At 34.8% G+C, this 139,092-nt stretch overlaps 18 protein-coding genes, 2 long non-coding RNA genes, 1 other non-coding gene and 1 pseudogene across 34 annotated transcripts in view; 11 read left to right on the forward strand and 11 right to left on the reverse strand.

Moving 5' to 3' along the window:
• Nucleotides 9,683–13,895, forward strand: LOC18590830 (ethylene-responsive transcription factor RAP2-7). 4 transcript variants are annotated; one of them, XM_018128105.1, is made up of 10 exons: nt 9,683–10,689; nt 10,879–10,904; nt 11,012–11,042; nt 11,136–11,223; nt 11,338–11,483; nt 11,728–11,772; nt 11,888–11,991; nt 12,124–12,251; nt 12,509–12,622; nt 13,215–13,895. In XM_018128105.1, exons 1-10 carry the CDS (start codon nt 10,175–10,177, stop codon nt 13,488–13,490), a joined length of 1,473 nt encoding a protein of 490 aa, XP_017983594.1. In that variant the 5' UTR covers nt 9,683–10,174; the 3' UTR covers nt 13,491–13,895. The 4 variants fall into 4 exon arrangements, with proteins under 4 accessions (XP_017983594.1, XP_017983593.1, XP_007016647.2 ...); XM_018128104.1 differs by having other exon boundaries at nt 9,684–10,689; nt 12,109–12,251; XM_007016585.2 differs by lacking the exon at nt 11,728–11,772 and having other exon boundaries at nt 9,684–10,689; nt 12,109–12,251.
• On the reverse strand, nt 17,761–24,966 carry LOC18590831. 5 transcript variants are annotated; one of them, XM_018127772.1, is made up of 14 exons: nt 24,771–24,966; nt 24,039–24,137; nt 23,734–23,861; nt 23,477–23,630; nt 23,262–23,371; nt 22,948–23,031; nt 22,816–22,864; nt 22,590–22,681; nt 21,539–21,671; nt 21,198–21,280; nt 19,587–21,118; nt 19,108–19,218; nt 18,257–19,019; nt 17,761–18,164 (listed from the first exon to the last, which is right to left on the reverse strand). In XM_018127772.1, the coding sequence occupies exons 2-13, from the start codon at nt 24,129–24,131 to the stop codon at nt 18,451–18,453; spliced, it is 3,138 nt and encodes a 1,045-aa protein (XP_017983261.1). In that variant the 5' UTR covers nt 24,132–24,137; nt 24,771–24,966; the 3' UTR covers nt 17,761–18,164; nt 18,257–18,450. The 5 variants fall into 5 exon arrangements, with proteins under 5 accessions (XP_017983261.1, XP_017983259.1, XP_017983258.1 ...); XM_018127770.1 differs by having other exon boundaries at nt 19,108–19,221; XM_018127769.1 differs by having other exon boundaries at nt 21,539–21,677.
• LOC108663173 lies at nt 29,224–32,533 on the forward strand. Its single transcript, XR_001929179.1, has 3 exons — nt 29,224–30,758; nt 31,402–32,064; nt 32,202–32,533. It is a non-coding gene; the product is annotated as an uncharacterized LOC108663173 (long non-coding RNA).
• Nucleotides 31,273–31,852, reverse strand: LOC108663174. The gene is made up of 2 exons (XR_001929180.1): nt 31,810–31,852; nt 31,273–31,680 (listed from the first exon to the last, which is right to left on the reverse strand). It is a non-coding gene; the product is annotated as an uncharacterized LOC108663174 (long non-coding RNA).
• On the forward strand, nt 36,666–38,947 carry LOC18590832 (L-ascorbate peroxidase, cytosolic). Of its 2 annotated transcripts, none has more exons than XM_007016591.2 (10): nt 36,666–36,780; nt 36,869–36,999; nt 37,100–37,274; nt 37,398–37,463; nt 37,805–37,853; nt 37,945–38,030; nt 38,132–38,211; nt 38,328–38,430; nt 38,533–38,591; nt 38,698–38,947. In XM_007016591.2, the coding sequence occupies exons 2-10, from the start codon at nt 36,881–36,883 to the stop codon at nt 38,711–38,713; spliced, it is 753 nt and encodes a 250-aa protein (XP_007016653.2). In that variant the 5' UTR covers nt 36,666–36,780; nt 36,869–36,880; the 3' UTR covers nt 38,714–38,947. The 2 variants fall into 2 exon arrangements, with proteins under 2 accessions (XP_007016653.2, XP_017983599.1); XM_018128110.1 differs by having other exon boundaries at nt 36,673–36,780; nt 36,876–36,999.
• LOC18590833 (mitogen-activated protein kinase 3) lies at nt 41,846–44,779 on the forward strand. The gene is made up of 6 exons (XM_007016592.2): nt 41,846–42,141; nt 42,237–42,366; nt 42,675–42,812; nt 42,970–43,302; nt 43,700–43,883; nt 44,107–44,779. The coding sequence occupies exons 1-6, from the start codon at nt 41,969–41,971 to the stop codon at nt 44,274–44,276; spliced, it is 1,128 nt and encodes a 375-aa protein (XP_007016654.2). The 5' UTR covers nt 41,846–41,968; the 3' UTR covers nt 44,277–44,779.
• LOC18590835 (protein NRT1/ PTR FAMILY 2.7) lies at nt 47,636–51,025 on the forward strand. Its single transcript, XM_018127946.1, has 5 exons — nt 47,636–47,828; nt 47,926–48,143; nt 48,266–48,804; nt 49,858–50,676; nt 50,966–51,025. The coding sequence occupies exons 1-5, from the start codon at nt 47,705–47,707 to the stop codon at nt 50,970–50,972; spliced, it is 1,707 nt and encodes a 568-aa protein (XP_017983435.1). The 5' UTR covers nt 47,636–47,704; the 3' UTR covers nt 50,973–51,025.
• Nucleotides 54,522–57,356, forward strand: LOC18590836 (protein NRT1/ PTR FAMILY 2.7). The gene is made up of 4 exons (XM_018126692.1): nt 54,522–54,643; nt 54,738–54,955; nt 55,077–55,615; nt 56,226–57,356. The coding sequence occupies exons 1-4, from the start codon at nt 54,589–54,591 to the stop codon at nt 57,064–57,066; spliced, it is 1,653 nt and encodes a 550-aa protein (XP_017982181.1). The 5' UTR covers nt 54,522–54,588; the 3' UTR covers nt 57,067–57,356.
• On the reverse strand, nt 58,276–63,198 carry LOC18590837 (bifunctional aspartokinase/homoserine dehydrogenase). The gene is made up of 12 exons (XM_007016596.2): nt 62,894–63,198; nt 62,502–62,652; nt 62,322–62,399; nt 62,068–62,183; nt 61,765–61,818; nt 61,560–61,647; nt 61,322–61,414; nt 61,068–61,108; nt 60,437–60,490; nt 59,588–59,751; nt 59,076–59,145; nt 58,276–58,729 (listed from the first exon to the last, which is right to left on the reverse strand). The coding sequence occupies exons 1-12, from the start codon at nt 62,987–62,989 to the stop codon at nt 58,604–58,606; spliced, it is 1,131 nt and encodes a 376-aa protein (XP_007016658.2). The 5' UTR covers nt 62,990–63,198; the 3' UTR covers nt 58,276–58,603.
• Nucleotides 63,686–68,868, forward strand: LOC18590838 (protein FAR1-RELATED SEQUENCE 3). 3 transcript variants are annotated; one of them, XM_018127330.1, is made up of 6 exons: nt 63,686–63,895; nt 64,477–66,820; nt 66,928–67,017; nt 67,244–67,393; nt 68,120–68,236; nt 68,479–68,868. In XM_018127330.1, exons 2-6 carry the CDS (start codon nt 64,577–64,579, stop codon nt 68,524–68,526), a joined length of 2,649 nt encoding a protein of 882 aa, XP_017982819.1. In that variant the 5' UTR covers nt 63,686–63,895; nt 64,477–64,576; the 3' UTR covers nt 68,527–68,868. The 3 variants fall into 3 exon arrangements, with proteins under 3 accessions (XP_017982819.1, XP_007016664.2, XP_007016659.2); XM_007016602.2 differs by having other exon boundaries at nt 63,687–63,895; nt 64,482–66,820; XM_007016597.2 differs by having other exon boundaries at nt 63,687–63,895; nt 64,482–66,820; nt 68,482–68,868.
• LOC18590839 (serrate RNA effector molecule) lies at nt 69,201–75,091 on the reverse strand. Its single transcript, XM_007016604.2, has 12 exons — nt 74,562–75,091; nt 73,553–73,665; nt 72,888–72,942; nt 72,623–72,697; nt 72,455–72,529; nt 72,331–72,378; nt 72,056–72,124; nt 71,132–71,932; nt 70,994–71,042; nt 70,615–70,892; nt 70,359–70,538; nt 69,201–69,742 (listed from the first exon to the last, which is right to left on the reverse strand). The coding sequence occupies exons 1-12, from the start codon at nt 74,981–74,983 to the stop codon at nt 69,682–69,684; spliced, it is 2,226 nt and encodes a 741-aa protein (XP_007016666.2). The 5' UTR covers nt 74,984–75,091; the 3' UTR covers nt 69,201–69,681.
• Nucleotides 78,596–80,614, forward strand: LOC18590842 (60S ribosomal protein L30). Its single transcript, XM_007016608.2, has 5 exons — nt 78,596–78,718; nt 78,811–78,916; nt 79,212–79,313; nt 80,087–80,155; nt 80,245–80,614. The coding sequence occupies exons 1-5, from the start codon at nt 78,698–78,700 to the stop codon at nt 80,283–80,285; spliced, it is 339 nt and encodes a 112-aa protein (XP_007016670.1). The 5' UTR covers nt 78,596–78,697; the 3' UTR covers nt 80,286–80,614.
• LOC18590843 lies at nt 80,944–83,502 on the forward strand. Its single transcript, XM_007016609.2, has 3 exons — nt 80,944–81,386; nt 81,751–82,078; nt 83,018–83,502. The coding sequence occupies exons 1-3, from the start codon at nt 81,239–81,241 to the stop codon at nt 83,220–83,222; spliced, it is 681 nt and encodes a 226-aa protein (XP_007016671.1). The 5' UTR covers nt 80,944–81,238; the 3' UTR covers nt 83,223–83,502.
• LOC18590844 (non-structural maintenance of chromosomes element 1 homolog) lies at nt 84,287–86,705 on the forward strand. The gene is made up of 6 exons (XM_007016610.2): nt 84,287–84,620; nt 84,723–84,919; nt 85,062–85,142; nt 85,532–85,771; nt 86,042–86,116; nt 86,202–86,705. Exons 1-6 carry the CDS (start codon nt 84,506–84,508, stop codon nt 86,472–86,474), a joined length of 981 nt encoding a protein of 326 aa, XP_007016672.2. The 5' UTR covers nt 84,287–84,505; the 3' UTR covers nt 86,475–86,705.
• LOC18590845 lies at nt 91,467–98,329 on the forward strand. Of its 3 annotated transcripts, XR_001929564.1 has the most exons (8): nt 91,467–91,800; nt 92,009–92,104; nt 93,194–94,363; nt 94,765–94,836; nt 95,513–95,727; nt 96,249–96,472; nt 96,867–97,957; nt 98,094–98,329. XR_001929564.1 is itself a non-coding variant. In XM_018128025.1 (7 exons), the coding sequence occupies exons 3-7, from the start codon at nt 93,253–93,255 to the stop codon at nt 97,708–97,710; spliced, it is 2,466 nt and encodes an 821-aa protein (XP_017983514.1). In that variant the 5' UTR covers nt 91,467–91,800; nt 92,009–92,104; nt 93,194–93,252; the 3' UTR covers nt 97,711–98,050. The 3 variants fall into 3 exon arrangements, 2 of the variants coding, with proteins under 2 accessions (XP_017983514.1, XP_007016675.1); XM_018128025.1 differs by lacking the exon at nt 98,094–98,329 and having other exon boundaries at nt 96,867–98,050; XM_007016613.2 differs by lacking the exons at nt 91,467–91,800; nt 98,094–98,329 and adding an exon at nt 91,829–91,913 and having other exon boundaries at nt 96,867–98,050.
• Nucleotides 98,848–101,548, reverse strand: LOC18590846 (NDR1/HIN1-Like protein 3). 2 transcript variants are annotated; one of them, XM_018128482.1, is made up of 3 exons: nt 101,340–101,548; nt 101,135–101,236; nt 98,848–99,820 (listed from the first exon to the last, which is right to left on the reverse strand). In XM_018128482.1, the coding sequence occupies exon 3, from the start codon at nt 99,795–99,797 to the stop codon at nt 99,015–99,017; it is 783 nt and encodes a 260-aa protein (XP_017983971.1). In that variant the 5' UTR covers nt 99,798–99,820; nt 101,135–101,236; nt 101,340–101,548; the 3' UTR covers nt 98,848–99,014. The 2 variants fall into 2 exon arrangements, with proteins under 2 accessions (XP_017983971.1, XP_007016677.1); XM_007016615.2 differs by having other exon boundaries at nt 101,135–101,240.
• Nucleotides 103,417–109,466, reverse strand: LOC18590847 (probable inactive receptor kinase At5g10020). The gene is made up of 3 exons (XM_018127289.1): nt 107,800–109,466; nt 105,409–106,974; nt 103,417–104,753 (listed from the first exon to the last, which is right to left on the reverse strand). The coding sequence occupies exons 1-3, from the start codon at nt 108,701–108,703 to the stop codon at nt 104,164–104,166; spliced, it is 3,060 nt and encodes a 1,019-aa protein (XP_017982778.1). The 5' UTR covers nt 108,704–109,466; the 3' UTR covers nt 103,417–104,163.
• LOC18590849 (protein ETHYLENE INSENSITIVE 3) lies at nt 116,202–120,028 on the reverse strand. The gene is made up of 2 exons (XM_007016620.2): nt 119,711–120,028; nt 116,202–118,627 (listed from the first exon to the last, which is right to left on the reverse strand). Exon 2 carries the CDS (start codon nt 118,500–118,502, stop codon nt 116,655–116,657), a length of 1,848 nt encoding a protein of 615 aa, XP_007016682.2. The 5' UTR covers nt 118,503–118,627; nt 119,711–120,028; the 3' UTR covers nt 116,202–116,654.
• Nucleotides 122,139–124,442, reverse strand: LOC18590850 (annotated as a pseudogene).
• Nucleotides 125,710–130,308, reverse strand: LOC18590851 (L-ascorbate oxidase). The gene is made up of 5 exons (XM_007016622.2): nt 129,848–130,308; nt 129,635–129,727; nt 129,186–129,398; nt 128,118–128,315; nt 125,710–126,849 (listed from the first exon to the last, which is right to left on the reverse strand). Exons 1-5 carry the CDS (start codon nt 130,124–130,126, stop codon nt 125,905–125,907), a joined length of 1,728 nt encoding a protein of 575 aa, XP_007016684.2. The 5' UTR covers nt 130,127–130,308; the 3' UTR covers nt 125,710–125,904.
• TRNAL-CAA lies at nt 135,902–135,985 on the reverse strand. The gene has a single exon. It is a non-coding gene; the product is annotated as a tRNA-Leu (tRNA).
• Nucleotides 136,505–139,092, reverse strand: part of LOC18590853 (BRASSINOSTEROID INSENSITIVE 1-associated receptor kinase 1) — a 3,941-nt gene continuing 1,353 nt past the window's right edge. Inside the window, exons 2-6 of the mRNA XM_007016625.2 lie at nt 138,707–138,778; nt 138,341–138,484; nt 137,911–137,982; nt 137,729–137,800; nt 136,505–136,921 (exon numbers count right to left, since the gene is read on the reverse strand). Of these exons, the coding sequence (XP_007016687.2) occupies nt 136,849–136,921; nt 137,729–137,800; nt 137,911–137,982; nt 138,341–138,484; nt 138,707–138,778 (433 nt within the window). The 3' untranslated portion in view covers nt 136,505–136,848. The remainder of the gene's footprint in view (nt 136,922–137,728; nt 137,801–137,910; nt 137,983–138,340; nt 138,485–138,706; nt 138,779–139,092) is intronic.

A 139,092-nucleotide genomic window follows, 5' to 3' on the forward strand; every position in this document is an offset into this window, starting at 1 on the left:
CTCATAAATAAAAACAAAGGCCAGGTGTCCTTTTCCCACAATTTATTAATCTGAAACTGACTACACCTTAGCCTTTCACGACACGGCAAAAACGAGAAAGAGCCCAAGGATATTTTTGTAAATTCACCCTAAAAGGGAGTGGCGCAAGTGGGAACACCTCCATCATTTCGAACAAAAACCAATAATTGCAAAAGCCAAAGGCCAAAAGAAAATAATAATAAAAAAATATATTTTATTGCAATAAATTAAATGAGAATAGAAAGTTTGACTAAGCAATAGAGTTTAATATTTGAGAGAAGACTTTCCATGTATGGACAGGAAGCGTCCACGTCTCCCTAGGTGTAAAAACCTCGTACACCTTGCCGACAAGATACCAATCCAAAAAGAAGCCCTAATTGTACTTTCTGTTTAAAAAAATATTAACATAAATAATTTTATTTTTTATTATATTTACATATTCATTTATTGTAATTCCTATTAATAATAATAATATAGTAGGGGCCATTTTAGATTTTTTCTCGTGATTTAATTTCGAAAATTAATTTATTAGTAGTGATTACAAAGTAGATTTAATAATGTTATCTCGTTTCATTGCTAGAAAATTTACATCTTAATTATCATAGTTGATATTAATTTAATATATTTTTAAATATATAAAAATGAATTTAAATTCATGTAATTAAGTTTTATATATACATATTTATCGTGTAATTAAGAAGTTAGAAATGTGAAAGTACGATTTGGAAATAATGGCGCGTGTTGAAATCCTGGAATCACGGAACCAAAAAGGCAACACGAGGTTTCCTTAAAGGGGACCACCTGGTGGGGCGAAGTGTCTTAAGTCCGTACGATTGGCTGCGTCCAAATGACGCGTGGTACAAGAGAGTGGGGCTTTGTCACTTAATCTCAAAGCATCTGATTAGTGTCAAGGAAACTTGATATGTCCAGGTTTTTGCAATTTGATTCTTGCTTTCTTTTGACAACACTTTGCATAAAGAAAGGTACCACAAAACTTCATGAGCAGCTGAAAAGAGTTACTAATTGAAAGGTTTGAATCCGAATTAAGAGTAGCATTTGATTGGTTGGATTTAAAAATTTTAAGAATCAAATTAATTTAATTTTTATAAAAAAGTGAAATAGATTGAACTTTAATAAGAATAAAAAAATAATCAAAAACCGATTTAACTCGATTGGTGCAATCAGTTATTTTGATTTTAATAAACTAGTTTTAAGTTTATTTTATGATAAAATTATATATATAATATATTTATAATATACATTATTAATTGTCATTGTTTGTCAACACGGATGTAAATTTTGAATATTAAAAATCAGTCGAAATAATTGAATAAATTATCTCTCCTAATCGATTAATATTAAAATAAAAAATAAACTCAAATTAACCAAATTTAATAGATTTCAATAGTTACTTTGAGTTGAATGGATTAATACTCATCCCTACTAAGAATTTATCAAAAATTCCACATTCTTGAATAATTAAGAAAAAAAATACAAATAACATTGATGATATTTCGTGATCTTTGGATGTAAAGATTTGCTTAAAATTCCATTTTATAAATCTAATTTTATAAATGCCTTGAAATCTTTAAATAAATATATATATATATATATGTATATATTACGAACAAATATCATATTTATTGCAATGCAACCAAAATCATGCATGAACTATACAAATCACAAGTCATTTATGAGTTGGGCATATTTTACTTGCACCATCTAAATAATCTTGATAAGTGTAGGTGTTCTTCAACTATGTTTGGCATGAATTCTAGATATTGTTGATTTCAGTTGCAAATGAATTTCATGTTTATACTATTTTAATAAAAAGTTTTATATTTAATGAATTATCAATATATAGTTTTTATACACGGTCATTGAAATATATGACCATACTAAATGATTTCAACAAACCGGCACATAAAATATCATTAAAAAAATAAGAAGAAAAGTTGATTTTCATAGATTTTCCAATCTATATTTAATATGATTAATTAATTTCCAACAGTGGAAGACATTTATTTTGGGAATTGATTTCACTCCATCATAAATACGTCTAGACCACTACACCTAGCAACACCCTATACTTTAAAAGCCCTGCCCTACAGGCAGGAATGAACAAACATGGACCGTTGATCATATCAATCCTCAACGTCATCACCCACATTGACCAAAAGAACGGTGGTGGATCAACCAAAAATCAACGAACACGTGGCAGGTGGGAATTGGTTGGACGATGGATATTGAGGATAGCTTTCGGCTTTTGGATTGGGTTGTTGTTTCCGGAAACGGGCTATAGCCGGTCGAGTAGTCGCAATCATGGTGGTGGGTAAAGGGCAGGGGTTTGGTTGAATCTTTTAAATTTCCAAAATTGGAAGAATAAATTTACCAAAAGTTTTTAAGGTAAGAGGATTACCTTAATGGGAAGGTACTAATAGTGTGACTAGAAAAAGCGCCATCTGCTGCCTGCCGCTCTCCCCGTTCTCACTATCTCTCTCCTCCTTTGTATTGGTAGCCTAACTGCCACGTGTGCGTCAACGCTCACAATCTTTTGTCTCCTCTTAATAATCCTTATTCTAAACACTTACTAATGAGTGTTCTATACTTGAACTAAACAATTTATGCATGTTGTCATTTGAGTGAAATGACTTTGCTACCCCCTGACATGCGAGAAATTTATTATGATTACGTGTTCAATTTGCAGCTAAGCTTGGCGTTTAAGGTTCCAATGTCAATTTTCCCATCAAAAAAGTTAACGCATAATATTTTAAAAAGTTCATGAGTTGTTTAAAAAAAATTAATAAATTATTATTTTTTATTTTATTTTTATCAAATATATCATTGTAATTGATTATCATAAATTAAAATATTATTTGTTATTTTAATATCTACATAGTATTAATCTAATGTTAACATAAATAGTGAAAATATCACATCATTCTTTTATTATGTTATATAAACATGTTATATCAATGTTATATGGTATAAAATGATAAGTGACAGTTTAATTAATAATAATTAATCAACTATTAATTATAAGATATGATTTAATTCAAAAATCAATATAAAGATTTTGATTAAACGTAATGAAAAATGACTTATTTAAGTTTTTATAAATAATTCAGTGATTTTTTTAAGTATTATACTAAAAATTACTACTTAAGTGAAGTTTAATATCTTATTTCAAGTATAAAATTTTGAGTTTTAAGTTTGTTTCACGTTGATTAAGTTTTAATAATCAATTTTCAATCACTTTGATTTAGATATTAATTAAAATTGAGTTTGAGATTCATTTTACATCAAATAAATCTGGGTAATTAAATTTTATGATAACAGATGAATTGTGTCGAATTTAATCAATATTTACCTTTTTTTTTTACATGCATAAACAGTTACACGTACGTTAAATTAATACAATATTTTAATATATGCAATATTTATTTGCAAAATCTTTCTTCTTCTAGATTGTCAAAGAGAAAGTAGGGGGAAAATCCCATGTTATTGATGCAAAGGGGAAATAAAGTAAAAAAAAAAAAAAAAGGCTCTCGAGTGCAATTTTGACATATTTTACCTAGTTGACGTTAACTTCACTCATGGGTGATGTTTTAGTTAGGAAATTATTCTCAATGATTAAGTTTGCCCCTTAATCAAAATGTAATCAATTGATTTGAACTAATAAAGTTAGACTAAATATATATGCACATATAAAAAAAAATAAAAATAAATTGTTGTTTTAGATGCTAAATTTTCTTTGAAGGACAGAGGGAAATTGATTGCTATTAAAATGTTGACTTTTAATTACCCAACAAGCTAAAAAATCTTAGCTTCCTAAACTAGGACTTAGGAGATTTAGCCATGCCCAAAAATTTAATTGATTTAATTCATATATACCTAACTATAATAATGATCTACGACTCTTTAAAGTTATAGCTTAGCACAAGTTTATATGTTAATTTATTTATGATATGTCTTAATTCGTGTCGGCACGCGAGTTTTTTAAATAATTAATTAAGTTATTAAAATTTATTTTTAAGTCAACAGTGGATATTTTGTTTTAAAGATACTTTATTTGAAATAACTTAACACGATAAAAGAATGATAATGATGAACCGAATGCTTAAACAATTATTAAAATAAAAAAAGAAAAGAAAATGATACAAAGCAAAAGTAAGTAAAAGTCATTGGAATCATTTGATAGTTCATGGACTCGTCAAAATCGCATGAATCATGATATACATATGTAGCTAATTGATTCCAAAATGAAAGTATAAACAAATTTTTTATTTTATTTTATTTTTATTTTTGGGGTGTGGGGGGAGACATAAAAGTCACGTGAATAGAACATTTTTCAAGGACATGTCATGTCTTATTCGATGAATCGGCAAGACAGGATCGACAATTATCTAATGGGGAAGACTACGGCAACATAATTGATATCATTTCGTTTGATGAAAATCTATACTTGCACGTTTAAAAAATGTAGACAAAAGCCTTTTCATCATTTGATTGATTTATATTTTGGTAGATCATAGGACGGACAAAATCTTTTCATTAATCTTTTTCTAGATGTCCTTTTTTGTTTTATTTGGTTAAAGTCTTAAAATTAATTTATATACAAGATTCAAAATCGAATTACATCGAAGAGTTTTAAACGTAGAATTTCATATCTATCCGTTGAATGTATTTAAAAAAAAAACATAAATTTTAAAATTAACGGAACAATAAAAAATAAAGACTTTTGTTTTAATTTTTTTACTATATTGTAATGTTTTATTTTTCAGGTTCTTATTATTCTTAAAATTCTAATAAGACTTTGTTAAAATAATCAAATTTAATTTTCATTAATTTTAAATGAAAAAGGTCGGCTAGGGTAGAAACTAATTATTTTTTTTTTTTACCAATTATGAAAATGTTTCATTGCTAAATAGCATATAATGCCCCAAACTAATAGCCAAAGAAACAAGGCAGAGAGCAAAAACAAGGACTGACAACAAATGATGGATGGAAAGTAGTGCTTAGTTTTATGTTATAATTTAATTTTATTTTAATAATAATTAATTTTTATTTTGGATCGAATCATTTACTCTATTACTAACTTTACATAATTATCCTCTATTCACCCCTCTTGCAAAATTCCGAATCCGTCATTGTTTAGAACTATCCCTCTATGCAGCTACCCATACGAAATACATTTTAAAGAAGAGTTGAAAGACTATCCTTATTAAGAATGTGCAATATTAAAAAGGATGGAATAAATTCAACTCAATTTTCCAAACAAATCCCCTAATTCAACTGAATTGCTACCCAGTCGGCCATCATATTTACTTTCCTGAATTAATCTAGTCATTGATTTAAAGCATTTTAGCATATTTTTCTCTTCCGAGGAAGAATTTGAGGACACTTGTGAAACTCTTGCAAAAGGCCAAAAAATATGAGATTTCAAGCAACATGGTCATAGGCAAAACATATGGCAACCAATTCAATTGGACCTCAAAAAAAGAAAACGAAACAACACTTTAGACACATTTTTTAGTTTGTCTAGATACAATGTTCCCCTCTGACACCAAGAACCGGAATTTCCAACATCCTAGATTCCATAGCTCCAAAAAGAGATTTTCACAGTCAAAAATTTCAACTAAAGCTGGTATACACTTGATGATAAAAAAGTTTGCGGCTTTTCATTTGTTTAATAAACGTAGTAACTTCTCGTCCTAGGAAAGCAACACCTTGCCGACCACTTTATATCTTTTTTTTTTTTTTATAAAAGTTTTTGCTTGTGCTTATTGCCATGAAACCAACCATAAGCAACCCATGAATAATTAAATATATATATATTTATATTATTTTCATTATCGATCCATTTTTATATTCTTTTCAAATTCAAAACGTACGCAATAACAAAAATAGAACAAAAATAGAAATCGATTGATTTTGTTATGTCAAAAATTTTACAAGTCGTTGTAAAGATTACTAGTCACCCAAAAAAGATATCCTAGTTGAAAACATGACTTTTTTGTCTTTTTTTTTTTTGGTTTAGTCAATTTTCTTTAATATTGTTTTGAGTAATAATCTTGATTATTAAATCGAGTTTTTTGACTAAATTAATTGATTATTACGATTGCAAACGGCTCTCGTGTCACTCGAGTCGCGTATCATAATAATTTTAGTTTCATTAGTGTTTTAATATTAAAAATATAATATAAAATCATTTAAAATAAAAAAATTTTGCAATAACAATAAATTAATCAATAAGGTATTTTAGGTTTTTTAGTTGCGAGTGAGGGTAGTGCTGTAAATTCACGTAAGGAACCTAAACTAACTATTTCACGCCGGAATGAGGAGAAAGCGTAACCAACAATCAAAAAGAGAAGCGAGGATTAAAAAACAAAAAGCAGAACCACGTGTTTTTTAATGTTGGGGACACAACGGGAATTGAAGTATTAGGTTTTGGAAGGGCAGCTTGGGCAGTAAGTGGTTGACAGCTGGCCAGCTTTCGGGCAGGCATCGACGTGTACGGTTGGTGCCCTCTCATTTACAACATAAAATATTAATTTAGTATTTACGTTTTTTTATTTTTCTTACATTTTTTAATGAATAGGTGCCCATAATTTAAATTATTGAAATATTTATTCAATACAAAAATCTTAAAAAATCAACAACTTTGAAGTTCTCCTCCCAACAAAAAAAAAAATTACTCACGTGATACCACAAATTCCAAACTCGCATTTAATTAATTATTATTCAAAAAATCAATTTGATTTCGATTATCATGTTACTATTATAAATGATCAATGAGTTTTTTTGATTATTTGTAATAATCCCATTATATTTTATCACATCAACGATTAATATAATTGATATTTACGTTGTTTTAATCTAATTGAATTATTATATAATGTTAATTTGGTTTTGGTAATTAAAGTTTTTCTTTTTATTTATTATCACAATTTTGATGTGAATTTTCGTCATCGATCACATTTTTTTTATTGATCATATGAAACTAAATTTATGTAAATTAAAACATTTAAAAAGAAAAAGCACGTCGCTAGAAAACTATTGCATGAGACCTTTTATTCCCATGAAATTAATGGACAATGGACACAAAATTATTTGGTGGGGGTCAGTTATGGTGTTTGATTAAATATAAAGCATATGTACTTTGATTTTAGAAAAGATTTGTATGTTTGATAATAAATACTAAGCACAAACATTGATATATACTTTCATTAATACAATAATTTAAAAATGTATTAAATTTAAAAACTACCCCTTCCAATTAATTATCTTATTGTTAAGATAATTCTAGTTTAATACGTAATTAAAATTTGATATTTGAGCAAAGTTAAAAATACACTTATTCTAAATATTCCTAGTTAATAAATTAATATTTAGAGAAAAAATCAAAATATACTTTTTAAATAAAGATCATACATGAATCATTGAACCAACTCTAATAATAGGGTGCGGCTATGGTTACGGCTCCCTTTAAACTTTCATAAAATTGAAAAATACAAAAACTAAATATGGTACAAAATGAAATAAATAGCAATTGATGATCCATGACCGTAGGATTAGCTGACCTTAATGAGTATGAGCAAAAACCCTAACCGTTGGATCACGGGACCATACTATTAGCTAAAGATTAGACAGGTGGGTCAAAACTCAAAAGGGCAGAGGGCTAAAAGTGGGGAAAGGTCCAATGAACGACTGGGGAAGTGGGCAGAGTGATTTGATTGGAATATCTGAGGTTAAGAAATCTTTGTCCACCGAATGATCATCAGACCAACGCCAAATACAAGCATCTGCGAAAGTGAATCCGGACCCCTGCGGCGTAATCATGTGGTCCGGATTTAGAGCAAATTGATGCTCAGTGGTCAGTAGCCTGCCTTTATCATATCCTTTTCCTGCACGAGGCAGCAGATTAGTTGATGGTCCACTGAGCTTTACTGGGGTTTGGACCACTTGAATGCACTCACATAAACTACATTTACACGTAGGACACCAGCCGAAATCGGAGATATATTGTTACCATCACAATGACTCTATTCACAGTTATGTATTTTAAAATTTTAAATACAATAAATCTCTATTCATCTATTATTAATTAATTTTAAATTAAATACCCATCTTAAGAATTCAATCTAGTATTAAAACATATGTTTACCTCATTCATTAGTTACTACGTAATTCATATCACGTGATGAATCTATTATCCTTACATGTGAAAAAAAACACTAACTCAATGATGAAAAAATTTGTATAAATTAAATTAAATATATATTGAAAATTTAATAATAATTACAATTATCAATTGAAAATCAAATGTAAGACTATCCATGTCAAGAACATGCAAGTTTGAGCTTTCACCCAATAACAATTACAATTAATCATTAATTATCAATACCCTTAATTAATACTAATGTCGATTTACATCTAATTATACTTACTATTCATAAGTTTCAATGTACTTTCTATTTAAATTTATCCGAAAGAAATTAAGAAAAAATCGAGTCTTCCTTAATTTTAAACCACGATTATCAATTGAACTTTTCATTTTTTTTTTGTTTGTTTCAATGCATACAATAATAATAATAATAACAATGATAATGATGTTATCTCATTTCTCATTGTAAGTCATCAAAGGTATTTGACTAAATTAACACCCACACCAAGTGATACCAAAGAATCCTTTCAAAACCCTAATTGATTCAACATCAGTTGAATGACCCATTTTGTCAAAAGATAACAAAAATCATCTCATAATACAAAAAGGCTGATTCCACAATCTTTAATCACATCAATTATACAACAGTTAATCTCTTACATGTACTATTGTTGGACATAGAGCTTAGTCTAACATTCAATTATTAAAGTTTGGATCCCTCAAAATCTTCAGCAGCTGCCTCTCTATCTCACCTTTTTATCATAACCCATAATTTCAATGCATTCTATCATTTTCAATTAGAAATTCCTCACATTAAATGTCTAATTTTTTTTGGATGTCTCACTTCTTTCCATATTTTATGTCAACTTTTTTAAAGTTCGATAATAAATATTATTACCCATCAACCGTCAATAACAAAAAGTTTAAAAATTTTAATACATAATTCAATAATTCATATTTTTTTTAATCAAAATCAAATAAAGATGACCAAAATGAGGCAAGATTTGAATGATGTCCTCGTTAACCTTCTAATAACCGATACCTGCACCAATGAACACCATAAACAAATAATACATAATAATAAATATAAATTAAGATATTCTAATCGATTATAGATTTTTGAATTTTTTTTGATAACATGGTAAAGTTAAAACCAAACTTTTATAAGAAATATACCATCGTGTTACAGTAACTTGTTACGGTGACTATGCTATAAGAAAAAAAATAAAAAGTAATTTTGTTTTGGTGTATATGTACGGTCAATTGTTGTAGACGGCTGTTCCCATCCGCGAGACCACACGAAGAAGACGTACCATGAAAGCAAGAGAAGACGAGGAAGAAGCAGCAGCCGAAAGGAGGGAAAAGGGAAAAAAATCTTCTACATGGACTTCTTGGCAATATCAAAGAACGGGTAACCGGCCAAACCGGTGAAGAAAAGAGAGAGAAAATGTTTATATATTCCACTGCCCCCTTCTTAAAAATGGGGTCTGCATTCTGTAATGTTCTCTCACACGTCCCATCTCCTTCTTTCTCTCTCTCTCTCTTCTCTCTTCATTGTTATGGAATCAGTTAGTCGGCGATCATCTGTTTCTGTTTATGAACTAATCGCCGAGTAATTCAATAATGCCAACCGCATTTTAACTCGCTTCTGCTTTCCAACGACGCCGTTTTTTTTCAATTCTTGCCTTTCCTCCTCCTCGTCCGCCTCCGGGAAGAGAGATTACCGACGTTTGTTTGATATTTTCATTTGTCTTTAAATATTCGAAGCTCCTTTTGTTTGTGGTAAAGGTCGTAATTCTTAGCTTCGGTTCAGTGTTTTGATTGGATCGATCTCCATCGTTGGGTTTGATTACTTTGGGGGTGGGGATAAGAAACGCTGACCGATGATTTTGGTTTCGAAGCTGAGAAGTTGATTGTTTATTTATTTTTTGTTTTATATTTAAAAAGGTTTCTGAGTCAAAGCTGAATTCGACAAGAAATTAAGACGAAATGCTAGATCTTAACCTCAATGCCGCGTCGACTGAGTCGACTCAGGACTCCGACTCGGCTGCTCCTCTCACCGATAATCTCAATGAAGGTTCTGGGAACCAAATGGATGAATCCGGAACCTCGAATTCCTCTGTCGTCAACGACGACGACGAATCGTGCTCCACACGCGCCAACGGAGACGCGTTCACTCTAAGTTTCGACATACTCAAAGTCGGAAGTAGAGGAAGCGAGTTCCAAAACGACGACGCAGCCAAGGTGGTTACTAAGGAGCTGTTTCCGGTGAAGGGAGTTGGAGGGGATTTTGGAAGTTGTGAAGGGCAAAGCTCTGGAAATGGTGACAACAACAAATGGATCGATCTTTCGTTCGAGAGGAAAGAAGCTGGTGAACCGCGGGTGATGCAACAACAAGCTTCACAGACGGTGAAGAAAAGCCGTCGAGGACCTCGCTCTAGAAGCTCACAGTATCGAGGAGTTACTTTCTATAGAAGGACTGGACGATGGGAATCCCATATTTGGTAATTTTGCTTCTGTTGATTAAGGGAATTTTCTGATTGGTTATTTTTTTTTTCTTTTTGGGGTGTAACTGAATTTTGACTTGGTCTGTTAAAGTCGTTGAAATTCCTTTTGTTGGGTTTTTAACTGAGTTTTCTTTTAAATTTTTTCTTGGGTTTATTTTCTTATTTATGTTATTGTTATTATTGCAGGGATTGCGGGAAACAAGTATATTTGGGTATGGATTGGATTGGTTAATTTTGTTGACAATTTTACTTGTAAGGAAATTTTTTTGTAATTTCTATTTTTGGAATATTGTTTAATTGTTTGAATTTTCTTTTTTAGGAGGATTTGACACTGCTCATGCTGCAGCTAGGTAACTTACGGGGAAAAAATTATGTTAAATTAGTTTACTTATGAAGTTGTTTTGAACTTAGGGTAATCTAAAATCAGGGTATGTTTAAAACAGAGCTTATGATCGAGCGGCTATCAAATTTCGAGGTGTTGATGCTGATATCAATTTCACTCTCAGTGATTATGAGGAGGATATGAAACAGGTTGGAATATGGATACTGTAACTGGTGTTAATTGATAAAACTTGTATAGAAGTTAAAACTGTTTGAGGTGATGGTTAAGTTGGGGCTTTATCCCGTTTTTTTGTTGATGGGCAGATGAAGAATCTCACCAAGGAAGAATTCGTGCACATTCTTCGTCGCCAGAGTACTGGTTTTTCCAGGGGAAGCTCAAAATATCGAGGGGTGACGCTGCACAAATGTGGCCGTTGGGAAGCACGGATGGGGCAATTCCTAGGCAAAAAGTGAGGACACTTTTTCATGGAAATTTAAATTTTGGATCAAACATATCATTTAGGAGTACAGATGTGAAACGTTTCAGTGCCTCTTGGTGTCGAACTGAGAATTGATTTTTTTGAATTAATTCTCAGTGGGATTGTTTTTTGTTTTTCTCCTTGAATGGAAAAACAATTCTAAGATGCCTATTTCAAAGAGGAAAAATAATTGGGGATGGTGTTTCATCGTGGGGATTACGATGCTTGCGTGCAGGTATATTTATCTTGGGCTATTCGACAATGAAGTAGAAGCTGCAAGGTCCTAATGATCATGAATTACACTCTACCTGATACTGAATTTATTACCCTGAATTCTCAACCTCAATAGGGTTCCATCCAACACATGTCTACCTTTTGATTTTTCTGGAAATCAGGGCTTATGACAAGGCAGCTATCAAATGTAATGGAAGGGAGGCGGTCACCAACTTTGAGCCGAGGTCATATGAAGGGGAGATGACCTTTGATACCAGTAATGAAGGTATTAATTGCTACTGGTTTCTTCTTATACTACAGTGTTGTAAATAAAATCTTCTAACCAAGGTAGTTGCTTCATGAAGAACGTTCGTGAAACTGATTCTTGTTAACTTGTGTTCAGATGCTCTTTATGCAGGCAATGATCACAACCTGGATCTGAACCTGGGGATATCTCCACCTGTTGGCAATGGTCCCAAGGAAAATGAGGGGCATCTCCATTTCCATACTGGTCCTTATGACGTGCATGGTGCAAAGAGTTTGAGGGTAAAATTTGAATTGATTTATTTGTATCTTGTTGTATGTTTCGTCACATTGAGAGGGTTCATCAACCTAGACAACTCTTTCTAGACAATAGTAAATCTTGATGTCCTTAATGAGCTTTAGGATGAGATGATGTTAACAGCACTTATCTTTTAGCTTTAAGAAATATGTGTGGCATGTTTGGATGAAATCAAGCATCTTGACCCTATTTTAGCTTGATAGAGTCGATTGTTCACGTTCTCGATGATTTACTTTTGCAGGTAGAGAACCCTGCTGCTGCAACAGTGGGTGGTCCACCTTTCAAAGGACCAGTAGGGCCGTCAGATCAGCCTATTTTTTGCAATAGTGGATATCCTAGATTCTTTCCTAGCGAGGTAAACCCCTTTGCTTTGCTTCTGAATCTTTAAACCTTGTTCAATACTTTCATCATTTGGACTTTGCACCAAACATTCAACTTCCACATCCAGTCAATTCCTATGACTTGCTAAACCAACCGTACATTGGCACTTCAATTTGATAGGTTCTGCCTAAATTTTGTGGGTGAAGTGAACTTATTTTTATGTACAAACAATGATGTTCAATATGTATGATAAGGACATGTGAAAGTTTGAAGGGTTTAATTTATAGATTGGAATGTTAATGATGGGTAGCATGGTAGTAAGATGTTAATGGTTAAAGTATAATCTCAATATTATCCTATTCTTTTGATAAGCAAGGTCTTAACATGTCATAACTAAAAAGAAACCAAATAATGGCTGCCTGCTGTGATCTGTATTTTATGGACACGACATCTCATTTAACATGGCATCTTGATGGAAAATTTATGTTTCCTTCCATCTTTTTAGAAACTAGATATCATGCATCTTATTTATGTATGATATGGAATACCGTCCTCAAAAAACTGCCTCCTCAAGTCCTATGATGGTCCAGGTATCAAAAGCCTAAGTTTTTTGGTTTGTTTGGCAGGAAAGAGCAATGGTGAATCGAGTTGAATTAGGTCCTCCGCAAGGTCTCCCCGATTGGGCATGGCAAACGCATGGTCAGGTCAGTGTTACACCAATGCCACTGTTCTCTACTGCAGCATCATCAGGATTCTCGTTCTCGGCTACCCCTCGCTCTGCTGCCATTCTCCCGTCGAAACCTCTCGACCCAACAACCCACAGTCTATGTTTTGCCTCACCAGCTGCCACCAACACCCCTCAGACCTATTTTCATATCAAGCCACCACAGGCACCACCTTAGCCCCGCTTCTCATCCTTCTTCATTGGAAACTCAATGACAACAGCAGCGGTATTAAGTTTTAGTTGTATGATCAATGATTCAAAATATTTGATTGATATACCCTTTAAGACATAATTTCTGAGTTTTTTTATAAAAACTAAGAATACTACTCTGTCAGATGTATATCGGTTTCGAGAAAATGCTATAATTGGATTCCTGTTTGTCCAGCACAAAGGCCAGTAGGACCTTTTAACATTCTTGTTTAGTGATTCTTGTTAGTGGTGCAAAATCATCAGCCAGGCCTTCCCCCACAAGTGCATTGAAACTTTCATATGTGGAAAGTATTCCATGCTGAAATGTGATTCTTTTGGTACAAAGCTTAAATAGGAAAGTCTCTTCTTCCAGGTTATAAAATTTGTTTTCTCTCTCTGTGTCCCCATATTATATTGTACCATACCTCGTAAAACAAGCAAGTTTATGCTGGAACTTGTACTTCACCAGTGCGCCAAAAAAGTGTGAGATTGTACAAATCTTTGTAGGGGGGGGGACAGCCACCGGCAAACAGCACATTAACATTATACTTTGCAAGGAACACACCAATGGCTGCAAAGCTTTGTTGATTTGCTTCCCTTTGCCCCCAATTGCTTTTCAATGCCAACAAAAATCTCGGGCTTGGGATAAACATTTAAATTATAGTTGCCTCTTCAAAACTCCAAGGATTTTGTTTTTCCTGTTTTTTATTTTCAGTTGTTTATATGGACGTGATAAAACCCAATTCAACGTTTTTCATGAGAGCAATGATACAATATGAGTATATATTCTTTTAACATTCACTCCCTTGTCTCGGGTCGGGTTTAGGTTTTTTCGTTATTTATTTTAATATTAAATTTTGAAAGAAAAAGTAGGACGAGATGATTGACATAATAAAATAAAGGTTTAAAAATATGTAAACCGTTAATTCGATTAATTTAATAGACGGGTTTTCATTTTTTTAATTCTCCAACTTATTTTATTATTCAACAACTCAAACTCTTATCATTAGTATCTAAAACCCCAAAAAGAAAGAAAACAAAAGATTTCAGTTGGACAGGAAATTGGGAAAAAGAGAGGACACCCGCCAGGAAAGATATTTGGCAAAGGTATTAGGTCATATGGCAAATTGGCATGCTTATTCATGTGAAGATAACCGGTGGGTGAGCTAGCACTGTCACCTTGGAACATGATTGGATGGGCAAGGAGAATTTCCATCATTGTTGGGCCACCAAGTTGATTGGTGATACAAGAGCCACGTATACATTTTAAAACTTTTTTGCCAAAACATTTGCAGCCAACTGTATAAGCACATGAATCTGATGTTACTGTTTTTTCCATTTTTTTAAGGAAAAAAAAAAAGGTTAGAAATCTGATGTTACTGTTCATAGGCTAATCCAAATCTTCCTTTCTTTGTTTTGTCAAATCAATCACAAACACCATCTCTCTCTTATCTGTCCCATTTGCAACTGCCACTTGCCGGTTTCCATTACTCATATATACATACATATATATATATATATATATATATATATATGTACATATTAAATTAGGTAATATTATTTTTTCGATAATTACTTTTTCAACAATCACGATCTCGATATTTGCTCATACATCTTTATAACTTGACTCGACATTTATTTGTCACGATTCGACACGTGTCTCATTTTATCATATTTATTGAGAAAAAAAATATATATATATATATTATATAAAGATAAATTATTAAAAAAATCTCTCGTAATTATTTAAAAAAATTATTTTTTGTTACGTTTAATCAAATTTTTATATTTTTATTTTTATCAAAAAAGTTTTTATAACTAATCAAAATATTTATTATTATTTTATATTCATATTACGTTAACATGACATTGATGTGTAAGGTAAATAATATGATATGATTACGTCATTATATCACATTAATATATAATGTTATTATTAATTATGATATATTAAAATGTCAGTTATGATATGTCAATATATATTGTTAGTGCCATGTCAATACCAAGTTTGCACATTATTATGTTGTCCATGCCTTCATTTTTCATACAAACATCTTCATTTTATTTTTGCTCATAACCAACATGTGCTTCTTTTGCCTCCTCTTAATTACCCATTTTTACTTTTTTTTCCCCTCTTTTCTAAATGTAGAGAATGGAAATTTAACTCTCAACTTAGTTTCTTTGCACCCCATGTGACCAAAAGTAGGCAAAAATCCAAGGATGTTAGTGGAAATAGCCTTTTAGGGAAGGATATAAGGAACCCAAATTTTGCCCAACCCTTGAAGGATTGGAAATCTATGAAAGTAAAAGGGCACTTGGGTGCAACATTTGATCAGAAAATGAAATTTGGTTTTCAGAGTTTTTCTTGATTGTTTTTAGGTTAAAATTCATCTTGGGTAGGCTTTAGCCTAAGCCAATGTCATTTAAATAGCTTAAGAATATTGGAAACCTTCTTCTACCGATTAAATTTAATTAAAGCCTTATTTTTATACTTGTTTATTGAAATCTGTAAAAGTAAACATAATTTGGTTAAAATCAAATTAGTAAAAAAATTCAATTAATTCGATTAAAAGAATTTTTATACGAATTACGAATATAGATTTTTATAAAACTCGTATTTTTTTGAAAAAAAAGTATAAGGAAATACTATCCTCTTGGTTCAATCAAGTCCAACCACAAAAATCAAAGAAGAAAAAGGGAAGGGGGGGGGGGGGGGGTGGGTCGACTCAAATAAATCCAAGATTGAAAATTTCCTAAAATCTTGTTGTACATGTAAAAACCATGAAATTCAGGGTCTAATATCTAAAGTTGGTTGTTTGTCCTTTGTAATGTCCAGATTGGAAGGTGATGATGTGTGATAGATCAGACTCTTTCAACACCTTTGTTTGCAATTTGCATGGCTCAAGTGAATACTTCTTCTCTACCAAGAATCCAAACTTGTCACCTTCTTTTCTTCTTCTAGGTTTTGGAGTTTAGCTTCCAAGTCTATTAGTCTAAAAAACCAAAAGAAAAAAATCCCATTAATAGCCCACATGTTTTTTTGCCCTTCAATAAATAATACTAGAAAATTATAGAACAAAGTCTCTCAACTATTTAAAATATATATATATCAGTCAATAAGTTATTGATTGGCATTGGAATTCAAAAAGGATGTCACTTTCTTTTTTTGGTTTATTCTATATGCAATAATGCATACCAGGGTTTTGATTTGAAAGGGTAACTTGTCCTATATTCTTTCTGACAACACGCTAATGAAAAGAAAAAAAAATCAATACTACATTTATGTTCTTGCCATGATTGAATGTGAGAATGGGATGAAGGGTAGAGGAAGAAGTGGGGTTGCATATATATATATATATATATATTATATTTTGAAGTTTGGGTTTTTTTTTTTTTGCATTTTTTATTGTTTAAAATGCATAATCCAAACAAAACAAAGCAAAGAATGTGTGGTATGAAATGAGACACCCAAAATTGGTGGGGAGGAAGTTTCTCATAATTTGTAACTTTCGATTATGTTATGTGGGTTTAGGCTGCCACACGTTTCTGCTAGCTTTTTGTCTTTGTTCTTTCTTTTTTTTGATAAATAATAATTGGAAGGATGGTGGCAGTGATCTCTTTTAAGGAGACCAAAAAGTTGTTCAAAGTACTGTTAATGAATAGTGAACCCAACCTACCCACCTGTCATCTTTATGTTGCTTTTCTTCTCATCAATAATAGACAACACTGTTTTGCCATGTGTCATTTGGGTTAAACATTAGGATGGACCAAATTTGCCTCATCAAATTCCTTCCTGCTTCTCATCTCTGTATCCTCACCAGCCTTATCTGCAAACCCTACTTGCTACAAGCATTCTGTGCATTATTCAAATATAATTATCATCAAATAAAGAAAATAAATTGAAATTAAATATGATGTGGTTAGACCACATCGTTTCTCAGGGACCAATTATGCATGGCCTTGAGCAGCCCATTACTGGGCTAAAACGGCCGATTAAGGCACAAATATAACTGGACTCGAGCACCATTAACTCCTAGCACGCCCTACTTGTCAATGGGCTACATCGGCCCACCAGGACTTGTACCTATATCGATATTAAAATAATTTAAGAAATATTACCCTTGGACAAGTTCTTATGGAAGAATTAACCTTAATACTATTCTACGTATTTGTCGATTTTATTTTGATGTATTATAATAATATTATAGATACTACTACCATATATGTTATAACCCATTTTTATTTTGAAACAAAATGGCTTGACACCCAAACTTATTAAAGTGCCTTTCTTCAACTTGCTTGCTGTACTCAATAATAACATTACCAAAAAGCTTGGAGATGTATCAATGTAAATCCCATCTCCTGGCCTTTTTTTAACTCAAATTAATTAATGTAACTCTATTAATTAAAAATTCATTAAATATCTGAGGATGTCCGTGAGCTGTAGGAGTATAGGACAAAAAACATAAAAGGTTAAATTGGGTTCCAATTTAGATTCTTCTATGTAGTTGTTAAGAGCAAAGAGCAACCACCAAATTTTACTTTTCAAGGGTAATGACTAGCAAAACATTCAGCTTCAGGGGGATCAACCTGGCAGTTAGTTAGAGACCATCTACACCACTCCACAGAGATTACATCAGGAATAGCACAAAGCTCACTTCACCTGCGAGGAAACCCCAATCAATTAACCCCAGATTTAACCAATGGGAAGATGCAGGTGAAAAACAAATGGAACTTGAAATATTTCCTCGTTACCTGCTCTTTTGCGGACAGCACCTTTTCGGCCCAAATTATCGGGAGTTTGATCCTTCATGAGGCTGCCCATGGAGACCAGTTACAAGTCACATTCCATCCTCAAAATGCAATCAAAATTGCACACAGTACAGTCATTCTACTTCCTTAGCATGGAATTTGCCAATTAAGCAACAGCTCGATTCCCACAAACAAAATCACATCCCGAATGTTCTGTTATACAGATCCCCCGAAGTGGGCATCCTGTACTTTGAACCTTCATAACTGGAATAAAACTTGTTATATCCCAATCTATCATTTCTGAGGAGCTCTGCCACACCGAGACTGTTTCCACCCTGAACCTCATTCCATCCATCCCAATGACCATTTGACATGTGTGAATTCCTTGACTGTTGAAGAGACAACTGTGCAAATGGGGACATATTGTTCACCTGGGATTGATCGATTAGCCTGGAAGAAATTCCATAAGAGTCACTAAGAGAAGAAAAGCTATCCCCGACATCATATCTTAGGTTCTGATGAGGAGAAAGAGATCTCTGCATCAATAGTTGAAATCTGGCCTCGTTTTCATAGGGACCTAACTGTGGTGGAAAATTTGATCTCATGTCTAAGCCTGAATTGTTAAGCCCTCCCTGAAGACTACCCTTACCAACTGCCAAAATTGCTGGATCCACAAATTCTATATCCCCAGAGCCACCAATACCACCACTTGCCGGAGCCTGATAAGAATTTCTTAACAGGGAGGAATTGTCCATCAAATGAATTCCTAAAAAGAAAAAGCAGTCAACATTAATTTGCAGGCTACGAACTCTCAAATATAGAGAGCCAAAAAAAAAAATAAACAAAGAGCTTACCAGATGTTGTGTCAAAACCATGGTCTACTCTCTCATGAGAAGAAAAGCCTGGAGGTGGTGCCCTGCTAGGAACAGAGAATCCAGGTGGGGCTGAAATTTGAGCTCTTGACACTGCTAAGAAACATTGAATAGGGATTAGTACGAACTAAATCAAAACATAATTCCAGAAAATCCAAAAAGAAAAAAATGACATGTAGAAACAATGCTCAATTTAGCCAAAAAAAAAGTCAACCACAAAAAGTCACTTGGTGCACTCAGAAGTCAGAAAAACAAATTACAAGCGAAGAACATGGAACAGTGCATATAAAATTAAAATTCTATTTATGCCAAACTAATTTATCGATAATAACATTAAGATCACATAATGAGCATGCTTGTTTCATAATTATAATTCATAAACAACAGATACCACTCAACTCAACATTTGGACAGCAAGAGTAAGGTTCACTAAGTCCAATAGTAGGTTGGCAGAAACTCACCAGAAAGCTTATTAGAAGAGAAAACTGAAGGACTGCTGGTAAAATTGTCAGATTCCTCAAAGTTACCGGAAGAAAAACCATTAGAAATTCCAAACTTATTTAGATAGAGATCCCTGCTTTCTGCAAAATCTTGGCTGGAAGAGCGGTTCCTTGGCATTTGCCCAAAGACACTAAATGAGGACTCAACATCAAATGGATGATATTTAGAATCCTCCTGTCTCGCAAAGGAGAATCTGGACTGATTGTTATTCTGTCCTTTCCAGGAACTAGATAATTTGAGAGAACTGGGCTGCTTGTCAGTGTCACCAAACAACTTAGCCAAGTTCTGAGGTGAGGCTAGGGACTCATCCCATGTATCCAAATCTAGCGACAATATGTTTGAGATTATGCTGCTCTCTCCTGTATCTTTAGCAGCATCGCTCCCAGCATTACCAAGGAATCTTCCCATCTTCTTCCCTTTCCCTTCATTTGGAAGCAGAAGGGAGCCTTCTGTGATAATATCAGAACCAATACTACTACTGCTTATGTACTTCTCAGGGTATCCATTTGATAAAGAAGAAACACTAGATCCATGAAAACGTAGACTCTCACTAAGTTTATTATCTACAAAGAGAGTATCAGCATTCAAATTAATGGCACCTAAACCTTCATTACGATGCAAAGAATGGGACCCAGAATGATTTGATAAATGGAGCGAACTTGGTGAATTTGGCACATAACTTGAACGGCTAATGACTTCAGGATCCTTGAGTCTTTGATTATCAAAAGACAATATGTCTTCCTCTACTTCAGAACTTGTATTTGCCACTGCTTGAGTTTGCATATCAGTTCTCCAATCAGACTGCTCTTTTGAAATACACACCCCATTGGGAGATGTCACAGCTCTCCCAGCAGCTGGTGAACTTAAAGGTTCTCGATAGTGATCAATATAACGTTGTTGTAACCCCTGACTACCAGGTGAGCTGCTTGATCCATGATCGGAAGCTGAACTGCTTGGTCTAACTAAACTGGAAAGTCCATTCAAGACATTCCTATCTAAGGTCAGTGCTGACATATCCGAGCACAAGCTCTGTATCTTTCCATCAGTAGAGGAAATATTCCCCTCTTTTTCACTGGGGGAAATAAAAGACTGCTCAGCATGGTCAAAGGTGGAGCTTGTAACATTTGATGGTATATTAGTGCACTGGTCATTATAATTGGATGGTGGTGGACAAGATAACTGGCTGCTCAATGATTTAGAAGCAGAAACTACATCAGGTGAAGGAGGTTTCTCTAGTGGAGTAGTTCGACAATCTAAACTGGCATTTTCTTTTAAAGGTTTTAACAAATCAGGTTTACCCATCATATGCATAGCATGAATTTCCTCAGATGGCTTCTTTATAACATCACCATGTAATGTAGAAACCTGATTTGTGTTTGCCACAGCAGATGAAAATGGTAATGTGCTGCTAACCATATCAGATTTCTGCTTAGAAGGTCCATTTGAACATGCTAAACCAGCTGTTTGTGGATGGTTTAAGGCACGCATTCCCCTGGCAGAAGGATTCAGAACTTTTAGCCCCAGAAATTAACATAACAAAGTGTAAAAGAGAAAATAAATAAATGACATACCATGATGCTCCAGCAGGAAGAGCAATAGATCTAACAGAGCTTCCATTTGGAGGAGAACCTTTAGGAATGCTCACTGTTGTATTCTGCAGCATATATAAAATCACAACCAAAATCAGGTGCAGGCACTCGTGCAGGAGCCAAGCATACATGGTGCTTTAACCCACCCCACCCCATTCTTTGAGAAATTCTCCTTGCAATGCCCCAAGATAAAATCAAATATATATATAAAGTAAAAAGTTAGGAGAAGGTCTGGTTGGTAGAGCACTTCATTGTTTTCCTAAATTCTTTGAGTAATAATTTGACTTGCTATTTTGTTTGGGATTTAAAAAACATGGACTTACATTTGGAGCATTTTTAGCAATAGGTTTTGCTGCAGATGCAGAACTGTTGGGGCAATAATCATCCAGTGGTGGAGGTAACATATTTCCAGCACGCCGTTGCATATTGTTTGTTGCACCGGTTATTTGTTGAACCCTACTCCTTTAAACAATTAAGTTCATTAATCATTCAAGAGAAGTAATGTGAAATTACGCAAAATTCATGTGGAACCTGGAATACTTGCTTAGAACTGAAATGTGGCAATAAAGCAGAACCAACAACTCCAATTATTTGATTTGAAATTCCTATTTGGCTAGCAAGGACAAAAATACTTAACCTATTTTACAAAGCCAGTAAGAAACCATTTTCAAATTTTTCCTATAGCAAAAATTTGAGCTTCATGGGACAAACAGAAAGATAAAACCTTTTGACACTAAGCGCTTGCAAAAGGTTAGGATCCAGGAAGCAGCAACGGGAAGACATAATCCTTTTGACATGTTATCATAAGGTCAAAAGATAGAGTAATCCATATACCAAGAAAAAAATTGAGTTGAATAGAAATAAAAGCTGACAAAAAGTCCTTTGCAGGAGTTAGCTTCCCAATAATTAATGTGATTCTATCATCCTTCCTTTCTACTTGGGTATACAATCAGCCAAAAAGCTTTCTGCATGTATATTATAGCACCATTTGGCATGGGCTAATATAGCAGTAACAAATGTCTATGACAGCTCTAAATGGCTTTTACTAATACAAGATGAAGCAACTGTATATGACAGCTCTAAATGGCTTTTACTAATACAAGATGAAGCAACTGTATATGACAGCTCTAAATGGCTTTTACTAATACAAGATGAAGCAAATGTATATGACAGTTCTAAATGGCTTTTACTAATACAAGATGAAGTTATTATAGAAGCATACATGCAAAAATTCGATTCTGAAAGTGTCAACTACTTGGTTTTCTTCATCACAGAAAGAAAGTTACATGCAAACTCAATAAAAATAAAATAAAATAAAATTCAAGAAATAGAGATTACAGCTATAACAGAGTAGCAAACTCAAAATGAATATACCTTGTGTATGCTGATATAATCTCATCTTTTGTGAAACTATCCTCTTGAGAACCAATCTCGTGCAAATATAGACAATCAGGATTGCTGCAAGGCTGAACCCCCCCAAAAAAAAAATCTCAATTAGAATTACATTTGATATAGTAGTTTTGAAACGTAGCAGCAACAAATAAATAATATTTTCTTCAACTTATAAAACAAATGAACCAAAAATCACTTTCACACATACCACATTTCTCAGCCATGCATGACAATACTTTGTTGTACCAAAGCACGCCCTGAAATGAATATTCCAACTATTACAGATAACAACAAGGATCAAACTAACAAAATGACAAACTCCATATATACATGCTCATACTTTAATGGTCTACCATCCAAGACAAACCCATGTACAGACTGGATACAACGAATTGCTTCCTCTTCTTTTGAATAAGTAATATATCTGTATATAGGGTCAACAAATGTAAGTTGAATAGAGCAAACTAATAACAGAGTACTAAAAAAGAGGCAGGAATACTAAAATCTTCAAAATAATAAGATAAATTTACTTTCAGTTTTCAAAAAACCCAACTACATGATATAATGTCTTCTATCAAAGATCCAATATGCAAACCAGGTACATCTTAATATTTGGAAGATTTAAAACCAAATACATGAGATTTCTGCACTTACACACTACATGTATTGTTTGGAAATTGCTGAATGACACCAGCTGCAGTCCGAGACATAGATACTTTAAGAACTTTCCCATACTGACCAAAATATTCTCGCTGCTGGAGAAGCTGCACAAAAGAGATACATGATTAGGTAATGATACAAGTATAAGAGTTAGCTTGCCAATGCACGCGTTAAGGAGAGAGAGAGAGAGAGAGAGAGAAAGAGAATACATCTTCATCTGCCAGATTAAGTGGCAACCCAACTATGTAAACAAGATTCCTTTGAATCACCCGCACACTGCTCAGTTGCTTCCTTCCTTCAGAAGATTTAGTCTTTGCCTTTTGTGACTTCATCTTTCTCTCCATATTAATTTCAGCAACCAACCTGCTTAGAAGAATATATATATATATACACACAAACAAGAAACAAGGGTAGGTAAATATTGAAATATCCTTAATAAGAATAAGCTGTGTGGTAGCTTGACTACCTCTCACAATTCGCAGCCATCCCTACAATCCTTTCTTTATCATAAGCACTACGACATGCTGGGCACCGTCCCTCTGTCTCATCCTTCTCAGCCATATCCATTATGTGATGCCAACACCAAACACATATCTGCCACGAAGTAGCGTTTGAAACAAAATAAGATCAATAGAGATAAGGCCGGCCTATGCACATATTAATTCTCCTCCTTTTTCCCTCTCTCACTTACCATTTCTTTTTACTTTTTGTTCTGATTTGAATTGCCAAACAAATGTAAGAGAGAAAATAAAAGAGTATTTTGCTTCAAACCTCATAACCACATTTGCAAGGCTTGAGTTGCTGATCAGTCAAATCCATGTCCTCCTCGCAAAGGGGGCAAGTCTTTTCTCCCTCGTCACTCATGATTGCCTGAACCCCCGAGACAAATAAATAAACAAAAATAGTACTAATATCTACAAGTTGCATCACTGAACCTCAATTGAATTATCAAAACAATTAATCAACAAATTCTTCAAAATTTCATTTTCTCATTACATTGCAATGATCAAAACCCTCAAAATATCCCAATCTAATTACAAAAAGAATACCACAATCAAAATCTCATACTTCATTTCCGATAAATCGCAAATCAAACCCTAAAAATCCCTATTCACTCCAATATATAACTACTTTGATAATCTAAACCCCCAAATTTCCAGAAAAAATATATAGCAATCACCAAAATAAACCTTGACCGCTTATCAGATCAACATACGAAAACCACCAAATCAAATCTCCAAAAAAAAATTAACAATCGAATTCCGAATCCAGTATCTTATCGAATAATTACCTACATGCAATACAATAAATCAACATAGCAACCAAACAAACAAGAAAGATAGACTCGCGATGATTCAATACTTCGTATAATTCAGACTGGAAAGAAGAAAAGAAATCAAGAATCTTAAAAGATACCAAAAAAATGAAGAGATCGAAGGGCAGAATTGGAAATTTAGGGTTTCAGATATTGAAAGATTAGCTGAAGAGAGAGAAACGACTTACAGTAAAGGGGGATGGGGGATCGAGAGGAGGAAGAATCTGTGAAGATGAGATTGTGCGATAAAAGGAGAAGAAGAAGAACAACAACAACAACAAGAGCAAGAGAAAACCACAAGGAAATAGAGAGAAAATGAGAGCCTTTAAAGAGAGAGAGGAGAGGGTTCTTTTGGTTTTTTGGTTGGCTTTTTGGGCTGCTGCTCGAGCTTCCTTTTTTTTTTACTCTTTCCTTTCTTTCTCCTCTGCGTCGCTGTCATCTAAATATTGTGAACTTCCTAATCTTGCCCTTGGATTTCTTCATTATTACGGGATTTTTGCCCTTGCCGTTCCGGTTGTGTCGTGTGTTTTTTTTTTAATTCAACTCGGGTTCTGTTTCGCAAGGGGTCCCTCTCTTTGGGTTTGGTTGTGATGTTCCCGATGCGCGCCACGTTTACATATTATCCAATCGATGGTTTCGATTAATCCGTGGGCCACCCTTTCAACCGTTGGATCAGAATTCGCGGTCCCACTTGCCATTTGTTTATTGCCCTAATGGGCCCACTTGGTGAAGGAAAATTTTATTTTATGGTTTACTTTGGTATGTGCTGTTGTCAATTTATGAGTTTATTTATAAGGTATTAAATTTAGGTCAGCATTTTAAAGTTGGAAATACAAAGAAGAGGTAAACCAAGCAAACAATATAATTAAAGTTTAAATTAAACTACTATATATGATAAAAAATTACTATTAATAATTTACTATAATTATATAGTTAATTTTGATATTAATCAATACTTTTTTGCCACTGAATTTAGAATTGTTTAAACAAATTAATGCGTTTAGAATATTCAAATGAAATTAATTATAAAGTTTAAGAAACCAACCTTCCAAATCCTCATGTAATTTGTATTTCCTTTATGAAGTGCCGTTTAATGTGTGTTCATACCGTGTTAGTAAATGAGCTGTGAATGAAATTGAGGGTTTCTTTTTCATATTATTATTATTATTATTTTCCTCTGATAAATGAAATGATTTCCCATTAATGTGGGTTTACTCAGCATTTACAAATTAATATATCACATTAATTAAAAAAAACTAAATTCTAACTCATTTCGGTGTCCAGTTTGGTTTTCTTTTTTTTTTTGCAAATCTACCTTACGTGTCTGAAATATTAAATTAAAATTTAATAGAATGCTCACATCCATAATTAATTGAAGTTCTTTCACGTCTAAACAATTGCGAGGCTTCCCTTCTTTGTTTCAAGTCAATTTCTCCTTCAACTCGGTTTGTGGTCTTCGCTTGCCACCACCTCTCTCTTTAGGTTGTTTGTCCTTAATAAACTTCTTATATTAATATTACTCTTGTCATAAGGTTATTTGTTTATGGTTCAGATTCTTGATTAATAGTCTAAGACTATACATGTAACATAAATTTATAAAAAAAAATATAAAATGCAGATAAAATATTTTTATTTGTCGAGAATATATTTACATATATTATACATAATTGGTACATTTAAACTTTAATTATTCGTCTAAGTTAACCAATAATTATGATAATATTGATGCATTTGAGCATTTATGATCTCTTTATTTAAAAGAAAGATCTAAATCCTTTTTCTTAAATTAAAAAAAAAAACCAATGATAATACTCATAGTTTTGAGGTCGCTTAAGCTTTTGGTTTAGGCAAAACACAATTTTAGAAAAAAAAATCGTGCATTTAATATTAGTTTTGTTACCTTATTATATATTGTGGTTTTTAATATGCACACATCTTTTCTTGAAACAATGCTTTCAACCTAATAATAATTTAGCATTTCTTATTTGGGAAATGGGGGATTTTGATAAATTCCCATTCTATATTGAAATCTGTGGTTGCGATTTTTCTTTTTCAAGTATACCAAATGCATTACTTTTATGGCCAAAAAAGGAACACAATTAAAATAGAAAAGAAATCTCCATGTTCTAAACCCATTTTGGGGACCGCCAATAAGGTTAAAATTCACCTTTTCATGAGTAAATTTTATTCTAATTATAATGTATTATGTGAAAGTTCTAATATCTTTGTATCTATATATTATAAACATATATATAGTTTTAATTTAGATGAAAGGTCTATGATTATTGGACACGTTTCATTTTCTACATGATGCTATGACATTGATTGATTATCGAGCATCAACTCACTAGAATCAATTAATAGCAATTCAAAACTCGAATGTTTTATTAGAAGAAAACAATTCTTGAAATTTTTTTTCCTATCTCGTTGTATTTATACTTGTTTGATATTTATGATCACATGAATTCAATTTTGATTATTTTTAAATATTATATAAAAAATTATAATTTTCTTAAAAATAATAGTCAAAATTAAATTAAAATCGATGAATTTTCTCCCAAAAACTCATCATGTCATGTGCACTTTGATTGGAAGGAGGCAATCCCGCCCACCGATTTGTTAGAATGCCATGTGGCTTTGGAAAATTGTCGCCAAAAAAATGGTATTACAAATTAGAAAAATGTAATCTTTGGCGATACTTCATTGGCATAAGACCATATATTTCTCTATGAGTTAACCAATTATTGGCATTAAAAGTTTTTTCTATAGGCTGAATTTCTTTAAAAAGAAAAAGAAAAGAAATTCAACATCTATGACAAAACTATTCTTCAAAACCATGTGTTTGCTTTGATGTTATGCATTATAATTATGTATTTATTTTATCTGATATCTAATTATAGATAAGATTGAAATTTTATAAGCAAATTTTATTAAGGAAATCGTTTTTATTCATTAATAAATGAGAAAATACATAAACGAGTAATTTAAATTTTTATTTGATGTTAAATACTTTTAATAAATTTGGTATTTTTTTGAAAATTTATATTGTCATGTTTGGTTCAACATGTATTTTTATGACAAAAAAATGTTTTTTGGATAATGGTTTCGTGTAATGAATTTAATAGTACAACCTACGTGAAAAGGAGTTTTAAAATTGAAAGAGTTTTAAATTTAATACTATAAAAATAAAGAAAAGGAAATAGAGAATTAAAATGAAATCAAAAGTTAATGTAAAATGGTAGGAGTATTAGATTTTATGTATTTTTCCCAATATATCTTTTGTATACCTTAATCATCTAAAAACCAAAATTCGAAAAGAGAAATAGGAAAAAAAATGTGGTGAAAGGGGAAATGAATATGCTATTGGACATGACACAACCACTTCTAATAATTATCCCTTTTACTAAAATTGCTTTGTCAACCCACTAATATATTACTAAAAATATGAAGGAAATTAGTTAAGAATTCCTTTAATTGATATTTCCTTTATTTTTATTCATCTTTTGTACAAAATAAAAATATCAATGAAACAAAAAATAAATTATCTTTTATAACTTCACATTAAAATAGATTAAAAATGAAAATCAAGAAAAATTAGGACATTATATTTATAGGATTATATGCTAATTGCTATGTTTTTCTATTTTTCTATTTTTTTTGGGAATAAGGTGGAAGAAAGGAAAATAAAGTTAATAAAAAATGAAAATTTTAATTATTAAAGTAGATTTTCTTTTTCCTTTTTTTAATTTTCAAAAGGATTTTTGACATGACAGGTAAAATTGTTAATATGTTGAAAACGAAGGGCAAAGTAAGAAGATTCCATTAATAGTTTTTTTTTTTCTTATCATTTTTTAAAACAATTAAAACCAAATGCTTCGAGACTTTCCTCTTACTTTCCTTTTTTCCCTCCAAATCTGCGTGTCCAAACACAGTCATTATCACGCAACAGAAATGGAGTTGAAATTCCATCCACCTTCCTGCAGCTACGTCGTTTCTGATCCAGGAAAGCCACAACCGTTGATAATCATCAATAAAAGAGTAACAATGCTCAACTAAATTCCAATATTTCTTAAATTATTCAGTAAATTTTCAGTTACGCTGCATCTTCTCGTTTAAATAATCTTTTTCTTTTTTTTTATTGTTTCCGTTTGGTTTCCCAGAAAATGCAGGAAAAAAATGGATGTGACAGTGTGAATTTTGTTGTTCTAGTAAATCGTAATCTAGCTATTTTGTTTAAGGCTATCTGGATTCGATCTACTTTTGCTTTAGTTTAAGTTCGATCTGACTTGATTGGCAATTGACTAAGATTATTTTATCCGGCTAATCAATCTTTGTGAATGGAGATCTTTCTACCTATATTGAGGATACATTAATTATTTTCTAAAGTTTGCTTGCAAGTTGCAATGTTCCCCTTTAATCATAGTATATTGTTTCTATACTTCACTGTCTCAATATATACGTAAGAATTTGATCCAAAGTAGCAAATTCGATTTTTAGGTGTTAAAAAATAGCTGGTTTAAGTATTCGTGGTTACTTGTTTGGAAAGTTTCCTGTTTGCGCTTTGTTATCCATACTTATCAATGCTTTGGTTTGCTTTACAAAGGCAGAGCTATGAATTCACGATGTTGAGTCTGGTAGGTTGGTTTCCAGTTTGAAGAAAAGGGCTCAGTTGCCTTAGAATGAGTTGAATCTATTTCCTTTAATGGCGTAGTGGAATGCACATGTTCTTAGCGCTGATTTAAACTTTTCTGACCTTGAAATTACAGGTCTTATGCATTCATAACCTATAGCTTTCATGACTGTCTCTGTTGTTTAATGCTAGTTGAACTTTTCTGAAACAGAAATTTCATGTCTCGTGCATGCATGGCCTTTGCCTTTTGTGATATGGTTTAAATGTTTAAGTTGTTTAAACTTATTTAACTTTTTCTGGAACAGAAATCGCACATCTTGTGCATGCATAGCCTATACTTTCATGATAGTGATGAATAATACCGATCCACTTTCCTGGCAATAAACTGCATTTTTTGTGTTTTTGGATCAATAAGAATAAACCAGATGTCTTGTGCATGCATGTCCTGTATTTACGCTCTGTGGCTAGTTGTATCTCTTATGCTTATGGATTGTTGCTGTGTCATACCCTATATATGATGGATTCTTGAGGTCAGCAGAACATAATAGACTTTCTGAATGTCTATCTATAAATTGCTCTTTTACTTTTACTGATGATGGAATATATAGGGTTAATGCATGATACATTTTGCCATTTTCGCATTTATGATCGTTGCTGTCTCTTGCTGGCTGAATAACTGATCATTTTACTTGTTTGATTTCAATTTGTTGTTAACTTGTAACCTGCCCTTCGAAATCAAATATGTTGACAACTTGTCATTCTTCCCTGTTGCTCCTGGGTCATTTCTTTCACTATTTATTGGAGTTGCTTTACCTATTGCGGATCGTGATCTTTTGTTTGCTCATGCTTGAAAGATGTTAAAAATTTTCAGTTCTCCTTTAACTATAACTCTGTCAAGCTGAGATCTAATGGCTACATGATTTAATCTGACGTTGTCCTAAAATTGAAAGTTCTGCATTTTGTGTGTGAATTCAAGACTCTCTTGACCTTTGTGCCTTGATCCGTTGCTGCATATTGATTTTTCTAACGCCTATCCATTCACTAATAACATATTCACCCTGTTGGTTTGTTAACCCTTCATTCTATTGTGTTTATTATGTTATCAGAATCAACAAAAAGGGTAGTAGTGCTTAAATATCTCTCCTCTTAAAATGTTTAAATGCCTACTAATTGCTTACTGCAAGTATTGGGCTCAAGGTTCTATAATGACAAGCGATTATTACTTGAAGACTACAATTCATTATTATTATGTGATTTTAGATGAGGTGCATGTTAAACCTATATGTGTGCAGCATGCCTATTAAATTTTACATGTGCACTATTCGATTAAATTTGAAACTAATCACTCCATATTCAATCTCCAGCTTCTGCGTATAATTTATTTCTTTATTCTTTATCAATTTGAATCGCATTGTATGGATAAGACAGAAGAAACTATAAAGTCAAGTAGATAACGTGTGTGGCATGTAGGCAAGGAAAATAACATGGATGAAAAGGGCCACAGGACCCAAGAATTTGCTTGAGCTCTGCATGCTGTGTATTGCTGGTAAGTTGTTTACTGCTGTATATGGTCTCTAAAAGTCTTAAATCTATACATATATTTATTTATTTATTTATTTTCAGTAAGTTTCAGTAAGTTTGTTCTACTTGTAGGCCTGCTTTAAATACTGCTAGGATAGAGCCTAGGTTGATGTGGAATATATACTGATATACATAAAAATATAGACAGACTCAACACAGTTAAACGTTAATCTCACACTAGTTGGGTTTGATCTTATAAAGCCTTGTCCTACCTTCCCTATGATCTACAGCTATATTCTCTGAATAGATATCAAATAGTAGTATGTGATGTTAAATTATTACGAGGTTTTATATTGTGCTCTATGATTTAGCAGGACATTGTAAGATATGGAATTAAAGCAATAACAATTTGCAGCTACATTTGCTATCCTCTGTATTTTAGAAGTCTTTTAATGTCACTCTCCTTAGTCTCCTATGTCTAACAAAATTTGCTGCTAAATTAGTCTTTCATGAATGAGCTTATGGCTGACACATAGTGATTGAGGCCCATTGAACTTCTGAAATATATTGAGAAAGTATCTAAGTCTCTAAGCAAGCTTGAAATCCCAGTTTAATGGAAGTACTGATGAATTGAAACAGATCACTAATGATGCATATATATAATGCAGATGACAGAGGCATGGTTATGGCTTCTCTACCAGGGACATAGTGTACCGTAGAGAACAACAGGAATGCATGTCTGAGGCATAGCAACAGACCTGCAGCCATGTAGCTGTTCTGACCTCAACAACCAGACTTAGAATCCATGTTGGGTGACTGCTGCAATGAACTGCTAAACCTTCTTCCATTGTAGGCTATAGTGACTGATCACTGAACAGCAATAGCATCCCCCCACACTGTAAAACCTTGTGGTCAGCTTCTCCAGTGGTTGGTAACTGGCATCATCTCTACAGCAAAAAAAAAAAAAAGAAGTTTAGACACCCCTTTCTCGGATCACCGTTTCTTTTTGACAATCTGATCACCCTGCAAATGCAACTAACAGCCTTTAAAGAAAAAGAAAAGATCGTGTTGCTAACGTAAGAACTGTGCACGGAGCTGTTTTTTGTACTGAACTTTTTGCTGCGGTTCTACAGTTGTCCATTTGAGTTGACTCCTCGTCCTTGACATTAATGAGGGCGCCAGAAAATGCTGCAGGGTCGTTGCTGAGGCTGGGCCAATAAAATTTTGCGGGTTATATACCTGTCTGCTCAACGGGCCTTCACAACCGAATTGAATTGATCTAACCAGGTCTAATTTGAGCTTTCGGGCCATACCGAAAACACTAGTCCAATGTATTTTTTCTTCTTCTTCTTCTTGTCATATATATATATATATATAATAAGAAAAAAATCTCACGAAAATAGATTAAAGTTCTTTGTTGTGCAATGTGTCAATGTGCGTAATTTTTTGACACACGGTTTTTTTGCAGCAGGTCTGAACTTTGAACCGAAGGATATATGACGGTGAGTTTTTGGACCTTTTTTTGCATAAAGAACGGCTGATTCGTGGGTCACGATTGGCCATCTATGACCTCAGAAAGGTCAAAAACCTTGACTTTTGAGGTAATAACTAATCTTTTTACATAAATAATTAATGTAAAAGGGAGAAAAAAAGGTAAGAATATATTATATAATATATATATTATTTTCAATTTTCTCCTCTCTCATGGGACGTTCTCTAAAAGAGGTAAGTGGAATATTCGAATTATTTCATTTACAAATTGTTTGGATCTTTGGGGTAGTATTAATTTTTTTTGTATGACGTTAGCTTCTAACCAATTCCTTGTCGTCTTTACAATGTTTCCAGTTTCACTCTTTTTCGAATGACAGTTGCTCGTATTAAATAAGATAACACTGAACACTGATGACATGTTTGGTTCACTGAAAAAAATAGAATAAGAATAGAATAGTCATTTCAAAGAAATAAAATAGAGGAAGAATAGTTATTATGTAGATTGATTCATGGGAATAGAATATGATAGAAATTGCTATTATTATTTATTCTATTATTTGGTTGGCAAGAATAATTTTAAGAATGGTTAAAAAATAATGGGTAAATGATAAAAATACTTTTTATTAAAATTTAAAAATTTTTTAATTAAAAAAAATACTATGATAAGAAAAAAATAATCTTTATTAAAATTAAAGAATTTATTTTGTTAAAAGATAAAAATATTCTGAGCAATAAAATCAAAATAACTTTTATTATAATTAAATAATATTTTCATCAAAATAAAAATATATTTTTATTATAATTTAATAATATTTTGTATTAGAAGATAATTAAACTTTTTATTATAATTAAATAATATTTAATATTAAAAGATAAAATGTATTCTTCATTAAATTTAAATAATACTAAATAATATTCTTTGTTACATTTGTTATATTCAAATAATAATATTAAGAAATATGCCTTATAATATTTATTATAGTGAAATAATATTTAAATATTTTCATTTCCCTTTTTTTGAAAATGAAGTAAAAAATTTGTGTCTTTTGTGCTTTAGAGAGATGAGTGAGGAAGAGAGAGAAAAAAATTAAGTTTAGTAATTTTTTATAAGGTAATTTTTAAATTGTAAAAAGATATATTTGTTTAATCAACTTTTTTTCTTATTCACAACAATTTGGAATAGCTATTACCAAGGAGGCCTTGGTAATGGTTATTCAGGCTTCTTTTAAAATGGTTATTCTGAAAAATAGCAATTTCATTGAATCAAATGCAGCTTTATCTCAAGAATGAGAATAAGGGAAGAATGGCTATTCCATTCTCTCCAACCAAGCATACCTTGACATTTTTTAGCTATGACAAAGAAATATTTATTCTATGGATTGAAACATTGATTACTACGTTCAATTGCTAGTTATAATGATTACTGGTGATTATAAACAAGCCAAAAACGAAACATAAAGGAAGATTCTAACCCCAAATTCAAGACGTAAACAGTTTAGCTAAAGCTCTAGTTAAAAGATAGTTCGATTGTTTTGCTTCAATTGTTTGTTTGTTTCTAATCAGTTTTTGCTTGGCAAATGACTCACCCCAATGATATGTTAATATAAGTTAAAAGAAGTAGACGAAGACGTCAACTAATTTAGTTAATTAACTATTTTGTTTAAGAACTTAGTATTAATACTCTTTTCAGTATGATTGATACGACAGAGGTAAAGTTCGAAAACTAACTTTCAATTAATAATACCTATATTTAGAACAAAAATAAAAGGGGGGGGTTGTGGGAAGGGATGGAGATATGTGCAAATTCTTTCTTGACGTGTTTTTTTTATGATCATAATTATGCCTTATTTATTTATTTAATTATTTAATCTTTTTTTAATGTATGGATAATATCGTCACTATCATACAACTAAGAAACAAATGTTAAGTTCTTAATCAATAATGTAATAATGATAATAGTATAAAGTATAACTTAGACTATATATATATTTATAAAAGCCTATCCTTAAAGTCATTTTTTCGTTGGACCCACATTTCTGACCAATAAATGGTCACGAGGTTTGACGCTTTGGGAAGCATATTCCTATTCACATCCTATAATGACTTTGTTTTTTACTTTTTCCGACTAATAGTCTGGTTTGGACAACAAATTCTTTTCACTTTGCTTATAATTCTTAATGAAATAATTTATCCGTCATATATATGGACAAATAAAATTACTAGATAATGAAAATCCATCAATAAATATGTTCATTTTTTTAATTCAATATAACACTTAAAGGACAGTATTATAAATTTTAAATTGATAATATTTATTATTTGTATTCGAGTAGACACAATAGATAATAAATATATTTAATAAATAAGTATTTTATCAATTGTGGCAAACAACTTAACATGCTATAATAATTATTATAAAGTATTAAAAAAAGAATATTAAAATAAATTTTGTTTTTGCAGAAAGAATATAATAATATTTTCAATTGGTCATGGAACATAATCAAATAATTTTAATCGATTCTATCAAAAAGTAATTTTTTTAATAGGCCAACGTGCAAAGTGGCATAAAACTGGCGCCAAGTGCGTTTGCATTGGGTTGCGTCAACGTGGGGGCGGCCTCAGGATCCCCTATTTTTCTTAATCCACGTGGCGAACAGGTATTGGCAATATTGAGTCCTAGGACCAATGGGATTGCAGCTTTTGGTCTACAGAGGAGCGTCGCAAACGATGAATGCACATGCAGTTTTTTTCATTTTGACCAATGGGAAATAAAAGGGTGATGGGCGTTCCTGTGGGAAGCTCCGTATCTTTATCACTGCTCGAATGGAATCTTCTCTCCCTCGAACGCGTTCACACTGTGAATACAAATATTTTTCCACGATATGAAAATTACCATAATTTCACTTGGCAGTTCAATTGACAAAAATAACCTTCCCTGCCATTTTTATTCGGCTATTCCACTCCTCCATTTCCTATTTGGATTGCACTTGAAACCATTTTCATTTGCAAATAAAAAAAAAGAAATCATTTTCATTTTGCAAATAAAAAATATATCATATTGATTTGAGAAATAAAAATATATATTAGTAAATAATTTTGTTTGCAATTTCAAAATTGACGTGGTGGTTTGTTAAAATTCAAGTAACGATTATTTTAAGTCAAATATTACTCGAAACAATAATAAAAATTTATCTAATTATCAAAATTCTTTAATACAATTTAATTTTGAAATTCAGCAAGTAATGTGTTTTTGTTAATTAATTAATAATAATTGTTTAAAGAATTGTTGTATTGATAATTTACCATAATAGGATTTCGATATCATGTTGTGCTTGGTTTTTTTATTTTCACAAACATATAGATTTTGATACCATATTGAGCTCGATTTTTTTTTTTACAAAAACATGAGTCATATATTGTTATTAAAAATGTGAAACAAGCTTGAGTTTCATTGATTAACATTCCATATATTTTTTAAGTTTAAACCCTGTTTGTGTTTGTCTTTAGACTCTAATTATTACACAATTTACCTTTGTTTGTTTTTCATTTGAATATTTAATAATTATGCAAATGACACCTGGATTGTCATGTAATGTAATTATTAATGTAACTAAAAGAATTATATTAACTGAATGAGTTAAATCTCATATTTAATTAAAAAAATTAACTCTTAAAACTTTTTCTAAAAAAAACAAAAAAGTGAAATCTTTGATAAATTACAAGCATATATTTGTCATCTTTATTATCATTTAACTTAAATCTCACGATACTTTTATTTCTCATCGTATTATTTGATAACTATGAAGTTTAAAATTAAAAATTCATTCAAATAAAAATGATCAGCCACAATTATTTTGAATATTAGTCTCTCGAATATGATATTTTTAATATTTTTAAATTTTAAATTATTATTATTTTTTTGTCAACCCATTTTATTTCGATACATTGCATGGGAACTGTCTCCAGCGAAAAGATCATCGTTCAACCACAAAATATTTTCCATTTACGGTAAGAAAGCTCAAAAGGTAGCGGTCTGATCCGAAGACACGTTGTCAATGACGAAGAGAGCTTACATAAACCACAATACAGCAAATTGATCCTCCATTCTTCCCTTGTAAGGAGAAATCGGTCATTTCGAAAAATCCATTCCATTTCATTTTGCCTATAAAAAAAATTAGAAACCATTCCAATTTCGGTGGGCCCTCCGATCTTTATGGTAATAAATCAAAACCAAAATCCCGTTTCTCCAATAAAATCTTGACTATTTTCTTTCCCTTTCTTAGATCAGCCCACCTAACCCGGCAAGCCCAGCCGTGCATCATAAATACTCATCCCAAATCAGGACCGTTGACATCTCAAACAAACACCAACCACACGATCTTAGATAATCGTACGGCTGATAACAGTCTACTAGAACCTTCCCTCTCTTCACTCTCCCCTTATATCTCCCCCCCCCTGAGGAGAGTGCTTGTGCTCAGCTCGTGTCCATCGCGTGGTGTTTAGGGTTTATATAAATAGTTTTACCTGCATTCTCCATCAACCGCACCTTCAGAAAGGTTTGGTTTCCGATCTGAGTTAGGATCTGATCTTATTGATTTGAAATATTTGGTTAATATGGATATGGTTTGTTTTTTTTTGGGGTAGTAATCAGTGAAAATGACGAAGTGTTACCCGACTGTGAGCGAGGAATACAAGAAGGCCGTTGAGAAGGCCAAGCGCAAGCTCAGGGGTCTCATCGCCGAGAAGAACTGTGCCCCAATCATGCTCCGTTTAGCGTAAGCTCACTTTGTTCTTTTTTTCCTGTCGTCTGATGTAATTATTGGTTGTGAGATTTTGTGATGTTGATTGATCGGACGGTGATGGTGGGGGGAACAGATGGCACTCAGCTGGAACTTTCGATGTTAAGACCAGGACCGGAGGTCCATTCGGAACGATGAAGCAGCCTGCTGAGCTGGCACATGGTGCTAACAACGGTCTCGATATTTCTGTTAGGCTTCTCGAGCCGATCAAGGAGCAGTTCCCTAATCTCACTTACGCTGACTTCTACCAGGTACTCTACTTTTAATCTGATATATATAGATATATATACATATATTCGCTTCAGCTTGGACTATTTTATGTTTGGTTTGATTTTGACTGGAATTTTATATCTTCGTGTTTTAATGATTGGTAGCTTGCCGGTGTCGTCGCTGTCGAGATCACTGGTGGACCTGAAATTCCGTTCCACCCCGGAAGAGAGGTCAGTGATAATATCTGATTCCGCAACATTTAGTTTTAACATTAATTGAATGTTGATGTGTACGTTCATGGATCTTGAATGAAAATTTAAGTTATATTATTAGAGTTAAAAGGAAATTCAGTGTCTAATATTTTGGTTTTGCAATTAGATTATCTATTGTTTTTTAATTTTGGGGAAAATAGTGAGGGACTTAGTTTTGGTGCTGAACTTTTAGATGATGTTCCTCTTTGTGAAATGGCTTTGAGCAACAAAACGTAAAGTGAATTTTATTGTGTCGAATTATCGGAAAACGAAATTTGTTGGTACTGTATTTACCTACAAGCTTCTTGTTATGAATGCAGGACAAGCCTCACCCACCACCTGAGGGCCGTCTTCCTGATGCTACCAAGGGTTAGTATACACTATTTGTCAAAGCTTGTTGACATGCCTTTGTTAGCTGAGTGATGGATTTTGATTTAATCTTTTGATAAATGTCTTGCAGGAGCTGATCACTTGAGGCAGGTCTTTACTGCTCAAATGGGTCTTAGCGACCAGGACATTGTTGCCCTTTCTGGTGGCCACACCCTGGTCTGTTCTAAAAATTTCAAATTCCCATGTTTTTGTGATGTTTGAAATGTTGTTTGCCTATCGACTTAGAATGATATATATTTTCTTTGCCTTTTATGTAGGGAAGGTGCCACAAGGAGAGGTCTGGATTTGAGGGACCATGGACTACCAACCCCCTCATCTTTGACAACTCTTACTTCAAGTGAGTTTCATTTTTTATGAATCATGTTATTCCTTCGTTACATGCAAATACAAGTCCATTGAGTTGCGTTGAGCAATCTGTCCTGAAGTTGATGCTAATTGGTTAATATTTTACAGGGAGCTCTTGGCTGGAGAGAAGGAAGACCTTTTGAAGTTGCCAACTGACGTAGTTCTCCTGTCTGACCCTGTTTTCCGTCCACTTGTTGATAAATATGCTGCTGTATGTAACTCTTTCCTTCATTCCAGTGTATCAGAATTTTGACATAATCCCCAACTGAGAAGTTCAATGTTGCTGATTCTGTTGATTTTTACTTATTTGCAGGATGAGGATGCCTTCTTTGCCGACTACACTGAAGCTCACCTGAAGCTCTCTGAGCTAGGGTAATCTTTGCATTAATTTCTTATTGAACTTCAATTATCCTGTACTTAATTTTACTCGGCTTCCTCCCTTTGTGAGATCACTTATGGTCTCTATTTTTCCTCGCAGATTTGCTGATGCATAAGCTTATGGTTGCAAAACGAGATGAAGCCAACAACGTTTGCTGCCTCACATGTACTGGGTTTTGTAAACTCTTAAAAAATAGTTACTTGGCAGCTGTTGGCTGAAGAATTTGGGTGGTTTTATGGTCTTATTTTGTTGAACATGTTGAATGGATTTTGGGGAGATTTCAGATGGTACTAAGCTTTTCTAGATAAATAATATAATTTCTTCAAAATGCACATCCCCATTCTGGTTATTTATCCTTGTTCTCAAGCTTGCTTTCATGGTGGATGATTTCACAAATGATTGGTTAATACATAGCTGAAGATAAGCTATGTGTCATAGTGTTTTTCAGAGTTAACCACACACAAAGGGCAGTTTAGAATTTAGAGTTTGCTCCCTTCCCACTACCTAAGCTTAAGCAAGGGGGGCATTTGTGATGGGACTGCCTTATCAAAGTTATGATGGTGACTGCCATCCTTGCTACCAGCCAATTGGTATGGCCTCATGTTACAAAAGTTGATTGCCTTTTGGCTATATGATTGAGCAGTTGGAGTAGACAGACGGAGCTAGCAATCTCGGTAGATTTTTTCCCTAGGAAAACCAGAGCTGGGCCTACTGGGTATGTGGTGTCGGGGTCTAATATCCTTTCCTAAAAAAGGGTGAATTCAATGCCAATGGGCCTGGAAATAGTCCAGGACTGTATTTCCTGGATTGGCAAGTTTCCCTTCTAGGGTCATAAGCCAGATACGTGACCCATCATCCGCAGATTTTGGTCGGAGCCATTGTTCCACATAGGTCCAAGCCACTTGCTACGAAACAAAGTCAGTGAGGGTTTATCGACAAGGTTTAGTCAAACCAAGCTTCCTGATAAGAACCTCAAACCAAACAGTGAATTGAACAGCGTGTTGCATGAAAGTACACTACTAACGCAAATCTTAACACACTCGTTTTAGTTTTGACTAGTTAATTAATTTGCCAAAGACAGCACACTCCAATCATGTTTTAATGCTAAAAACAGACTAGAAAGTCATAACCTTAAGCACCATAGTTAGTAATGGACAGTGAAAGTTCTTGGTTACTTTCTAGGTCATGGCTCGACCCTATTTATATATTTTGTGATTTTAATTTTTTACATGACAATTGTCATTTTTTCTCAATTAATTCCGTATAGATATTTTCTTTTTCAATTAACATCTTATGAATAAACTCTGGTTCTACAAGTAATAGGCTCTCAAGTGACATTTTGTGTAAACATTCTTTTTTTTTTTCCAATTAATATAATAAATAAGTTAATTTTATTTTGATGATTTTATTGAATAAAATTAATAGTTTAATCATTCACGAGAATAGAAATTATCGACAAGATACTAATGGAGAAAAAAAAATATACAAATTGCTAATTGAAAAAAAATTATAAAATATTATGTATGAAAAATTAAAATTATAAAAAAATATAAATGGAGTTTATCCGTTTATCTTTTATGATCCGGCAATTTAATTTTAAATCGAAAATTATCCTTTCCATGGAAGGTTAAAAGTTCAACACTTTAAAATCTTTTTTGTTTTCTTTGAATGGGTTTGGATTTGTCAAGTTCAGCATGACATAAGAGGAAGTTTTGGCACTTTGACCTTGGCTTTCTCTCACGGGGAATCCCTTTGAACCATTGCCCACGGAACTATGTTTTAATATTATCCCCCTTCACCTTTCCGCTTTCCTCTGTCCGCTGTTTGGCACATAAAGAAAGACCTTTCCTTGGCGTCATTATCGTCTGTTTGGGGCATTGTCACATTAAAACGCGTCGACGGGAAAAAGTTTTCCACAAATGTCAACATGATCATGCACGTTGTGAAAAACTTTCAATGTGTAAATGGAAGGGACTTTGGTAAGGAATCGAAATGATAAAAAGGATGTTTGGGTTTACGTGTAGTTCGGGAATTGAATTGACAAGTTCTCCAATAATTGAAGCTTTGGCTTCCTTCAGTTCTTGTTGTCCTTAATTTCGATTGACTTAATCACGTTTACAAATGGTTGGATGTAATTCCCCTTCGTAAATCCTTTACGTGTCATATAATTGACCTTTCTCTTTTCGCTTTGGTCCAAAAAAAAATTAATTGTATTTTTTTATTCTTATAAGTTTCATTTTTCAAAATTTATAAATAATTCAGAGTTAAATGTAAAATAAAAAATTAAGACATATGACTTAATTTGAAAATATTTTTTTAAAGTATAATTTAATGTACTTTTATAATTAATAATTATCACGTGAAATTGACGTAAATTTAATATAAAAAATAAAAATATCACGTGTTATATCATTATCATTCATTATGACATGTTAACATATCATATTCGTACAACGTGATATAAAATGAGAAGTTATGTTTTAACTAAAATAATTAATCATGTAAGAGTTTATTTAATTTAAAATATATAAAAAAAAAACTTGATTGAACATAATCAAAAAATAAAAATTTATTTTAATTTTTTTGAATAATTTAAGGATTCTTTTAAGTATTATTATGCTTTCCTTTTTTTATATATCTCAAAAGGAAATTTTTTTATACATTATATTTTATATTATAAATTTATTTTTCATATTAAACAATGTAATAGTTATATTTTATAATTTTTTTCAAATTTTAATATAAAGTACATCAAAATCAAAACTTTTTATTTAATTTTCATTAAAATGAAAAGAATATTATTTTTTGTATTATATGATTTTTAAAAAATGTACATTAAAACATAATTACAAATAATAGCACCCGTAATGTAAGAATTATTTATTTATATTATCCATCCAAATGCGGCCTAACTTTGACCTTTTGAAAAATATTACTCATGAATATTACAGTAATTAAAAAAGCTTTATTAAATGTGGCATATTACAAAAAATATATTAAAAAAACCAATTATTTTATTTTTAATCCATAAAGCTGGCTAAAAGGGCAGTTAAGAGGGCGAATAAGACCGTTGACAGAACTCCATGAAATCTCAACCGTGGATTAGAGGCGGCCGCGATCTCAGCCCTCCATCAAACGCGTCCTCTGTTTCTCGCGCGTTTTCCTTCCTCCTTCCTCGAAGCTATGACGAAGCTCTCTCTTAAGCTCTCACTAAAACACCACAAGAATAATAATAATAATTTATTCTTCCTTTTTTTCCCCCCCCTATATATAAAAAACCTTAGACTTCTCTTCGATTACTCAAAGAGAAAGCAAAAGGAAGAAAAAAAGGAGTCAAAAGGAGAACAGTGAACAAGTAAAAGGTAGCGAAATGGCTGAAGTTGTTCCGGAAAACGCCGGTGGTCAGTTAGGAGATTTTCCGGCGATTCATACGCACGGTGGTCAATATATTCAGTATAGTATTTTTGGAAATTTATTTCAGATAACGTCTAAGTATCGGCCTCCGATCATGCCTATCGGTCGCGGAGCCTACGGCATCGTTTGGTATGCGATTAAAAAGTTAGCTATTTCTTTCGGTTTTTTCAGTTTATATCGTTCGATTTTGAAATTTTATTTTTTTGTATTTTTGGATTTTGAAGCTCGGTGTTGAATTCGGAGACGAATGAGATGGTGGCGGTAAAGAAAATCGCCAACGCTTTTGATAATCACATGGACGCTAAGCGTACGCTTCGTGAGATTAAGCTGCTTCGACATTTGGATCACGATAACGTGAGCTTCTTTCTTTGTAACTTTTTTTTTTTAATTTTGTAATGTTTTTATCGCATAATTTTTAGGAAATGAAACGGTGGAGAAATTTTCTTTTATTTGATAAATTTATTCCTCCTTAAATGATTTTTTGAGGTTAATCAATCATTATCGGTCAAGGAAATGGAAACCTTAGTTCNGAAATATATATATATATATATATATATATATATATATATATATATATATTTTAAGTTTAAGTTTGAATCTTAGATATAAATATTGAGCTTTGTCTAAATTTCTAAGGTAATGATTTTGTGCTTGGAAAACAGGTTATTGCAATTAGAGATGTGATTCCTCCGCCTTTGCGTAGAGAATTTACTGATGTCTACATTGCCACAGAACTCATGGATACCGATCTTCACCAGATCATTCGCTCCAATCAGGGTTTATCTGAGGAGCATTGTCAGGTAAATTACTCAACTTTCCCAATGAACATTGCAGAACCTGAGAGAACAGCAAAGAGTCTTATCCAAGTTTTATTATTTTCGAAATATATAACGCTCATGTATAAGTAATTGGTCTATGTTGATTTCATTTTAAATAATTTTGTTTTGTGGTATGCAGTATTTCTTATATCAGATTCTTCGAGGACTGAAGTACATACATTCTGCGAATGTGATTCATAGAGATTTGAAACCCAGCAACCTCTTGCTGAATGCGAATTGTGATCTTAAGATTTGTGACTTTGGTCTTGCTCGACCTGCTGCTGAGAATGAGTTCATGACTGAATATGTTGTCACGAGATGGTATAGGGCACCAGAGCTGTTGCTGAACTCTTCGGACTACACAGCTGCCATAGATGTGTGGTCCGTTGGTTGCATTTTTATGGAGCTCATGAATAGAAAGCCTCTATTTCCTGGCAAAGATCATGTGCATCAGATGCGTCTATTGACTGAGGTAAATTGAGATTTAAGCAAATGATGACTAAAGCTAGCTGACTTTATAAGGAGGAATATGCTTAATAATGTGGTATAAATTTACAGTAGTTGCAACAAATGAAAAAGAATGATCAACAGTGCAATAATCTCTAATTCAAGATACATGTTACAACTAATACTCTAATTTCGATTCCATGCTGATTATGCCTTTCATTAGGTTAGCATTTTCATTTCTAAAGTTTGGGTTTAGACAAAGTACTTGTAGCTTAAGATGTCTAATGTAACTTAGTATACATGGCAATGATAAACGTATGATTTTGTTATTTTTAATGTGATATTGGATTTAAATTTGAGTTGCTTTCTTTCCTTGTTCTTTGTTTGGATGAATACTTACCAATGCCTTTTCTGCTGTATAGCTGCTTGGCACACCAACTGAATCTGATCTTGGGTTTCTCCGAAATGAGGACGCAAGAAGATATCTCAGGCAGCTCCCTGCACACCCCCGCCAACCATTGGCAAATGTTTTCCCACATGTTCATCCATTGGCTATTGATCTCATCGAAAGAATGTTGACATTTGATCCCACCAGAAGAATTACTGGTGAGTTCTACATTTACCATCATGCTTTTATGGATTCATGAATTCAATTTATTAACTATAATTTTATAAGATTTTGTTGTGCAATAAAATGAACTCTGTTTGGTCATCATTGAAATGAAAACCATCCCTGCATTGTGGTTACTTAGTTGAGACGCAAATTTGTTACTGGCTGAAGGCAGTTCTTTGTATTTCTCACCTGAAAGTTCAATTTGTCTGTTGACAGTTGAAGAAGCATTGGCCCATCCTTATCTTGAAAGATTACACGACATAGCTGATGAACCAGTCAGTGCTGAGCCATTTTCTTTCGACTTTGAGCAGCAACCATTGGGAGAAGAGCAGATGAAGGACATGATTTACAAGGAGGCCATAGCTCTGAATCCAAATTATGCTTAATCAAATATACTTTTCCTGTTTGGTATCGATAGATACTTCTATCCTCTAAATGCCCCAGTTCAAGTAATGTTTGGCGAAAAAGTTTGCGGTGGCTGACAGATAGCGACCAGAATATGCTGGTGGGATGCGAACTGAGACATCCTATTTTTGCATCTGCAATTTCTTTGGGTTGGCTTTGCTGAGTTTGCACCCATGACTGCCCATTGATTTTAGTTTTCATGAGGCGAGTCCCTCGCAAGCTTCACAAGCCACAACACTTCGTAAATTTGTGTTGTCTCCACTTCTGATATGTGTTTATTTTTTATTTGTTTAATCTCTTCTGACCGTATCAAATGCTTCTTTTTTTTTTTTGTGTGTTGTATTTTATTCTAGTGTAACCCACGCAAAACATCCTGTTGTAACAAATATCAGTAATTCCGTTATTCTGTACAACATCGTCAATCAACTCGAGTATTGTATGTCAAAATTCATGTTGAGTCAAAGTTGATATACTGTTGAATGTCTTTGCCATACAACCTCTTCTGTTGTTGCAACGACCAAGAACAAGAACAAGAATAGGAACAGAACAAGCCTGCCTTCTATTTCTTTTATTGGATATTGATAGTGCTGCCTGCTTACTTCGCTGTCACCTCACCATATTTTCACAGTATAGCATAGAGTCAGTATCTTGGTCGCTTTCACAAAGAATTCAAGCTCAATGATTAGATACATATCAAATTTTGACAAACCCCTATCCTTATCCAGTCTCAATGAAATGAAGATATTCGAGCGGCTTAAGTTTATGAATTCGTTCACTAGGATCAAATAGCATATTTTCAATGTTGTTTTCCAGGAATTACAAATGGTTTCAAGTCAGGATGTAAATGTTGGATGAATAGACTAGAAGAAGAAAGAGCATTTACTGAATTCCTAACCGTGAGGGACTTGCTGAGTTCTGACAAAGAGTATCTTAGATCAAAGGAAGGCTGCTTCTATTCTGCTTTCTAAATGACAAGCATCTATCCTCGCCAAGAATCTGGGTCTTTGAATCATTCAAGGATCACCCCTTTAGAGGGTGAAAGTATCTATTAGACTAGGGTCCTAGCTATGGGTGGCGGCTAATAGGCAATGTGATACCTCATCTCACATCGGATGTGAATTATTAATAACTTGAGTTTAAATTTTTAAAAATTACGTAATTTAAGTTTGAAAAATTATTAAATTAATAATAATTAATTTAAAAATATTTTCATATTTTTCGGGACGACTTTATATTTTATTATCTGGATTTTCCTATTTCATTATCAAGCACAGCAACTGCCTTAATTTCTCTCTACCAAACATATAGTATTAAAATTTTCTTATATAATATATTTGGAAGTCCATAACTTTAGGTTATCAATAAAATGATTGATCTCATCAATTTTTTTTCAAAGCCAAGTTGCATTATTCTTTTGCAATACACACCTAGCCTAGGACAGCTGCTAAACTTAAAAATCTCTAAATTAGCAATAATTGTCAAGTCCCATAACAATGGTCTTTATTCAAACTTTTATTACATAAATTGTCGCCACCTATGACTTCTTTGGATGATATGCTATTAAATTAAACTATACTTCGCACGAGATTTTCAATTCAATTTTTTTTAATGTTTATTTCTCCTTCATGAAAGAATCTTAAGCATCTAATAGTCAATAACTTGAGATATTGAGCTTAAGTAACTTAGTAAAATTTAATATATGATATGTAGGTTCTTCAACCTTGCAGTCAGAGGTGGACGTACATGTAATATAATGGTATCATGTGACATCATTAATTTACTTAAGCGTACAAAATTTTTACTCGTTATGTTACTTATGTTAGAGTTTTATGTAATTAATGATGTTAATGAATTCATTTTTTTGTAATTTTGTAGAGAGTAGAGTCAAAAACTTCAAATCAAAATAAATTTATCAAAAAATTATTTATATATTAATATTTAAATATTACGAAAAGGTAAAATAAATTTTCTTATTTTATAAAAAAAAAGACAAAAACCTAAACTTTTCTCTCTCAAAAAATTTAAGTCTTACTTTTGATATTCACAATCTTTTGATATCTTAATTACGTTTTTCACTCTCTCAAAACATATTTATATTCTTTTAATTATTATTATTATTATTATTATTTTAATTATGACATCACTAATAAAATTTAGTGATCCATCCTGTTTGCCAAATTAGAAAAATTGAAGGAGATATTCAGATGGATCAATCGCAAAGCCATGGAGACTTTGTACAGTGCAACAAGTGGAAGATCTAAAAACTTTGATAAGAATCCTGCTAGCAGTTCAATGGAGTATGACAGTTCTCCAAGCTTTAGCAATGGACCCTCACATTGCATCCAATTTCGAGATCCCAGCTGGATCTGTCATAGTCCTGGTACAAATGTCCACATCCATCTTTATTGCTCTGTCAGATCGGTCTCTCTGACCCCCGCATGAAAGAATCGGAAGAGGCCATGTGTTCAACATTGTGAGCATGGCCGAATCAGAACTGGCGGATAGGCAAAGCGGCTCAAAATAGCCCATGATCACCACCGTCAGGAACAGCAGGATGCCGTGGTGCCTATGCTGGTCTTGTGGCTGTTCCCGCAACTTGTTCTGGATGGCAATGGAGAAGGCATGCATCCATTGCCCCGGAAATGTTTCATCGTATTATCAGGAAATTCCCTGCCCCACTGAAAAGCACAGCGCAGCTGCCATGATGTCTATAATCATTGGAATCTCTTTCTATGTGAGCACAAATTCTGGTTGACCTGATCAGAAGTGTTAACAAAATGGTTACTTAATGACATAAACAATGGAAGCCTGGACAATGTCTACTGGACCTTTGAGAAGAAAGTGGAAGGCAGTTCTCAGCTTTGATGAGTGATGGAATGATGAAATAATGTAATGAAACAAGTTGCAACTTTCATTATTCTTTTCTAATTGCCTATGCAAGTCAAACTTATTGTCAGGAACATTTCAGCTACCATAAATTAAAAATAACAGATTGAAATACTAGCTCTTCTAACATCATTCACAGTTTCACACTTCTGGTTGGCTGGTTGCTTATATTACAACTAAATTCATGGAGAAAAGGCCCTTAAGTAATTAACCAACATCTAATTCAAACAAAAGATTCTATGTTAATCTATTTCAAGCAAATCTTTTAGGTATTGCTGTCTCAGTCTTGCATTTGACATTACGTGACACAAGCAAAAAGGTGGGTAATTATTGGGTTGTTAAGAAACTATTGTTTTTTGCTACTTGAAGAATTATATGTCAGATAACTAAGAGGAGGAAGACTAGCAACAATATGTGGGGTAGATATAATAAGGTATAGTAGTACAAAAACAACTCTGGGTTATAAAATCAGTGCTGCCTAACAAAAGTATCTCAATTTCAAACCAAGGCTAAAACGTCATCCATGGAGTCGCAGCAGTCAGCTGGTAGCAACATGGATAATGGTTATGTCTCAGGTGACAACGAAGCACAGATGTTAAGTTCCGGCGCAAAGCGTGGTGGTTGGATTACCTTTTTCTTTGTTTCAGGTCTCTCTCTCTCTCTCTCTACACACTCGCACACGTGTTCACATGAGTAAAACTATGTTGTAATGATACGTTTGTGGTCATGTTTGTGATTCGCCAGCAACTCTGACGGGGTTGATGATAGCTGGTTGGGGATGGCTGACGAATCTGATCGTGTATTTGATCGAGGAATTCAACGTTGAGAGCATTGACGCTACTCAGATAGCCAATGTGGTCAACGGCTCCATCAATATGATTCCGATCATTGGAGCAGTCCTTGCTGACTCTTTCCTTGGCTCTTTCCATGTTGTTTCAATTTCTTCAGGTTTCTCTTTGCTGGTAATACACTTACACATGATTCTGAATATATTGCTCACTTCCATAGGAAATAATCTTTCCAACAGTGAAGGTTTAACTGGATCAAGAAACTTGATTGATTTTGAGCTTTTTCACCTTTCCAGGGAATGGTTCTTCTAACCTTAACAGCAACACTCAGCTCCTTGAGACCTCAACAATGTGAAACGGGATCAAGCTTTTGCCATGGTCCATCAAAACTTCAATCAGCCTCTTTATATGCGGGTATAACCATGGCATCTATAGGCCTGGGGGTGGTACGGTTTACTCTAGCAACATTAGGAGCTAATCAGTTTGATAACCCTAAGGATCAAGGGATTTTCTTTAACTGGTTCTTCTTTACCTTTTACGCCGCCTGTGTTATAAGTTCTTTAGTCATCGTCTATGTTCAGGATAGTATTAGCTGGGGATTGGGATTTGGCCTCTGCGCTGCTGCTAATTTTATTGGTTTGATCATTTTTCTCCTGGGAAAGCGTTTCTACCGACATGACAAGCCACAAGGAAGCCCTTTTACGAGTCTAGCTCGTGTGATTGTTGCTGCTGTACAAAAGAGGAACATCTTGCTTTCATCCGAAAGTAAGGATTATTACCATGAGCAAGATGGAACAAGTAAGACCGTGGCTACAACGCCTAAACGGAGCTTCAGGTATGAACTTACATGAACTTCATTGGATAATCATTACTGGTGATGCTTGCAGATATTTAAGATAGTTGCAGTCTGAATTAGTTCTGCCTGTCCAAGTCAAAAAAGTCACCTAGGAGGTTAAGAAATATAAGAATACTTCTGTCAGAAACCATACTCTTTGATTCTCTTTAATTAGATGCACCTACCAGGTAAGTCAAAGGCACGCTTAGCTGCAATTCATGCTCTTCCATTAGGATTGCCTTTGGGCTTATCCCCCCACCCTAACTTTAGCCAACTGGGAGCATGTTTCTTTCCTTGCTCACCATGTCAGAGACAAAAAAATTTCACCATTGTGATACTTAATACTAATTCAGATGATAATCTAATAAAATAGTTGCGAACCCCATATCTTTTTTTTTTTTTGAAGGGCATTGCAAGCATTTTATTGATAGAGCTGGCAAGGGGGTTGCCAGAAAAAAGCAGAGAGGGTATAGAAAGACCCTTCAGATGCTAATCCCCTGTTACAAAGAGACCAAATGGGTCACAACAATCAGCCACAAAAAACAACAAGTCCCCTGGGTCCTAAATGGCCACACAATTCAGCCACAAAACACATGAAAAAAGCAAAAGGGCAGAAAAAATTCATGCCCACCTGAAAATGCAAATAATCCTCAAAATGAATATCCATCATCCATACAAAAAAGGAAAAGAGGGGATGAACTAGAAACCATCATAGATCATTGTCATCAAACCAGTGGCAAGCAAAGCATTAGAAAACTGCAGAGAATTTACCCAATCGCATAACAGCTGCTTTGGCCAGACCATCGGCAAAGTTGTTATCTTCTCTAAAAATATGCTTGAATAGAACCCCATATCTTGCTCCAGAAGAGTGAAGCCTTATTCAAGACATTGATCCTGATACTTTAAAATTGCATTTTTATTCTCGGTGAAGAATCTGATAAATAACTTTGAATTTGAACGAAGAAAAACAAATTCATTGAACTAATCAAACAAAGAAGATTTGTTTCTTTTGATGTAGGTTTTTAATTGATCAAGTCCCCTAATTTCATGTAGGTTCTTGAACCGTGCTGCACTGAAAACTGAAGGAGACATCCATTCAGATGGATCGATTGCGAAGTCATGGAGAATATGCACAGTCCAACAAGTGGAAGACCTGAAAACTCTAATCAGAATCTTCCCTGTATGGGCAAGCACAGTATTTTTAGCCACCCCTATCGCAATCCAGACCAACATGACAGTTCTTCAAGCTCTAGCAATGGACCGTCACCTTGGGCCCAATTTCAAGATCCCAGCTGGATCCATCGTAGTCGTGGTCCTAATCTCCACAGCCATCTTCATTGCCTTGTTGGATCGGTTTCTGTTCCCCACCTGTCAGAAACTGACTGGCCGGTCCATAACCCCCCTGCAACGAATCGGAATAGGCCATGTGTTCAACATAATAAGCATGGCAATATCAGCCCTGGTGGAGTCAAGAAGGCTAAAGATAGCCCATGATCACCACCTCCAGGAACAGCAGGGTGCCGTAGTGCCTATGCTGTCCCTGTGGCTGTTTCCACAACTAGTTATCGTTGGGATTGGAGAAGCATTTCATTTTCCAGGAAACGTTTCATTGTACTATCAGGAATTCCCTGTCTCGATGAAAAGCACCGCAACTGCCATGATTTCTATCGTCGTTGGTATTGCTTTCTATGTGAGCACAGCTCTGGTTGATCTGATCAGGAATGTTACAAGATGGTTACCAGCTGACATAAACGATGGGAGGCTAGACAATTTGTATTGGACCTTTGTTGTGCTGGGGTTACTGAATTTTGGTTATTATTTGGTTTGTGCTAAGCTTTACAAATATCAAAATCCGGAAGAGGAAGTGGAAAGGTAGTTCCCAGCTTTGATAACTGAAGGAGAAAAGAAACCAGCTTACTTTACTGTATATCTGCCTCTATACAATGAAATATATTTGCATGTATAGTTTAATTTTATCTATCGGTAACAAATTTATATACACTCTATCTTTCATATCTTTTTAATAAATAACACTAAGATTCAAAATTTAAATTTTTAATCTCGTCTTTTTTTTCTGTTAATTTTGTTTCTCCTACATTATGTTTTAATTTGAATTATTAGTATATATAGTACACATAAAATCATAATATTTGCATTGCAGAGCGTAAACCGGTGGACTTCCTATACACGAGCGGCACGGGTACAAAGGAAGATAAATGTGGAGTTAAATTGACCTTCTTGTGGTGCTGATCTGGAAACAGGTTTTCACTGTTTGTGCAATTGCCAAGTCGCGAGGGCAGCGTGACTTACATCTAAATGGGGTTCTAAAGAGATATCAGAAAGTTTTCTCTCAATGGTGGACTGGTGTCAACTCAACAAGTTGGAAAGGAGGACTTAAGAGGAAATTATTTGTGTTATGTGGTCAATTTGGAAGAATCGGGATTCTTTGATTTTCAAGCAAGTAAGATTGGACCCGAGAGCTGTTATAGACGTGGACTTACAGGAACTTCATTAATGGTGATGCTTGCAGATATTTAAGATAGTTGCAGTATGCATTAGTTCTGCCTGTCCGAGTCAAAAATGTCACCTAGGAGGTTAAGAAATATAAGAATACTTCTGTCAGAAACCATACTATTTGATTATCTTTAATGAGATGCACCTACCGGGTAATTCAAAGGCATGCTTAGCTGCAATTCATGCTCTTCCATTAGGGTTGCCTTTGGCCTTATCCACCCACCCTAACTTTAGCCAACTGGGAGCATGTCAGACAGAAAACTTCACCCTTGTTGTGATATTTAATACTAATTCGGATGATAATCTAATAAAATAGTTGTGAACCCCATAACTTGCTCCAGAAGAGTTAAGCCTTATTCAGGACATTGATCCTAACGCTTTAAAATTCCATTTTTCTTCTTGGTGATAGTCTATAGAATCTGATATATAACTTTGAATTAATTTCATGTAGGTTCTTGAACCGTGCAGCACAGAAAACTGAAGGAGACATCCATTCAGATGGATCAATTGCGAAGTCATGGAGAATATGCAGAGTCCAACAAGTGGAAGACCTGAAACTCTAATCAGAACCTTCCCAGTATGGGCAAGAACAGTATTTTTAGCCACCCCTATCGCAATCCAGACCAGCATGACAGTTCTCCAATCTCTAGCATTGGACTGTCACCTTGGGCCCAATTTCAAGATCCCAGCTGGATCCATCGTAGTCGTGGTCCTAATCTCCTCAGCCAACTTCATTGCCTTGTTGGATCGGTTTTGTTCCCCACCTGGCAGAAGCTGACTGGCCAGTCCTTAACGCCCCTACAACGAATCGGAATAGGCCATGTGTTCAACATACTGAGCATGGCAATATCAGCCCTGGTGGAGTCAAAAAGGCTAAAGATAGCCCACGATCACCACCTCCAGGAACAGCAGGGTGCCATAGTGCCTATGCTGTCCTTGTGGCTGTTCCCACAACTAGTTGTGGTCAGGATTGGAGAAGCATTTCATTTTCCAGGAAACGTTTCATTGTACTATCAGGAATTCCCTGTCTCGATGAAAAGCACAGCAACTGCCATGATTTCTATCGTCGTGGGGATTGCTTTCTATGTGAGCACAGCTCTGGTTGATCTGATCAGGAATGTTACAAGATGGTTTCCAGCTGACATAAACGATGGGAGGCTAGACAATTTGTATTGGACCTTTGTTGTGCTAGGGTTGCTGAATTTTGGTTATTGTTTGGTTTATGCTAAGCTTTACAAATATAAAAATCCGGAAGAGGAAGTGGAAAGGTAGTTCCCAGCTTTGATAACTGAAGGAGAAACAAACCAGCTTACTTTACTGTATATCTGTCTCTATACAATAAAATATATTTGCATGTATGATTCAATTATCCGTAACAAATTTATATACACTCTATTTTTCGTATCTTTTTATTAAATAATAATAAGATTCAAAATTAAAATTTCGAATCTCATTTTTTTTTTATTAATCTTTTTTCTCCTATGACATATTTTAATCCAAATTATTACTATATACAGTGTACATAAAATAATCTTTACACCTCTCTCTTTATCTTCTTCGTCTTCAAAATTTAAGGAATATTTCAATTTAAGTACTATTAACATAGCTGTACATTTTTTATTCATTGTTATTTTGATAATAATTTAGTCAATTAAGCGAGTCACAATTAAACCGTTAATCATTTCATGAAATGAATCCGAAAGTTGATAATTTGTAAATTCAAGATATTAAATATTAATAAAAAAAGTACTTGCAAAGAAATATTTTATAAAAACAATGATACATTACGAATGATAGAACAAAGTTTAAATTTCGTAAAAAAATAATTTTGCATATGTTTCAAAAATAAACAAAATAATTTATCTTTTTATAATAAGTGAATTTAATAAATAAATTGCTAAATAATAAATAAATTCACATGAAAAAAATACCATTGACATTATATTGAAGGGACAGGGTGAGTCATGGAAACTCACCCTTACCTTATTTTATTTATTTATTTATTTGTTAAGATTAGTTTAAATACAATAATGCATGGCTGTCTCTATTGCCTTATGTTATTAACAAGGAAAATCATGAATAAAAAAGAAAAAGAAAAATGTTGTCGGTTATTTTTAATTCTTTAATTATTATTATTATTATTTAAATGTGGATAATCAAAGTTGCTAGCAACATATTTCATTTGCCACAAGTGTCACGTGTTACTTTGATTTTATGATTTTTATCTCCAACATGGCTAATAATTTAATGCATTAAAATTTGTTTATATATGTTTTATTATAAACCAAGACTATAAAGTTGTCATTTATAACATTTTTTTAATCTTAACCCCAAATTAAACCTTAAAAACCTTTTTTTTTTTTTATCTGTGGGGGACTTGGCTCTAAGTCATTATCAGTCCCAATAGGATATGATCCCTCTACATTTTTTTTTTGGGTTCATTATCATCTCTAGGGCATCTTTTCTGTCTATATACTACTTTTATAAATTATCAAGTGCAAAGGGTATAATTAATTTATTATATTATTATATATTATATATATATTATATATATTATATATATATATAATATAAACACATAAATCTAGCGTAATGTCCCAATTAATGCTTACCATGAAAGATAATGCAAGTGTAATGACTCAAGTCTAAATATTATTAGTTTAGTAATTTTTCAAACTTAAATTACAAAATTTTTAAAAATTTAAGTTAAAATTCAAGTTGTTAATAATAATTGATTATGTTTTAATAATTATATCTATGTCTTATATGAAATGGGATATCTCATAGAGGTTCTTGTTTTTCAAAATAATCTTATTTTAGTTTGATTCCTAGATTGAAACTGAATCAAATTATGGCATAGTCCTAATAGAATTCAAAGCAAAGTAGAAAGGAACACAAAAAGGGCCAGAATTAACAATGGCCGCGGGCATGGTGTGTGGCAACCTGCCAGGCTTTCGCCTGGAACTGATACTCGGAGGAAACCAAGCATGCGAATTTTTTCCCACATGCTTTAATGGAATGTTGAATATTTTTTACTGCAATAATTTTTTATCTGCTGTCACCTTGATTTTTTCTGCCTTGATGCTGGGAGGGTGACACAAGCACAAGCACAAGCACAAGCACAAGCAGCTTTGTGGGGCATATTTACAGGGCAATGAGAACAGCGTATCTCTGGCTATAAATTAATCACTCGATAAGAACTCTTCAACAACAGCAGTAGTGGCAGAAGCTGCAGAGTGCAAGCAGTTCCCTGGTGACTCTGAAGCGCAAATGTCAGATTCCAGAAGCAAAAAGGGTGGTTTGATCACCTTATTCTTCATTGCAGGTCTCTTTTTTCTCTGATATGAAGTTTCTTCTCAGACACTCAACTGTGTTACAGGTTGGACTAACGTTTGTGTTTATTGGTTGGCACGAAGCAGGGACCCTGTCAGGGGTGATGCTGTCTGGTTTCGGATGGTTAGCAAACCTGATTGTCTACCTGGTTGAGGAATTCAATGTGGATAGCATTGATGCTACTCAGATTTCCAACGTGGTTCATGGTAGTATAAACCTGATTCCAATCCTTGGAGCTGTCATTGCTGACTCCTCCTTGGGAACCTTTTCTGTTGTTGCAATTTCTAGCTTTATCTCTTCCCTGGTAAAATGACTTTTTTCCTTTTATGTTCATTCTTTTATCTTTGGTGGTTTGAGTAATTATACTTCATTTTCATGATCATATAAGAGTGTTTGCTCAATCTGGTAGTTATTAAGCTTTGCAGGGGATGATTCTGCTAACCTTAACAGCAAAAGTCGGCTCTTTGAAGCCCCCGCCTTGTGAAACTGGATCAAGCTTGTGCCAAACTCCATCGAAACTACAATTGACAATCCTATATGTGAGTATGGCTATGGCATCTGCAGGTTTGGGAGGGAGCCGATATACTCTAGCAACAATGGGAGCAAACCAACTTGATAAGCCGAAAGATAAAGAATCTTTCTTCAATTGGTTCTTTTTCACTATATTTGCATCTTGCATAATAAGTTCCACAGCTCTTGTCTATGTTGAGGAAAGCATTAGCTGGGGGCTCGGATATGGCATATGTTCCGCTGCTAACTTCATTGCTTTAGCTGTTTTCTTGGCCGGATACCGATTCTATCGGTATGACAAGCCACAAGGGAGCCCATTTACGGGTCTGCTTCGTGTTGCTGTTGCTGCTGTGTGGAAAAGGAAGGTCGAGCTATCAGCCAGAAGTGATGATTATTACCATGAACATGATGGAACGAACAAGGTCATGCCTGCAACACCAAAACAGAGTTTCGGGTAAAACCTTTGATTTGCAAATTATGTCCACTACTAACGATTAGACCTATAACTACCCACACTTTCGTCTCTTCTTTCACAGAAAAGGCGCATGATGCTACTGAGAACTAATAGTTTTTCAGGTATAGTCATACATGCAGAAACCAATGTCATTCCATGTGAAGTTTAGGCTACTAGGTGTACTACAATGAGAAGTTTTAGTCATTCAGATCATGATTTAGTGAGTATGCCATAAGAAAAGTGCTCGGTCCTTATCCAAGAGTTCAAAAGATACTCAAAAGATAGCAATCTTTTGAAGTGTGACATTAATGTCTAGAAGGCTTTTCCATCCGTTATTTGATCCCTTGAAATTCCATATGATATGATGATCAATGAGTGGTAAGAAATATGATGATCACTTTGTTGTTGACCTTTTTAAGTGGTGATAATTTAGATGCTATTTAGTTCTATAGATTTAGTGGTGAGCCCGAAGGCGCATGTGCTCCGGTCAACCCTTGCTCAAAGAACTTGGAAGTCTTATTTTAATCACTGTGACATCAAATGATTATCTCTAACTTTAAACTAATTAACCTAAGCAATGAAGGTGAAAATGTTTTCTCCTTTGATGTAGGTTCTTGAACCGGGCAGCACTGAAAACTGAAGGAGACATCCATTCGGATGGATCAATTGCAAGACCATGGAAGCTATGCAGTTTACAACAAGTAGAAGATCTCAAAACTCTGATAAAACTTTTCCCAATATGGTCAAGTGGTATATTTCTCACCACCCCTATAGCAATCCAATCCAGCATAACAGTTATCCAGGCTCTATCAATGGACCGTCACCTTGGGTCCAACTTCAAAATCCCTGCTGCATCTATTATAGTCGTGATCCTAGTATCCTCATCTATCTTCGTGGCCCTAATTGATCGTTTCCTATTGCCCACCTGGCAGAGGCTGATTGGCCGGCCTCTGACGCTGCTGCAACGAATAGGAGTAGGCCACGTTGTCAATGTGCTAAGCATGGGAATTTCAGCCCTGGTGGAGTCAAAACGGTTGAAAACAGCCCATGCTCTCCACCTTGAGGCACAGCATGGTGCCATAGTGCCTATGCTGGTCTGGTGGCTATTTCCACAGCTTGTTGTGGTTGGCATTGGGGATGCATTCCATTTCCCAGGACATGTTGCATTGTACTACCAAGAATTCCCTGCCTCACTGCGAAGCACAGCTACTGCCATGGTTTCTTTGGTCGTCGGGATTGCTTTCTATGTCAGCACAGCTCTGGTCGATCTAATCCGGAATGTTACAGGATGGTTGCCAGAAAGCATAAACAGTGGAAGGCTAGATAACCTGTATTGGATCTTAGTTACGGCAGGGTCCCTGAATTTTACTTATTTTTTAGTATGCGCTAAGTTGTACAAGTACCGAAACATTGAAAAGGAAGTCGATGATGCTTCCAGCTTTGATATATGATATTCCTGAAGAAACTAGAGCTGGAAGGCTTCATATCCTATCCCCCAAGCCAAACTTGTTGCGAATTTAAGATTTTCAATTCAAAAATCTCATGATCAAACCATGGTTATATTGGAAGGTGGAGTTGAAGTTTCTATGTACCAAAAAAGGCTATTGTCACTTCCATGTTCCTTGCAAGTATTTCTCATCTAAGCCAATTACCCTTCAGTTTAGTGATGTTACATCTTCCAAAAGCAAAGAAGGAAGATGCCAGAATTTCTTTCAATGACAAGTACAAGAATGGTTATGAGAATCGTCCTAATTTTGAAGAAAAGATAATGATTTATACGCGTTTAGCATCTCATCTCTTTTATTTTCCACCGCAAAATTGTGAGTGGTTCACCATCAGATTGTCAAATGAAAAAGGAAAGATGGAAGTGAGAGAGAAGGATTTAAATGAATCATTAGAAGAACTACCATTGCAGGTGGCTGGAATCACTTAAACCCACTTTCTTAATGCATTCTGATGGAAATGCATTCTCCACAGTTCATTATGGTCAATGCTTGTTCCTGTAGTTTAACTATTTCGATTTGTTGCAAAATATTGATTAGTTCTTGAAGTCATGATGAGTTCTTCCAGAGGAAAACATGTGATTGGAATATGGTAGGACCTTAGGAAATGATTAGAGGAAATTCTACTGTATCATTGAGGTCTTGAATGATCTATATAAAATCAATCCTTGTGATTCTCTGTATAGAATTGAGTCAAGTACTGCTGTTTCCTTGAGATAAGACCTTAGGAAATGATAAGAGGAAATTCTACTGCACCGTTGAGGTTTTGAATGATCTATTTGAAACAATCCATGTGATTCTCTGTATGGCATAGAGTCAAGTGCTGCTTATGAAATGATAAAAGGAAATTCTACTGCATCATTGAGGTTTTGAATGATCTATATAAAACAATCCATGTGATTCTCTGTATAGCATAGAGTCAAGTGCTGCTGCTTCCTTGAGATTTCCACAGTAATCCTATCAAGTTTTTGTATCTGTCTCAAAATTTTAAGTTCAAAATCTCAAATTCTACTGGTTAGGGTAACCCATGGCATTGGAGGCAGCCTCGTGAAAATATGGAGATCTGTTAATGCTCTTTTCAGTATAAGAAAAATCATGTCTAATGTCCCCATTTAAGAAATTTTGAATTGTAATGGATAAAAGAGAAAATTCATTCTATTATCAGCATCCAAAGAATGCAGATCTGAAGTTACTGACTTCCATTCATGTATCAGTATGATTTGTTTCTTTTCAACATTTGCTGCAGGTGAATATAGCAAAGGCTTATACAAATCAGCTCAAATACCCGCATGTTCACAACCTCTAGTACAAGATTTCTTTCCAGAAACATATTCACAATCTCTAGTACAAGATTCCTTTCCAGAAACATACGGATAGCTAAATTATTTGACATTCAAAAACTTTGCGTCTCTTTGCTTCATATTGTAGGTGAAATACTCGGCAACTCAAGTCCTGATTCTCCTCAAGCTGATGTCCCCAATTTCTTTCAGGGAAATAGATCCTGAATGTCGAGGATATCAGCAAGCACACCTGCTGCAGTAGTATCATTTCCGGCTCCTGCGCCTTGAATAACTAATGGTTGTTCACTATAGCATCGGGTATATATTTCTAGCTGCAATTGCATCAGGTGAATGATAATTCAACTTCATATCTAATAGCTTAAAAATAGGAGCTGAATGTCTCAGCAGTTTTAATCTACCATAACTGAAAATGAGATGTTATTGTTATATCCATAAAACAAAACCAAAAAAGAAAAAAAGAAAAAGAAGTTAACCACGTGACTTCTAAACTTGAAGCCTTATCATTTAGTAAATATAGCTTTTTCCCTGTCCATCCAAATTCCAATGGACTAAGCACTGTAATTTCCTATATTTTGAAAATGTAATTCACTATTTGAATTAGACTATTAAAGTCAGAGAAGGACCCAATATCTAAAATAAGAGAAAGGAGGAGCTTACCACATTGTCACTTCCTTTCAATCTTCCCAAAGCAGAATTCTTAGTAAGTTCTTGAATTCCAACTTCGCACCTAAAAGCAGTAACGTGGTCATGGAACCATTAGCAAGTTCAAGGAGCGAAGAAAAACTGATGGTAACTAAGTCCAATGTTAAGGATATTTGCACAGACACTACTAGATACACACTAGTTAAATTTTACAAACATTATTAACATCATAAACAATCCTGCTTTTTCATTTCAACTTATTCTCAGAAAAGTCATTAGTGTTTACAAACAGTTTGGCTATCAGTTGGCCGGATCAATCAATCTCCTTCAACCTTCAGAGTTCTTTCTCTTTAGTCAAATTATATATCAATTATACCTGCAAATCCTCTGTGAGAAATCTACATTCACTTCAGACCTCAGATGAAAATAACAAATCACAACTTTTTAAATTTGCATAAGTCTGTCTGTATGAGCTTGAATGAATATGAACATTATGGTCCATGTTTCAAAAGCAGTGACTTGAATACCTCGTGCCTTCTATCACACAGACATAACGGAGCACATTCCCATTGAGTGAAGCTTTTCTAACTCTCTCTTCGATATTGTTATCAAGCTTTACAAGCCCACCATTCAAAAAGTCTTCAACAGACATCTTACTAGGTCCCATTTCTTCAGGATACAAGCTCTCAATCTACAAAATAGATCAAACCATCAAAAGGAAGTTAAAGTTGACCAGCTATTTCGACAAAATGCCAAATCAAGGTTGGAGGTGAGAGGGGCAGCCACAAGCCCATAAATCCCCATCTCATCACCCCTTCTCCCCCAAGAGAGAGAGAGAGAGAGAGTGTGTGTGTAAAACAGTTCTTTGAATATAGTAAAACCAACAAAGTTATTTTAAACTCAGCCCCTCCAAAATTCTTATTACTCCAAATACTACAAGATTCAGTAGTCAGTATTCACCTTCATCATGACCTAGCTCAACTTGAGCAAAAGCAAGATGCAGCATGCATACTGTTCTGAAAGCAACCTCAATGTCTATTCCTTATCTCAAAAAATGGACAACCTACAGTGTCATGCTTTGAACAAACATACATTTCCCCATTGCTTTATTATTGACAAAAAGAACTATCAGCAATTTCTATAAAATAAACAAAGTTATAAGTTCTAATAATTTTTTTTTTTTTTTGCAATTTCTTGAATCCTTCACAGGAAAGATGCTGATCAATTGCTTTTGTAACATTTGCAAAATATTACCCTGTATAAAGTTAATATTCAATGGAATATAGTTCTCAGCTGAAAAAATAAAAGGGTGTATGATTATTTTGACTTCACAGCAATCAATAGAACAGCAGGGAACAGAGAGTTTTACTACTGACCCTTATGCTACTTAACTCAATACGCCTCCCAAGAAGTCGGGCAAGGATCAAAGCCTGTTTCATAGAATGGAAACTAAGTAAATCACACATATATGTAGTTGAAGCGATTTGTTAAAATTCTAAAGTAGGAAAAGATCAACTTCACCCTGGAGTCTATGTTACCATGACAAATCCATTTCATCAATTCGATTAAGTTACGTTGAAAGTTGCTATTCCAGCTATAATCCCTTAGACCAAGTATGAATCAATTTATACATCAAGGAGCCATTAGCAGATTTTAGATGTTAGACAGGACAAACTGGACCATAGAAGTTTTCCTATGCAAAAGACCACAATGGCTATTTATTCCTACGTCTTATATATTTTGAAAATTAAACAAATATTTTTCCTTATATTTAATATAAAATACATGAAATGACAAATAAACCTCATAAATGGATCAGCAAAGCGCATAAGAGGTCCAGTTATATGATAATGCATATCTGCATGTAATAATAGTATATTTGTTGCCAAACAGTTTATATTAATAGATGGCATGAGTTCATATCTAAGAGAACAGAGCTTGCAGTCCAACAATTTAAAAATATATATACAAACTAATCAACATAAAAGGGACTTTAATCATTCAAACCTTCCTGGCAACATCCATCCCACTGAGGTCATCTCGTGGATCTGCAATGACACGATTAAGCAATAAAATTACATTTACAGTAACTCTTAAAGATCTTGCAGAATCTACCTTCTTTGTGAGAATACCATGGGCCAAAGAGAAGAGTCAAATTTTTAAAGGCTGGAAATCAATTATGCATGGCAAAAAGAATCTCAAGATTCACCTATCAACAAAGTTTTTGGCTAAAAGACAGCAATTTTAGTTTTATAGAAAACCTGGTTCAGTGTATCCCAAGCTTTTAGCAGATTTAACAACTTGGCTCAATGGCTTGCCATCTTCAACCTCACTCATTACATAACCCAATGTACCTGTCAAAAACAAGTTTGTTTATAAAAAAACAAATCAAAAGCAATAGTTGTATATAATTGATAACCATACAGAAACCAAGTAGACACCCAACAAACATTCAAACTAACAGTATAGATTCATAACAATGCATTCACAAATTTTTACCGCTCAAACTTCCAACAATACGATGGATGGGGTCTCCAGATGAAATCATGCGATTTATTGATGATATGACTGGAAGCCCAGCACCAACCTAACAGACAATAAAGCTAAATAAGTAGAAAAAGTTTGGGACATTGCAGTAGAGTTACATCAAACTCCATCTTCGCAGCAAAAAATATTTTAAGGAGATTGTTGCAACTTCACTTACAGTTGACTCATGCCGTATGAAGCGAGGATGTGAAACCAATTTGTCATAATCCTCCTGCAGGACAGGGCAAAGAAAGATCATAACAATTTTAGACCAGCAGCAAGGTATAGATAAGAAAATCATAAAAATCATTAGAGAAAATGTTAATGACAGCATGAAATGCCTCCTTAGTATCTCTTGGTAGTTCAAAGTGAAAACATTCACGTCCACGGCATTACACAAAAAATATAATTTGACAACATGAAAAGCATCTCTAATTGTTTCAAGTTACCAGCTAATATGCTGTGTACTAGAACTTATTACCAGTGTGGATGTAAGAGGCTTTTTATTTGCCAGAACAATGCAACAACCCAAGTCAACTCCTTGCTTTAGCACTCCAACAGTTTCCGAACTGGCTGAGCAATCTACAAGGGCTAAACCTGTGGTGAAATGATTACATTACAAAAACATAAACGTCTTGGCCCTCTTGGCCATGAACTAAGCTTCACTTTAAGTAAAGCTAATCAATGACCACATTCCGGGACAAAAATGTCAACAGCAAACAACACCAAACAAACCTGTTGATTTTCCAAGAAGCGATGCAATGCCTAGCACTTCCGTTCTTGATTCTGAATTGGAGAACGTTTGACACTCACCTATGTGAAATAAGCAACAAAGAAGCATAAGCGAGATTGTAAAAATAATTAAAGGAGAAGCTCTCGTCTGATAAAACAAAACATGGATATAAAATAATTTACCAACGCCATTAACTTTTGACAAGGAAGAACCATCTGATTTGACCCTACAAACTTCAGTTAAAAGATTATCGTCCAATTCCTTTTGTTTAGCATCTGACGCAACAACTAGTGATTTACTATCAGACACTCCCACAACTCGTAAATGAACTCCCTGCTTTCAAATAGATTATATCCAAAGCAATATAGTTATCACTCATCATCAATGAAATAACTCTAAAGACTTCTCCTTTAACTCATTTCACTCCACAAACAATTCACCCAAATGAAAAAACACAACAACTTGAACAATGCGAAGGACGTTAGAATGAAAAGATGCTATTTTTAACGCAAATAAAAGAGACCCAACAAGGAAAAAGATTGAAAACGATGAAAGAAATGAGAAAGAGAAGTACGAGTTTGGCGTGAAGGGATCTGCAGGACACAATGTGCTGGAGGAGTTGGCGTCCAACACCTCCACAGCCCATTAGAATTAGAGGGATAGTCTTCATTATTCTGCTTCTGGTTGATCTTCTAGCTCTTGGGTTTTCTTCTTTTTGGCTGGTTTTTTATGAAACAAAACCCTTTTTGGGAATTCTATAGAGAGTGGATGAAGCCAAGGTCAGTGAAGTGAAAAGAGAACTAATTTTTTATGAAGCTGTCCCAAGTTTCTTACTTTCCTTCTTTCTCCTTTGATGGGTTTTGGACTTTTGGACCTTATTAGGGAAAACAAATATATTCTCTGTTTTTTTGTTTCCGTTCCTCTGATATCCAACATTTTGGCTGTAGTCCAATACATTACAATAACAATTTTCTCTCAATATTTATTGTAAAAGCTTAATTATTATATTTAAGGCTAAATGCTTTTTTAGACTAAATTAATCTTATTTTATTAATATTAATCTTATTTTTTAGAGATATAAAATAGGAGAACCTTTAAGAATTAAGACTTATAAAAGAAATAAACAGTCCAAAACTTGTTTAAAATACGAATACACATTATTACTTGAAGATGGTTGTCAAAAGAAATCATCAAACTAAACATAGGAGGACCAGTAAGAAAACTGTCTTTTATTTACCGCTAACCGGGTAAGAATGGATCCGAAAAAGGTTGATCCCGGGTCGAAAATAACGGGCTTGTTGTTCTCACTTCTATCTATGTTTCTCATCTTCGAAGGTGCTTAACAAGACAATTTGGGGGGGTATCTTTGTAAATTTGAAAAGTTTAAACAGCCAGAGTTTAGGGTTTCTCACTTTCTCAAGAAAAAAAATAAAACAAAATAAAAAAATATTTTTCCTTCCAATCAAACGATCAATCTCTCACAGTCCCACTCCAAAGACTCCTTTTGTCCTTAAAATTCTTCATCTATACTCTCCTTTTCGACCCACGGTTTGCGCTTCAAGATTTACATTTCCAGGTACTGCTTAACTCTCTTCATTTCCTTATAGTTGTCTGTGGAAAATTCATGAATTTGATCAACAAGTTAGTTTTTTTCTGCTGTTTTTTTAACATGGGTTTTGATTTTAGATGATTCTGAGTAATGGGTTTTCTTTAGTTTTAGTTCTCATGTTCAATCCATGGAGTTTCAGTTTTCAGCTCTTTAATTGTTTTCTTGGCTGTCATGGATATGACGAAAAGGCATTATTTTTTGTGTTCAATCTTTGTTTTTCTTACATTTTACGTGAACGCGTGTGTTCATCTGTATGCATAGTTATGTGCAGAACAATTTTTGAGCGATAACTTAGGGACTTTAATCAATTTGAAAGCTGGCTTTATGCCTTTATGGTGATTAGCTAGCTATTTCTCTCTTTGAGTTTCGACTTAGTATTTTGCATTAATAGTTTCATGTGGTTGGCTAGAAAGGTGTGGTAATTGCATAACTTGATGAACTGTAATTCCTATGAGAGGTTATATTAGATGTATGTGTGTGAGAGAGAGAGCACTTGGCTTTTTAATTATGTTGTACTGAATTGCTTCTTTTGGCTGATGGAAAACAAGTGCAGATTGCTTCAAAAAGAATAGAATATGCAAGGAACTAAAACATAATTCGCTCACATAGTAAGGCACTTTATGAAATAGTACTGTGCAGTCGATAAGTATGGATGTCCATGTGATTGATGCAGAAGAGGGTTTGGGCCATCGTGGGATGTCAGATGATGGGGATGCTGAACCCAATGAAGGTGGAGAAGCAAATAATGCAGAGAATTCCTTAGCTCATGATGAGGATGGGATTTCTGAGCCATATGTAGCTATGGAATTCAATGCTGAAGATGCTGCTAAAACTTACTATGATGAGTATGCTAGACGTATGGGATTTAGCTCTAAAGCCGGTCAGCTTACCCGTTCCAAAATAGATGGGACAATAGTTTCTAGGGAGTTTGTCTGTGGCAGAGAGGGTTTGAAAAGAAGGTCTGCTGACAGTTGTGATGCATTGCTTAGGATAGAGTTAAAGGGAGATAAGTGGGTCGTTACAAAGTTTGTGAAGGAGCATAGCCATTCAATGGTGAGTCCTAGCAAAGTGCATTACCTTCGTCCCCGCAGGCATTTTGCTGGTGCTGCAAAGACCATAGCTGATAGTTACCAAGGAGTGGGAATTGTACCAAGTGGTGTGATGTATGTTTCTATGGATGGAAATCGTGCCTCCATGGATGCAAATAATCGTGGCCTTAGGAACACTCCTCCGGCAGAAGCAAACCGCTCAGTTAAGAACATTGGAACACCAAATTATGCTGTTAGGCCAGTTAACAGAAAGAGAACACTGGGGAGGGATGCTCAAAATCTGCTTGATTATTTCAAGAAAATGCAGGCTGAGAACCCTGGTTTCTTTTATGCAATACAGCTGGATGATGATAATCGCATGGCTAATGTATTTTGGGCTGATGCAAGGTCAAGGACAGCCTACATGCATTTCGGTGATGCTGTGACACTGGACACAAGTTACAGAGTAAATCAGTATAGAGTGCCATTTGCTCCATTTACAGGTGTGAACCATCATGGTCAGACAATTTTGTTTGGTTGTGCATTACTACTAGATGATTCCGAGGCATCTTTTGTTTGGCTTTTCAAAACATTTCTTACAGCAATGAATGATCGTCAGCCTGTCTCTTTAATCACTGATCTAGACAGAGCTATACAGACAGCAGTGTCTCAGGTGTTTCCAGGTGTTCGACACTGTATTAATAAGTGGCATGTTTTAAGAGAAGGCCCGGAGAAGTTGGCTCATGTTTGTCATGTGCATCCTAATTTTCAGGTGGAACTGTATAATTGCATAAATTTGACTGAAACTATTGAGGAGTTTGAATTATCTTGGAGTTCCATTCTCGAAAAGTATGATCTGAGGGGACATGATTGGCTTCAGTCATTATATAATTCCCGTGCACAATGGGTCCCTGTTTATTTTAGGGATTCCTTTTTTGCCGCAATATCTCCCAATCAAGGATTTGATGGCTCTTTTTTCGATGGTTATGTGAATCAACAGACCACCATACCTATGTTCTTTCGGCAGTATGAACGAGCAATAGAAAATTGGTTTGAAAAGGAGATCGAAGCAGATTTTGACACAATTTGCACCACACCAGTCCTGCGGACACCTTCACCTATGGAGAAACAGGCAGCAAATCTATTTACACGGAAAATATTCACAAAATTTCAAGAAGAACTAGTTGAAACTTTTGTTTACACTGCTAATAGAATTGAAGGTGATGCAGCTATCAGCACGTTTAGAGTTGCAAAGTTTGAGGATGACAACAAAGCCTACATAGTTACATTAAACTACCCAGAAATGAGAGCTAATTGTAGCTGTCAAATGTTTGAGTATTCAGGCATCCTCTGTAGACATGTTTTGACTGTGTTCACTGTGACAAATGTACTTACACTACCATCTCATTACATCTTGAAACGATGGACAAGAAATGCAAAGTCTGTGGTTGCAACAGATGAACGTAGTAGTGAACTGCTGGCCCAAGAGTCCTTGACAGTTCGGTATAATAGTTTATGTAGGGAAGCAATCAAGTATGCAGAAGAAGGGGCAATAGCTACAGAGACTTATAATGTTGCAATGGGTACTCTTAAGGAAGGTGGGAAGAAGATTTCTGTTGTGAAGAAAAACGTTGCAAAAGTTGCACCTCCCAGCTCAGTTGCCAGTGGGGCTGCCTATGATGACAGAAAGAGCTCAACATCAGCTCCAGATACAGCACCTTTGCTATGGCCACGGCAAGATGAAATTACACGGCGATTCAATCTTAATGACACTGGTGCTCCTGCTCAATCTGTTTCAGATTTGAATCTTCCACGTATGGCACCTGTTTCCCTTCATCGAGATGATGGTCATCCTGACAACATGGTACAATAAGAATTCTTTGCTTTTTAACATAATTTCATTTTATCCTTTTGTTTTGAATTGAAGAACAGGATACTGACTTGATGAGATTATGGGGTTTTGTGATGTAGCCGGTTCTTCCTTGTTTGAAGTCAATGACTTGGGTAATGGAGAATAAGAATTCAACGCCTGGAAATAGAGTGGCAGTGATTAATTTGAAGGTATGCATTTGGTAAAGTTTAAATCCAGAGCCTTTAAAATTTATAACCTCCAAATTAATTGTTGAAAAGCCAGAGTCACTGCTGAAGTGCGTTGAACCCTTTAAAGCTGTTAGGCTTATGTCTGCCATTGTGGAGTTCATAGCTATTGTTACTCTTTTGTCACTTATTTTCGACTTCCTTCAAGCTTTTTTCTTACACATATCTGATATATAATTAATTGATACAGTTGCAAGATTATAGCAAGAATCCATCAGCTGAAATGGAGGTGAAGTTTCAGCTCTCAAGAGTTACTTTGGAACCCATGCTGAGGTCTATGGCTTATATTAGTGAACAGCTCTCAACCCCAGCTAACAGGGTTGCCGTCATCAATTTGAAGGTATGTTAATTCATAATCAAGTTGTACTCTTGCAAAATGATGTTATGATATTTAGCAAATAATGGCATGCTATTTTCTTGGAAGTATTCCTAAAACTGTGGACAGTTATTTTCTTGGAAGTATTTGAGATACGAGGCTGACCAATTGTTATTTTATGATTCATTTTCACATGTTACCTATTGTGTATTAATCTGCTTGTCAGGTTGGATTCTAGTGGAATTTGTGATTGTGAAATGAGTATGCTGTTTGACTCTTGTTTTAACATCTGTTATAGTTAATGATTAAGTGGCAGCCAACTTGGCTCAATGATTCGTTGCTTTTGCTATAGATTGCTTTGTTGCTTCTAATATATCAATTCATTTCCCATTGGACAACCAAGCATGGCTTTTGCCATTTTTTTTTTACCAGCTGAAAACCTCTATCTGCCTTTTGTATGCTCATGCAAAGTAGAAGTCAGGTACTGTATGATCCAGCAACTGCTTTTATACCAGCTGGTTTCTCATTTACTGTTTTTTGTTTCACATCCTTAACGTATGCCCTTGCATTCCTTTTCACCATCTTATTCAGTGCTTTATCTTGAGTTGCCTACGCATGCTTATACAATAAAATTTCGATGTTCATCACCAATTGTTGCAATTGTTGCCCTTCCCGAACACCCCAAATGATCTGCTGCACTTTTGGAGAATATACTCAGTAGTTTTTTTTATGTTCATTCTTCCATTCCAGCTTCAAGACACCGAGACTACTACAGGAGAGTCAGAGGTTAAATTTCAGGTGTCCAGGGATACATTAGGTGCCATGTTGAGATCAATGGCCTACATCCGGGAGCAGCTTTCAAATGTTGTAAGCATCCTCTTCCTTTACTAGTAGCAGTTATCTGTCACCGCCTATGCATAAAATGTTTAATGAGATGAATACGGTATCATCCTCTCCAATCTTCCTCTGTCTTCAACCATTTCCTAGTAGGATCTCACCTCTGTAATTTACTTCCAGTTCTTGACTTATAATATCTAATCATGTTAATTTGTTCACCCTTTCCAACAAAGTTTGTTTGTTCTCTGATTATCATGGAATTTTACTTTTAGCAGACTGAGCCACAAGCAGAGCCTTTATTAAAGAAGCATAGGAAATAAAGGCATTGAAGTTGGGAAGAGTACTTGGGTAGCCTATCTCTGTGGATTGCAAGCCATCTTTCACCAAACATTTGGCCCCAGATAGCAAGATGATGGGGATGCTCCTGCTTGTGGCCTGTATATTGGATGGATTTTTTCCCTCTCTCTAATTGTTTCCTCTTCTTTGTGTAAGCATATTGTGTAACATATATGTACATGTAAAAAAGGTGAATTCAATCATAATATTTAGTCTGGCTTACACATTCGAGGAAATACCATTCCTGTAATGATTAGGCTTCAGCAGTTGTTGTTTTGCTCATATCTTGGAGGGTATGCATTGGCAGTCTTTGATTATGTGTCTAATTCAGTTTTTCTAAAGTGTAGAATTCAATGCCAGATAAATAGATGATCCATTGATGCTTGGTAAAGTGTCAGATGCAGTCAGGACCCAGTTGGTCGAGGGTCGTATAACACGGCTCCGGTGTGGGACAAAGGCCCGTCCAGAGGGATTTACCAAACAGGGCCTCAAAATATGGTTCCTAGTACACAAACTCCCTTGTATCACCTCGAGGGAGACTTGTTATCATGCTCATAGGAATTGACTGCAACAACATATGTGCCAAAAAACCCAGCACCGATACCATAACCTGTACGGTAAGATCCTAGATTATCCTCAAACTACTGCCAGTCAAAGATTATCAACAGAGGCAGGAACGACTTTCATTATCAAGTATAAAAATGCTCAGCTCATTTTAGCACTAGGGAAGAGTGAAACGAATGGAGCAACTATCTGAAACCTATCTCCACTAAAAGTCCATTTTACAGCAAATACAAATTTGTTAACCATTATATGCCCCACCCATGTTCATAATAATATCTCTTTCCAAGTCGGGTTACGTGGGACAAAAAATACAGAAAGACAGTTTCGCAGCAATTACACACTTCTTAGTGATATCACAGCAGGAGAGTACTCTTAATCACAAAGAGAAGAAGCAGAGCTAGTGGTGCACCCGGCAAGATTTAAGAATTTTCACGTTATAACAAAATGGTACAAGGTCAATGCTTCTCCTGTCAGACTACGTAAAATAACAGCATTTGACCTTGGAATGGTTTGATGAATAGCTTTTTGCCTCCGTCAGACTCATTTTAGTCTTTCCATCCCTCCATTTCTAATACCTACAAACTCCTGTAGTCTATGACAGTGACTTCGTCCTCCGGTGCATCTAGGTCTTGATAACTGCATGATATAAAACAGCATAGCATTACTAACCTGACTGTATAAGAGAAACACAACAGGGTGGTAACCTCAGAATTAATACGTGTTTACTCATATCCGAGAAGTGCCGGAGTCAATAAAAATCGAAATACCAAACATATAATCAAGGAACACAGCACCTCTCCCTCTTCCCAATCCATAAGAAAAAAAGGACACTGCTTTAGTTGCATTTATCAGCAGTGGCAATCAAATTTTATGAGACAAAAGAGCAGAGAAACCATGACTGTAAGGGGAGAAGAGGAAGGGGGAAATGTGATGGCCTGTGAGCATATACCAATGTACATATAGATCTCAAAAGGTGAGGCATGGTTGATCACAAGCATGTCACCAAATCATAACACAGTTTGATATTCCATTAGTTACATGGAACACCAGAGCCACTTGTCAATTGGAGGAACAGCATATACCCTAGCACTACATACAATTAAAATATATTTTAAATTTATCAAATTGAAATATTCAGGAACATGAAGCAAACTGTACATTTTAATGCCAATACTATATTCAAGCAGACAAGAAGTTAAGGTTAAGCTCAGAGTAAAATAGTTCCCAATGGTTTAAGAACAAGCAAACTTACCTACGTAAACGCCGAGGATCCTGTCGGAAGCCTGGAGGCAAAAGAAAGGGGGCTGGTCCACTTAGATTAGGTCCAGGACGTCCACCTCTACTATTGCCTTCGAAAGGAGGAGGACCACCCCGCTCTCTAAACACCTGCATTGCAAGTTCAGGTGGAGCTGGAACGAAGGGCCCCAACGGACTGCAATTACACATGTATAAGCCCTCAAGATGATGATAAGTTAACTACTGTTGCTTGTAGAATGCGCAAAACTTACCCAGCACCAGGAACAGGCATCAATACTGGCGGAGGTGCTATATCTGAGGAAAATGGTGCTGCCACCCGCATCCCTTGTCCTCCAAAAGCATCAAACATTGTATCATCACGATTCCCTCCATCAGGACCATCATTGTTGGATGTAAAATCACTTGATTGTGGGTTCTCAGATCTATCATATCTATCACTGCCATTTGCTCGATTATCACGTTCTCTACGTGGACCACGTTCATCTTTCAAGCGATTTTCCAATATTTTACGTCTCTGGGGCTTGTCCTTCTGCAAGAAGAAAAAATTATAAAAAAGAAATAGAAAAAAGATGAGGTTATAAAAGCAATAAAAGCAATAATAACATCAAAACAACACCAGTCGTAGCATACCGGTATAGATTGCTGCATAACAGGCGTCCCACCAGGCGCATCTGGATCACTGTGAATGGCAACAATGTAAATCTTACAATATTATCCTTAAAATAGAATATATAAACAACTATATGCTCCATGTAAGACCATACTCACTTCATGTAGTTCTGGAAATAAAGCTCTTCACGCACTTTAGATGTTAGCTCCATCACAAGTTCCGGATGTTTAAGTTTAAGATGCTTGTGCACGAATTCTGCAGCATGAAAGAGCTTTGTGCAACCCTTAGCACCACAACCATACTTCCAACCATACTTTTCATCCCTAATCTTCCGGACATAAGGATCCAAAGCTTCAACAGCAGCAGCATCTATCTTGTCCTTAGCAGTCATTAATACCAAAGGATCTTGACCCCTCAATCTCTCTTGCCACCGTGAGTCAAGTTTCTTTTCCCACTCAGATCCATTGTTAGTCACATCAGAATTCTTTCCCTCTGCTCTCACGTGCCTAAGACCCTTAGCTTCACTTGTTTCAATCATTCCATAATAATCCAAGCCATGGACACGCCACAAGTAAGTTATAAGAGTATCAAGAAGCTCAACGCCTTCCAGGCCTTTCACAGAAGCCAAGCCACGTACAATAATTACAGGGCCCGTCAAACCACCATGAGATTTATCTCTATTTATTTTGTCATTGTCAGACCCACTTAAAATATTTTCCTCAATTCCTTTTTCAGAATCCAGTTTTCGTACAAGGCCCTGTGCTTGCTCAATGTCAATCTGAATTCTTCTGGGTTCAGAACTGACAGGGTGAGCCTTTGGAGCCGCAGAAAGATCAGTTTCTTTTGCAGGTCCCCTACCGTGCCGCCTTCTTTTGCCACCAATGTCTGCTTCATCTTCAGAATTAGGATCACTGATCTGTCCTGATTTATTTGATGACAAGGCATTGACACCAGGACTTCTGCATAAAGATAGAAGTTATTCATCAGGAGCTGGAAATATGTTTTGTGAAGCAGCTGGAAAATATGCAGGTAGCCAGGTTAAATTTGCATGTAAAATAGGTGATACAAAACACCAATCTTACAATTCCAGTGTTCCACTCTGCAGATCAAGCAAAAAGTCCTTCGCAACTTTGCGTGCAAGCTCATTCCTCCTAAAAAAGAAATGCCCAAAACAAAACATGAAATTGAAAAAAAGAATCCAAGAACAGTGCGATAAAGCTAATGAAATTTTGATTAAAATGCGGACAAACAACCCATCAATGACACCATGCTACAAAATACAGGGCTGAAGGGGTTCCATCAGCTTACTAACAAATTTATGAACTGAAACATAATGAAACATGCAAGTATAACTAACCTTTCAATAACAGTAACCAAGTTTGTTGGATGATATTTGTCTCTCAACCTACATACAAAAGCAAGTCTAATTAGAACAATGAGGTGAATGAAAGGTCAGGAATTCAGTGAACAACGGGAAGTACCATTCCTCATCTTTGTGGGCATCAAAAAACGCTCGTTTTTGGGTAGATATATACTCTGACTTGTATTCTTGGTACCTACACAGTAAAAAGTAGTTCAAGTCCATTTGTTTAAGGCACAAGTCCCAAAAATGTTAAAATCAAATCAATAAAATTATTCCAAATTAATACCTTCGCTCAGCTTCAGCTGGTAATATATCATCCTCAAGCTCTTGGATGAATTGCTTGTATGACATCAATCCTTCTCTGAAAAATTTACTTCTCATGTCATATTATTGAATGAGATAAATAAAGATCCAACAATTAAACAATAAGAACAATTCTGACATTCTCCTCAGTTAAAAGAGAACTTGAATGATACCATCAATGCAATGAAATGAAAAGCAATTGAAACCTCATCTAATACAAGAGTCCACAATCGAGATGGAAAGCTAACCTTTGAGTACTCCCTGAATTGGCAGCATCACCATAACCACGGCTGGAATCCCAATCTGCAGAAGCAATATCATTCAGCAAACGAAAATAAAATAGCATAAATAGAAAATATTGATAAAAATTTTGCTGCTGCTGCATTAAACAATAATGCATCATAACCCTGAGGAATTTTAGGAGTAATACTGACCTACTCATCGTAGTGCCATCATTAACTGCAATTATGCATCATTTCACAGATGCCCAAGTTACTTTGACTATATGCATCTCAATACTTGCCAAAATGACACTACTTTCTAGTAAAGGCAACAAAAGGAAACCTAAGTGCCAAAAGATCAGTTTTGACCCATTGTTAATCTCCAATTTTCATAATTCATTGCATGAAAATAAACTATTCCTAAACAGAAGGAACTTGAAGGGTTCCAAAAAGAAATTACTAATTAAACACGAATTCTCCATAAAGGTATTAGAGACTAAAATTAAAAAATTAAATGCAAGAAGAGCAGGTCTGTAACTGTAATATCACCTTTTAAATTATACTAGTAATAACTGTCAAAAAAGAAGGCAACTAGAAAGGCCAAAAGAAAAGTTCTTCAAGACTAATCGAAGTGCAATAATTAAAGTTTTGAGGCAATTTGAAAGTAGTTACGCAGTTTCAAGAAAGGCCACCTTGATAGCCACCTGAAGTGCGACCAAAGTACCGACCATGAGGCCTTTCTTCAGGGTAACCAGGCCTGCCCATCATCTCACGATCATATCCACCACCATAGTCATACCCAAACCTGCACAATCAAAAGTGTTTTACAGCATGTGCAAAATTTGAATATAACCAAAACTGCCTAGTCAAAATAACAAATCATATACGAGAGCATCACAATAGATGAGCAAACTATGAACATAAACAGAACTCCAGAGTCAAAATAATGAATTGTATAGTCATATATAGAAGATACACCAGATACAGAGCAATATGAGAAAAATGAGCAAATGAACATTCTCAGGCACACATTATAGGGAGAAAAAAAAGGTCAGTGTCAGATATTTACAGGCAGTCCAGAATTTTGCTAAAACAATTTAGCTTTCAGAAATAGGAAAAGGAAAGTCCCCTGTTCCCTTGACATATAAGGCATCCTTGTAATGAGTAAGCATTTTCAAGAAGGAAATGATATGGAGAATCATATATATTTCTCAAGCAAACCAGCAAACACTTCTACATCCTTCATTAAACATAAAAAATGTTACCCTAGTCCAACAAAAACATTTTCTATAAAACTAACTCACCCAATGGGTCAAATTTAGTCTCCTATACTTAGGGTTCTTTTGCAGGACCAGCAGTAGACCTCAGGATTTCGTTAGTGGGGCTTTGCATTCAAAATAGCCACATCAGAGCCGACAATGTATATTTTACAATACTATACAGGTCTATACCTAAATTAATGATAATTTTCCATCTTAATGTAACTGACTTCTTGCTTTTTCTTTCAATGAACCCCCAAGCTTTAATCAAACAAGCAAAATCCCAAGTGTAACAAATCAGAAATATATTCATAATATTAAGGGTACCAAAAACCCTAATACCATAAATATAATCAATAATTCAATTACATATAGCGAAATTAAGCGAAATCAATTTACATTTTAATTGTAATAAAAATAAATCCAAAAACTAAAATATTACCTTCTATCTCCAGGTCCAAATCCTCCTCTAGGGCTCCCTCTCCTCCCTTCGTATCCTCCATCCTCCCGCCTAGACCTCTTATACGGCGGCGACCTCCGCGGCGGAGGCGAATGTCTCCTATCCCTGTAATTCAACGGCGGTGGTGGAGGGCTAACGCTGCTGCGTCGCTTGTAATCTCGCTCCCGAGGAGGTGGAGGCGGAGGGGAGCGGTTGCGATCGTAGTATTCGCGGTCTCGTCGCTCACGTGAGTCTCGGTCGCGACGTCGAGGAGGAGGCAGAGGCGGGGGAGAGGAGTTGGGATCATCAGATGACGGAGGCTGTCTGTTGTTGTTGTTGTTGTTGTTGTTGTTGTTATTGTTGTCTTTGCGGTCGCCTCGCCGGCGGTCGAGTGAATCGACCAGCATGTTTATGACTTCGGCCATGGGGCGGGGGTGGTGAATCGGAACCCTAGAAGGAGAAAGTTGAGGTAGGAATACGAAAACGCTCTTTTTATTTTTTTGCGGGGACTGAGGATCGAGAGCGAAAGAAAGAGCAGCCGAGCTGGTCCAGAAAATAAATAAACAAAAATCAAAATAAATTAAAAAAAAAAAGGTATTTTAGTTTTTATATATTAATAATTATACATGAAATAATGTAAAGTTAATTACTTATCAAAAAATATTAATATTATTCAATATTATTAGAATTAGGAAAAAATATTTTATTGACAGTCATTTAATACAAATAGAACTCCTATTTATAAATTAAATAAATATTTTTAATATTTATAATAAAAATATTTNCTATTTATAAATTAAAATAAATATTTTAATATTTATAATAAAAATATTTTTATGAAAATCATTCTATTTAATTAAAATATTCTTGATAATTTTAAATTATATTAATAATGATATTAAACATTTAAAATAATAATTTAAAATTACAATAAATATAATTATTTTCATCTTTAGTTAAAAAAATTTCAATATTCATATTCTTATATAAAACTTATGTATATACTAAGACTGCTTAACTTTTTCTTTAACTTAAAAACCATTATGAAGCTCTTATAAGAAATAATAACTTTAAAATTAAACTAAAACTGTTTGGTAAACTATTTAACAAATAAATTATATAAACTCTAATTTTGATTAAAATTATCATTAAAAATATTTATATCATCTTCAATCACTTAATAAACTATAACAAAACGTTTCAAGTTTATATATGATTTTAGATGTTAAAATCAAATAAATTAATAAAAAAATAGAACAACTCTCAAACTTATATAGTAATAATAGTATTAGATTTTTATTAATTTAGCAAGCAATTGTATCATGATACTTCAATTCTCAAAAAAGTAAAAAAAAAAAGAAAAAATAATGTATTTGACATTAAAATCTTTTTGGTGAAAAAGAAAAAAAACTTTTAAATAGTATGTGAATACAATTTTAAATTTTAGATTTTTTTCCCTTAATTTTATAAGAACAACAAAATTTTAGATTTCATTATTCTGTTGTTTGGTGTTTTATTTTTTTTCTTGATAGATTTGTAGAGTGAGATAGAAGAGAGGAAGATAACAATTTATATTGGAGAATGGTGATTTACAAAAAGAACGAGATGAGAGAGGGATATTTCTTGAAAAATTGATATATTTTTAAAAAATATGAAAAGAAAGCTCCTCTTTTGAGCTTTTTTTTAATTTTGTTTTTTTTTAAGTTTTTTTTTTAAGTTTCTCAAAAATCATGTTTGATCTAACTTTTGTTTTTAAGAGATAAATAAGCTAAAAAAATTCAAGCCAAACGATCACTAATTTTTTATATATTACAATTATACTCCTTTTTTCATTTTAAATCAAATATAAAAAAAAACCTATCCTTATCTTTAAATTGTTTAAAAAATATTATGATTAGTGAAAATAAGAATGGTCTTAAGTATCCCTAAAAAATATTCACAAAAAAAAGAAAATAAATAAAACTCCATATCTTTCTATCACTCATATTTGAAAAAGAAAAATTTGGATTTAAATCTTATTTTTAAGAAAATAATACTAGTAATTAGTATCGAGTCATGACAAAAGCAAATATACATAGAGAAATATCAAAATATATACTAGTTATTTTTGTTAAATTATAATAATTTGTACAAATTAATTTTTATATTTTTATTTTTATTTAAAAAGCACTATTTTTTATTTTACTTATACAAACTTTTAATTCATAATAAAAAAATTAATACAAATTAATATTTTTTATTCATGTGACAATAAACTAGTTTGATAACACGATTATGTGTTAATTTGGTGTAGTCAAGTCATATAACATGTAGCAATGTGTGTGTAAGGGAAAAAAGAATAAAATTCTTCTAAATTGCTACGCGATTAGGACATCAAATTATATTTAAATAAAATATATGGATATAAGTTTGATGATGATTGATTTTTCATTATAAACTAAAAATTTATATGAATATACTAAAAAAAATTCTTTAGATACAATTAAAATATAAATATTCGATTACATAATTTCATTATTATTTAAACCAATAAGAAATTACTAGTTACTATTAGTAATTTCTTCCAAAAGTTGATTCCCGCAGCTAGATTTGGCCGTTGAGTGTCAGATTTGGCTGAATCTCGGTTGAATATTGTTGAAAATGACTAGATCGATGCTTTTCAACCATATTCAGTCGCTGTCGTCGTTGCCGGTGTTGAGTTACAGTTAGAGAGAGAATGAGAGAGGAAAAAACGTGAGTATAGAGAGAAAGAAAATGGAAAATGGGAAGAAAAAAGTATTTATAGGTATAGTATTGTAATATTTTTTAGTTATAAGATGTATTTTAGTCATTATATATTTGAAAGCTATTCCATTTCTCATGGAACAGATATTTTCGGAGGAGATAAAAGAATAGATAAAGTTGGCTTTTAACTTATTTGATGAAATTTTTATTCCTGCGTAATTGTTATTCCGTATCCCAATTTTATACCAAACAAAGGTATAGGAAATAATCGAAAATAAATTGAGAATAACATAACTATTTCCCATACCAAACGTGCAGTAAACATTATTAATCAAAATATAATTTGTCACTTTATATTCATATGGCAATAACGTGGTATTGATGTGGTTTGTAAAAAATGCTACAACATCATCCATTATTATATGTTAGTATGACATATTCAGTACTATATGGTATAAAAAGACAAATTATATTTTGACTAAATTAACTATTCATCTTGAGAGCTTATTTAATTTAAAATAAAAATACAAAGACTTATTTGGCTCGAAATAAAAATACAAGGGTTTGATTGAATTCAATAAAAGAATAATGACTTATTTTAATATTTTAAAATAGTGTAAGGGCTTTTTTAGCTATTATACATTTATTTTTAATTTTATTAGGCATAATACTAAAAAAAGCTCATAAACTATTAAAAAAATTAAATAAACTTTTATTTTTTATTATATTCAATAAAGTCTCTGTATATTTATTATAGATCAAATATATATTCATGAGTAATAATTGACTAATTGCTATTAGTTCAAATGTTACTTATTATTTTATATTCACGTTGTATTGACATAACGTTAATGGGAAAGGTAAAAAATATTATATAATCATTTTATTATGTCAAATTAGTATATTATATAATTATCATTTATAATATGTAATGTACTACATTATTATTAATTATGATAGTTTAGCACGTCACGTTAACGTCACTCAATATCGAATGACAAATAGTATTTTGATCAAATTAATTATTAATTATAATAATTTATTTGATTTAAAATAAAAATATAAAGACTCATTTGCTTTAAAATAAAAAATGTAAAGATTTTATTGAATATAATAAAAATATAAGAATATATTTATATTTTTAAATAATTTTAAATTTTTTTTAAATATAATATTATTTTATTATAAATGAAAATAACAGAAGGAAATTCAGGAATTACTAGTAGTAAGTAACTGAATCACAGGCCCACAAGAGCCACAAGCCCATAACACCTCTAAAACCCTAGTGTTAATACGATATAAACTCGCTTACGCTGAACGGCTAGGGTTTTCTTCGTTTGTGGTGAACCATTCGTAGTTTCCGCGGTCACTCCCCTCCCCCCACCCCCTCGCTACGAAGCTCCCCTCCGACGACAATGGTTGCCGCCAAGAAGACCGTAAAATCCCATCCCCATTTAAAAAAAAATTAATTTCTTCCTAATTTTCTGAATATATGCTAATTAATGGTTATTTTGTTGATGAAATGCAGAAGAAGACCCATGAGAGCATTAACAACAGATTGGCTCTCGTTATGAAGAGTGGCAAATACACTTTGGGTTACAAAACTGTCCTCAAATCTCTCAGAACCAACAAAGGTATTTGATTTTTTAAGCTACCGGATTGTTGATTTTCAATATTCCTCGCATTGGTTTTTCTTTTTTGGTGTTTAGATTAAAAATGATGGGATTTTCTGATTCTCTTGCTTTGGATGGAAAACTAAAATTGAATGAATTTCATCTTTGTTAAGACAGTGTTTAACTTGGAAAAGGGCATGTTGGTTTTTTGTTGAATTTTGTTTAATATGGGATTTTTTTCCATTTGTGATGCTAATCCAATGTTCATTGAGCTTTGGGTGACAGTCATTCATGGAATGTGCTTTTTATTTTGTAGGGAAGTTGATTATCATTGCCAACAACTGCCCTCCTCTTAGGAAGTCGGAGATTGAGTATTATGCCATGTTGTCCAAGGTTGGAGTTCACCACTACAATGGAAGTATGTCCCTAAACTTTTCACGTTCTTGTTACTTGACTGAATCTTGACTTATCTCATTATGTTAGCTACAATAAATTTTCTTAGTATCTGGGATTGATTCTTTATATGACTTTGAATTAAATTCACCTTATGTAAGGTTCACTGATTATCTATAAGATTAGTTCGTCCCCTCCCAGTGCCACACTTCCATTCTTTAGTTATTAGTAATGATATTTTGGAAATCCCAGTCTGAATTGCATTTGCTAGTGCCAGTGAATGGAAATGGTAAAATATGACTAGATTGATATGATTGTGTTCTCTATCTTTGTATTATTGTTCCTTGATGGGAGCTAACTACGCTTCCATTCTAGTTTTTCATATTGAATGCTGGTTTGATTGATCGATGGAAGACAACGTTCTTATTTAAAGTTCTCCAGTCATTCGACATTTGATTTAGAGGAATATTCCCATAAAAATGTGGTGGTTATTAGTATTGAAGTTTGTAATTGAAGATATTTGTGAAAAGCCAAACTGAATTGCATTTCCTCTTGCTGGTGAACGGAAAAGATAAAAATGAACAACTGACGTATACGTGAATGACTTTGATGTGTGTTCTTTATCTTTGTAATATTGTTCCTTTGGGAATTATTTTCCCTTTGATTCTAGTTTTTCATATGTAATGCTGGTTCGAGTGATCAATGGAAGACAACTTTGTTGTTTAGAGTTTTCAAGTCATTACACATTCATTTTAGAGGAATATCTCCCTTAAGAATGCACTTGTTTTGTTTTTGCAGACAATGTAGACTTGGGCACCGCATGCGGCAAATATTTCAGAGTGTGCTGCCTCAGCATTATTGAACCTGGTACATACTAGGATGTTGATAACATGTTTTTGTGCATGCTATATAGCGATACACTTCATCTGATTGTGGTAATATCTTGTGTTTTTCAGGTGACTCTGATATTATTAAGAGCCTGCCCGGTGATAACTAATCTACGGAGGATTGTCCTAGGTTTTGTTCCGATTTAGTTTCTATTTTTGGGGTATTGGGAAACATTGATGTCAAAAGAGAGCTTGTTCTGAAATTCAGAACTTTCTTTGTAGCCCATCTGGATGTTTAATGTGGGACGGTGATGTTATTGTCCCATGTACTGGGGATTTTGTGAGTGCATTTCCTTTAAGATCATTACTTTTTACTCTATTTTCTGGTTCTTCTATTCTGCATCTGGATGTTGGATCTATCTTTCCATCAATTTACTCATTTGTTCTGTAGGTAATGGCAACTTGTTTCTGCCATTGCCAACAGAAGGGTTTCTGAAGATCTCCCACGCGCTCCTTTGCCAACAATTTTTAATATTTATTGCATTTAAATAAAATTTTATCTTTTGATTGTATTTGTACATCGTAAAAAATTAATAATAATAAAATTTATGAATTATTAATATTTGATGGGACATAAAATGTTGATTAATACTAAATTTGAATATTTTTAATTTTTTATAAATTACAGAATAAGAGTTTGTTTGGATATAATTATAAAAATTAAGAATTTAATTGTGCAAATGAATATAATTTGAGAATTTTTTTTATTCTTAAAGGTAGGAAAGGAATTATTTTTATGAAAAATAAATTCTGAATAAATATATACTAACGTAAAATGGAAAAGAAAGAAAATTGGTGCGAAAAGCCTCCGTCAAGGAAAACCCATCGTGTTTCTGATTTTCTTATGGTTCAACTTCATTTCATTTCCAGATCTCTCTCAGTCTCTCTCTCTCTCTCTCAAAGCTTCAACTGCTTTCAACAACCATTTCTTCCTTCACCATTTCTCCACCCAAATAAAGTAAAAGCAACGTAACGTAGAAAAGTATTGTTTGAATCTAAGACCCAGAGAATCCCAAATTTTTTTACTCTTGAATCGTTCTAAAAAACTCTGAACGAAAGCAAGATGGAGAGTTTCACAGCGGAAGATCTGTCAACAATAGGCGGTATAGCCACCGTTTCTCTTCTTCATTCCTTCATTCCCACCCATTGGCTTCCCTTCTCCATCGTCGGTCGCGCCCAAAAATGGACCCTTTCTCGTACCCTCCTCGTCAGTAAGTACCCCCCATCGAATTGGATATGCTTTTAGATCGCTAATTTACATATGTCCAGATGGTTTTTCTGGGTTCTTTAAACTTTGTTTTGCTGTTGAAAAATTCTTGTTCTTTTTTTCGTTTTTGGGATCTTAATGCTACTGCGGTTTTGTAATTCTTTTTGTCGGTTAATGAGGAGTTTGAAGTATTAATTAGTTCTTTAGTAATAATCTGCATTTGATTTGTCTTTTTGGTTTCTATCATGTTGGCAAATCTAAGAGGTTAAGTTGCAGAAGTTAAGCGTAAGGAAATCAAATGTTAAAATGATTTCTGCGTATTGCTTTTTATCATTCTTCTTTATGATTGTATTATTTTCTATGTGCAGCCGCATTCGGAGCTGTTTTGCATGTAATATCTACTTCACTTCTTGGTATAACAGCCATCACTATAACGAACACGATTGCTGGTGAAGAAACAGTGCATAAACTTGCTTCACTTTTGCTCATAGTTCTTGGTGGTAGCTATATATTGTTGTTTTTGTCTGGAAAGGGCGGACACAGTCATTCTCATAACCAACCCATGGAGAAAATGGCTGTTGCTGGTCTTGTCCTTGTTCCGGCATTGTCTCCTTGTGCAACCACTCTTCCTGTGTTTCTGGCTGTTGGAAATTCATCTTCCATGATGGTACTTGCCATTATAGTGCTGCTATTCAGGTATAAATGACAAAAGGACTCTTAATTTTGAGAATTCTCTAATTTATTTTATTGAAGGAGGGATCATCATGCTTGTGTTGTTCCCTTGATCTCTATGGTCAAGTTGTCTTAAATTTCATGTGTTGCCAGTTGGTTCAGCATCTTCAGTTAACTGTATACTGATCTTAGTGCCACAAAATCAATTTTGTAGAATCTCCTCGTCATCAATATTGGTTTTTATTTTTTCCCCTTCGGTGAAATAAGCAATGCTTGTTAGTTGTAGTCTTACTAATATATATGCATAGCAGAAGCTTGGAATACCAAAGGATGTGCATGGGGATAGAGCCTGATCTGTTCTATTATAAAAAGCTGGTCATTGAATAAAGAAAACCCAGTAGACTATTGAACTCCTTTTAGACATGAATCACCTTCTGTTTTTGTTGCTATGCCTGTTACTATGTTTCTCAAAAACGAATTGCATAATTTTATATTCTTTTCACCAGCACCTACATTTTTCTTAGAGCTGAGGTGATCCTTAATATTATATTTGTATTATGCTTACTATGCTTATCGGTGGCTGCAATAATATTGTTCAACTAAGTCCTTGCAGCCTGCTTCAACGCATAATCTACACTCATAACATTAATTGGTAGCATTGTTGGTATAAGAGTTCAATGTTATGTGGATGAACTGATTTAAGTGAAGACTAACAAACTGGAAACGTGTTGTATGTGTATGTTAGAGTTAGCAAGTCCTTGTGTGTGTGTGTTGCACGATGATATTTTGCATGTCACTAATCTGTAGTTGTACTTAAGTTCTGGTTAATCAGACTTCAGACAGGATAACATATAGATGGTCCTGTCGGGTCTTCTCACTGAATAGTGGTTTCTGTATTTGGAAGCTATGTCTGGGTATATTTTACTGTACATAGCTTAATTCAAGGTGACATTGGATTTGCAGCACTATAACAGTGATGACCTCGCTGGTGGCTCTATCTTTCTACGGTGCTAGCCAGCTCAAGTTTCATTGGGCGGAGCGCTATGACAAAGTTCTTGTGGGTTCAGTGCTATGCTTGGTAGGGATCTTAACACTCATTTTTCACGATCATGATGGAGATGAAGGTTTGCATGGACACCATGTGCACAGGAAAATCATTGGTCTTTGAGGTCTATGGCATCCTTCAAGTGTATGTTTTGGTTAGAGGATGCAATCATCCATTTTAAATACTACTAGGTGTAAATTGTTCATTGTGCCATAAGTGGATTACAAGATTGTTTTATCCTTATTAGTTAGTCTATATGAGTATATGTTATGGTCACTTTGCCATCAATGCTTGAGGTTGTTTTGTTCTTATTGGTTGATCTCATATGCCGGTGCTATACATAGCCATTAAAATGCTAATTGACTTGAATGCTGATATAATGAATTCTCTTTTTGTACCCTCATTTTTTTTTGTCAAGATGGGGGAAGGGGGAGTTGAACCCTGAGCTTGCAACAATTTCTAGATGATCTATGTAATCTCTAAAGGACCTCACTTGATCTTTGCATATTTATCCTGAGTTGCTATCAATGCTGGTTAAGCGGTCATGTGAAGTGAAATCTTCTCTATTTCTGGTCTTTGAGATTGAACTTCTTCCCATTCTGGTTGAGATATCATAGAGCAATACGAATCTGTTCTTTCCCAAATTATTCAAGCTTCTTGTGCAATTTGTTTGAGCTCACCAGAATCCCTTCCCCAATCTACATGAACTTATTTGATCTAGTTAAACCTCCCTAGCTCTGGGAAAGCTCTGATAATGTTCAACTCTTGGTGCCTTGATTGAAGCTTCCTTCACAAGGCTGCACAGGCGGTTATGCAGGATGGAAGGCGGATCGAGTTGAAATGAATGGTTCATAGGAGTGGCCCTGCATTAAACAAACCTGAGTTGGGACTTTGCCTTATTCTCGTTTGCCTTCGGAATCTTTATTGTGATGCATTTGCATCCTTCATAAGGTATATCTGGCCTTCCATCTTAAAGGAGCTTGAGACTAATACCTTGATAGAATTATTGAAGTCTAGGCCTTTCATATTATAAATTTATTTTTCGAGATTTTCTTATTTATTATTTTTATAATTTTAATATAAAATATATCAAAATCAAAATTTTTATCATAATTTTCAAAAAATTAAAAAAAAATTAATGGTGGAACAAGTAAAAAAAAAGTAAACTTCTTTTGCGAAATAAAGAGGGTTCTTTTCTCCCGCCACATGAAGCCAACGATAAAAACCCAAATTGGAACATTTCCCCAATATTTCCCGCCATCAAAAACCCTAACTCTCGTGACTCTCTGGTTTTTCCGACCCCAATTCTCTCCTTTTTCCCGGAAAATTTCGCATTTTCCCAGCATTTAAGAGCTCATTTCGGCTCCTTACGGAAATCTAGGGGTTTCGTCATATCCAATCTGATAATGGCAGTGCTAAATTGGAAGCACCACGCGCTCATTCAATCGTTGCTATCACGTGGCCCTCTAAAGGAAAAGGAGTTCCATTCCATCTTCACTGGCATCACTGGTCAAAATCCAGGTTTTCTTTCTTCTTCTTTGAAAAAAAAAAAAACTTTTCCATTTTTATCTTCAATTAATTTCCCAATTTTTTTAAAAGAGATATTTTTTGTCAATTTTTTAGGTACCCATCAAGAAAAATTTAATGATTATCTTCTCAAGATAAACAGGGAACTTTCGTTTGTTCAGTTGGATTTAAGGGCTTGTAGAGATCAATATGATGGTCAAGTTTATTATGGAGTTGTCAATAATGTTTCCGACGAACAATCAAAGCTTGGAACCAGATATTCTGTCCCACAAATTGCTTTCTTTAAGGCCATTGTAAGTTTAATTTTTCATTTTTATTGATATCAAACACGGGTTATTCTATTTAGGATTTCTATGTAATATTTTTATGCATATTGATTAGTTTCAACTATGTTTTAATACATGGTTTTGATATTGTTTTTGGTGGTGAATCTAGATTGAGGCAATAGCACAAGATGTTACAGCGCAGGGTACCATATCCAACATTGATGCTCTCAATATTAAATTGGAGAACCAGGTTTGACAGTTTTTATCTAACTTATATGTATAAATATTTATGTCAGGTTAACAGTTTCTTCGTAACAGTTCACTTACACACCTCACAAGCATGTACACTCTACTGGTTGGATTCATATTTATTGATGATTGATGAGAGTTTGTTTATTATTTGCCTATACTGGATGTTGTGAGACAGAAGTATTCTTAAGATATCAGTAAGTTGCATATTTGGTGGGCTGAATGTTTAACTGATGATTGTGTTCAACCAATATGATGTCTGTTAGTTTGCTACTCTTTTGTTGTCAGGAACTACCCTTGGCCTATATACCATTTTCACATGTTGAATGGTGGATTTATGCTAATCATTTTTCACATTGAAACTTGACAAACCTTGTTTTGCTTTTCTAGGTTCTTAACAGCTTAGGATCACAATCTCAGGATGGTTCACTTAATGTTCCTGCTGCATTCAGGAATTTCACATTGTCTCAGAAGGAAAAAACTCTTGATCAACTTGTGCAGGACAAGTGGCTTTGTTTCACTGAAGATGGTAATGTTGGAGTTGGTGTCAGGTCCATTCTTGATCTGCGCAGTTGGTTCCGTAATGCTGAGGTTCCTTCATGTGAAGTGTGCAATGAAGCTGGATTGAAGGTTGTGTTAAATGCTTTCCTTGTCATTCTTGTGGATGCTGCCTAAAATTATATAGGCCAGATTGATATTTTGGTTATTTCAGTTTCCCCGTTTGATAAATTTGACAAGTGTATTGTTTCTTATGTTTTCTGAGAAACATAAATAAGTTTTTGAGGGACAAGGGCAATAAATAATGAGAAATATTTTTTAAGATGGTTGATTTGTTGGAGTTTTGAACTGTAATGACTGCTTACATATACATATTAGTAATATTTTTGCTATCTTTGACAGGCCAAATTGTGCCCTAATGAAGGTTGTACAGTTCGAATTCACCAGTACTGCCTAAAAAGGAGAGTTTGTCAGAGGGTATGTGTTTTGTTGCATTTCTTCCTTCTCATTTTCTATCACCAACGTGTTTCATGGTTCATAAGTTTAGCTTGATAAGTTGCAGGGTGTAATAGTTTGTCCAAGTTGTGATACTCAGTGGCAATATCAACCACCCAAGGCAGAACCCATAGAACTAGAGGATGAAGCAAGTGGGCCCACTCAAAGCCAGCCACCTTCCAGATCCACTCAGAGCCAGCCACCTCTAAGATCCAGGAGAAAGAGGCAAAGACTCAGCCAAAATGATGATGCAGAAACCGCAGGATGTAGTTCTCAGGCTGCATCACAAGCTGATTCTGATATGAGAAGAGTAACTAGGAGTTCTGCACGCCTGAGGTGAATGTAGAGGGGCAAATTAGATGGTGATTACTGTACATTTTGTTAGAAAATGAACTTGTGTTCATGAAGTATGCTTATATGATTTTGTGAAGTAATTGTGGATGACTCAACCTTTTGGATGCCCAATCTGGCAAAACTTAATTATTTATCTTGTATTCATAATTAGCTTGAAGGTATTTGGTGATTAATTATACACCCCATTTGACTTCAGAAATGGGATTTCCTTCATTCAGTGCTTTTGAGTTTTGTATATGTGGATAATCCCTTGGCTCCAATTATTTAGGTTTTTGCTTAATTCTGCTTCATATACTCCAATCAACATGACTTGGTGGAAGAAACCATGCTCATAGTTTTAGATTATTGTAACACATTTTGTTTACTTTTGGCAAGAGATGTGTCTACATACAGAAGTTTCTTCTTACTCGATGTCTAATACCAGTGATAAGAGCATCCAAAGATTTGATTCAGTGATTGGTACGAATGATTCTTGTGCTCAGAGAGCAAAGTTTGGTATGGTTACTAAGGAGGATGAATTGACACGCTTTGGCTGTGCAGTTTTCAAGCATCAACTAGCCTATGGAGGGTGATGCAGCCTAAATGCTACGGAAGGTCAAGGGAGGGATATTGAAAAGTGGGTTTAACTTAGACAATTTTGAAGTCTTGAACCATCATGCTTCTTGGTAACTTTATTCCTCTTGTGGGTTTGGAATGGTTGGTATTTATCTTGTTCTCAATCATGTAGCATTCGGTTTTGCTGTCAAGTCTATTAACACGGATCGTCCATTGCTGCAAAAAGTTTGGTACGTTTGCACTTTCGAAACAGTAAGACAAGATAGGTCATGATCTGCAAAAAGAATACTAATTCATGGTCGGTTTGTCTCCATCCTCGTACTTTCAAAAGTCACAACAACACCGTATACCTGCATGTATTATACTCAAGAGATCGCTGCAATGATAACAGAAATATATGTATGTATGTATGTATACACGTGTTTATACTTACAAGAACAAGAGATCAATGCCTGGATAAGGGGAGGGCATTGCTCTATGCCACGATTTTTAGAATTTTTTTTTCCAAAATAACAATATTATAAAGATGATCAAATTACTTCTGCCTTTTTCCTTCTATTACTTGCCTCCGTGTGAAATTGGCAACCAGCCATGCGTGAGTGACAAGCATAGATTCCTTGGGCGATGACCCACATATCCTAAATACCGAAAGCAACACAAAATAAAGCCGAAACCTCATTAGTTGGCAGCAGAAGAAGAAAAAGTTTAGGAATTGAAAACTCAGGTGACTGAATTATTTGATGTTATTAACTTTAACCTTTTGCATTTTTAGCCTTTCATTTCCTCCTTTAATTTTTCCTTCTATTTGTTCACCTCTCTTTCTATGTATATCCATTAACTTCTTAGCATAAAAGGCAGCCTAGTTTCTGTATGTTTCCTGTTGTACCTACCAGCATAAGCATGCAGCTAGATAAACAGCTGCAACCTCAAAAATTGACAAGCTCCCAAGCTGGTCCCAATGGTCTGTATCTAAAATGGCCAGAAAGTTGATCATGATGGGAGTGAAGAGTACTGCTCCACTGTCAATCTGATTTTATACATTAGGAAAAAATGTTAATTAAGGAAATAGTTTTCACGTTCTATGAAGAAAAATTGGTTTCATTTTGTTTTGGCATTCAATTGCATTGCAAGGTAAAGTTAATTTTTCAAGTACTCAGAATGGAATCAGTTACCAAATACCCAAATTCCCTTAGAGACCCAATTTTCTCTTTTAATTGCTGATTGAAGATGTATAAGTTTCCTGGCCTATAACAATTGACCACTAGCCATTCTTTTCTGTCATCAAATTTGGCAAGAATCCAATATTTTTTTCTGTTCTTCATTCCTTCTCCACCTAGGAGTCTTGTACAAGACTATCTTCAATTCCAAGGCACATTCTCTTCATGATGGGATTCCTGAATTATTATTCACCTTCATTTCCTGTACAGATCTGCAGGCTTTCTTTGCCAAATTTTATAGCTGGCTGCTTTTGCTTTTTCAGCCCCTTCTGACTTCTGTGACAATCTTTTTCCTCAGCTCCATTTGCCCATTCTTGACTACACAAAACGTTTCCTCTCATGTCATTGGCATTTTGTCAGTTCCTGGTGCATCAAGCATGCTATTTATCAACCTTTACCACAATGTAGCTGAAGGAAATATGTCATTGGGCTACATCCAATTCGAGATACTAGCTCTATTTACTCGCATAAGATGGCTAAGTCTGTGCCACTTTCATCTATGACTAGTTCCTTAGTCATAATTGAAAAAGACATTGGTGAACCTATTTACCCAAAATATATATTCAACTGCAAAGTTTCTGTATGAAACTTACAGGCACCTAAGAGTCTAAAACCAAGGATTTATCTTAATCCCAAATCTTAGTTTACATAAGACAGGTGCTAAGTGGCAAGGTGGCTGAGATTTGTTGGTCTAAAAGATATCAAAGATTCCACTGACAGTTAAAAAAATGGGATTACTAACTTAATCCTGAAGAAGCTGCTTTACTCTTCAGATTCTGCTAACATATATGCATGGTAAATATAAAACTAACTTCTATTTGAAAGTTGAAACTATGTGAAACTTGTATGCAACTTACAAGCACTTGAGAGTCTGAAACAAAGGATTTATCTTGACCCCAAAGCTTAATACACATAGAACATGTGCTAAGTGGCAAGGTTGCTGAGATTTGTTGGTCTAAAGAATATCAAATAAAGTTTCCAGTGACAGTAAATAAAATAAATGGGATTACTAACTTAATCCTGAAGAAGCTGCTTTCCTCTTCAGATTCTGCTGGCACACATGCATGGTAAACATAAACCTAACTTTTTATTATATTGTTTTACTAATACTTCTTATCATCCTCGATCTTCTACCAGATACCATTTTAGCTTCTTTGCCTTACCTTTTTTTGGGTTCCATTTAGTAAACTAATTTCATCGAAGTCAATGGTTTTAAGAATAAAAGGTTCACTTTTTAAGCTTTTCATGTGGCCAACAACATGCAAGCAAAATCATTAGATCCAGAAAGAGGTTAAGAGAAACCCAACAAGACAGTTATTACAATACAAAACACTAGCTTACAGCTTAAGATTGAAATACATAAACTGAAACAAGTACACAAATTTTTATGTATATTTCTTTGGGATAAATATTTGGTTGGAATCTGGTTATGATCCTGTCAATGCATTTCCTATGAAAAGCATCCTTTTGGTACTTAAAAAGGATGGGTTAAGATTTGCTAGCTATTAAAAGATTCCTTGGTGTGAATTTGTAAAATATTTAAGAAAATGATTGCATTTAATGTGCAAAGAAAAGTTGTTTTGGCTGCAGTAAATCCCCACAACCTAACTATGCAGTAGTGAATAATTTCAGGTAAGAATCATAACATGGAAATAAGGCCTGGAAAACATTGAATTGATCAATGAAGACAAATTGACTATGGGATATTTGATGGTACAGATTTGTAGGGTCCATAAAATAAAAATGGGTATTGATAAACTACTAATGAGAGTTGATAGTGAGCCCAAGAAAACATTGATGAATTCATGAATTTGCAGATCAAACCTAAATTCATTTTTCTCTAGATCTATCTATTGCAATGAAAGATTCTATGTTCTTCAGCCAGAAAAAAAAAAGAAAAGGAAAATAGAAGTAAAATTAGTATAGAGGACTAGGATTTTATACAATGGCTAGGGTGAAATGCTGCACTGATGTTCCATTTTTCTCAATTTTTATATGGACATTCCTTAATTTTATTCATATTTTGGAAGATTCATTCACTTTATTAAACATAAGATTTTGTCTTTGCTTCATGTCACTTTCCTAAAACTACAAATCCTAAGCCAAATGAAAATTTCCATCTGCAATGAGCCTGACCCACTTCCAAGTGAATACATAGGACTGAAGTTGTTGAAAGAGAGGTCCCAATCCTTAATATATCTTTTATATTTCTAGCCTAATGGTATACTGTTCTTCAAATAAAATCCTTGTGAGAAGTAGGAAGAGATTAATCTATGGTGAAAATGATTAGATATGCACAATCTTTTCTTTTATTAAAGCAAGAATAGGCATTCTAACTAACAGGGATAAGGCCCCTCCCAACAGTTCATAGGATGGTTTTATAATGGTGTGAACCCCAAAGAGTACTTGATCAGGTTCCAAATGTCAAAACTTGACAATTAAAAAACCAAATGCTCCCACAGGTCTTTAATCATACCCCCTAAAGTAGTGTTAAAGAGGCAAATAAAGGTGTTTCTGAAAGTAGTTATGAAAAGAGATGCTCTTCTCTTTCTCTATTTTGATAGAGTAAGATTTATTAACTCGCTTTCTCCACTTTATTCTCTCCCTGAGAAAATGCTTCTTTTCCTTTGACACTTCTATCAACATCTTACAACTAAAAAAAAAGAAATAAAGAAAAAGAAAGCAAGGACTGTGGATCCGTTGATGCTATCATGGTCATAATGAAATCTTTCTGATATTTTCCAGTAGAAACCAGCTGTTTTTTCTCTGATCCTAGTGCTAGTACAGCACCCTTGCCTGAGATGAATAGCATAAAAGACTTCCAGACTTTTCATTGTCAAGTATTACAGGTATATATTCAGCAGCTTATACAATGGTCAGTGATTTTGATTTCATTTGGGAATATTACCAGTTGACATCTGATGAATTTCATGTTAGAACAAGGACAAGCCTTCTGCGTAGTAATAATATTGGCTTGGAAAAAGAACCATGACTAGTACTGGTTTTTACAGTCCTTATTTCAGATTTTGTTTTTAACTGCAAAGAAAGCAAGGGTGAAGGTGAATTTGTTATTTATTATACAAGAAACTGTAAAATATAATAAATTTAAAAGGAAAAAGAAGACTAGTAGAAGAGAGAGAAGGACAAAGAAGTGGGGACCACAGTCCACAAAGTGATAGATGGGCCTTTGTTTTCCAAATGCTCTTTTGCATGGAAGCAACCGGCCACTGTATTCTTCTTACAACACCTCCGTCAGATTCGCATCCCTTTCTCTCTCTGATGACTGATCAGATGACGCATCTCTCTCTCCCTGTCCTAAAAGCTTCACAGTTTAGAGAGAGAAACTATACTTTTGTCTCTGTTGTTCCACTTGTTTCTATGATCCTCTCTTCTTCTATATAAACACGACTCTGCTCTGAAATCCAAGCTTTTCTTTTCCGTTCTATCTCTCTGATTGATATTTATCAAGTTTCCCATCAGTCCTTCATAGTCTATTTTTGGCTTTTGTTCCTATTAAATTTTGCTGCTTTGTTCTTCAAGGTATCTGCTTTTGCCACCAGTTACTTGATTGGGGTCTGATCGAATTTGTTATTTCTTTTGCAAGATGATATTTTGATTGGTTTTCTTATCTGGGTTTTCTCCTTCATTAATTTGTAAGCTTTTTTTATTGTTGAAAAGATTGATGCTTTTACATGAATTTTGCTTCTAACTGTTATTTTGTTGTTGCCTTTTTCTTTCTTTTTTTCAGGGTGAATCTAATCTTCTCACTGTGTTTTGGGTTTCCAATTTGATTCTCTTTTGCTGCAATTTTGATTCACCCAAACTGGGTTTTCTTCTCTTCAAGGTATTTTCATCTCTCCTCTTTGTGGGGTTTTGTTTTTATTTTATGTCTTATAGCTTTGATTAGCAGAGATGGACTTTTTTGGGATGTAGAAATGACTTTTTGGGAAATGTTTTGAGTTGAAGAGAAGTTATTGATGTAAGATTATATTGTTTGATAGCTATTGTTGGTATAATAATACTGGTTTAGTCTTGAAGATGCACACGTGAATATCCATATAGATTCCTACCATCCCTTTTCTGGGGTTTCTTTTCTGCCTTAAAATTTTGAGCTTTCCAGCTTTTTGTTTTTTTATTTTCCCTCTACTTGCGTGTCGCTTTCTGGTGAAAAATTAAAGATATCTGAGCATTCTTTAATCATACTTCTCTTTAACTCTTACTCAAGGGTTGTGGGTTATTATAGATTTTGAGTTCGAGATTGTCCTTCAAATCTTATTCAAATATTTTCAAGATTATGCATGGTATTAGCTTAAGCTTGCTCATTCACTTGCTTGCTCTTACTTAGTTGGCGCAAATTGTGAACTGGTATTCTTTTTTCTCCTTGTTGATGGTGGTGCTTATTGCACCCATGTTCATCTAGCATTACCTTTCTGTTCTTCCCCCTCCCCCAATGTGTTCACTGTTTGTTTGGCATGAAGCTTCTCATGGCATGGTTTGTGAAATCCACTATATATATGCATCTGAAAACTTAACTCTGCAATCTTAAATCTGGGCAGCTTTTTAATTAAATATAGAGGATACATTTATTGAAGGTCTACTTGAATATTGATGAAGAAATGGTTTACTAGATCAAGATGCTCAGCAAAGATATGTCTTGGAGTCTTGGCATTCAGTCTTAATTTGAAATAATTGGACTCGTTCCATAGTTATCTTTGATATTAAATTGTGAATCAATTTTATCTTTTTTGAGATTGTTTTGTTCTTCCTTTAGTATTTGCTTCAAGAAAGTAAGCTTTGATTGTGAATGAGTTTTGCTTAGTATAATCTACTAGGTTTTGTAAACACAATCCTGGTTCAAGAAAACATGCTACCAAACTATTGCAACATGTTTTTAGATGTCTATTTAACATATATGAGGTTGATTTATTTCCAGGAGAATCCTTATGTCCTGATTGCTTGTTGAGGAGTATCTGTCATTTAGAGGGTAGAATTATGGGGGCTGCAGGCTCTAAAATAGAAGAGGATAAGGCCCTGCAGTTATGTCGTGAAAGGAAGAAGTATGTTCGTCAGGCACTTGATGGGAGATGCTCACTGGCTGCTGCTCATGTTGCATATATTGAGACACTAAAAAGTTCAGGAACTGCTCTTAGGAAGTTTGTTGAGTTTGAAGCTCCAGTTGAGTCTTCCCTTTACACTTCAACTAATGCTACGCCAGAGCCCCTTGCTTTAACTGAGAAGTCTCTTTCCCAGTTCTCATACTCTTCTCCATCTTTCTCACAGCGTGTAGATGCTGCTGAAACCTTTTCTCCAACACCTTCTCCTCCCACTTCTAGTCATTTTCAGGCAAACCATATGAAATTTGGGTTTATGTCTTCAAAAATAGTTGAAGAGAAACCCCCTCAACCTGATATCAGATCGGTAAACTCATCAAGTACTCCACAAAATATCACACCGCGTTTCTCTGAAAAACCAGAATCATCACCGTTTGAAGCTTCTTCTTTGCCACCAGGAAGTCCACAGTGGGATTTCTTTGGTCTTTGGCATCCAATTGACAATCAATTGTCATTCAAAGATGGGAAGGAATTGAACCAAGGGTTGGAAACTGTTGATGATTTAAGACGGCTTAGGGAGGAGGAGGGTCTTCCTGAGCTGGAAGATGAAGAGGGGGCTTCTTTTTGTGAAAAAGAAGAAACTCAGGGTTCAGAAGATGAATTTGATGATGAGCCTCCTGCAGATACTCTAGTTCGAAGTTTTGAAAATCTGAATAGGGTAAATGACCATAAAATAGCCAATGCATCATCGGCTATCCCTTCTATGGGTGGTGTAGCTTTAGAAACTGACTTCCTCAATGGGGAAAAGAGCAACTCTCCTGATTTGTCACCTTTAGGAGCTACACCCTCCACTGTTTCTGTTCCAACTGAAATAAAGAAAACACCTGTCAATGAAGATGGTTCTGAAAACAAGGTTGCCCCTAAAGACTTCCTTTCTGTCATGAAAGATATTGAGTTCCTCTTTATAAAAGCTTCTGACTCTGGGAAGGAAGTTCCAAGGATGCTTGAAGCAAATAAGTTGCATTTCCGTCCTATTTTTCCAGGAAAAGAAGGTAACATCCAGACTCTCATATGCATGCCCATCCGCACACACATGCAGAGTACAGCTTTCCAGTGTGTTTGGTGTCTCCTAAGAGTTGGCAGCTGTGCTCAACTTAGCAAGTGTGTATGTTAGTGAGAAGGGGCACAATGGTATTTTGCAAATTTCCAAATTTTATCATTTATCTGCATAATGGCAGCTAAAGAATGAATTGGATTGAGTACATTTCAATATTGCTTACTAATTTGTATATATTGAAGCCTTGGCAGTTAAACAAATTTAAATTTATAGAGATTTGGGAAGAAAATTCCATTTTATTCAGTTTCATTGAAGGTCCATAGGAAATAGTTGACCTTTCTTACATTGATCTGAGTTGGTGAAAGTTATTGGTAATAGAACTTTCTACCATTGCAGGTGGATTGACGGCATCCACATTTTTTAAGGCCTGTTTCTCTTGTGGAGAAGATCCAAGCCAAGTTAAAGAAGGTAAATCTTCATAACATATTATAACTTAGAAATAAGTCATGACCATGTTGAAGCATTTTGAGCTCTTTTATGGTGTAGTGCCATGCCTTTTTTGTTTAGTAATAAAATGCACTTCTTGGTAGTGAATGAATATTACTATGCATTGAATAGCATATACTTACTTGGCAGAAGGAACTGTTGTGTAAAGGTAACAAATGGGATATATCATTATATCATATGCATGTAAGGTGGAAGAGTGAATGACTAATATTAAGAAAACATTAATGTTAAAGGATGATAAATTGACTTATGAAATATTGTATAGCCTTGAAATCCTTTCATGAAAGCATTACATGATGAAACCTTAGAAGTTGGAGCTGACTGCTTTGCCAACTTTTTAAAGTGAGACTGTGGGATGCTTCTTTTCTAATGCAGAATATCTCCTTCAAATTTTCAAAGAATACATTTTACTAGAAATTACATGCAAGTTATGCAGATTAAGGTGGAGTGACTGGAGGAAAGTGGAGTTATATTAATGGATACAACAGGAAACTTCACATATTTAAGGGATTAGTGTTAACAATTTTTTTGTGGTTATGATCAATATGGAATATTTAAGGGATTACTGCAAGTTTTCTTTTATGGGTACCTTCTTCAATCTTGATTCTTCTGCTAATCCTTTCTTATCTTTGCTTAGAGCCTCCTCAAACTGCTCAAAAGTACTTGACTTGGCATAGGACAACATCATCTCGATCATCTTCATCTGGGAATCCTCTGGGATTAAATTCAAAGGATGACGCTGAGGACCTTAACAACAATTTTCTCTATAATACCTGCATGCTTTCAGGCAGTCATGCATCGACCTTGGATAGACTATATGCATGGGAGAGGAAGCTTTATGATGAAGTAAAGGTATTATTTGTTTTTGTATTTTCTATCGCTATTTTTTACCTTCCAGATTTGCAGAGAAGTTTTTCATTTCAGGTTATATGCCTTCTGTTTAGACATTCTGAGTCCAGCTTAGGTGAAATAGGATATTCCAAGATCAATTCAATGTTTGGTGGTTAGATGGACTAGGAATTGAAGTGATTGTCTACTGATGTTTCTGCTGTAAAAAATTACCATTAAAAAAGGAATCCTTCAAGATGATAGCTTCAAATCCTAGGAAAATGAATTTCCTATGTTTCCAGTCTCTAGGCAGCATGTCCCTCAAATTGGTTCAGAGTTAGACTTCAAATAGTTTACTCCTATTTGAGTGGAGTTGTGACTTGTTTGATGTTGTTTCTCAAAGTAAAAAGTTGTCCAATTTTGCAACAGTAAGTTTTTGAAGCCTAGAGGTTGCACTATCTAGTCAAGCAGTGACGTGTTTGGAGGCTTAAAAACTTATTATGATTATTGAAAGTTATTAATGTTCTAATTTCTCTTAACTTCAGGCCAGTGAGACAGTCCGAAATGAGTATGACTTGAAGTGTAAAATCTTAAGACAGCTGGAGTCAAAGGGAGAGAGTTCAAACAAAATTGACAAGACTCGAGCTGTTGTCAAGGATTTGCACTCAAGAATTAGAGTTGCAATCCACAGGATTCACTCGATATCAAAAAGGATTGAGGATTTACGGGACAATGAGCTGCAGCCTCAACTTGAGGAGTTGATTGAAGGGTATGTTTGCATTAATGCTTTTCCTCTTCTGACAATTATTTCCCCATCATATTAGTACATTAAGGAACTATGTGTCATATGCTATGCTTTATTTCCTTTTTCCCTCTTTCCTGTGTTTCTTCTGTGCCTTTTCTTTTTATCATTTCTTCGCTTGCAGGGGAAGATGAAGCATTCTTTTTTCTTCTCCTAGAACAAGAGGCTGACTTTTGCATGAACCATTGATGGCAATTATGCACTAATAATTCTCTTCAGCTGTGATGATATTATTTGCCATTTCTGCCATTCTTTAATGACTCTGTAGAGCTGATACTTTTACTTCCTAAAATAGTTTTACTTGTGCTCATATCTGAAATATTTTTCTAATTCATCTGTTTCACTTATTGTGCCAACACAGGTTGAGTCGAATGTGGGAAGTAATGTTTGAATGTCACAGGCGTCAGTTTCAAATTATCTCTGTAGCAGACAAGACTGGCAACATGAAAATCTCTGTACTGTCTGAATCACATCGGCAGATCACCACTCATCTTGAAGTTGAACTAAGCATGCTGTCTTCAAGTTTTACAAAGTGGATTGGTGCCCAGAAAGCTTATCTGAAAGCCATAAACAGTTGGCTTGGGAAATGTGCTTCTATTCAACAAAAAACTTCGAAGAAATCTAAGAGGAAAATCCTCGAAATCCAATTTTTGAGAAAATTTGGCCCTCCAATGTATGTAACATGTGGTGCTTGGCTTGAAAAGCTTGATACGTTGGAGCCTTCTATAAAGGATGTCTCAGAGTCCATTAAACGTTTGGCAGCTGATACATCTGGCTTTTTACCACACCATGAAAGCAATGAGGGGAAGGATGCTAATCATCCGTATTCAGCATCTGGGAAGGATGACAACAGTGATTCTGCAATTAATATGTCAAGAGATGATGCTTTGAAAGAGAGGATGTCAGTATCCAGGAAGAATGACGACATCAATGAATCTGAATATAACATGTTAAGAAATAATGCTTTGAAGGATTCTTTTGGGAGAAGCTTAGTTTGCTTTCTTGGTCAATTGAAGACTTACGCGGAAGCATCTGTGAAGATGTATTTGGAACTTGACAAGGAAATTCAAGAAGCTAAGCGTAATTATGATTTGTCCGTCCAAGGAGCAGAGAACGGCAGTGAAGGAAATAATGATCAGAGCAACGATCAAAGCAGCAATCAGAGCAACAACCATTCCAAGGATCAATCGATGTCACAAGCGTAAACTTACTATTTCGAAAAGAGTTGGGCTGCAGAAGACAGACACAAGTTTTCGAAGCATTCATGGCAACCGTGTTTAAGAAAAATGAAGCGTTTCGCATTGCATGCAGCGTTTTTATATTGAATATAGGAATAAAAGGGTATTTGGTAGAAACCCTTCCAGTTACATTCGGTAACTCAATAAAGAAGCTCTGCTTTTGTAAAACGGATGTCATAAGGGGTGATTTGCAGGCAAAAGCTGTAACATAGAGGTATGAAACAAAACTTGTATAGTCTTTTTTCTTACTTTTTCCCCCCAAATAGTGAGCATATATAGGAAACCAAGACAAACTTTTCACCTCTAACATTCTCTTTCTGGTTATTTCAATGGATGAAATTATTATTTAGGTATCCACACTACACTTCCAATCAGGAATTCATGTTAAGGCAGTGAGCAGTAGCTTCTGCCCCTCAAACTGGAAAACTCTGAAAAATCTTCAGGATAGAAAGTCCAAATCCCTCAAAATCAGAAGGAAAGCCCCAATGTCTCAGTTGAAACTTTACTTCCCTCATCAGGCCATTATCAGGTTAGGTGTTGGAAGCTGACTTCACACCATTTCTATATGAAAATCTCCTTTCTGTTTCTTTGTTTCTGCCATTAATCAATAATTTCCATGGAAACTTATTCCCAGACCATGATTAGTTTACTAATAATAATAATAATAAACAAATCAACTGTCACAGTTAAGTGATGGAGTCCTTTTGATCATAATTTTTCTAATGGTTGAACTATTCCAAATAGTGACAAGCCTGACCAATTCCTGAGATTATGAATACCCAAAATTTTCCACAACATTTCACTTTCTTGGAATGATTCTCCCAAACATGGGTCTACTTTTCCTACATTTCTTGCAATGTGCAACCATCACTAGCAAATTGCCCAAGACTTACTCTCAAGCAACAACCACATACATAAATAGTAAACCAAATCATGTAAACCAAACAGATGATTTCCAATCCTTGATTTATTCCAAGATACTATAATCTTCAAAATTTAATCAATTCTTGAATTATTTGGAAACATTTTAATCTTCAAAATTTAAATCATATGATTAGCTGTGTTCGTGTTTAGGTCAGATTAAAAAAAATTAAATAAACCATATCATATAACATTCATGCAATGTTAACTGAAAATCTCTATCAATGTATACCACAACTAGGATATAATAATCACAAAAAAAGTTGTTCCTCCCCAAAAAATATTACAATATCCATGAAGTACTATTCCCGTGACCAAACACTCCAACTGTACCAACTGTATTCCAATCACTACCAAAGATCTACTCCGTAATCACAATCCTTCGACACAATCTTAGAAGTCGCCGTTAAATTGTCCACCGTTATCTTACACGTCACCTTAGCGGTGATCTTCCACGTCTTAATGGACCCCACTTTAATCTTAACTGGAGCTCTCAGCTTCAACGTGAACGGCACCGTTCCTTTGTTTTGCGCATCAGAAAGCGCCCTAAGCGCGGTGTTTGTTAGTTCGATTCCGGAGCCCTTCAAAGCCGTTTGGAACACCGTTACGTTGTTCGTCGGCTGGTAGAAGGCGGGCAACGCGCCATTACAGAGGTTGACGTCTTCGTAGTAAACTTTGACGGAGCTGCCTTTCTCGTAGTAAATACCGATTTTGTCGTTGGGGTTGTGTGCTCGGACGGTGACGTCGAATTCCGGAGAGAGCGGTGACGCTGACGTCAGGTTGAGTCCCTTGATCGCCACGCTCTCGACGGAATAATTTGGAGACTCTGGCTTGAAAACGAAGTACACCACTGCGGCGGCAATGGCAGCGGAGAGGAGGAGAACGAGGATGACGGTCAACAAGCAGCAACAGCAGCTGCGACAGGTGCCCCCGCTAGCCTTACGTTTCGAGAGATGCGCGTAGCGACGGGCGTTCTCCGGCGGAGGAACGCGGTAGATTTGGTCCTTGGGGATCTGGATGACGTAAGTGCCTGGTTGTGGAACTGGTTTTTCAGGCGACGGAGGTGCTAGTTTCGGAGCCGACTGTTCGTTGGTAACGTTTGGTGAGTCGCCCGGGTGGACTTGCTCGGCCATTATGCTGGTAACTCGGTGACTCACTGCAACAAGAAAGAAAAGCAAGAAAGCGGCTGTTAAACTTAAAATTGTCCGAGTATGAGCCAGTGCTTCGATAGTGTATATAAAAAGGTATGGTTTACGCGGTTTGGGGGCAAACTAGGAATTTCAAATAAAAGACATGAGCAACCAACTATAAATTGCCATGTCATTCCTATGCGCAGGCTGGGGGACCCATCTGATGTGGCAACTATTGCGGACGAAAATTTAGGGATTTACTTGCCTTAATTATGTGACTAATTGGCTATACATCAAGACGTGATTGCGTAAAAATTCCGCACGCTAAGTCAAAGGATTTAGCAAAATATTTATTCTCTAAAAAGGAAAATCAAAGTCAGAAATTATTGCACTCTAATTAGAATATTTTTTATTTATGGTATTTAATGAGTAGAAAAATAATAAAAGAAGAAGCATAACTAGTGGAAAATTAAGAGAAAAAAAACCAAAAGAAAAAAAAGTATGGTAGACATGGTAATTGGTAAGTGACAGCAAAGCCTATGTTTTAGCTATGGGTTGCTTAAGGTCATGGCTGCCTATACATTGGAATTTGGCTTAATTATTAAGAAATTTCCATGTCTAAATAGGTATTTTATTATTTGGTATTTACTATAGAGTCTTTAATTTTAACAAAAAATCAATGTTTATCCATATATCAGATGATTTGGTCAAGTGATAGTTGACGTAATTACATTACAATTGATGTGAAATGAAAATCATGATCCCATCGTATATTACAAATCAAAAGATAAATCGTTAAAAAAAAAAAACAAGAAATCAAAATGTGGTTAATAACTATTACTACTTATTACTACTTCTTCTTCTGTTATTAATTTAGGTAAGTCATTAGCGCAGTAAAGGGAATGCAAGGACTAGGCCCATATGGTGAGCATGCAAGGCAGGAAGGAATTTGGGATATTAATGAATAAAGTTTATATTGCATCACTCATGGAAAACAAGATCCATGTCCCCTGATTATAATAATTATTCAGAATCATCAAGATTTTATGATAATTGCAACATCAATAATAAGAAAGTAATGGGTTGCACGTTTACATTACAAACCTTAATCAATTCCTGAAACTTTTTTTTATTAATCGAAAGTTGATGTACATTGATCTGTCAGAATTCAGCTAGTTACACTCTATGATTCATGGAGGGGGCAGAGAAAAGCAAAGGGAGGATGAAAGAAACAAGAAAAGCTAGAAAACCAGAGTTTGAGAGAATCAAGAAGAAAAGCTAGAAAACCAGAGTTTGAGAGAATGAACAAGAAAAGCTAGAACATTGGGAGATTTACATACCTGAAAAGCTGAAACTAGCAAACTGTGAGAAAACCAAGATGGGGTTTCTTCAAGAATCCAAGAGAAATCAAAACAATCTTCTTTTTCAATGCTGGCTGTGGCCTGTCTGGAGATAGACAGAGGAAGGGGGAATTAGTATGAAGAGTTCAGATATAGAATGACTAAAGCAAGAAAAGGAAAGCTGTACAACATTGGAAGAACATACCTGAAAAGCTGAAACTAGCAAATTCTCAGAAAACCAAGATAGGGTTCTTCAGGGACCAAAGAGAAATCAAAACAATCTTCTTTTCCTTTCTTCTTCCTCAATGCTGGCTGTAGCTGTCTGGAGACTAGATAGACAGGAGGAAGGGGGAATGAGTCTGAAGAGTTGAGAACAAAAGAATGACTAAAGCAAAGGGTTTTGCCACATAAATATAAAGAATGGAAAAATGGAAGGTAAGGAATAAGTAAAATATGGAGTACAGTTCAGACATTGATGTCAACAAAAGAGAACTATTAAAGAGCCTTTTAAGGAAGCGAAAGAGTCAAGAACCTGCCCTGACCTGACCTCACCTCACCTCACCTGTGTGCGTGTTTTCTTCTTTGTTCTTTCATTTGTGTCATACACATCTTCCCCTTGTTATACCTGTTAGCCTTTTTTCTTTTGTTTTCCGTGTGGGAAAACCGAATGTGTGTGTTACTGTGGACCAGTTGGCATGGGCCCCCTTTAATGGCGGATAATGACCATCTTCGGTTGTCTTTTAGTGACAAAATTCTCCTTTGCTTGATTATGATGTCTACCCGGTAAGGATTAAGATTATTGGTTTCTTATTGTTTTCTTCATTGTTTATTTGTTTTTATAAAATATTATAAAATATTAAGCATCATATTATAAAAAGGAAAATTTATCGTGATATTGATAATTAATATTATGTTTCACATCAATTTATAAAAATACTATTCGTTTTAATTTATTATATTTCACAATTTTATTTTAAAAAATATGTTATAAATTAAAAATGTTATTATCAACACTTATATACCTAATCGAATTTCAAACAAACAACCGATGTTATAATTAGGAGTTATTGGCATGGGACTTGCCCCTACAAAGGACCACACGTTTCTTTATTTCTAACTTCTAAGAGTCGCGTTCCCACGCCGCCCCTTGCGAACTTCGGCCTTTTAGCCCACGGCCACCACCTCATGATTCCTAGGCACCTTTACACACATATTGAAATCTTCTTACAAATTAATAGACAAAATGTGTTCTATTTTAATGGCGAAAACGACATGAGGAGCACAATATCAAATTATAAAAACGACAATCACTTTGTTGGCAACAAAAGAAACATGGGACATATCTACAATTTTTTATTTTTTAAAATTCTTTTTTGGGTTTGATCTGTTGAATTCATCATGGGATAGACATTAGGACATCCTTCAATTGCTGCTATTGCTTTGGTTATGATGTTATAGCCGAGCATTCAGGCAGGCTAACCATTTTTTAGTAATTGACTTTTAAATTGTGTTCGTGACAAGGAAAGATGGTTAAAGAAAATGAAATCGAAAGAGTATTATTATTGGGGATGAATAATAGTGTCGGTTTCGTAAGGGAAGTTGAGAAGATTTCAAAGCTTGGTTTTTGTCAAATTGAAATGCCGTTTTGTGAAATTAAATTATGGGGCAGTTGGAGAATTTTATAAATGGTTAGGTGCTGCTGATGCTTGGAGAAGAAAGCATACCAATAGAACTATTAGTGTAATAGTTTGGACAGCTTCATTGACTTGAACAATGGCCAAATTACAGGTGAAGTACCCCTTTATGAAAAAGTGAAAAGCACCCAAACATTTTCTAAACTGTTAGCTTGAAGCTTCGGAGTAGATAAGAGTAACGAGCATGTTGCAGATTTAGATAAGAGAGATTGTTATAAAATTTCACGTTGAATAAAAAAAAAAACATTTATGTTTATACAAGTATCTATCAATTAGTTTTTTAGAAACAAGATAATTGACTCGAAGTGGTGAAACCATGTTCTTCATCGAGCCTATCTAGTCCCTGCTAAACCCTTCAAAGAAATCCAATGGCTGCCAGAGAAACCGAATTGAAGCTACCTTTTTTGACCCAATAAATCTGGTTAGGAAGTTAAAAAAGCGAGGGTAGAAAGGCAGCTGTCCCCAAGAATTCTATGCTCTTGCCTTTGAAATTTTGGAAGTGTAAAGTTTACATGGCCACATGTTTCTTTGCAGGTAAGTGAAATTAGCTCAACCCCAAGTAAACGAAGAAACATCCCACTGATCAGATGCCAAAACAGGTAGTAATTTCTTAAGTTAATCAGGTGCCCTGCACACTGTTTATTCATTCCTGAATTGCAAATAGCGAATACCTGATAAAGTGATAATGCTACGTCTTGATGTTGTGAAGTAGCTTTGTCCAGCACCTAATGATCTGCGATCAATGCCCTAAAGCCATTCTTTTTAAAGATAAAAGAGAAAGCTTTAACCCCATTTTTTTTTTTTTTACATAATGGAGGAACATCACAAGTAAGATTTGCAGTTCTTCAGAGAGATTTCTGAGTTTTTGCAAGACTTTTTCTGCATTTGGTTGTTAAATTTCCACCCCCATGCAGATTCCAGATAAACCCTGTCCTGCCAATTGTTCATAATCCAATTTCAAGTATCAAACATGGATGCATGTTGTTCCTGTGAAATGTTTAACATTAATCCAACATGACTTCATCAGGAAAGATAAAGATGGAAATGGAAAGACCATAAGATGAGTCAATCAAACTGAACCTAAGATTACATTTCTAGATAAGGGTTAAAAAGGAATGGTATAACCCACCCAATTGAACTTTATTCCTTCCCTTACTTTCATACAAACCCTATCCAATTGATATTTACATTACCAATTTTGAACCAGTGTTAGAACTTAACAGCTGGAGAAAACAATTTGTGACATGGAAGCCCAACTTATGAAAAGTAAAGAACCAATAAATGGGGGTTAGTGTTAAAAGAACTACACAGTTAGAACCCCTTTTGTTTACCTTACTACAACACTAACACTGACAGATCTTCATAAACTGATTTCATGTCGGGTCTCTCTTGTGCTGGCAGGATGCATCTCAGAGCCACCTGTAGCATGGCATCCAGAGTTCTATGTGTGTGCTCCACATTATCCCTTTCCGAAATCATCGGATCAAAGCACTCGCCAGCACGGTTTTCTGCTGCTAAATACCTCACCCAGTCAGTTAGATCAACCACACCTGTGCTCCCCGAAACTATCTCCCCCGAACTTTTACCAGTCAGGAGCTCCATCAATATGACCCCAAAGGCATAGACATCACTTTTTAAAGAAGGGCATGGTTTACTGGAGCTGGCAAACTCAGGAGGCCGATAGCCAAGAGCACCTGCATTCAGAACTTGTTCAGCTGTGCCAGCTGATGTCAGTATCCGATGGAGACTGTAATCAGTGAGGCGTGCTGTCATATTAGGAGATTCTAATAAAATGTTTGTCGACTTGAGGTTGCCATGGGGTATTGCTCTCTCATTATGAAGGTAGTTCAGACATCGGGCCACATCAATAGCAACCCTAAGCCGTTCATCCAGAGACAAGGGTGGCAATTTTCTTGGCTCTGTCTCTGCAGAAGAAATAAAAATCATTAAAGCAGAGGAACCCAAACACAGTAGATACGCACCCGCAGTTTGAGACAAAGATTAGAACAGGAGGTTTCACTTTTGCCTTCATCAAATAAAAGCTCACTGTTAAAAACAATTTTCTATGAGAAAAGTGGAAAGAGTTTGAGATTAATGGTGTTCTTGCAAGCAATTCCATCTACTGGATTAACTGACCGAAATGTAGCAAAAAGACAGTGCTTCAGTTCAAGTGAAAATCTCATATCTATAATGTAATCAAATATCTAGCACATATTTTAGGAGTTTTCCTCATAATTGTGTATAATCTCACATATTAATCCAGCATTAGAGTCACGAGTGTAATTCTATAACAAATTTAGATTTTGAACTCCCCGGTTCATAACTCATAATCATAAAGGCAGTTTCTTTGTTTAGTTGTGTAGAAACTATGCAAAATGCAGATGGTGGTTAATCCAGATCCAGAAAATTTGACATCCAGGAAATCTTCAACTTATCATACTGGATTATGGGGCAACATATTGGCCTTTGATTACCCTTCCCCGCAAATCTCAAAAATTTAAAAGTGCAGTGATTTCTAGTATGCAACCCAACAACCACAAATGACCAAAACCTATAATCACACATGGAACAAAATCTTACCTTGAAGATAGAAGGCCAAACATTGTGCATTTATGTAATTTGATACGATCAGCTTCTCGTGCTCCTTAGGACCCCAATAATAACCCTGAAGAGAAACTAAATTTGGGTGCTTGATGTACCCTAGTTTCTTGACTTCCCTTGCAAATTCCTTTTTACTTTTCGCTATCCCTTCCTTTAACCATTTGATAGCCAATATATTACCAGAGTCAAGTGTAGCTTTGTATAATGTCCCATGGCAACTCCTTCCAATAACTTCAGCTGGAGCACGTGAAAGTTCTTCTGCAGTAAGTGCCAGAGAGCCATCAAAGAGATGCAGATCCCCAGCTAGTTTATCAGGAGAACGAACCTTTAATGCACCAGGACTCTCAAATTGAAATTGGCTTTTTGATGGAGATGCATTTGAAGATGACAAGAGAGACATGGGTGAAGCCAATTCTTCATCTCTTCTCATGGACTCAGGGTGACCAAAATATTTAGGGTCATTTAAAACTGATGAACGGTTACCATGATCATATACAGAATCCTTTTTTGATGACGACAAAAGCTCTTGACGAAAACTAAATGAGGATGATGATGAATCCTTACTTTTGTAAGGTGCTGATGTATGAGGAAGGGAATACTCCCCTTGCACAGTTTCTTTTCCCACATTTCTTTTCAAATGGTCACTCCTAGTTTCCTGCCAGTTGGTCCTATAATATATCATTACACACACAAGAGCTATTATGGCAGCACCACCAACCAAGCCTACAATTAAGGCAATTCTGGTAACAGGTTTCATCTGAGAACTACGCTCATTCAAATTTAGGTTGGAAGAACCTTTTGGTGACAATGGAAAAGAACCAAACCTCAAGAAAGAGTTTCCTGGATGGAATGCTGAATCAGGAAACCTCCTCAAGTTGTCAGGTATAGCACCAGAGAAATTATTAAAAGACACATTGAATCCTTTCAGTTTATCAGGAAGGCTATCTGAAATGCTGCCTTCAAATTTGTTATTGGATAGGTTAAGAAACTCCAAGTTATGGAACTTAGCAATTTCCTGGGGCAAGTGGCCACTTAGTGAGTTAAATGACAGATCAAGAGTCACCAGGCTCAAATTTTCAGCAGAACTTACGGAAGGTATATTTTGTATTTTCTGAAGAGGTATTGACCCCGTAAAGTTATTGCCTGAGAGGTTGAGATCAGTCAATTTTGTTGACGTGAAGAAGCTTGGCAGGAGGGCCCCGGTAAGATGGTTGCGGCTCAGATCAATCACTTTTAATTCTGGGTATGTACCTAAAACTGCTGGAAGAGCACCCTGTAATGAGTTGTCTGATACCTTGAATGTAGTCAGCCTTAAAAATTGAGAAGTTTGGTTTGGCAAGGTCCCAGTCAGTGAGTTTGAACTCAATTCAATAATTTCCACATAATTTCCCCAACCCTGGATTCTGGACAAGTCTCCTGAAAGCATGTTACTACTGAGGTCTAGAATGGCACAGTGCCCTATCTTAATAGGCAAGGAGCCTGAGAGTTTGTTTGACGATATGTTGAGCTTCTTTAGAGTTGCTGAGGTTATACTTCCCACTGGTCCTGCCATGGATGTAGAAAGTTTATGATGAAAAAAAAATTATAAACAAGAGTTTGAAAATATAGTAGGACACTATGGTCTTCCACAATCTGAAAATCATAGCTTTTAATTGACATATGAAACCTTGAACAATTGACTTTGAAGTGCACATTCTAAACAGACAGAGAGGACCTAGTGACTGAATCTACCATACTTGTAAATGAATATAGGAGGATTTCACACCAAGGTATTACACTAGGGAAAGACTGTAAAAAGTAATCACACTGCTTGGCATTATATAAACAATTAGAAAATATATGGTTATAAGCTCTGAACTTTAAACTTTGAACATATCGTAACTACATGGAAGGTTAAGGTGAGATACTAATTACTAATGTATTCAAACATTTATTCTAATTTCTTATTTTTTAAGAACATATACATAATTTCCTCTCATTTCACATGGATAACATGCTAGTTTGATCCTCCGTCCCGTAATCCATGCAAACTTCTTTTCCTGTCCCATTTTGTTAAAGAAATGGAGAATACAAGATTACTTTCTAAAATCTGGAAGAACAGGGAGCAGCTTATATTGTCAAAACTCGAAAGTGCCAATGCTACGAATACAGTACACATAATGTAATGTTTTGGTGGATTTCATTGCCAATGCATGACCAAAACCACATAACTATAGTTAACAAGGCAGAGTCAGATTTATATATAATGCAGCCTAGGAATGAGTGGCACAATATACATTGACAGACACGATTGCTCACTGACGTTATGAAAAAAGAGAAAGCAAATTAACATGACATAGAAGTTATAGTAAGCTGTTTAAAGAGGAATACCTTCAAGTTGGTTAAGGCTAAGATCCAGCTCTGACAAGATCATTGAGCTTTCTTGCAAAAGAGCTTCTGGTAGTGATCCTGACAACTGGTTGTTTCCAAGCCGAAGAATCCTCAAAGAGACAATAAAATTGAAGGAAGGTATAGTTCCCACTAACTGATTATTACCAGCATCAAAAACTTCTAAACTGTCAAAATATGGCATTCCATCATGTGCAAAGAGCTCTCCGACCAACAAATTGTGACTTATATTTAAATACTGAATCGAAGAAACAAAACTGGAGCTTCCAAGTCCCAAGTCCAGTGAACCAGATAACTGATTACTGCTCAGGTCCACATGCACCACACTTTCCAATTGGGACAGAAGATTCATAATATCCCCTGAAAAGCCATTAGACCGCAAGTCTAAATATTTCAACCTCTTAAGATTGCTAAAACCAGAGGGAAATGTGCCTTCAAAATGATTTGAAGAAAGATTCAGAAGTACTAAATTTTTTAAGTTGACAATGCCGGATGGTATAGCCCCGTGAAAGGCATTGCTTGAGAGGTCCAAAAACTCAAGAGACAGAATAGAGCCAATGTTTGAAATGGTCCCTGTCCACTGGTTACTTGAAATAGATAAATTCTGAAGCATTTTTAGACCAACAATGACAGGGAAACTGAAGTTTCCAACCAAACCCAAGTCATTTAGAGTGATTGAAGTCACATGACCGCCAGTACAGATGACTCCAAACCAATTTTTGGGACACCCATCTGATGCCAAGGACTTAGAGTCCCATGAAGCAAGCACTTTCCCGGAAGGGTCTTCCTCAATGCCTTTCTTGAGCTCTAAAAGAGCTTCAAAATCAGATTGTCCTAATGCAGTTACTACCAAAAACAATAAAAATACTAAATTGACTCTCTGCATTCCTTCAATGAAAGTCCCCAACCCCCACAAATCTCAGTGAATATATCAGAATGGGATCAACAAGAACTCAAGCTCAACTATAAAGAACTTCTACAGCAAATTGCAACGCTTGAATGACGTAGAAGAATATACATGAATATAGCATCCAAAGTTTGCATCTTGAATTAACAGTAGGAGAGAATTCCAATAATTTTTGTCAAGCAATGGTCTACTTACAAAAGCACATTCAAAGAGGAAGTGAAAGATGCTTCCTTTAAACTAATCTAAGCAGCTAATGAACTTCAAAACCCATGTCCACTGAGATAAATGGAAACCAAATCAAGTGAAACAAGCTCAAATGCACCAGAAAATATCATGAAAAAGACTCTACATTTTCCACACCAAGGAGCTGAGAAGTGAGAAGATAATGCTTAGCAACAAGTAAAGAAGAAACAAGCCGGAAAAAAAGGTAGCTAAAAGTGAGAATCTTCAACCTTTTTTTGGCTTGGGAAGTAGCATCAAAGTACAACAAAGTGTTTAAATTTTGTGAGATGGGATGTTTTATTAAGGAAAGATAAGGTCAAAGATGCAATGAAACACCAGAGACAGAGAGAGAAACCAATTAACACTGGAGGGGGGGCAGTGATTGAGTAAAAGGGAGGTGAGAAAGTGTGGATCAGAGTGTTAGGTGGTGTTTTTTTTAATGTGCAAATAAATTGCAGGCACATTTAAAGAAGAAGAACAGAACATCCTGATTTGTTTTTGGGTGTTGAAAATAGCTGTTAAAGCATAAAAACATAGTAACATGCAATGAAGTCTTGTAGTTGGTTGAGTTGGTGCCCTTGTTGTTTCCTTTGACCTTTCAGACTTTTGTTTACAACTTGAGTAACATGGGACTATTCCCAAGACAGTAATGCTTTTGTTTTTATTGCAAGTGAAAATATTGTATTACTAGGTTTCATCTGAAATCTTTACTCATAAATTTGTTGGTTTTAATGCTTGAATTTAGTTTAAGGAGTATGATTTCATCCAAGTCTAAAGTCTTTCACTCTCATTATTTTTCATTGTTCATCATTGGACTAGTTCCAAAACAGTGTTCATAATTGGACAGAAACTATGTGGAAATGGGGCCAACAAAGGGCTCCTTCCATTTGTTGGGTTCTCCATCTAAGCAAAGTAAATGGCAAGAACTCTAGCTTTTAGGTGTTGTGCGCTTGAACCTTTGGTTGAATTGAATGGCATGAAATTCAAACAGCTATAACTAATTTTGTGCACAACATTTTCAGTATATTTTTCTTTGCATCATTTTCCATGAACCCAGAAGTAGAAAATTTTATATCTGGCATTTCTTTTTGATCCCATTATTAATGAGTCAATAATTTCATATTATTTCTGATTTTATGCATTAAATTAATTTTAATTACACTATAAATGGGATTCTTTCTAAGAATGCTAAAATTACATATATATATATATATATGGGGAGTAAAAAATTGATTTAAGATCATGAAATTCCAACAAGTCCCCAAGAAACTTACCAATCAATCAAGAAATATACTAAGTAAAATGTCAAGACAGTCACTTGGGGCATGCCAAACCATGCAATTTAGACTAAATTTTTCAAAAGGATTTTGCTTATATTAAATATTGTTAGGATACCTCAAGTTTAGGCTAATAGTAGCACTTATAATAAAAGGAAATATCTTAACATTATTTTTTTTCTTGTGGAATTATTAGAGGTGAAAATTTGATCATATAAAATATTTATATTCGATATATTATCAATATATAATATAGTGAGTCAAATGTTACCATCTTCTTAATAAATAAATTTAAAAATCGAGAATTCTTTACATATTTATGAAGTAACATTCCGTGATTAAGTGACTGCCTATATATTTATGACACATTGAATGTAAACTATTAAATAAATATGATGCCAATAAATAGCATGGAATGAGAGTCATTATTGGTATGGGCTAGGAAATTCTAGCCCATAATGAGGAAATATGCTGTGTCCCACAGGCCAAAGCCACCTAATTTGCCCTAAAAACCCATTGAACTCTATCAAATACCCAAATTAGTAAAAGATATTTAAGTAGTAAGCAGAAGTTTTTCAGGCCCAAAATCTAAACCTAAAACCCAAATCATACAAAAATTTTAATCAATTAATTTTTCAGGCTTCAAAAAGATGGGTCAGGCAAAAGAATCAAAAGGAACCCAAAGCCAAGCTATGCAACATAAAAAAAATGTCATGTAATAAGACAAACAAACTCTTAACACTGTCTTTGCTCTTTCTTCTTGTCAAGTTGGTCTTGTCCTTTTGGCACTTCTCTTGTTTGTTAGAGAATAGGTAAATTCTGTCTCAAGAAAGCATAGCCCAAGATTTTTAATTTTATTCGAGAAAAAGAGATTCGTATCCTACTCTTTTAAACAAGAAAATCCAAAATCCGAAAATGTTATCTTAAAGTAATTTAATTAATTTTGACTTTTTTGCATGATTTATTAAGAACTTGTGCCTTTACTAGTTGAAATAAAGTCTCTAGGAGGGCCAATTATAGGAAGAGTCATGACCCAACAATTATTTTTGGCTTTTGCCCCAAGTTGTATTGTAGCATTCAATTGGAGTTACTCTCACAGACAATGACACCCTTTAATGAAATATATATATATATATATAAAATAAAAAATAAAAAACCCTTCAAGCAGCCTGCTTAATGCCGGGGAAAAAATGGAATCCCAAGTGAAAATTTGTTATCAAATGAGTCATGATACCCTCAGAGGGAGGGTATGTTTTCCATTGGATGCCATAAGCTGTACTTCACGACAAAGTGACGAGCAGAAATCATGTCCCCTTGATGAGTTTTAACACTTTCCTTTAGTTCATGTTGTTTAAATTAAGGAGAGTTTTAGATTAAATTTTAAGTTCGAGTTATAATATTTTCTTCTAATATCTTATATCTTTGATGAGAATCTACTACGTTTTAGTCGGTATAGAAAATATTTGTTCCTTAGTTTTCAAACCAAAAAATATTTCTTATTTAACTTATACGTTCAGTTTATCATGAGACTATTATCTTCTCCTTTAAAAATTAATTTAATTGGATGTGCAGCGTTTACGTTTATAAGCTCAAAACCCTTCACTTACTTATCTAATGTGAAATTTTTTAACATTCTCTCTCATCGAATTTGCAAGGCCTTTATTGCAGGTCAGGTCACTTTACCTATTCTATTCAATTAATCGTCATCGAAATCGGGACTGAATTAAGTCTTATCACATAAGACCATTACTTTCTTTTTAAAAAATTAACCTATTAGAATGTGCAGCGACTATACGAATGAGTCCAAAATTATTCTTTTACCTAATTGATAAGAAATTTGGTAAGTCAAAGTTTTTTTTACACTTTGTATTGTTTAAGATCTATTTAAAAAAAAAGCTTATCATAGCCAAAAAGAATTGGTCATTAATTTGTACCAAATAAATAGGCAAAGACACATGATTTTGTAAACACTAGGCATTGAAAATATACAGTCTACAGAAAAGTTTTGGGAGACTAGAAGAATGGGTTTTCTTTATAAAACAAATTTGGGAAAAAGGTTCTAAAGGATTAAATAAATGGTTTTGTAGATACAAATGTCCCAAAAAGGGCAAGTGAGTTCACCTTCTTTGCACACTCATGGCATACCCAAATTTTTTACTTTAACATTTCCTAGATAAATAAATAATTTAATGTCGGTGTAGCTGGCTAGCTTATAATACTTTCTTCATAGTCCATTAAAGGCTAGTACTACTAGTACTTAAGTAGTTGCCCATTGATAATTTGAGCTACTTTTATATATTTTTACTTTGTTAAGTTACCTGATTCTCATTGCCATTTTCTTTCAACTTTGAGCAGGAAATGGGAGAAATGGTTTTGCCATTTGCACAATGAGAGGTTTCCTTTATGGTCAACAGCAAAGGGTATGCATGCACCCAAACTTAATGATCTAGAATTATAAGATTTATATATTTATGCATTTATTTATTATTATTATTATTTCTTTGACATAAGCCTTTTTCCATGGAGGTTTGCTCACATGGGTGATGTTGTTGTCCTTCCACAACCCCAAAGTCTTTTTTGGTCCCAACGGAGAGATCTACACTAGCAATTAATTTCTCTTTGCTTTTCCTCTACTTTGCTGGAAGTGATAGCTTCAACTCTTTGATATTCCTCTACTTTGCTGGAAATGATAGCTTCAACTCAAGTATGTATGTTTAGCACAAGGCTGGGATTCAGTCTTGAACTTGTCAAATCTCCTTTTGTATAGTGTAAAAGCTTGTAATCTATATTCTTAACATTTTAATGTACCATTCATGCATGCATGCATGCATGTATGTTTAATCATAATTTTCAGCATTAATGTATGTTATATCATAGTAAGAACTTATGATATGTACAATAAGCTAATTAGTCTATGTTTAACAGTGTAAAACTTAATCATAATGCCTCATTAATCATAATTACCTCACTTTTGAGTACGACAAAAGTAAGTTGTAAATTCCTTGTCATCTATCAGCATGCATGGTGAAATTTGTGACAGCCTCTGACGGAACTTGCTCCAAGAAAGTTTGACAAAAAAGGTGTGAGAAAGATTTCAATCTGAGAAAAGAAAAAGGAAAACAACAGTTCAGGAAGATAAGATGGTTTTCACTTTTTCCTCAGAAAGTAATTTTCATTTTCATGCATGAACAAGCACTGTAAATGGACTAAGACAAAAGTGTTCAAAGGGTCCAGCACCGGTGAGCCATCAATGGAAATTACAGTGAAGAAAAAACAGAAATATTCCCACCATTGGAACTTAGAACATAATCAGCAATATGTCAACTTCTGTCTCTGAGCTATGCATCTTGATAAAATACAAACACTTTCATTACGAAGGGATTTGTCACAACTAGTCGTCCCATTTACAAATATAAAAACTTTGTAACTATTTCTTACCCTTAACGTGAAGGAAAAGTTTTAACCGACAGGGATAGAGATGGCTTTCCTTGGGAAGAGTTTTATAAAGAATTTGGCATGATCATATGCTGATTGACAAAAAGAGAACCCCATGTAGGAAATTTGATTCATATCACTTGGCTTGGCACGTGCCTGGCTTTGTGGCGGTGGCAATTTGTTTTATGATTGGGAGAATATGGGAAGGAAAGTAGGAGCAAAGTTAGGTGAAGATAGCTTTGTTGTTGTTGTTAAAAAGTCTTATTTATAGCTAGCTAGGGGTTGCATATATAGGTGAAATTGTTGGCGTGTGATTGGCAGCAACAATCATGATATCTATGGCGGTGCTGATGGTGGTGGTGGTGGTGGTGGTGGTGGTGGTGACGGTTGATCTTAGTTGATGAAGTGATGGTGCAACGTTTTGGAACTTTAACAAGTGAGGATAGTGGCTTCATTGCCATCTTTGTAACAACGGTGATAGATTCAGGATCATGATGTCAACAAATTATATCTAAATCACTGCATCTCTATGAGATTATAACTCATGATCAGGAACTCCAAAATTGTCTAAAAACAATCATGAATGTTACAGCTGTTTAAAATTTTAGTCATCCATGAAATCAGTACATCTGCAGGAATTTGTCTCTCTCTAACAGCTAATTTTGGCAATTAATATATTTTTAATCATTTTGTGTAAGGTTTTTGATCCTGTTGATCTAAGGCTGCAGGCTTATCTGTACTGTCAAAAGAACTTTAAATCAATAGTCAACGAACTCACGGAAGTCTCGGAACCCAGGCCAAGGAAATCACATCAACAGAAAACCTGAAACACATGTTGAAAAAGTCAAGCCAAAAATCCAAGTATTCTGTCAGGCTCAATTATTACATATCTGATTTCTCCAACCCCATTTTTTGGCATTCAATGCATTGAGCAAATTACCCAAATTCTGGGTTACTGAGTTTGGTAATGTCCTTGGGATTGTTTCTGCTGTCAGGGACGTGCCCCTGGAGCCTGCAATTACCAAAAACCCTGTATGTTCTTCTGCCAGAAATGCTGCTAGAAATGCAAATGTGTTCCTCCAGGGACTTATGGCCACAAGGAAGTTTTGGCCCTGTTAGAATAACTGGAAGACCAAGAGGAGGGCTGGCCCTAAACGCCCATGAAAAGATTGCTAAGCTTCCATTGATTGGCAATTTGGCATTTTGCAGCTACAACCATATCCTACTTATCTTGTCTCTGTCTAAAGAACTGCTAATAATATGTATTTTTCTTAACCTGTTCACTTTTCTTTTCCGAGGACAAATCACCAAATGAGGGTTATATTTCCCCCATTGATTCATTTGCTTTTGTTTTTTTTTTGCTATTTTCCTTTTTTTGGACCTTCTTCCTCTTGTCTGTTAGAATTATTACCTTGGCCACACCATGACAAAAGGATCAATCTGTTAAGAGATAAACATGATAAATTCTCACAAGAAATTCTGGAAACAATTAGGGCAGCAAAAACCCATTGTCTAGTTATCTTTTAGCCTCAAACTGAGATGCTCTGGTACTTTTTTTAAGTCTCGAAGGTCCCCATCTTGCAATCAAACCTGAGCCTAAAACTCCCTGGTAAGTAAGAGGGAGCAATCACAAGTGAATTGGAGGAACATAAACAAATTTTAGACAAATCATCAAACTATACTATTTTTTTATGAGAAATTTAGAATTTTTTTGGGAATTAATCATTACAACTTTAATTTCAATTGGTCGAGCTAAATGCTTTTTTGTTGTCAAAGGGGGAAAATATCATTATTAGAACTTCAAAGCTGCTAACTTCATGAGCACAACTACTTTCCATACTACAATTTAATATATGAAAGAGAAGTCAATAGGTGTAAGACTTTAGATTAAAGATTTAAAAGATTTCTAATATAAAAAAATTATCGTAGTAAATATTAAAATGGAACTGCTTTGGTTACTTCCATTTCCATTCCATTTCATTCATGACAGCTAAAGCAGACTATGCTTAATAATAAATTTATCATTAAGTCAAATACCCATGTGATCCAATTACATATTTTACTTTGTGAGGAAGGAAAGGGAAAGAGCCAAAAATATCAGAATGGGAGATGAATTTTGCAGATAAAACCAGACACCTGCAAAGATAGCAATAAATACATTAAACAAATGAACCCAACAATGAAAGCAACACCACACCATAGTGCCAACAAAGTTTTGATCATATCCTTTCAGTGTCCTTTTTTTCATTTTCCTTTCCTTTATATGTTTTCAATCTTTATTTTGTGGTTCTTCTTTTTTTCCTGAAATGGGACCATGGAAATGATAAGTTCCAAACTTTGAACAAAGGCCAAGACAGCTGGCTGAACCTTAGAGAGCGCAGCCGTCCTTGAACGGACCCCACCACACACATAAAGCCATAACGCCCCCACCCACACACAAACACAAACACGAACACAGCAGTTCATGATAGAGAGATCCTAGTCAACTTAGGCATCTTCCATTAACTGCTGTGCTTCTGGCTCACATGGGATGACCAACAAGATGCATTAAAAGACAACAGTTTCCATTCAACACACCCGTCCACTATGTACCCAATACAGGACAAAACACTCACAATCAGATTCCTACCCACATGATAATGGTAGAAAACTGATTAAAAGTTGTGAAAGAAAAGTGAAAAAGAAATAAAAACCAGAGAGAGAATACACCTAACTTATTTATGAGACAGTCACATTCTATGTAAATCAGCAGCAGGACCATGGGACTTCCCACGTTTTTATTGAAGCCCGTATGAGACCTGCTAAACTTGCTAAGCTTCTACAGCTACAGACAGGGAGGAAAAATACAATAACACAGTAAAAGAAAAAAGTTTTAGCTAGTGCATGTGTCGACAAAGCCTTAGGCATACAATAGGCAGTAAGGGAGGAAGATCTCCCTGCAAGAACAAACTGCTCAGTAGCTCTAAGTGGATAGAAACACTTAGGCCTTGGTCTTGTTACTGGAACCACATTGAAACATCTTGCTTTGGCAGAGTATCCATCCCAACAGCTTGTAGATCTTCCTTGTAATCAAAAGAAGCCAAGTCGAATGGAGAACCGAACATCAACTGGAAGCTGTTGTTATTGTGGTTTGTCTCAAACTGAGGAGTATTCAAGGCCTTAAACCGATCAAATTGACCTTCCCCTTGTGAAAACATCTGGTTATTATTGGGCATGCTAGACTCCTCGAAGAAGTTTCCCTCCATTATGACTCCTTGACCACGGAAATATTCATCCTGCTGCTGTTGGATTTTCGGCTGAAGTAGATTTTGACCTTCTGTAACTGGATTGTTACCAGAATTCATGTTCTTGGTGCCTTGAATGTTGTTATCATATATCGACATGAGCTCACTGATCATTTTCTGCCCATCTTCTGGAACTCCAAGTGCTGACAGATCAAAGGATGTTGGCACGGAAGTAATCGGTGGAGCAGCTGGCTTGGATTGAGCAAAAGTTTGAGGGAATATGACTGGCTTCACTTCATTAATATTAAAATTAGAACCCCCAAACTGTGCAGAGGAGTTTCTGAATGGACAAGTCAATTGATGATTGTCCCTCAAAGTCCTATCATGAAAACCCAAGCGAAGTTCACTATAAGGACAATGGATGAACTCACAAGTGTAGATTTTGTGTTCCATCACGTTTAAATCATTGGAAGGTTTCCTCTTTCGCCTGAAATCCAAACTATTGACAACTTCTCCCTTAATAGGATAAGGTGGTTGTTGGACAGCCCTCATTCGCTCAATGCCCAAATTAGACGAATTGAGATTCCCAGGTTTACGCTCTTGAACATCAAAGTTTTGCTCATCTTCAGCCCCCTCAACATCATACTCACTGCAGTCATTTATAACCAAAGACCCACTTCCTCCACCTGAGGACAAAGGTGGGCAGGAATCTGGGTAAAGCTCTCTGGCCAAGGCCTCCTCCTGATTAATGATGGCAAGCCAAGTTGCACTTTCCTTTGCTGTCATCTTATCCTGCAAGCACTTGGACTGCCTTACAAGCTTGCGAATCTTGGCGATATCAGGAGACATATGCTTAATCACTGCTGTGAGAACCCCTACTTTCCACGCCTTCTTCAAGTCATGAGGTTTCTTATAAGGAGGAGGGCCTTGTTCTTTGGGCAAACCCAGTTGTGGCCACCATTCCTCATTTCCACTAGGCCACCATGGCGGGGGAACACCTTTCTCTAAAGGAAATCGCCTCTGAGGAGGATCACAGTGTTGCATCAGTGCAGACAAAAGAGAACCAAGAGTTGTATCTTGAAGTTCTTGCAAGGTGTGTGGTGTAGGGCCTATTGAATTACAGCCATCATTCTTGCCAGGAATCAAATTATCTGCCTGGTACTTCGCAATAGCAGCGGGTCCATTACGATCAAACCTGACCTTATCCTTCCACCATTCCCGAAGATTATCAGATGCCCCAGTTACTGGCTTTCCCTTTTCTGGAATAATCCCATACACAAAACCTTGAGCTTTACAAACTTCCATCATCTTCAACATGTACTTCAATATTCCATCCTGTGCCCTTGACATCTTCTTTCTCCTTGCCTGTTCTTGGGACTGGCGCTGTTTGGCAATATCAATCCCCTCCTTGCCCTTGTTCTGTTCTTTAAGCCGTTTGAGACGCATTTTGTCCCTCCACATCCTCCTCTCAAGTTCATCCACATCAATCTCTTCATCAGTATAATCATCCTCCACTGTGGCCTCTGGTTCAGTTTGTGAGGCGGCCACATCTTTTTCCCCAAGGGGAGCACTGAAGAAATCCATATCCCCACAAATTCCCATCTCTTCAAATATCATCATTATTTCCAATTAGAACCTCAAATATGTCTGAAACTTGCGGGAAATCTCTGGATCAATCAAACTACTTTTTCTCCTACTGAGTACTGTTATACTTCAGATCACCCAAAACTACGGCCTTAATTAACCTGTATTTAAAAAAAAAAAAAAGAAGTCAGGTTAGAAAAACTCAGCAAGAGCCATAAAGTTTCGCAATAAAATAGCAGCATCTAACCATTGAACAGATATTGACAGTCTATATTTAATACAAAACACTAAAAGCATCAAAGACCTGGCTCCAATGATTTTCAAATCTATCCCTTAACTGATACAAACGATTAGATCACCAGACAATTCTGCTCACTCAAACCCACAAAAGCATAAACAAAGATTTTCATTTCCCAAATAAGCTAGGTACAAATAGATTTAATTATTCCCCAGATAAGATTACTAGCAAAAAAGAAAAGAATCTGAAGAAAATTGAACAGATCAAACTAGCCTACAAATAAAATCAGCTGATCATCTGTTTATATGGAGACTTAAGTCATCATCACATAAGTGAGATAGGAGTGAACAAAATCAATTCGGCTTCATAAATCATAGCTTAAGGAACAGGCACCATCAGATACAAGTCAGATCCCATCAAAACACAAAACTTTAGTTGACAATTAATTTTTTGAAAAAGAAAAGCATCTTAAAATGAAGAAGCAACTGAAAAACATATAACTGCGCTCAAATTGATTGGATCTGATAAAATCAAGACCTTAGATTTGTCAATCAATTATCAAAACCCCTAATAGAAAAGAAGAAGAGAACCCCAAACAGGCAATCAATCCATATCAAAAAAGTAACCGAAATAGACAATTAAAACCTCAACTTTTTCAATCAATAATCAAAAACCCAAAGCAGAATAGTAGGGAAAAACCCCAAACTGGTAATCAAAACCTCAACTTTAACTATCAATAATTAAAACCAAATCAGAAAAGTAGCCAAAAACCTCAAACCAGATAATCAAAATCTCAACTTTGTCAATCAATAACCAAAACACAAGTCAAAAAAAGCATCAGAAAAACCACAACCAAAAAACCAAAAGCTTGAATTTATGAATCAATAATCAAAACCCATATCAGAAAAGTAGCAAACAAAATTAAAAAAACTCCCCCGAAGTAAGTACTAAAATCCAGTCAGACCACATAGAGATCCACCCAAACCAAGTCCAAAAACAGACTTACCAGAAAAAACCCAGATTTCGGCCGATTCCACAAAGCTCAAAGAAGTCAATTCTGTAACACACAGAAGACTTTGAAAGGATGACTAAAAAAGAAAAAAAAGAAAAGAAAAAAAGACGGAGAGAGAGATGGAGAGGAAGAGAGAGGATGGGTAGAAGAAAGAGAAAGAATATTATCCTTCTAGTTTTGAAAGCTGGAACTTTTCTACTGCCCCTAAGAGAGAATTATTGAAGAGAAGGTGGGTGGCTGCTTGCCTGCCTCCCTGTTGGTGATTGTGAAAGGAGAGAAAGAAAGTGAGAGAGAAAATGGGGGAAAGTGTTGGGGATTTGTAAAAACTAAAAACAAAAGAGTGTAATAAAATCAAAAGTATGGGGAACAGTGACACTAGATTAAATAGTCAGGAAATGGAAAACCATTAATTTATTCAAAAAAAAAAAAGGGAAACGAAAGTAAAAAGAGAGGAAAGTAAATTAAGGTCAGGTTAATCCAATCTGATTCTTGGGATAGACGTTTTTTTTTTTTTTTCCCCTAATAATTATAATTTTTCTTAGCAAATTTATTAATAAAATCTGCAGTGTAGGGACCGTGTTCTACAAGACAGCACCTGACCAGTCACCAATTATTTTTAGTCTTGGTTATGGGAAATGCATTCAATTGGTGTTTGGGATAGGCAAACCCGTCTTCATCCAATGTCATCTCCCTTCATTAAAGGAGTTTTTATTTTTTATTTTTAATTTTATTTTATTTTTTTTATTTCTTTTCCTTCCTTTAACCATGCTTACGAAATTAATGCGTTCACATAATTAAATAATACGGTTTTAATTTATTAATCAACAACACTTCTTCTTCAACGACGATGACCGTCGTCTTTAATTGTCACAGTTAATTTTCCGGTCAAGGAAGAGTTCAATGACGTACTGTTCATATAAAGACATAGCGAAAGTCAAAATTGAAAGTTAAATTTTTTTATTTAAGTAAAGAGATACGTGCACCGATTTAGTATTAAATTATATTCTCGATATAATTTTGAGAATTAAAAATTAAATGTCATTTTTTAAAATTAAAAAGTAAAAATAAATTGTATTAAGCACGAGCTTAGAAATTTATTTAATTTTATAAAACCAAGTTGCCCCATTGCTCTCTCCACGTTAGGAGGAAGAGAGAATAAATTTGCCTACTTTGTTAAACAGTAGGCAGCAAACACAAAATTAACATTACTTTTTGTGCTCATTGCTGTGTTTGCACAGTGTTTATTGTTTTCTTGCTTATAATAATAATAATAATAATATTAAGGCCAACTGTTTGGACACGTAAATCATTTATCACTCTCTCATTTACTACTAATAAATTATCAAAATCCTTTAAACCCCCCCAAAAAAAAAAGAAAAATATGTAAAAATATAGTTAATAAATTGAAAAAATTGGTATATATTTAGGAAATATTGAATTTTACTTACTATTGAGTATGGGTCCAGATAAGATACGAGAATGATTTATCGGGTTATTTTGTCTACGAATCACTTAATCATGAAATATCATGTTATAAATGTGTAAAGACGGAAGAAAAGAAAAAAAGGAAAGCAAAAAGGAATCTTTACTCTTAAGATTTGGAGGCACCTGGAGATGATCCAAAGCAAAAAAGGATAATGTTGAAATAAAAAGAAACAAGGGAAAATAACAAAGGGTTCTTTATTTTGGAATATGACAGCAAAGGGATAAAAATAATTAATATATCACTTATTTCCTTTTTTTTTAGAAATGGAAAAGAATGAAAAATTATAATTTATTGCTTGATTGAGTAATTAATTTATTATGTTTTTTTCCCTTTTAGATATGAAGATTTTATTAGATTTTATGTTAAATAAAATTAAGATAAATTTTTCTCATCTCGTCGTCTCTTACTCTCGATATTTGGAAATTATGCTTGTTATCGATAAATAGAATGAAAAATTTTACTAAGTACCCAATTACCTATAAATGATAAAATAAATTATGCAAATTTAAAATTGTATTAATAGAGTCAAATATTTACGATAAAAACAAAAAAAAAACAAAAAAGGGGAATTGGGCTAGGCTTGGAGGGAATCCTTTTCCTGCATAAACCATGGCTAGGAATCCGATAACGTTGGCTCAAATTTCATGAGGCCAGCCCATGCAAACTATGCCAACCTTTCTTTCCAACCCAGAATTGTTAATACTGCTTTGGTCATAAACCTCTGCGAATTAGACTAGGAAAATGAGTAGAGCAGCAATGGAGGATACCAATTCATCATCATGGAAATGAAATTAGAAAGAAAGAAGAAGACTGTTACGAGTATTTTTAGGAAACAAGACCAACCAAAACTCTCATTTACTTTGGAAATTAGATACTAGCAATGGCAAATGCATTAGTTGATCAGTCTCATTTTCAGTTCTGCTATTTTTTTGGTGCTTAAAAGCTTCCAGTTATGCCGCAAGCAAGAGCAGCTCTGGGTATTTCACCAGCACGACGGACACCTTCAGCAAAGACGACTCCCATTCCCATGTGCAAATGTGGCTCGATGTGACAATGGAATGCCCAAACTCCTGGATTATCAGCAACGAACCTCAATGCGGTCCATCCATATGGGAAGATCACAGCGGTGTTTCTTAACGGTGGGTTCTCCAAGTTAAACTTCTGCTCGTCTTCTTCTCTGAATATCCCTTCTCCGTAGCCCAACACCCAGAAATCATGACCATGAAAGTGCCATGGATGTATCTCGCTGACATTTTCTGCTAAAGCATTGGCATTTTGAAGTATCACATCCACTGTGGTGTTGAAGTTGATGGTGTAAACTCCATTTCCATGTGTTGAGTTGGGGTTCACCGGAGGCTTCATGATATCATAACTGTTATCATAGTTGTCCGGAGGGCGTTTTTGATCAAAAGCATTGTTGAGGCCAAATTTAATGGAGCCCAAGTAAGGGGTCGAGGGCAATGTTAAGGAAATGTTGTTGATAGAACACCTGGTGAATCCATTGATTTTGTTTTGAGTGTTGAGGAGGATGATCCTGCGGTCATGAGTTCTTGGTGGATGAAGGGACCCCTTGGCGGCAAGAATCCTTTTAGTGAACACTTTGCTGTGATCATAATCGTTCCATCGAGGTGTTACAGGAGGTGGAGAGGTAGGGAGTTCTGATGCAGGGGTGGGAATGTAGTTCAAAATGGTGAGGCCTTGAGGGGTTTTGGGCTCTCTTCCTCGTACACCAACTGAAATCCAGTAATTGGAGGAGGTGTTTTGGTTTGTTCTTAAGAGGACTGAATAACTTTCCCCTGAATAAATATCCAAGTCATCAACTTCAAATGGCTGCACATAATTTCATCAGCTTCCACCACCATCATTTTGTGATCCTGCAAACAAATTTTGTTAAACCAGAGAAATACAGTTCCAAGTTCCAAGTCCTTTACTGAATAAACTATTAGTTCTAACATTTCCTTAACTTGGAAATAGGAATAGGAACAGGTAGTTACCCCAATGGCCAAGTTGAGTGAAGCTAGAGCAGTGGTGCTGGCAATCCTCAGCCTGTAGATTTTGTTTGGATGGACTTGCAGGATTTGGGGTGCGCATTGCTCATTCCCACTAAACTTGCATTGGCTGACAGAAGCATTGTTGCAAAATTTTTGCAGCCAATGAAAAATTGAATTGCCCTCTTCCATTAATCAGCAGACTCTAACCCCAAAGAAAAAGGGAAATTAATTTCTTTCTTGTGGGCCAAAGGTAGAAAATTAGCAGGAACATGGGCCAAGAAAGTCTTTTGCCTTTATTTATCATGGTTTTTTATTTGTTTTTATTTATTTTTACATATTATTAAGTTATTTTCTGAACTCACTTTGCTCGTTTAGTATACGAAGTTTATAACCAATTAATCGCAATTGTAATGTTGAGTTTTTACCTGGGGTTCACCGACCCAACGGAATGGCTTGGAGAAAAGGCCAACCTGTTGCTCATGAACACTTTGGTGCCACCAATCACTCAACAATAGGTAAAACTCACCATCGTAATGGAATGGCGGCTCTCTCTTTCCATGCTCGTCCACTATCAGGAACCCATACAATCCTGCTGATCTTTGCATTCCGTAGTGTCCATGATAAAAGTACGTTCCAGACTGTGCCATTAACATTCACCAAAAAAGATAATATAAATTGATAATAGTATTTTTGCTGCAACTTGAAATTCTGGAGCCTGGATTTCGTTCATTGAAGGCTTTAAGATCTATCATATAGCTCCCGAGGAAACAGAAGAAAAAAGAGATTGAGAGATTACCCTGTCAACTTTGAACCTGTATGCAAAAGTTTCTCCAGGGTTGATAGCACATTGTGAAATGGAAGCAGTCCCGTCTGCCCATGGTGTTCCACGCTGATGTATGAAACACAACATTTTACAGATCGTTAAGATCAATTAATTCCATACTATGGCAAGAGAGAGAGAGAGAAGGGAAACCTGTCTGATTCCATGCCAGTGAATGGCAACCCCCTCGGTGTGAAGCTTGTTAGTGAGTTCCACAACAATGGTGTCTCCGGTTTTAGCCCGGATGGTCGGCCCTGGAAACTGGCCATTGATACCTATTACAACATGTTCCAAACAATCTGGAGAGCTGTACATGCATTCCACTTCCCATTGGAAATGCCTAACCTCGGAACCCAATGAAACATGGATCAAAGACAACACGATGCACCAGAAAACAAGAGCCCTGGAGTCCCAAAACTCACAACCCATTTCCCCAACATGCAAAACCAGCGTGAATAGCTTGCCTAATGCCTGCCAGGCCAATATATATAGAAGGCAAGACCTAGGCTCTAACTACTCCTTGAAATTTTGTTCAGTGTATGCAAGTCTGCGATTACTCTTTAATCTGTCACTCCTGATCTCTGGGAATAATTTTTTACATCATGCATGAATCTGCTCCGATCATTTTCGTATGAATTAAAGGGCTCCCTGTGAATTTTCCCATAAGGAATTCTTGCAGATATCTTCTCACACCTTAGAGGATCTTTCTTTGTGGTAATGCGGTTAGATCACTATGAATACTTATTGGGAAAGATTATCTTTCCTCAAGATTTCTTCAAGACAGTTACTAACAATTAAGAAGTTTCCAATAATAGAGGGAAGAATTTGCTCCCTTCATTATCAATTTTTGTCTTTTCTTCTAATTAGCCTCAACTAGAGACAGTTTAATACTTTCTAGAAATTAGTTAAACAAGTCAAAGGAGATGGATAATTTTTTTTATTGTAATTGAAGAAAAGTTACTTTTATTCAAGAATTACTTCAATATTATGGAAAAAATTCTATACTTATCACGTGTTTTTTCATTTTAAAAATAATTAATAAAAAATTATCCAGATTTGACTTAGAGATTTACTCTCATGTACCTAGGAAAGGTAAGAATTATACCAAAAAAAGAAATTTAGAAAGATCATTCTCATATATTTTCTTAAACTATATTTGACCAGAGTTTCTAAGTTGAAAATTTCATTACCATATGTTGAACAAATTTTCCTGCTACTTGGCATAATGTTGGATTGTAATGCATATACATATCAATTCAACCTTAACTTTTGGTACATGGAATCAAAATTTTGGAAAGATTTTTTGGGTTCATTGATTAATAATTGATTCAAAAAGGAAAACTATGCAATTCCTCTTAAAAGTTGGACCTAGAATCATGTAATTAAGTCTGGTATGTGAAAGAGTGATTACATTATTTTGTTGGCAAATTGATTGAAAGATTCCTCCATAATCATTTTGGTTGTCTCTGCAACTTCATATATGTTGCCCATTAGGTGTTTGTAGACTTCAGCCAATGCCCCAATGGCATGAGATATAAACCAATGACCAAACCCACATGCTCAAATCGAACGATCTAGCCCAAGGTAAACACCACTGCTAGCCCATGGCAATATGGCTAGCGTTTTCCCGGACCCAAAACCCAAAACTAAACCCAAATAAGTTCAAATACATTAGGGAAAGAAGTAGCAATAGAAATTAAAACAGGGAAGAAGACAAAAGGCTATATGTAAAATTCCAAGAAAACAAGTGTACCTTTCAGGATACAAAAGCCTAACATTACAAGCTCAAAGCTTAAAATATATCCGAACTCCGATTTGTTGCCACCATACATAAATTAGCTAACTACTTCCGGAATGAGATCCAAATTTTTTCATACATGAGTTAATTAGATCAGTTGAGCTTGTTTCCTGTTAAGCCACAAGCAAGAGCAGCTCTGGGTATTTTACCAACACGATGGACACCTTCAGCAAAAACAACTCCCATTCCCATGTGCAAATGTGGCTCGATGTGACAATGAAATGCCCAAACTCCTGGATTATCTGCAACGAACCTCAATGCAGTCCATCCATATGGGAAGATCACAGCAGTGTTTCTAAATGGTGGGTTCTTCAAGTTAAAGTTCTGCTCATCTTCTTCTTTGAACTTCCCTTCTCCGTAGCCCAACACCCAAAAATCATGACCATGCAAATGCCATGGATGTATTTCACTAACATTATTGGCTAGCGCATTGGCGTTCTGAAGTATCACATCCACGCTGGTGTTGAACTTGATGGTGTAAACTCCATTTCCATGAGTTGAGTTGGGGTTCACCGGAGGGTTCATGATATCATAACTGTTATCATAGTTGTCAGGCGGCTGTCTTTGATCAAAAGCATAGTTGAGGCCAAATTTAATGGAGCCCAAGTACGGGGTCGGAGGCAATGCTAAGGAAATGTTGTTGATGGACCACTTGGTGAATCCATTGATCCTGTTTTGAGTGTTGAGGAGGATGATCCTGCGGTCATGAGTTCTTGGTGGCTGAGGGGATCCCATCAGGGCAAAAATACTTTTAGTAAACGCTTTGCTGTGATTATAATCGTCCCATCGAGGTGTCACAGGAGGCAGAGACGTAGGGAGTTTTGATGCAGAGGTGGGAATGTAGTTCAAAATGGTGAGGCCTTGAGGGGTTTTGGGCTCTCTTCCTCTTACACCAACTGAAATCCAATAATTCCTGGAGGGGAGTTGGTCTGTTCTCAACAGAACCGAGTAGCTCTCCCCTGAATAAATATCCAAGTCATCAACTGCAAATGGTTGCACGTAGTTCCCATCAGCTTCCACCACCACCATTTTGTGACCCTGCAACAAGAATTCTGTCAAACATAAGTACAATTCTTTGTTCTAACATTTTCTTAGCTTAATACTGATCCAAAACCTGAATCTTAAACATCATGATTAATCTTTATAGTTTAATATTAGACTCCACAAAATAGGAAGTCAGACATCATAGCCCTCTAATTTCGTACGACGTGTGAATTTGTGACAGGAGATAGGGATAATGGAGCAAGGGAATCTATGGGAGATGTGAGCTGCATGCATCGCTCACCATCGGGTCATTTGTACTTTTCTGAATAGTGAGCAGGTCATAGAAGACAGATGCAGGAAGGGGATCGTACAAGGAATCCCAAGAAAATGTTTCCTTAATAAAGTTCTTAAAGAGAGTACAAGTTCTAAAACTACTTAATCAAGGATTCGTAACAAAAAAATGAGAAATTTTGAGGAGGAGGGAGGGGGGGGGGGGGGTGGGTAGGGTGTCCATGAATGGGGTAATTGTAATAAATAAGCATGTGAAGTTTTACAGTGTTAGATTGAACAAGGCACTCAAAAGCAAAAGAATAATCATAGTAAATGGCAAGCTGACAATCTTTTCCTCCACTTACTATGTTTGTCTTCTATCACCTATGCTTTGCTGCCATTCAAACACGCCAATGTCTCCCACTTTAGAAATCCCCTCATAATGACTACTGCCACCACTAGTTTTTCTTCATGCATGCATTTTCCTTTTCCTTTCTTAGGCACTTTTCTTTTCTATATTCATCACATGTTGTAAGTCAAATTATTAACTTTCACCTCGAAAGGCATCAAGGTGTTGGAGACTGCCCATTGTCTAGGTACCCTGCTGTTATCAAATTTTTCCAGCCCATTTTCCCAAGAAAATTAAAAACAAAAAAAAAAACAAAGTGACAACCATTACTACCTCACTAGCTATGCAGCTTTCCATTTCCCATTTCCATAATGTAATTTTCTTTTCTATTCCCAAAAGCAAGGCCACCAGTTCTGCCGTTATCTTGTCTGGCATATATCATATAAAATAAAACTGCTCACATGCAAATTGCTAAGTTAGGAATTAATTCTAGGGCATAACAATCCCGACATCCTAAGGAATTTCAAAGGGATTAAATAATATTTTCTCTTTATTAAATCTTAATATATCTCGAATATGAATATTAATTACCATATATATATATATATTGCTAGAAACTTTAGCATATTCTAGCTAGAACCATAGTCATAAAAGAAAGAAAAAAAAAGCAAAGTTGCAATAGGAAATAGGAACAGGTACCTACCCCAACGGCCAAGTTCAATGAAGCTAGAGCTGTAGTGCTGGCAAGCCTCAGCCTGTAGGTTTTTTTTGGATCAACATGCAGGATTTGGGGTGCACATTGCTCATTCCCTCTAAACTTGCATTGGCTGACAGAAGCATTGCTGCTGAATTTTGCAGCCAATGAACAATTGAATTGCCCTCTTCCATTAATCAATAGACTCTAACTCCAAAGAAAAAAAAATGGAAAATTAATCAAACATGTGAGATTTTCTTTCTTGTGAGCCAAAGATGAACAGTAGCAGGAAATAAGAGTAAAGAAAGTTAAAAAGTTTTAGATTATTGGTATTGGCTTTATTTGGGATAAGGTGGCAGTATGATGAAGATATACCAACCACCATGTACCATCATGGGCAATTTTTTTCAAATTAAGTAATGATACCATTCACTACAAATTTTTTACACTTAATATCGTGCCAAATGTTATATTTGTAATCATCATAGTTATAGTGTAGCAAATCCATATTTTTAATTTATTTTATTTTATTTTATAAATTTAAAATTCATTTTATCTCTTATTGACATTATCCGTGACATTCTATTTTTTATTTTTTCACCATAAAAGAGAGGGATCCACCTTAATCCGAATTTATCTAAATTTTAATATCTTTAATGAGAAGTCCACATCAATAAAGAATTAGACACACTCTACTTATATCACTTGTCTTGTTACAAATACACACTTTTAATCAAAAAAACATATTTATTAGATAAAAAAAATATCATTACTTATAAATTTAAGATCCGTTTTATTTTTTCTTAAAGTGAAATTCATGATAACATGCATCTTTATGATTATTATTTTTATTTTTTTAGCTTAGTGCCAGTGCCACCAAATGAAGTTGCAAAAGTGGCTGCAACGCAAGATTTGCACTAATTGAGTCAACCAACCTCATTGTGATTAATACGAGTACTACTATATATCCATTATTAAAATAAAAAAGAATTATAGGGTGAGACCACTTCAACAATGCTATTATTACCCTTTTCGTCTCTCTTGATTATGATGTATGCTAGTAGTGTTAAGTTTTACCTGGGGCTCGCCGATCCAACGGAATGGCTTGGAGGAAAGGCTAACCTCTTGCTCATGAACATCTCGGTGCCACCAATCACTCAACAAGAGGTTGAACTCACCATCATAATGGAATGGCTCTTTCTTTCCATCTGCCACGTCCACTATAAGGGACCCATACAAGCCAGCTGATCTTTGCATTCCATAGTGCCCATGATAGAAGTATGTTCCAGGCTGCACCAGAACAGTCCCACAACATTAGTTTTTTCCTTACCTATGGTCTATTATTACTTATAATACTATAGACATTCAATAAAAAAGACTAACTTAAAATGGTATATTTTGCAACTTCCAGCTTTGGGAGTACATGTGTTTCCCACTTTGGATCTTGTTCTGGAGTTTGAACTTTGGTTCCTTGTGAAGACCAGAACTCAACAGGAAAAGAGAAGAAAGAGAGATTGAAAGATTACCCTGTCAACTTTGAACCTGTATACAAAAGTTTCTCCAGGGTTGATAGCACATTGTGAAATGGAAGCAGTCCCATCTGCCCATGGTGTTCCATGCTGATGGAAGAAAACAACATTTTTACAAATATATTTTGGCACTGCCTCACATGCAAAGATTCTTGTACAAATTGTTTGTATTGAGAAAGAGAGAGACAGAGGGAGAGAGAAAAGGAAAACCTGTCTGATTCCATGCCAGTGAATGACAACTCCCTCGGTGTGAAGCTTGTTGGTGAGTTCCACAACAATGGTGTCCCCGGCTTTAGCCCGTATGGTCGGCCCCGGAAACTGGCCATTGATACCCATCACAACATGTTCGAGACAATCTGGAGTACTGTACATGTACTCCACTTCCCATTTGAAATGCCTAGACTTGGAACCCAGGGAAACATGGATCAAAGACGACAACACAATGCACCAGAAAACAAAAGCCCTGGAGTCCCGACACTTACAACCCATTTCATAATATGGAAAACCAGGATGGATAGCGGGAGAACTGGAGAGAGAGTTCACCTATTGGATGGACCTCAACTACACCAACTCAACCAGAACGTAAAGAGATTGCTAGCCTGCTAGCCTGCTATCCGTCTTTATATAAAGGCTCTGTAGCAAGGTTTAGACTTAGCCTTTGGAATTTACTCCTGGAAATTAAGCTGCACTTTCTACTCTACTTTAGTAGTATAATTAGCAACTAAGCAACTGTGTGGTTAGTGATTAATGTGACCCTGATGGCCTGTCGGCACATATTCTTTACATCACGTACAGCTAGTGCATGCGGATCAATCTGGTCTGGTCGTTTTCGTATCGTGAAGGTTCCCTTATGAATTTGTGCCATGAAGAATTTCTACAAAAAAATATCTTCCCAACACTTGATGCTAAGGACCATCGATTGTTCTTTTGATATACTACCGTTAGATCAATTAAACCTGTCAAGGAGCTGTTCAATCAAAAGGATAAAAAGTGGAAGAAAAACATCTTCCAGACAAAGCAATCTGTCAATCCCCTAGTAATAATCCATGGGCTAAAAGCAAACTTCAAACTTGAATCCCAGAAGTATGCCCGAAAAGCTGGCAATTGGTCAAAAGTAATTCTACTATTTTAGTATTGTTTTGTTATCTTCCCTAACTTTATTTATCTATCTTACGTTCTTAAAAATACCGTTATAACATAACGTTATCTTCTATGTAACGATCATATTTCATTAGAACGTTATATCGATCAAATATCTAACACAAATCTTTATTTATTCGATACTTTAACCTTAGCCTCAATCTTGGAATATTGGTTACCTATTTAAAGGTTTTTTAAACGATTAAATATTCCAGAACCCAGAATTTAATATAATGAGTTTGATCCACCTTGTGAAGCATTATTACTATTAATTTAAGATTTAGGGTTCAAACCTAATCTTGGTCAGATCATACGAAGCTTCACTCAACACACGAAAAAATCACAATCAGAGCCTTAAAATCGTGATGTATACATGTCAAATAATCTTTCCGTTCCTTTTTTTTAATTTATTGAAATGTTCCAAAATAATATTTTTTTAAGCACTGAATACACTTACTTTTTTATATTACAAACTTATATTTTATATTTTTTTATTTTATTATATTGAAAAGTATTGAACATCTACATTATAAAAAAATAAACTTTAATATAAAACATATTAAAATCAAAACTTTTATTTTAATTTTTGTAAAATTAAAAAAGAGAGAGACAAACATTCAAAAACAGACAAAATAGACCATTTTGACCTAGAAACTAACTTAATTTGCTTTGTGTATCCATTTCATAATATTCATATTATAAATTAATAGACTACCATATTATCTTAATTAATCGACATACAACACGATCTTAATTCGTCAAGTTTCTTTCACTTTTTTTTGGGAAAGTAAGAAATCGACAAATTTTCCTAGTTTAAAATTGCTGTGTTTTTGTCCAGAAATTAGTGGAGAATATCATCCAAATTTATAACGTGAAGGGTAGAGTTAGTCAATTTTTATTGAGAGTCAAAAGCAAAGAGGAATAAAGGCTAAAACTTTTTAAGAGAGCTATTAAGAGAAAAAATATATAATATAATACAAGTGGTGATCCCATGTAATTCCAAAATCAATTACACAAACCTGTAACATATCTTTTAAAGTCCTTATAGTCATCTCACTATCTCAGTCTGCCCATCAATCTGAAGATTAAAAACAGTGCTAAAATTAAGCTTAGTACTCAAAATCTTCTAGAATTTATCCCAAAATTGACTGTTGAACTTAATACCTCTATTCCATGCAACGGCACGATTTCCTCAATGAACAATCTAGCATGTTATGTCGCTCTCAAAGCTCCATCCTAGCATGTTGATTGATTCCAAGCCAGTTGCACCTAAATACCATATATATATATATATATATATTATTTATGATTAATTCAATTGATTACAACTTTATGCATGATCTTCACGTGCAATAGGATAACTTTTTCTTCCATTGCCTTTTGCTTTTCTTCCAGTCAGTTTGCTTTCACTTGCACTAATTAGGTTAAGTTTAAATTGTGATAAATATGTTATAATTAGATTAATTATAACCTTTCGTACGACAAAACGAGCAAATTATAACAAGAATATACCACATTAATTCATGCAAAAAATTTTCGATAAAATTAGTGGGAAACTTTATTTAAGGCTCGTTTACTGATTTACATGCAATTGATTTATCATGTACATTTGTTTCTTTGTTAAACACGATTAAAAATTTTTCAATGAATTTTTATCGGATCCTAATAATGGTATTGAAAAATTATTTTCGATGAATTTTTAATGAAATTCTTTTAATAAAAATGGATTGCTAAAAAATAAAATATATTTTATATTATTTTTTTATATATATAAATTTATGGGTGATAGATGTGTATTCTAACTGTGTACTGTTTTGGTAGTGATGATGTATTCATCATATCAAGCTGACGAGTAAAGGCCAAAGAGAAGCAAGCCTAATTCTTTTTTTCGTTGAATTTATGATGTGACTTGTAAGCTAAAACTAGTGTCGGTTTTTAAATAATAATAGCTCAAAGGATTTGCTTTGGTAGCTGCATGGGTCAACACTATAGCCTTGAGGACAATCAAATTCATTGAGACGAAGACATTTCAATGCATAAACAATCAAATCCAAATCTATAATCTCATAGTGATGACAATTCTTATCTTATAATTATTATAATAGCAAAAACGATTCCCGTAATACAATTCGTTAAGTCGATCATCATTCAATTATTTCGTAACTAATAAAATATATTATCGAACCATATTGAAATCGTAAAACACAGTATCATTAGTTCGTCTTTTTCACATATTTTTTAAAGAATAAAATTCAATTATCAATGGATTAATTATATATTATTTTCATAATTATGGAAAAGAATGGTACGTAAGTTTCCCACCCGTCATGATTAAAAATGCACACATAAAAAATGGGAAAATATAAAATAAAAAGGAATATATAAGCTTTTGGATGAATTCGATCCCTCTTGGCTTCTTTCCCATTGGCATAATCATGCTTGCTACTTTAATTACAAAAATACTAACGGTTTTTGTCTCAATATTTTTATCTTATCAGATATAATGATTTATTGCTTTAATTATGATATTTTATTTATAAATTAATAAATTTCATTTCTAATTGACTACACAGGAAGGTGGGGTCTTCTCAATTCCATTGATTGCATATGCAAAAGTCAAAAAAGATTACAATTAGCTTTCCCTTCTCATGTGTATTTTCTCATTCATTTTAATTATAATATTTTAGTTATAAATTAATAAATTTCATTTCTGAATTAATCCAATAATTACATATTATGTCAAAAAATATATAAAAGAGATATATATATATATATATATATATATATATTTGTTGTTTAGACGATCAAGTTTATAGTTTTTTTTTTATTTTGCTTAATTTTTATGATTTTTTATTCTATAATTTAAAGAAAGAAAGTTGAATTGAGATTCTCTTTATTTTTCTTAGTGGATGCCATTGTTATTATATGGTCAAGGTTGATGAGCCAACTGAGTTAGGTACACCCATGCCTTTTGATGCCCCAAGGAGAGCTTAGAGCTGAAAGAAGAATTAATTAAAAAATAATAAATTCCTTTTTGGAGATTAGGAATTGTTAATGATGAATTATGAGTTTATGTTATATTAAAATTAAAAAATATATATAAAACATACATATATAATACTTTTAATATAAAAAATTTAAAAATAAAATATTAAAAAAAATAACATAGATATTTAGAGGAAAAATTATTACTAATTGACTACACAGGAAGGTAGGGTCTTCTCAATTCCATTGATTGCATATGCAAAAGTCAAAAGAAGATTACAACAAGCTTCCCCTTTTCATGTGTATTTTCTCATTCATTTTACTTTCTAGGAGTGCTTCTTCTTCATGGGTTAGGCGTGACATCCTTATCCACCTAATTAAACGACACTCTCGATCATTTTGTCTATTGTTTTTAGAAGTATTTGGTACGAAATCAAATTAAAATTGAATTTATTCTGATATCACTTATTACAAGATCATTATATCTTTAAAAAGATTAACTTGATAAGATGTATAGTGCCATCACTTATAAATCATCCGAAATTCCCTTGCTTATCTGATGTGAGATTTTTAAAAATCCTCTACCTATTTTCTTTTTAAAGCACTAAGCATATCATCTTTTTCCCGACATAAAAGTTAGGTACATGCCATGACAGAGGTAAATATTCTTGAGCTAACGTTGTGTTCCTGTGCCTCATTGAGAAAAAGGTAGATTCTTGCCTTGTTTATATCCCAAGCCAGCAAACTTTTCACACATATACATATAATTTGAATTGCTTAATTCACAAGTTTTCTCATTGGTGGCAAGCATCAAGCCATGGATGAACACAAATATGAGTTGAATGTTGTCCCAAAAGTTGAATGTAATCCTATTCCAAGGTGGAAAAATGATGGATAGTTTGTAGTTTATACAGGGAAAACCAAATGGTAGAAAAAGGATATTGTAAGTAATTGAAGAGCTGAACTTATTGCTATCTAGAAACTGGGGGCAAAAGTTGCAGAAACAGTAGAAAACTTACATTCTGCAAAATGGTAAGGCTGAGGGGCCCCCAAGTTCCAGCTGAATGCTTGACAACTTCAATTTTCTTCTCATTCTTGGTGGTGGGACATAACTTTGCAAGTGCTCAGCAGGAACCAGGTTCCCCAGCTTTGCGTTATAAATATTCTAGGACATTTGTTAAGAAATATCAGTCAACACCTTGGGATTTCAATAATTCCAGGGAAAAAAGAAAAGAAAAGAAATGACTCCAACTTCTGTCTGAAATGGATCTTGGAAATCCACCCAGCTAGGTTGTCATTGGATGTCTGGCATGTTTGCAATGATTGGAAAGTTTCCCAATTGTTTTATTCCTTTATTTTTTCCATGTTTGACACCATGGATGCAGATATGCTTTCACTGTTGCTTAAGTAAGTACCCTTAGCCTCATCAAATTTATTCATTTGTTCTTTTTCCATGGTGGCAGTGCTTTTAAAGAGTGGACAAAATGGACCCGCTCCTCCCAAAATCCCATATGTTAGTTGTTTACATAAAATCTCTGCTGTGTCTTCCCTTCCAAGGGAGTTTTTGCTTTCCAAATTCGGATCAAACTTCAAAGGATTCTCAGAGAATTTTCAAAATATGTTTGAGATAGGAATATCAGATGATGAAATATGGTCAAAACTGTAATACTCAAACCTGGGAATAAGCATCTAATTCCCTACAAAACCAGAGAATTTAAGGCTACCCCTTCACTTTGCATGTGCAAGATTTTCAAAAGACATAGTTCACATTATTTCAAACAAAAGTTTGGGCTTCTTAAGAATCACTTTTTGATGTCTGCAGAACATCTTTGACAGGTGAGGATGGCTCCATGTACAATCAAATAACAAGAATCATATATTCTTTGATTACCTTAAATTATTCCCAAGGATAAAAAATTCTAAGTTGGGGAGGAAAACAGTGTCAAATGCATCTAGTATTGATTCATCCAAGCCTAGTTTTTCAAAGCAAATGCTAGATATTTCACTTCTTGTTGGGGAGGAAAACAGTGTCAAATGCATCTAGAATTGATTCATCCAAGCCTTGTTTTTCAAAGCAAATGCTAGATACTTCACTTCCTGTAAAAAATTCCATAGTAACTAAATTAGCAAAAGTTGAGTTGTCAGAAGTGGGATTTGAACCCACGCCCTCTTTCGAGGACCAGAACTTGAGTCTGGCGCCTTAGACCACTCGGCCATCCTGACTTTGTTGCTATGTTTTCGAATTTTATATATAAATTTATATTTATAATTGATTTTGTTTCCAAAATAACAACGGCTCTCCTTTACCTTGCCAAAAAGCCCACCTAAGGAAAACTCGTCAAAAACCAAAACCTTTTTCGATATAGGCATTAGTGTCACACCAAGCACATCAAAAAAAATGTTCCAATCTCACATCAAACAAGTAAAATTACTTGAAGAATGCAAACCTATCATGTAAGAGAAATGCTATTTGAGAACTTGTGCAATTATCAATTACTTCTCGCTTACATTAGAATCCTTGATGATATGGGAATAGCTGCGAATAGAGATCTAGATTCAATGAGACCAAATGGGTTGGAGGGGGAGGCTTTGAACTAACTTGATTGATGTTCTTTCGAACTGAAAACCAAGTTGCTTGCTTCCATACATTTAGAGGATGTAGCATAAGCAACTAAATGAAAAATGCAAATAATTTGTAAGTTCAACATGTCACATGCTGCATCCTGTATTTATAAAGCAAACTAGGATCAACGCCATTGCTCATTAAATTAATGTACTCAGTAGAAGACCAGAGATATTTTACAGACAACAAGAAACCATAAGATGGCAAGAAAGCCAAATTAAGGATGCATACCGGAAGTAAACTTGTCACTACCATTACATCAATACTAGTTGTCGTCTTGAACATCTTAGGAAGAGCAGGATAATTCAGTTACAAATGCTAATACGGGCCAAGCAGGTATTCAGATTTACAGATACTTATATATGAGGGACTGCATTTGACAAACCCCATTATACTGTGATAATACACTTGAAATTTTGTGAGTACATATCTAATCCGAAGCTTTGCAGCATCACGCTGTCCTTCACGAGCAGTTTGTGTCGTAACTAGCAAGCCCCAGCAACTCTGGACCTTCAAGCCTAGGGTTTCTCTCAAAGCTACATTAATTGGAATGATATAAAGATCAGTGACTTCGCACACAGGGAAAATAAAAGTTGGCTATTAATAAGTTTAAATGGAGAAAATAAAAACAAATGCATAGGCGCATATTTACATGGAGGTTTCCAATTGATAATATGTACACATCTAAAACAAACTGAACCTCAGACTCATCAACATGCATTCTAGTGTGAGGCATATCAGAAAACTTAATAGCATTCTGCCAAGACCGTCCATGAATAACTAACACTGATAGCAAAATCATAAAGAGGGCCACAAGCATGGACTAAGCCTCAGCTTATCTAGAAGCAGTGAAAAAATCCAGATTAATCTTTTGACACCAAATGCTTGAAGGGACATGATGCATCCATTTCCTTTTGATTTTTAACATTCCTCAAGTAACTGACTGTTAAAGTCTTCATCCCAACATCAAAATTAACATTATCAACACATGCATTAATGAAAAACCAGAAGAGGTTATCACAAATTCACAATGAAAAGTAAACATAGCATAGAACTTTTCAGAATGATTACTTCCACCACACAAAAAAAAAGCCAAGAATAAAAAGGCTTTAATCCAGTAAGTTTAAAAAGATTTCAAGTAAAGGGGGAAAATGAGGAAAAAGTGCATGATTTGAGAAGTGATGTCGATGACAAGGTATAATTTATCAAATTTCTCCAAAGGAAAATGAGGTACTTGCAGCATAACATGCACAGCCACTAACATCCATGTAACCCATCATGAATTGTAACTAGATAAAAGATAATTGAAGTAAAGAGAAAAAAAAACAGAGGGGTGAGCTTACTTGTTCAAAGGAATGTGCTCAAATGGTCCACTGGTAGGAATGGTTCCACACAAATCATTGTTCGAGACATCACTGGAAGAAAAGAGGCAAAGTTTTGATGACAATAAGTTTAATGCATCACAAAACAATACCAGAGAATAGTATTTATGAAAATAAATTATTTGAAATAACGCAACACTTACACAACTTTGAGGCTTGAAATACCAGCAAGTTCCCTAGGGATAGGTCCAGTTAACCAGTTGTCATTAAGCCTCCTGTAAAATGAAACAACAATGAGAGAAAGACTAGGGATTGAAGATTAGAAAGATACATAAAACTACTCACCAAAAGATAAAAACATGAGAAATGATTAGTATTCTAGTTTGAGACATGAGGATAACTAGAAAGGGAGTGAATCATGGTGGCACCCAAAGAAGCTTGGAACATTAGCGTATAACTAACCATTATCTGAAGCTTATAATTAACTAAAGCCTCTGGCCCCCAGGTTATCTATTATCTAATTCATCATTGATTTTTCAAGTCAAGCTGATTAGGAAGGCAACTGAGACAAATGAAAGCTTGACCATAGTCTAATCATGCATGAATAGACTAACACTGGACTTGAGCACTCACAAGAATACAAGAGATTTCAATTTCCCTAGTGATGGAGGAATGGTCCCTGAGATGTTGTTGTTATATAGGTCCAAACTGATGAGGCTCTTCAAGTTTCCGAGTTCAGTAGGGATGGTTCCTTGGATGTTATTTTTGTAAAGCTCCCTGCATGACACAGAAAACACATGGAAATGAATAACAATGGTTGAGCATCAACAGTTTCACCCAATACTATAAACAATTTTAAACTTTTAAAGCATGGCAGTAAATATCTAACAAGTAAACATTTATATACAAATAATTAACACATCCAAACATGTTGGGAACTCCAGAATCTAAATATAAAGGGTCAATGGGGGGGAAAAAGTTAAAGGGAAAAGAACATACAGATACTGCAAATGCTCAAGCTTCCCAAGCTCAGATACCAAATGCCCTGATAGGTTTGAATTACCTAAATCTCTGCAAAAGGCAAAAAAGAAATACCATTAGAGATAGAATGGCAAAGCCCATAATTCCAGAGAGAGGTAACCCACAAAAAAAAAAAAAGCAATCCCTCTTGCCAATTTGAAAACTACGACTAAAACTATTTCCTCAAAGCCATCAAGCACCAAATGGTATCATTTTAATGTCATAACTTGTTAACCTCTTCTTCTCAAAGGGGCATGCAGACTATAAGCATATCTAGTAAAACCCCAAACAATAAAAAAGCATACATTCAAATATTATCCAATGCTCCAAATGGGAGAATAGAAAAAATGGGCAACCTTCTGTTC

The sequence above is a fragment of the Theobroma cacao genome, chromosome 9 (genome assembly GCF_000208745.1).
Source record: "Theobroma cacao cultivar B97-61/B2 chromosome 9, Criollo_cocoa_genome_V2, whole genome shotgun sequence".
Classification (NCBI taxonomy): domain Eukaryota; kingdom Viridiplantae; phylum Streptophyta; class Magnoliopsida; order Malvales; family Malvaceae; genus Theobroma; species Theobroma cacao.

Excerpts from the sequence above, each read along its gene's own strand:
- LOC18590844 (XM_007016610.2), top strand. The coding sequence starts at position 84,506 with ATGGCAGTGCTAAATTGGAAGCACCACGCGCTCATTCAATCGTTGCTA. Across the intron at positions 85,772-86,041 it reads GCAATGAAGCTGGATTGAAG|GCCAAATTGTGCCCTAATGA; the intron begins GTTGTGTTAAAT and ends TATCTTTGACAG. Across the intron at positions 86,117-86,201 it reads AAAGGAGAGTTTGTCAGAGG|GGTGTAATAGTTTGTCCAAG; the intron begins GTATGTGTTTTG and ends GATAAGTTGCAG.
- LOC18590832 (XM_007016591.2), top strand. The coding sequence starts at position 36,881 with ATGACGAAGTGTTACCCGACTGTGAGCGAGGAATACAAGAAGGCCGTT. Across the intron at positions 37,000-37,099 it reads CCAATCATGCTCCGTTTAGC|ATGGCACTCAGCTGGAACTT; the intron begins GTAAGCTCACTT and ends TGGGGGGAACAG. Across the intron at positions 38,031-38,131 it reads TTTCTGGTGGCCACACCCTG|GGAAGGTGCCACAAGGAGAG; the intron begins GTCTGTTCTAAA and ends CCTTTTATGTAG.
- LOC18590831 (XM_018127768.1), bottom strand. The coding sequence starts at position 24,131 with ATGAGTGACGAGGGAGAAAAGACTTGCCCCCTTTGCGAGGAGGACATG. Across the intron at positions 23,372-23,476 it reads TTAATCTGGCAGATGAAGAT|CTTCTCCAGCAGCGAGAATA; the intron begins GTATTCTCTTTC and ends TCTTTTGTGCAG. Across the intron at positions 22,865-22,947 it reads TTGGATGGTAGACCATTAAA|GGCGTGCTTTGGTACAACAA; the intron begins GTATGAGCATGT and ends TATTCATTTCAG.
- LOC18590838 (XM_018127330.1), top strand. The coding sequence starts at position 64,577 with ATGGATGTCCATGTGATTGATGCAGAAGAGGGTTTGGGCCATCGTGGG. Across the intron at positions 67,018-67,243 it reads TGGCAGTGATTAATTTGAAG|TTGCAAGATTATAGCAAGAA; the intron begins GTATGCATTTGG and ends TAATTGATACAG. Across the intron at positions 68,237-68,478 it reads GGGAGCAGCTTTCAAATGTT|CAGACTGAGCCACAAGCAGA; the intron begins GTAAGCATCCTC and ends TTTTACTTTTAG.
- LOC18590851 (XM_007016622.2), bottom strand. The coding sequence starts at position 130,126 with ATGGGTTGTAAGTGTCGGGACTCCAGGGCTTTTGTTTTCTGGTGCATT. Across the intron at positions 128,316-129,185 it reads GTTGGATCGGCGAGCCCCAG|AGTCTATTGATTAATGGAAG; the intron begins GTAAAACTTAAC and ends CTTTGGAGTTAG. Across the intron at positions 126,850-128,117 it reads CATTGAACTTGGCCGTTGGG|GGTCACAAAATGGTGGTGGT; the intron begins GTAGGTACCTGT and ends TTCTTGTTGCAG.
- LOC18590833 (XM_007016592.2), top strand. The coding sequence starts at position 41,969 with ATGGCTGAAGTTGTTCCGGAAAACGCCGGTGGTCAGTTAGGAGATTTT. Across the intron at positions 42,813-42,969 it reads TATCTGAGGAGCATTGTCAG|TATTTCTTATATCAGATTCT; the intron begins GTAAATTACTCA and ends TGTGGTATGCAG. Across the intron at positions 43,884-44,106 it reads TCCCACCAGAAGAATTACTG|TTGAAGAAGCATTGGCCCAT; the intron begins GTGAGTTCTACA and ends GTCTGTTGACAG.
- LOC18590836 (XM_018126692.1), top strand. The coding sequence starts at position 54,589 with ATGTCAGATTCCAGAAGCAAAAAGGGTGGTTTGATCACCTTATTCTTC. Across the intron at positions 54,644-54,737 it reads CACCTTATTCTTCATTGCAG|GGACCCTGTCAGGGGTGATG; the intron begins GTCTCTTTTTTC and ends GGCACGAAGCAG. Across the intron at positions 55,616-56,225 it reads ACACCAAAACAGAGTTTCGG|GTTCTTGAACCGGGCAGCAC; the intron begins GTAAAACCTTTG and ends CCTTTGATGTAG.
- LOC18590835 (XM_018127946.1), top strand. The coding sequence starts at position 47,705 with ATGGAGTCGCAGCAGTCAGCTGGTAGCAACATGGATAATGGTTATGTC. Across the intron at positions 47,829-47,925 it reads TACCTTTTTCTTTGTTTCAG|CAACTCTGACGGGGTTGATG; the intron begins GTCTCTCTCTCT and ends GTGATTCGCCAG. Across the intron at positions 48,144-48,265 it reads CTTCAGGTTTCTCTTTGCTG|GGAATGGTTCTTCTAACCTT; the intron begins GTAATACACTTA and ends TCACCTTTCCAG.
- LOC18590845 (XM_018128025.1), top strand. The coding sequence starts at position 93,253 with ATGGGGGCTGCAGGCTCTAAAATAGAAGAGGATAAGGCCCTGCAGTTA. Across the intron at positions 95,728-96,248 it reads AGCTTTATGATGAAGTAAAG|GCCAGTGAGACAGTCCGAAA; the intron begins GTATTATTTGTT and ends TCTTAACTTCAG. Across the intron at positions 96,473-96,866 it reads CTTGAGGAGTTGATTGAAGG|GTTGAGTCGAATGTGGGAAG; the intron begins GTATGTTTGCAT and ends GTGCCAACACAG.
- LOC18590843 (XM_007016609.2), top strand. The coding sequence starts at position 81,239 with ATGGAGAGTTTCACAGCGGAAGATCTGTCAACAATAGGCGGTATAGCC. Across the intron at positions 81,387-81,750 it reads TTCTCGTACCCTCCTCGTCA|CCGCATTCGGAGCTGTTTTG; the intron begins GTAAGTACCCCC and ends TTCTATGTGCAG. Across the intron at positions 82,079-83,017 it reads ATTATAGTGCTGCTATTCAG|CACTATAACAGTGATGACCT; the intron begins GTATAAATGACA and ends TTGGATTTGCAG.
- LOC18590837 (XM_007016596.2), bottom strand. The coding sequence starts at position 62,989 with ATGAAGACTATCCCTCTAATTCTAATGGGCTGTGGAGGTGTTGGACGC. Across the intron at positions 62,184-62,321 it reads GCTTCTTGGAAAATCAACAG|GTTTAGCCCTTGTAGATTGC; the intron begins GTTTGTTTGGTG and ends ATTTCACCACAG. Across the intron at positions 59,752-60,436 it reads TTGAGTTAAGTAGCATAAGG|ATTGAGAGCTTGTATCCTGA; the intron begins GTCAGTAGTAAA and ends TCTATTTTGTAG.
- LOC18590846 (XM_018128482.1), bottom strand. The coding sequence starts at position 99,797 with ATGGCCGAGCAAGTCCACCCGGGCGACTCACCAAACGTTACCAACGAA.
- LOC18590849 (XM_007016620.2), bottom strand. The coding sequence starts at position 118,502 with ATGATGATATTTGAAGAGATGGGAATTTGTGGGGATATGGATTTCTTC.
- LOC18590839 (XM_007016604.2), bottom strand. The coding sequence starts at position 74,983 with ATGGCCGAAGTCATAAACATGCTGGTCGATTCACTCGACCGCCGGCGA. Across the intron at positions 71,933-72,055 it reads CAGAGTGGAACACTGGAATT|AAGTCCTGGTGTCAATGCCT; the intron begins GTAAGATTGGTG and ends ATCTTTATGCAG. Across the intron at positions 69,743-70,358 it reads GATCCTCGGCGTTTACGTAG|TTATCAAGACCTAGATGCAC; the intron begins GTAAGTTTGCTT and ends TATATCATGCAG.
- LOC18590830 (XM_018128104.1), top strand. The coding sequence starts at position 10,175 with ATGCTAGATCTTAACCTCAATGCCGCGTCGACTGAGTCGACTCAGGAC. Across the intron at positions 11,773-11,887 it reads AATGAAGTAGAAGCTGCAAG|GGCTTATGACAAGGCAGCTA; the intron begins GTCCTAATGATC and ends TCTGGAAATCAG. Across the intron at positions 11,992-12,108 it reads CTTTGATACCAGTAATGAAG|ATGCTCTTTATGCAGGCAAT; the intron begins GTATTAATTGCT and ends ACTTGTGTTCAG.
- LOC18590842 (XM_007016608.2), top strand. The coding sequence starts at position 78,698 with ATGGTTGCCGCCAAGAAGACC. Across the intron at positions 78,917-79,211 it reads ATCTCTCAGAACCAACAAAG|GGAAGTTGATTATCATTGCC; the intron begins GTATTTGATTTT and ends TTTATTTTGTAG. Across the intron at positions 80,156-80,244 it reads CCTCAGCATTATTGAACCTG|GTGACTCTGATATTATTAAG; the intron begins GTACATACTAGG and ends TGTGTTTTTCAG.
- LOC18590847 (XM_018127289.1), bottom strand. The coding sequence starts at position 108,703 with ATGCAGAGAGTCAATTTAGTATTTTTATTGTTTTTGGTAGTAACTGCA. Across the intron at positions 106,975-107,799 it reads TAGCCTTAACCAACTTGAAG|GACCAGTGGGAAGTATAACC; the intron begins GTATTCCTCTTT and ends CATCCATGGCAG. Across the intron at positions 104,754-105,408 it reads TTTGGCCTTCTATCTTCAAG|AGACAGAGCCAAGAAAATTG; the intron begins GTAAGATTTTGT and ends TTTCTTCTGCAG.